This window comes from Hakea prostrata, chromosome 1 (genome assembly GCF_041222555.1).
Source record: "Hakea prostrata isolate BN-2017 chromosome 1, UWA_Hpros_2, whole genome shotgun sequence".
Classification (NCBI taxonomy): domain Eukaryota; kingdom Viridiplantae; phylum Streptophyta; class Magnoliopsida; order Proteales; family Proteaceae; genus Hakea; species Hakea prostrata.
Genome location: NC_142600.1, coordinates 29417060 through 29536910, shown reverse-complemented (window position 1 = coordinate 29536910; position 119851 = coordinate 29417060). Strand labels below are relative to the sequence as shown.

Sequence of the window (119851 nt, the reverse complement as noted above, 5' to 3'; positions counted from 1 at the left end):
CTTTTCTCATTAATGTTTAACATGTTTGATCTTAGCCTTTACTGCTGTTCCAATGTGTTTCATCTCCTTGAATCAATTCCCCTTTCTTTCTAGCCATTTTAGCCTTCTATGTTGACCATTGATATAAGCATTCTAGTAAGTTTCTATTTTTGATTCCTCTCATTCTAGGATTAGTATTCTTTTGATTTTCTATTTAGTTATTCTTGCCTCTGATATGTTCTTGACATTCCATTAGAGAGAAGCCTTGTTCTCTCTAATTCTTCCCTTGAATCCATGGTGAGTTTGCTATGAGAACCATGCTGTTTCCAATTTAGAAACTCATGTTCCCAAGTAATAAAGTACTGATTTTTGGACCATGGATGATGCCCAATTCATGCTAGATAGTCTTAGTATGTTTGTGTGAAGTTCCCTTTCGAATTTCGGATCAATCGGACTTCAAACGAAGAAGTTATGACCAAAACAATGGCAATCAGCACCTTCTTTGTCTCCATTGGTCGATTGATTGGTCGACTGGGCCAGTAGACCAATCCAATCGACCAATGAGATCTGTTTTCCAAATTTAGGTCTTTCTTGCTCTATTTAAGTCCAATCTCGGGATTAGTTCGTCTCCTCTGCCTCCTAAGCCTCTGGAACGAGTTAGAACTCCATTCTAATCAATTTCCTTGCATCCTTGGTTGATCCCTCGCAAGAACTCAAGTAATCTTCTTCCTCTTGCATCAAAGGTATGTCTACACTCTCTTCTTCTTCTCCATCTCTGTTTTTCTTTCCTTTTTGGTCTGAGATAGTAGAGAAGATGCTGCATTCTCTGTTGCAAACATCTCTCTACTCATCCCTCATGATCTTCCTAAGGATTAATGGCTAATGCAATGTTCTTAATCATGATCATTGCAAGCTTTTGAAGGAATCATGATCTAAATCATGATCTTGTCTTTGTTCATCTTTTGATTCAAATTCTGATCTTCTTAGATCTGTTTTATTGATCATATTAGTAGTCAATCGCTGTGTTTTCTTTACGAGAGTTGTAACCTATCAATCTCTAGTTCTTTCTTCTTGATCATACCATGCTTTCTCCAAGAACCATGACTAATACATTTATGGTAAGTTTTGTTTCCTTATTTAGATTCATGTTCTTCAGTCTTAGATCTATTTTTCTTGAAGATTTATGCATGCTTTTCATGATTTCTTTATCACAATCAATGATCCATCATCCTATCGTTCTTGTCCATGATTGTTACTATGAATTCTTCAAGAACCATGATTGATCTAATTATGGTAACTTTTGTTTCCTAATTTGTAACTTGAAGACTTGATTTGATTAGTGTTTTGAAATCCTCTATATACTAGGATACTGTCATAGTAGTTTCCCCCTTGTTTGGTACCCTTTTGAACCACCAAATTCGATTCTATATTCTTAAAACTCTGATTTTGTAGGCCACTTGTCTCTATTGGTCGACTCATTGGTCGACCGAGACGATAGACCAATCCAATCGACCAATGAGTACAAAGCAACTCCAGATTTGATCTGTTTTTGGATGTTTTGATATCTTTCCTTCTAGGTTTCTTTCCTAATATGATATATATACTTGTTTAGGACCTTCTTGCCAAGTTTGGGAAGATTCTCCTTGATCCTTGGAGATTCTCTTCAAGTTATATAAGGTAAGAATGGTTACTTCTATAATAGCATAGATTGTGTGATTTTAGTTTCTATATTAGAATCTTTCGGATTTGTTACCATAATTAGATTCTTTTATGAATATATTACTGTTGTATTTACTTCAATTACAGTAGCATTATTTACTTGCTTTCTTTAGTTTATGAAAGTCTTTATTTGTCAACTGTATATGAGATGAATCTTATTATGGTATATTTTCTATATCTTAAATGTGTATGATATGATTGATTTGTGATTGTGATTGATTAAGTATGGTTCGGGAAGGAGAGGTGTCCTTTTGACACTTCTGTCCTTGGACAACTACGGGAATATTATGGGATGTTTCCGGAGATGCCCTCTGGACACCTTCCTAAACTGTTGGATGACATATTTAGGATTGTCTAGTAGTGTTTGGCTAGGATGTCCCGTTATGTCAGACCCTAATCGGAGGGGTATTGAGACCGAACGACCCGTGGTAGCAATGGGGATTTGTGGGCGCTCAAGATCGGTAACCAACCCGTGAGAGGACAGGAATCACATTGTGGGGGCCATTTATTGGTAGGGTTGCATATGGATAGACTTGGGCTCACGGGCGCTCAAGACCGGTAACCAACCCGTGAGGGGACGTGAGAGCTTCCCGTTTACCATATGTGGATAACCGGTAGGGTTGATGAGTCCGTAGTCGGGGACTATGAGGACTCTAGTGTGAAGGATACCGGAAAGGATCGCCAGGGGCGAGGAATGGACGTATCTGGATCTGACTTGATATAACTAAGTAGAAGACTTGCATTTGGCTAGGCTTTACCCTGACATGCGCCAGTACTTAGACCAATGGTGATGTGAGAGAGCGGTGACCTATACCCCCAGTCATGGAATGTCCCGAGGGATGCCGGACCCACTACCAAAAGGCGTTGTGTGATTGACCTACCCAAAGAAGTATGGTGCTATGACTTAAAGCATGTCTGCCAATAGAGACCAGCATACATAGAGTTAGATTCATACATTCATTGTTTGTCTCATACCATATTGCATTTATGTTTGTTTTGAAATCCTGCCATTTATGTTATTATGGATTTAACTGCCTTACTGGGTTTCTTTCGAAACTCACTCCTTTTGTACCATATCTTTTGTTAGATTTCTCTGCAGGTTTGAAATATGATGACGGTCCATATAAGGAAGGGCAAGGTGAAGAAGATGAAGACTGAAGATGAAGAAGAGCCGACACAAGATGTGGATTAGATTTCTCTTGTTTCTTTTAGACTTATCTTTTACCTTACATGTATTAGCTTAGAGGTTTACTTAGATTTCGATCTACCTTCCACATATATCTGTGGAGTATATTTCCGCTATACTCTACAGTTGTCTTTTGATTTGGTATCTTGTTATTCCGCACTCTGATATTCTATAGTGATCCTTCTAAGATCCTTTCTTGACTTTTATTATAAATTACTTGAACATTATGATTTGTTCTTGCTTTTGATTATGTTATTGTGCGAAATGGATATGATCGTTCCTAAACTTGATCTTTAGGGCTGTGGATCACACTCTCGGGTATACCAGTTAGGGTACCGGCTGGGAGGATGTGACAGTATTTGCTTAAGATCATTGAGATGTTTAAAATGTGTAGCCAAAGGAACATTAACAGATTTACAATTCAGCATATTAAACTTCTCAATGATCTTAAGCAAATACGATTTTGACAAACATACATAGTCCTCTCCCCCTTACTCCTATATATCTCAATCATCAACACTTTCTTGGCTGGTTTAAGCTTTTTCATCTCAAATTCAGACTTCAATTTGCATGAATAAGACTTGAATCAACACGTATAATCAAAATATCATCTACATAAAGTAGCAAATATAAAGGAATAGAGTCTGAAATTAGAAAATATAGCCAACTACCATAAACACATTTTTTGAAACCAATACTCAACACAAATTAGTCAAATCTTTGATTCCATTATCTCAAGCCTTATTTAAGTCCATACAAGGATTTTTGTAGCAAACAAATTTTAGTCTCATCATCGGATGATAAGATGCTTAAAGGGGGTTACATATAGATCCTCTCTTATAAATTGTCATAAAGAAAAGCAATTTTAACATCCATTTGCCCTATTTTCATTTGTGTTTGAGCAACCAAGGAAAACAACACCCTTATAATCTTATACTTAGCAACTGGGGAAAATATCTCATCATAATCCACCCCTTCCTTTTGGACAAACCCTTAGCAACAAGTCTAACCTTATATCTCTTGGAGTTATTCACCCCCATCATTCTTAATTTTGAATATTCACTTACAAGGAAAAAGCTTATGGTCTTTAGGTCTATCAACTAACTTCCAAACTTGATTTCTTATTCAATGACTCCAACTCCTCATGTATGACTTTAACCCACAAATCCTTATCCTTGGAATCTAAGGCCTCCTTATAGGAATTAGGTTCACCAGACCCAAACTCAGAAGCTACATCATCAGCCTCAAGGGCAAAATTAGCTAAATACCTTTTAGGTGGTCTAATCTCTCTCTTCACTCTATCCCTAGTGTTTGTGAAATTAAAAGTAACCGCAAGCGCACGATATCGTGTAGCTAACGGGTCGATCTCAAGGAGATATGTCACTTTAGAATTAACTTCTTAATGATAATGCGAGAGTGCAATTATTCAAATTTGTTAATTACTTAATTAAACTAAATGAACGGTCCTAATCCGTACATCTAATGCGATCGAATTGAGATGAGAAATAAAGCAAACATGACCAATGCATAATTAATAAAGGCAGAAATAAATGCGAATAATAAATAAATAAAAATAAAAGGAAAGTGATTCGAGTGTCAACTCTGGATCTAGGGAAGTGGATATAATTATAATGACTTTGACCGTGGACCCTTTGTCGTAGCTTAGAGTCCACCGATCGAGGGAACAGATACTAGAGAAAAATAAATTGCAGAAAGTAAATAACAGAATAATAAAAAGAAAGGGAAACCTTAACCAAAGAGAGGCACGACTGTAGGCATCTCTGATCAAGGACCCAGGGGAGGGAAAACAATAAATAAATGCTGAAAATAAATCCTAAATTAAGAATATTAAGGGGTAGTTAGAAGCAGGAATGGAGGGGGGAGAGAAAATTATTGAAGAATGTTACTTACTTGCATCTTTGAACTTCAAACAATAAAAAAGAATTTGAACAAATGATTCGAATCTCAACCAACCCTAATAACCAGATCTAGATCTGCAATTGCTAGACCCAGAGAAAAACGAATCTTGAAACTTGAAACTTGAAACTTGAACTTGATATTGAACTTGAAATTGCATTACATTACATACAAAAATTAAACCTAAACATTCATTCTAGAAATTAGAATCTCACAAAAGCAAGCAAAGAAAACTAGAGAAAGCCTAAATAAACTGAAGAGAAAAGAAAATGTGTTCTTCCTAAGCTCTAAAACACGTTCTCTCTTGATGGAGTATGCTCTCCTTTTATAGAGTTTACATGGGATATGAATCTTGATAGAATTTGAATCAAACTCGGAGTTCCTATCTAACTTAACCAATTAGGGTTTTGACGTATTAATCGGACTATCTTAGAGAGATCAAATGCACAATTTCACCGTTAGATTTGAGGATCAAGAAGTCAGGAAGCTCTCCTCCAAAAATCAGCTCAATCGGACACCGGATGACGGTTCAATGAAGGGTTTGATCGAAATTGAACAAAGACATTCAAAAACGGGATTTTTCCTTCTTCCTTGTTTGAAAATAATTATTTTTCCTCTTTTTCTTTATTTGTTCAAATCACAAATAGGAAATAAGATATTGAAGTATGCAAGGACTCTTTTCTCCATTTGGACTCTCTCAATAATATCTGTGTAGATTTAATTGATAATTTATAATCTTAGCCGTAGATAAAATTTGTTTTCTTTATCTCTTAAATATTTCGGAGTTGGCCCATAATCACATCTCTAGCCCATCATGCTCTAGATCAGGCCCATTTTCGCATTTGAGAATTTGAATGGACCTCTTGATGTGTAAAATTGCATGATTCATACCCAAAACTCCAAATATTTGCTTAAATCTTGAAAAGTCTTAAAATCTACAAAAACAACATAAAACCCAAGGTAGCTCCACTCTAAGTGTGTAAAATGCATGCTTTATGCCCTAAGATTTCACACATAAATGTGCTCATCACCTAGCTAGCTGGTAGCTACCCAAATCAAGAACCCCACCCACATTACTAGTGCGGAAGTTACAGGAGAGGGCCAAGGTTCACTAACAGTGTCAGGTTCCACAACCTCAGGCTCATTATTACTAAAGCTGGGTTGAGGGGAAGTCAAGGGTGCTACAAGTTTATGGCCATGGTCTGAACAAGGTCCAAAGGAATACCAACGTGCTCTAAGTTAAACTAAGTGAAATCAGTCAATCTCTGGATCGGGGGATCAAAATTTGTATTGTCAATAGACAAGCAAAAGAATACACTCTTCCTAAGGAGAACATCCTTACTCACAAAGGTCTTCATACTAGGTATAGATCTATTCCACAACTTATAGCCTTTAACACCTTCAGGATAACCCAATAATATACACTTTTTACTCCTAGGTTCCAGTTTGCTAATGCTTTGATGAGCAAAAGCTTCACAACCAAACACCCTAAGGTTTTCTAACTTGAGGGGCTTCCCCCGCCAATCTCCTCAGGAGTTTTGGAACTTATGGTCATAGAGGGGCATCTATTTATTAGGTAAATTGTTGTAGTTATAGCCTCACCCTAGAACCCCTTGGGAACTCCATAACTAATAAGCACGCATCTAGTTTTGTTTAGGATAATCCTATTTATTTTTTCAGCAATGCCATTTTGTTGAGGGGTGGCTCTAACTGTTCTATGCCTTTAAATACCTTTGTCTTTAAAATGTCTATTGAATATTTCATTTACAAACTCTAACCCATTGTCTATTCTCAAGGTCTTGACTTTCTTTCCACTCAAGTTTTCAACCAAAAGACCCATTCCTTAAACTTGGCAAAAATCTCATCCTTGGACTTCAATAAGAAAATCAAAGTCTTCCTAAAGTAGTCATCAATTAGGGATAGAAAATAGGAGTTACCTCCATAAAACAGTATTGATGTTGGTCCCCACAAAGCACCATGAACATATTCCAATATAACACTAGATATGTGGGAGTGGGACCCAACCCCAAAACTTATCATGTATTGATTTCCTAGGACACAATACTCACAAACTCCAATTTCTCAACCTTATCCTTGTCAAATAAGTTTTATTTCTTCAAAGCTTACATTGTTGGGTCCGGCCCATGGCCCATTGAAATAATGTGGGGCCCAGCTTTCTTTAAGTGAACCAAAAGCAAAATAGGGTTTTTTTAGAAAGTGAAAAAAAAGCAGTCGAAACAGTGAAAGAAAGAGAACAGGAGAGAGAAAAAGAAAGCACACAGAGGAGAGAGAGAGAGAGAGCAGAACCATGAGGAAGAAGAAGTGGGGCTTTTTCTGGTTTCTCCAACAAATCCGATAGTGATACGTTGGCGGAATGAAGTGAGATTTGAAGGGAATGGTCGTGGCACCTAGCTCTTCATATCCAACAGTCAGAATATCATTCTACCATAGTTCTCGAGAAGCCTCTCTGGTGACTTTGCTCCATTCTCTCTGATTTCCATTTATTTGATGATGTGCTTATGATTTGAGTTCCTCTAGTGTTATCTAGAGATGGGAATGTTGATTGTATACCCATTGTTATTATCATTTAGTGATAGTGGAAGTTTTGGATGGACTCCGATAACGGTCCCGTGGTTTTTTTCCTTGCGGATTTTTCCACATTAAAAATTCCTCCTGTGTGTCTGTTGTGGCTTGTGTGTTGAATGCTTGATCCATTACAGTTGTGTTTGTTTCTTTAATTTACACTAGCATATTGTTTAGCCCTATCAAAGTGGTATCAGAACTTAGTCGATAACTGTGTAAATTAAAATGGAAAGTACCTCAAGCACTATGATTAAGCTTAGTGGATCAAATTGGTTGATTTGGAAGCCTATGATGAAAAATCTCTTATTTTGTAGAGATTTATATGAACCTGTTGAAGGTGATATTAATCGACCATCAGAGATTTCTGAAGCTAAGTTGACCAAATTAAATAGGAAAACTATTGGCACGATCCGACAGTGGTTGGACATTAGTGTTTTCCATCATGTTGCAAATGAGACATCGGCGGAAGAACTTTGAAAAAAGTTAGCGAGTCTCTATGAAAGGAAAACAGTTGGGAATAAAGCTTTTCTGATGATAAAGCTTGTTAACATGAAGTTGAAGGAAAATACTTCAGTTACTAAATACTTGAATGAATATCAAAGCATAGTGAACTAGTTGAACACAATGAGGTTGAAGCTTGAAGATGAGTTACAAGATTTATTATTATTGAGTTCCTTACCAGATTCTTGGGAGACTTTGGTTGTATCAGTTAGCAATTCTGCCCCAGAGGGTAAACTATCATTGAGCATGGTTACCAATGCATTATTGAATGAAGAGACAAGAAGGAAGTCCATGGGTTCAAATGATGCACAAGCACTTGTCACGAGAACAGGGAGGAGCAAAGACAAGTTCAACAAAGGTCGTGATAAAGCCAAGAGTCATGGTAAATCAAAAGATATATCAAAATCTAGAGAAAAATTCAAGTGTTATCATTGTGGCAAAGAGGGGCATATAAAAAGAAATTGCAGAATTTGGAAAAGAGAGCAAAGTGAAGAGAGCAATCAGAAGAAAGATGATGATAATAACACCGCCTCTATAACATCTGATGATGCTCTAGTTCTTCTTCCTTTTGGTGAGGATCAGTGTTTGTATATGTCAGATCACCAGGTTAAGTGGATTATTGATACAGGAGCTTCTTATCATGCTACTCCTATTAGGGAGTCCTTCACTAAATACAAAGCAGGAGACTTTGGAACTGTGAAGATGGGGAACACTAGTGCTTGCAATATTGTGAGTATTGGTGATGTTTGTATAGTGACAAACATGGGCTACACACTCACTTTGAAAGATGTACGGCATGACATGTTCATGATTTGCGTCTTAATTTGATCTTTGGGATTGCCTTGGATAGAAAAGGATTTGAGAGTACCTTCAGTAATGAAAAATGGAAGCTCACCAAGGGGTCATTAGTGGTTGCTAGAGGAGATGTTTGTTGCTCTTTGTACAAGACAAGAGTGAGAATATGTGAAGGTGGATTGAATGCAGCAGACGATGATTCCTTACCTAATCTATGGCATAGGAGACTGGGTCACATGAGTGACAAGGGGTTGTAGGTTTTGGCAAATAAGTCATTAATTCCTCTTACCAAAGGTATGTTTTTAAATCCTTGTGATTATTATTTATTTGGTAAACAACATAGAGTTTCATTTCAAAAGCATCATGGTGGAAGTCAAATTTATTAGAATTGGTACATTCTAATATTTGTGGTCCATTTAGGGTTCCATCATTAGGAGGTAATAGATATTTTATTACTTTCATTGATGATGCATCACGATAGGTGTGGTTGTTTTTGTTGAAATCCAAAGACCAGGCACTCCATTATTTTCAACAGTTTCATGTCATGGCCGAAAGAGAAACAGGAAAATCTTTGAAGTGTCTCCGCACTGACAATGGAGGAGAGTACACATTAAAAGAGTTCAATAGCTATTGTTCTAGATATGACATCAAACATGAGAAAACAGTTCCTGGAACCCCTCAACACAATAGGGTAGCAAAGAGATACAACTGGACCATTGTTGAGAAAGTGAGATGCATGTTGAAAATGGCTATGTTGCCAAAACCATTTTGGGGAGAAGCAGCCAACACTGCTTGTTATCTGATGAATAGGTCTCCATCAGCTCCTTTAGAGTCTGATATTCCAGAAAGGGTATGGAGAGGGAAGGATGCCTCCTACTCTCATATGAAGGTGTTTGGTTGCAAGGCATTTGCACATATACTAAAGGAGCAAAGATCAAAGCTTGATGACAAGGCGGTTCCTTGCATATTCTTGGGATATAGAAATGAAGAATTTGGGTACAGATTATGGGATCCAGAAAAGAAGAAGACTTTCAGAAGTAGAGATGTAATATTTCGTGAAGTTGAAAATATTACACACTTTGAGAAGTCTGAGAAGCTTACTCATGTTGAGAATGTTATCTTTGATCCCACATCCGTTCTAGGAGGAGAACCTACTCATGAAGAACAGGTTGACCTTAATGATCCAGAGATTGTGACAGATAATTCTATGGATCATAAGGATATTGAGTAGGGGGAGCAATCCCCACAAGAAGAGGTTGTAGAATCTCAAGTAATGCGGTCCACAAGAGAGCGTAGACTAACACAAAAGTATCAGAGTTCTAAGTATATTCTTCTTACTGATGAGGGGGAGCCCAAAAGCTTTCAGGAAGCAATGATCCATAGTATAAAATTAGTTGGATGAAAGCTATGCAAGAAGAGATAAGTTCCTTGCATAAGAACCATACTTATGAGTTGGTAACACTTCCTAAAGGCAGAAAAGCATTGAGGAACAAATGGGTATACAAGATAAAGAGAGATGCATCTGAGAAGCTAGTGAAGCACAAGGCTCTTTTGGTGGTGAAGGGTTCGAACAGAAGAAGGTCGGGCATTGACTTTGATGAGATCTTCTCTCCAGTTGTAAAATTGACATCCATTCGAGTCATTTTGGGTTTAGTAGCTAGCATGGATCTTGAGCTTGAGCAGTTAAATGTGAAAACTGCATTTCTTCATGGTGACTTAAATGAAGAAATTTATATAATGCAACCAGAAGGGTTTGAAGTCAAAGGGAAGGAGCACTTGGTATGCAAGTTAAAGAAGAGTCTTTATGGACTAAAGCAGGCACCAAGGCAGTGGTACAAAAAGTTTGACTCACTTATGGTGGCTATTGGGAATAAGAGGACTTAAGCAGATCATTGTGTATATTTCAGAAAATTTTCAGATGGTAAGTTCATTGTTCTTCTCCTTTATGTTGATGACATGTTGATCATTGAACAAGATGTAAATATGATTAAGAAGTTGAAAGAACAGTTGTTCAAGTCCTTTGATATGAAGGCCTTAGGGCCAGCTAGACAAATATTGGGCATACATATTGTTCGTGATAGTAAGGCTAGGAAGCTATGGTTGTCACAAGAAAAATATGTTGAACGGGTGCTTAAAAGATTCAACATGCAGGGTGCTAAGCCTATAAGCACACCTCTTTCCAGTCACTTTAAACTGAGTAAGCAGTCATATTCATCTACCATTCAAGAAAAAGAAGCAATGCCAGGTATTCCTTAATCTTTTGCAGTTGGTAGTCTTATGTATGCCATGGTCTGCACTAGACCAGATATTGCACAAGTAGTTAGTGTTGTGAGCAGGTTTCTTGATAATCCAGGGAGAGATCATTGGGAAGCTATGAAATGGATCTTCAGATATTTGAGAGGAAGTTCCAATTTGTGTTTATGTTTTGGAGGTTCAGATCCAGTCTTGGAAGGGTATACTGATTCTGACATGGCGGGTGACCTTGATTGTAGAAAGTCAACTTCTGGGTATTTGTTTACTTTTGCAGGGGGAGCTGTCTCTTGGCAGTCCAAACTACAGAAATGTGTGGCTTTGTCTACAACTAAGGCTGAATAGATCGCCGCTGTAGAAGCAGGGAAAGAAATGTTGTGGTTGAAAAGATTTCTCTAAGAATTGGGTTTGAAGCAAGACAAGTATGTGGTAAACTGTGACAGTCAGAGTGCTATTGACTTGAGCAAGAACTCTACATATCACTCTCGCACAAAGCACATTGATGTGAGATATCATTGGTTGCGTGATGTGGTGGAAGATGAGTTGTTGAAGATTGTGAAAATTCACACAAATAAGAATGCCTCTGATATGTTAACAAAGATTGTTACTCGAGAGAAGTTTGAGGTGTGCAAGGAGCTTGCACACATGGATTCCAAGTAAGGAGTCAAGTTGTGGTTTCCTCCCTCATGGGCACGGAGGGGGAGATTTGTTGGGTCCGGCCCATGGCCCATTGAAATAATGTGGGGCCCAGCTTTCTTTAAGTGAACCAAAAGCAAAATAGGGTTTTTAAGAAAGCGAAAAAAAAAAAAAAAAAAAAAAAAAAAAAGCAGCAGCCAAAACAGTGAAAGAAAGAGAATAGGAGAGAGAAAAAGAAAGCACACAGAGGAGAGAGAGAGAGAGAGAGAGAGAGAGAGAGAGAGAGAGAGCAGAACCGTGAGGAAGAAGAAGTGGGTTTTTTCTGGTTTCTCCGGCGAATCCGACGGTGATACGTTCTTGGAATGAAGTGAGATTTGAAAGGAATGGTCGTGGCACCTAGCTCTTCATATCCAACGGATAGAATATCATTCTACCATAGTTCTCGGGAAGTCTCTCTGGTGACTTTTCTCCATTCTCTCTGATTTCCATTTATTTGATGATGTGCTTGTGATTTTGAGTTTCTCTTGTGTTATATAAAGATGGGATGTTGATTGTATACCCATTGTTATTATCATTTAGTGATAGTGGAAGTTTTGGGTGGACATTGATAACGGTCCCGTGGTTTTTTCCCTTGCGGGTTTTTCCACGTTAAAAATTCTTGTGTGTCTGTTGTGGCTTGTGTGTCCACGTTATGCTTTTAATTCTTGTGTTATATGCATAACAGCTGGAGTCGGATTCCCGGAAAGCAATAGAGCTTTTGGATCCATGTTGTGTGGATCGTGGGAGGTTTGGTCGTTTAGTTGAGCGAATTGGTGTTTTGCTGCATGAGATGGTGAGTACGCGATGCGTGTATGTTGGACATGTTGCTAATAAGGCTGCTGATTGGATGTCTAAGTTTCCACTCGATTTGGAGTGCTCTTGGATGTTCTTTCAAGATGTTCCCCACGGGTTGGAGGAGATCCTTCAGCGGATTGTGATGCTTGCTTCCTTGTAGTTTCTCTTTGAGTCCTTGACTCCGTTGTTTTATTATCGAAAAAAAAAAAAAAGTGACCCACTTTCTTATAAAAGAAACATCTCTTAGTGCTAGAGTCATATTTATTATTCTAATTGTTATTCTTGTTATTATTGATATGATTGTTATTCCCCTTACATTTCCCTTTGGATTTACCTTGTTTGTTAGGGCTCTTACCCTTAGCAAATAGGTTTTCCCCACTTCTCTTGGCCTTCCCAGAAACCAACAACTCTGACACCCAATTCTTGAGAGCCTCAATACATTGGTCAAGGGTCATATTTTGACAAGCAAATTTTATAAAATAAGTTTATCAATCAACTCGCCATACAACAAACCGTTTTATCAAACAATTTTCAGCCAAATTTTCTACTTCTTAAAGCAAGAAGCACTAGAATTCGTATTTTTTCAATACGTTATCAAATGGGTCTTAAATTTTATAAGGGAAGGTGATAGCTGAACGGCCATGAGAATCTCTTAGCATAACGTTTCTAAATATCTACCATTTAATTTGGTGAGTGAAATCTTGTTCGTCCAACAAATCTTTTAAACCATATTTCTTAGTGACGAGGTTGTGGGTTCAATCTTTGTAGATGGCATGATTTATATGAAAATGTGCACTATAGTTGTAATTCAAATTTTTTTAATTTTATATTCAAAAATTAAAATTTACAAAATTATGCCCTTGGTAAAACTCGATGAAACCGCATTCCCATTCTACAAGAAAAACCCTAGTTTGAATAAAACAAAAAATAGCGTGTACCACATATGCACAAATTCTTTAAACCTCTTTTCCGGTAAGTAAATAATCAGGAAGTGAAATTATAATGAAAACGAGAGTGCACGCAGACCTACAACCTCTTCACTAACAAATATGAGTTTTACCAAACATTCAATCACATCTGCACACATTTATGACAACTTATAAAACCTTTAAACCGCTTTTGTACAAACAAGATATGTTCAAGTCTGTGTGGGGTCACAATTTGTCACACCCCGCCCGCCGGGCCCAGTTAACCGCCCGACAACCCGTGGATGTGAACCGTCACAGGATCCATGGTTTTAGTCTATCAACAATAATAAATACAAATACAGATAATCAAGAGCAAGAAAAGAGCAATAATTAATAAAAAGGTTACAGGAGTCCAAATACTCCAATAAATATCCAAGAAATAGCCAAAGGAAAGAATTAAGAATCAAATGTAATATCGAGTTCAGCGGAAGCAAAATAAATAAACTAAATAATCTTCTCTTTGGTCTTCTTTTCTAAATCTAAAAACTAGTTTTATAAATTAGCAAGTAAAGATGTCCTCCAATCTTTCTCCACACGATCATCAAAGTCCTGGGAATCTGCCTCCATTGGCCATCAATGGGTTCTAAAAGTGCACATAAGCATCTTCAGGAGGCTCCATGCTCTGAAAGTTCATGCATCACTGTTTGTGCCACATCAGTTTCATACGAGGAGGCTCTTTCATATGAATCATCTCCAACTTCCGACATTGTGCAACCATCTGTACAACTCATACAATATATACAATGAAAGGAATGAGTTCCGACGAACTCAGTAAGGAACAGAAAATTCTCATATATATGTCAATACAATCCACGAATGCACATATGAAATGATATGGATGGTATGCAGAAATATGAATGCTACTAAGATCTAACTATGCAAGTCTCTAACAGCTGACATGCTTTAAGATATACACCAGCCCTCCTCTCGGGTAAGTCTCATCACTCGGATCCGGCAAGGACTGGTTACCTCTCGTAGGGATCCCGGGCAAAGGGGGTGAGTCCACACTGGCTCTCAAACCATGGCTGGGGGTTAAGTCAACACTCTCTCACCACGACCATTGGCAATGAGTACCGGCGCATGTCGGGGTTTCTAATCCAATGCAAGTCATAATGGTAACATACTATATGGAGTCTAGATACTTCCCCTATGGCACCAACCAACTCGGTTCAGTATCCTTCGCAACCTAGGAGTGAGAACCCTCACGGACTGGCTACCGCTATTGGACTCCACTCCTTAACCCTATGGTCATCCACATATTGTTGGGGTGGATGCTCTCATGACTCCTCGCGACACCCGGTCCGCTCCTTGGACGTCCATGAGCCCAACCCTAACATATGCAACCCTACCATTACATGACCAATTGTGGACCACTGAGTCTCCGCACGGACTGGTTACCGCTGTTGGATGAAACATAGTCACGTCACCATTGTCACGGGTCACCCGGCTTCAATTCCCCTGCCGAAAGGGTAATAGCATGTGGGGTACCTAGCCATGCAATTCTAGACACTCCTAAATATGTCATCCAGTAATCATGATAGTGCTGGAGACATCAACAGGCATGTGTCCCATTCCACAGCCTTCTGATATCCCAAGCTAAGATATCCCAAAGGAATACCCTTTCCATCACAACTACACTACAATCACTCTTTATCATACCATGAACAGTTGTGCAATATCATAAAAGATGAAGTACATCAAAGAACACCACTAACAGCAAGTATACAATAAGATTCACATGCTTTATACAATTACAGCAAGTTACATGATCAAAGAATAGTAAATAGAACAGCTGAGTCATCATGTATATGTAATTGCATATAAATAAGAATGCATGTCCTTACCTGTAATTTAGTAGAAGTCCTCTAACTTGCAATCCAAAAACTATTATAAGACTTTTATTCGAAACAGAGAACACCTAGGCATAGGGTTACAAGAATGTATAAGAGTCAAGAGTCAAAACAATTCAAAAATCAAACCTACACAGTTACTAGAAACCAGCCGATTGCTTGTGGCGGTTACTTAAGTTAAGCGACCTCCACAAGCGACCGCCCCTGTTTCAGACAGTTTCCAACTCGGAAAATCAGACTTTTTATCATCCGATTTCAATCCGTTTTGGGATGATCTAAGTCCGAATTTCAAGCTTAATAGGTCTAGAACAAGGGGGTAACAAGAAACCCTAAAATTAAAAAAGATTTATTACCCAAATCATTCCCCTTGATGGGATCCATCCATTAAACAAATGCGGGGATTTGTTTCTGGACAGGATCTCATCAAGAACATTGAAAAGGGAGATACAACAAATCAATTGGGTAACCACTAACAAAATGGGGATGGGTTCATATCAATCAGAGGTTAAAAAGAAGAGAATAGAAGATGGAGATTCATTACCTTAATCAGAATCACCAAGAATAGAAGGAAAAAGGTTCCAGATCATTAACAGCACTTCGCCCACCTTTTAGCATGTTTCCACTGCCGCCTAATCGCCCAAAATAGCAATCCCGAACATAATAATGCGTTAATAGGGCGAGGGATGCTATTTATAACGAATAGGGGGCAAAATAGGGCATTTTCCCGCAAGCAGAACCGGGCGATCGCTTAAGGCGGTCGCTTGGTTTAATCAACCGCCACTAGCAACCGCCCCCAAGTATATTGCTATACAAGGGTGCTTTGCTCAGGGGGTTGAAACCCAAACACAACCTAGCCCTAAACAACACATGGGGGATGTCTTACCTTCATTCCGGACATCTCCAAACACCACTTGCCTTCAACCAAAGATCCAACTTCCTAGTAAGGCTGATTCTTCAACAAGAGAATCCAGATCCATGGGTTTTGGATATGGATCATGGACTCCTATCTGGACACTCCACAAAATTAATCCGACTAGACCTTCGGGTTCTCGGACCTACAATACGGATTCCGGGTTAGAAAAACGGGGGTTGTTACACAATTAATAACGAAAACGGTCAGTCCAGGGAGTCCTGAGGAAGAGAGAGCAACCAAGCCATAGTGAATGCCTGCAAGGAAATTTATCCTATCCATTTTTGACTTGTAGATGTGTGACATGTGTCCCAATATGACATCAAATTGTTGAAATCCATTTATAAGTTACATCAATCAGCACAATAATACCTCTCAATACTTGAACGACTACACGCATTTATTCAATCAACTCGCCATACGACAAACCTTTCTCGTAAATTTTGCTCTAATTGCAACCACTGCCTCCCTAACTCATCTAAGTTCATTTCTATACTCGGAGAACTCTTCATATACCAAATTCCCAGGGCTGCCGTTTCAAGATTTTGGAAAGGAGCGATCTGTCGTTTTGAGGCGGTGGAAGTGGAACACAGGAGAGAACTAGAGTGGCGATCCTCAATCTTCATCTTCCCTATCCAGCGCCAGTTCTTCTTGAATCGACCAAATCTTAACCACTCTTCTTGATTTCTGATCCCGGTCACACTCATGTGCTTGGATATGATGAAGAAGGAGTGTTCGCTTGAGGCGGCGGTTAAGCTGTGAGCAGCGACTCCATGCCGAGCAGCCAAAACCAAGTCATCTTCGGCAACAAGATAGCATTGCTGCCAATTCAGTCCTCACTTCTCTACCAAGTCCGGCCAAAAGGGCTCATGGATATTAGCCATAATATGACCATTGGAGATCTTTGGAAAATATGACCATTGGAGATAATATGACCGTTGGAGATCTTGGATCATATGAGCGTTGCAAATAATTTCTTTCCTTATGTATAGCATGCTACATTTATTTTATTATTTACTTGATTGTATTATATATACACATGAAGAAGTAATACAAAATCACTCCTACACAAAATCATCTTAACATGGTATCAGTTTAGGACGATCCAAACCTTTTCCAGTGAAGCTATTTTTTTTTCAAGAGTAGTAAATGATCCCTACGTTGTTGTTTTCTTTCCGCTGCCTTTACAATGACGGATCCATCTCTCAATGCTCTTGCTACAGCTGTTGTTGCTTCCAATAATGTTGTTTCCATCAACTTTGACGGTTCTTCTCCATATTTTCTACATCATTCGGATAATCCTGGTGCTATACTCGTCACGCAGCTTTTATGCGGTGATAATTATCCCACTTGGAATCGTGCGATGCGGATGGCTCTTGAGGCCAAACATAAGCTTGTATTTATTGATGGCTCCTTGCCTAAACCCGCTGCTAATTCTTTGGAGCTTCCCGCATGGACACAATGCAACAACATGGTTCTTTCTTGGTTGCTAAATGCTCTCTCACCTGATATTGCTAATAGCATTCTCTACATCTCTACTGCCCACGAGGTTTGGGATGATCTTCGTGATCATTTTTCTCAAAAAAATGCTCCTTGAATTTTTGAGATTCGACGTAGCATTTCTAATCATTGTCAAGGAACCTCTTCTTTGGCATCTTATTATACAATTCTCAAGGGTTTTTGGGATGAAGTCGACTCATACAACTCGTTCCCGCCCTGCACTTGTGGTCTTTTGTCAAAACACACTGATCTTCAACGACAAGATTGCTTACTTGAATTTTTAATGGGCCTTAATGATTCTTATTCTTCTGTTCGGAGTCAACTCCTTTTGATGGAATCCTTGCCTAACATCAATCGTGCTTATTCTCTTCTATTGCAAGAGGGGCGTCATCGCTCCCTCCATGAGTTACCAAATCCATCATTGCATCAAACTGCCCTTGCAGCCACTGCTCCTCGTACACATTCTAAAAATGGTAAGAAGCCTATGTATCACTGTGATTTTTGTGGCATGGACGGCCATTCAGATTCCCGTTGTTTTAAGAAACACGGTTATCCTCCCAAGAGCAACAATACACACATTAAATCAACATCACCTGGACTCTCTGCTTGATCATTTGCCGCCATCAACCCAGGAACAAATTCTGCCCCCTCCTTTACTTCCTTTACTTCAACGCAGTATCATCAATTATTGGCATTGATCGAGTCGGGTAATCCCACTCCTTTAGCAAATGCTACAGGTAATTCCCCTTCCCCATGGGTTATTGATTCTGGGGCAAATTTTCATATAGCTTCTAAGCTACAATTCTTTAACAATGATACGGTGGTTCCTTATACATCTTCGATTACATTACCCAATGGTGAAACAACCCCTGTGTCCCATTTAGGGACTTGCACCCCCACCCCTTCCATCTCTCTTAATAATGTCTTATATGTTCCTTCATTCCGTTTTAATTTATTACCCGTTAGTCAAATCACTAAAGCTCTCAATTGTTTAGTAACATTTTTTCCTCATCATTGTGTCTTTCAGGACTTACCAACGAAGAAGATGATTGGATTGGGTAAAGAGCATAATGGCTTACATTATTTGGAGTTGCTTCCCTCCATTATTGCAGCCTCATCCACTCATTCCCCCTCCTTTGATGTGTGGCATTGGCGCTTAGGCCACCCATCTCGCAACATTATTAATTCTTTATCACGTTTTAATTCTTGCATTTCGATTTCTAATAAACGTGTTTGCACTATTTGTCCTTTGGCAAAACAAACCCGGCTACCTTTCCCATCTAGCTCCATATCCACTTCATCTTCTTTTGATTTAATACATTGTGATGTTTGGGGTCCTTATTATATTCCTTCTATATGTGGTGCTAAATATTTTTTGACTATTGTGGATGACTATTCTCGCTATACTTGGGTTTTTCTAATGAACTTCAAGTCTTATTTGCATGATTTTTTTGCAATGGTTAAAACTCAATTTAATTTTCAAATAAAAAAAATTCGCACTGATAATGCTCGTGAATTTTTTAATCATTACACCACCTCATTTTTTTCCAACCATGGAATTATCCATGAATATAGTTGTATTGACACCCCACAACAAAATGGTGTTGTTGAACGCAAACACCGGCACCTACTCAATGTTGGTCGGGCCCTTTTATTTCAGGCCAATCTTCCACAAGATTTTTGGGGTGATTGCGTTCTTATGGCCACACACATTATTAATAGGTTGCCTGCCAAACTTTTAAAAGAGAAAACTCCTTTTGAACTTCTTTTTAATAAAACCCCCACATATGTTCATCTTCGTACTTTTGGTTGTTTGTGCTATGGACACAACCATTCCACCATCAAGCACAAATTTGACCCCCGTGCTTCTCCAGGAATTTTCATTGGGTACCCTTTTGCTCAAAAAGGTTATAAAAATTTTTATCTCACTTCTCACAAGGTTTACACAAGTAGAGATGTCGTTTTTATTGAACATATTTTTCCTTACCACCTAAAGACTTCCCCTTCATCTATTAACCCTACACTCCCTGTTCTGGTTCCTGATTTTGAATCCTCCTCCATCCCAACCAACCCCGTTTTCCCATCTCCACCATTGGACCCGCCAACCCTACCACACAACCCTTCCCCACCTCCAGTTGTGTTGTTCCCACGTCGCTCCGCCCCGTCGCATAATCCCACCTCCCATTTGAAGGACTACATATGCTCGGCTACTCATGCCACATCATCTTCTTCGGATGCCGGTAAACTCTTTCCTCTTGATTCTTCTATATCTTATAAAAAGGTCTCACCTTCTCATCTTAAGTTTATCAGGTCTCTTTCCTCTTCTGAAGAACCCACTAGTTTTGCCAAAGCAATGTTGTCACCTGACTGGAAAGATGCCATGCAGTTAGAGATTGAGGCTCTTGAAACCAATAACACTTGATCACTTGTTCCTTTGCCGCCTCAAAAGAAAGTCATTCGTTGTAAATGGGTCTACAAAATTAAACGACACTCTGATGGTTCTAAAGCACGTTTGGCGGCCAAGGGGTACACCCAAACTGAAGGTGTTGATTTTCATGAGACTTTTGCTCCTGTGGCCAAACTCGTTACTGTACGCGTCTTGCTTGCTCTTGCCTCAATTAAAAATTGATCCCTTCATCAACTTGACGTTAATAACACCTTCTTACATGGCGATCTTGACGAAGAAGTATATATGACTCTACCTCTTGGTTATCATCGTAAGGGGGAGAATGTTTTTTGCCGCCTCCACAAATCTCTCTATGGTTTAAAGCAGGCTTCTCGTAATTGGTTCGCCAAATTTTCTACTGCCTTAATGAGTGTGGGCTTCATTCAATTGACTACAGATTATTCCCTTTTTTCTAAGGGCCATGGGAATTCAACCATCTTTGTATTAGTATATGTGGATGACATCCTTATTGCTGGTTCTGACGCTTTGGTGATTTCCACCTTAAAGAGTTTCCTTTACCAACAATTTCATATCAAAGATCATGGGCTCATGAAATATTTTCTTGGTCTTGAACTGGCTCGCTCACAAAAAGGTATTTTCCTCAATCAACGAAAATACACTTTGGATATATTATCGGATGTCGGCCTCACCGGTGCTCACCCAACTTCATTTCCAATGGAACAAAATCTCAAGCTTACGGACTCTGATGGTGATATCCTTCCTGAACCTGCATCTTATCGTCGTTTGATTGGACGGTTGATTTATCTCACCATCACTCGTCCAGATATTGTGCACACTGTCAACATTCTTAGCCAATTTATGCACCAACCTCGCAAACCACATATGGACGCTACAACTCGCCTTCTCCGATACCTTCACAACTCATCTTTAGGGTATTTTACTTCCAGCTAATAGCACCTTATCACTTCGTGCTTTTTGCGACTCTGATTGGGCCAGTTGTCCCATGACTCGCCGCTCCACCACCGGTTACTGTGTTTTTCTTGGTTCTAGCCCTATCTCTTGGAAGACTAAGAAACAACATACAGTTTATCGATCCCCTGCCGAGGCGGAATATCGAGCCATGGCAATGGCCACTTGCGAGCTAATTTGGTTAACTTCGCTCCTTCAAGATTTTGGTGTTCATTTGAAGCAGTCAATCCCTCTTTTTTGTGACAATCAAGCGGCCATCCACATTGCCGCCAATCCTGTGTTTCACGAGCGCACCAAACATATTGAAATTGATTGTCATGTCATCCGTGATAAAATATGCTCTGGCTTCATCCGCACCGTTCACACTTCTAGTTCTACCCAAATTGCTGACATTTTCACCAAATCCCTTGGCAAAGATTCTTTTTTATTCCTCAAAGACAAGTTGGGAGTTCTTGATATTCACTCTCCAACTTGAGGGGGAGTAGTAGCCATAATATGACCGTTGGAGATCTTTGGAAAATATGACCATTGGAGATCTTTGGAGAAAATGATCGTTGGAGATAATATGACCGTTGGAGATCTTGGATCATATGACCGTTGCAAATAATTTCTTTCCTTATGTATAGCATGCTAAATTTATTTTATTTACTTGATTGTATTATATATACACATGAAGAGGTAATACAAAATCACTCCTACACAAAATCATCTTAACACATAGATTCTTCTACAGCCATGAAAAAAGGCCAGACCCCATGTTCCTGATTCAGAGAAAGATAATCACATAGTTTCCATAAATTATTTGTAGTCGTTTCCGTTTTCACTTGTTAAATTTTAGGTTGAATCAAAACAAAAGCACACTGCCAAGGGAAATTAAAAGATCAATATAGATTTTCCCGATCGATTTCTTAACCAGATCAGCTATTACAAGATATTCTCAGATCCGACAAGCGTTCTGGCGCGTCCTTCCTAGTTACGTTGCAACACTTCCAAATATTGTATAGCAGCGAGGAATACTTTCAATGAGGGCACCTTCAGAGCAATTATCACAGTTTACTAATAGTGCATGGGCCTTGGAGGTGATTGAAACTCTTATCTTGATTTTACTGATAAGTGGGGATGAAATCCTTTTAGATGGAGGCAACTTACACCATTCAAAACCTTCTTAAATCAGGGAAGCTTAATAAGAGTAGTAGTATCTCATGGCTCAAAATTGACCTGGTCAAATAAACAAAAACTTTCTCATCGAGTAGAATGACTTCTTGCGAGGTTTCTAATCAATAGTGAGTGGTTAACTCTAATGTCAGAATCCCATTCCTTCAATTTGGAATTTACAAACTCCGATCATCGATAAATTATTCTCAAACTCTCTCCCTATCAATGCGAAGGAAAAGGCCCTTTAGATTTGAATCTTTTTGGACAATAGGAACCAAGCTTCAAGGAGGTGGTTATTGATGAAATGATGTTTTCCAATATATAAAATGAATAACACATTACATGTATTTATAGAATAATTGAGATAACCGTGATCAGCTAGAGGACAGCTGTACGGTTGATCTCTCCTTTACATGCCCCCGCAAGCGTAACGGATCCTGAACCGTAAGCTTGTCCCGGAGTAGAAGAAAACGTGAATGAGGTAACCCCTTGGTAAAAGTATCTGCTATCTGATCCAAAGAGGAAATATACCGAACAATAAGCTGCTTAGTGGCCACCAAGTCACGAACAAAATGGAAATCAATCTCAATGTGTTTGGTGCGTGAATGAAAAACTGGATTGGCTGTCATATCATATACGTGGCCCCAATATTATCACACCAAATCACAGGAGCGGTGGGAAGAAATGCTCCAATCTCACCTAATAGAGATCGTAACCAAAGAAGCTCTGTTGAAGCAGCAGCAATAGCACGATACTCAGCCTCAGTAGAAGAACGAGAAACAGTTCGTTGCTTGCGTGAGCCCCAAGATATGAGATGAGAACCCATATAGACACAATATCCAGTAGTCGAGCGTCTATCATCCGGACACCCAGCCCAATCAGCATCAGAAAAGGCAGTCAAGGAAATAGTAGACTGGCGATTGAAATATATGCCATGAGAAATAGTGCCACAAAGATAGCGAAGAATACGCTTAACGGCAGTCCAGTGAATATCCGTTGGACAATGCATAAATTGGGCCACTTTGTTAACAACAAAGCTGATATCAGGTCGAGTGTTGGCTAAGTATTGAAGAGCCCCAACTGTGTGACGATACAAAGTACCATCAGGCAAAGGATCACCAGAAGTGATACTAAGAGAAGTCCCAGAGGCCATTGGAGTAGGCATAGGCTTGGCCTCATGCATGTTAACATGGCGAAGAAGATCCAAAATATACTTACGTTGAGTAAGTAGTAGCCCATCAGTTGTACGAGTAGCCTCAATACCCAAAAAATAATGTAAATCACCTAAGTCTTTAAGGGCAAAGGCAGTGGAGAGAACCTTAAGAAGATCAGAGATAGCCTCAAATTGGTTGCCAGTAACAAGTATATCATCTACATAGATGAGGATATAAAGAGTGATGAGATCCGCTTTGTAGATGAACAAAGAGGTATCCGTTCGTGAACCCACAAATCCAAGAGAGGTGATAAAAGTAGTCAATTTTTGAAACCAAGCGCGTGGGGCTTGCTTGAGACCATAGAGAGACTTGCGAAGATGACATACATGATCCGGATACATGGGATCCACATGACCCGGGGGCTGAGCCATATAAACGGTCTCATCTAAGTCACCATGCAAAAATGCATTGGAAATATCCAATTGACGAATGGGCCAATTACGAGAAAGAGCCATTGAAAGAATAACTCTGATGGTGGTATGCTTAACCACGGGGCTAAAAGTATCTCCAAAATCGATACCAGGCTGTTGATGAAACCCCTTAGCAACGAGACGTGCTTTATAGCGATCTATTGAACCATCAGAACAACGCTTCACACGAAATACCCACTTGCATCCTATAATATTTTGTGTGGATGTAGAAGGAACCAAGGTCCATGTACCATTAGCTAGGAGAGCATTAAACTCTTCTTGCATAGCTTGCCGCCAATGAGGGGAGCGAACCGCTTGTGTATAACAAGTAGGAACCATGGAGTCATCGAGGTAGCAACTAAATTCAAACGAGTGATGGATTTTAAAGACCCGGTTTTGGAGCGTGTGAGCATAGAGTGGGCTGGGGCAATTTTATTATCCACTATTTCAAGTGGGCCCGTAGTAGATAGTGGTCCAATAGTTGAACTTGTATGGTGTGGGCCATGAATTGCTGGAGTTGGGCTTTGTGGAAGTGCCATGGATGGGCTTACAGGATCCATGGAGCATGCCAAGGGTCCATTGAACCATTAGGGGGAGGGGGAATATCCACTATGATGAGTTACAACTTCAGAAATTACAAGAGAATTATTATTACATGATGGGCTAGGGATAACAACAGAGGGAATACATGTATTGGGGTTGGGTGGAGATGGTACTATTGGGGTTAGGGAAATACCAACAGAGAGCCAAGTATCCTTTGAAAAATTCCCAATTTGATGCTGAAAATTGGAATAAGGAAAGATAGCTTCTTCAAACACCACATGCCGTGAAATGAAGATCTTCCCAGTTGATGGATCATAGCACTCATATCCTTTGTGAGCTGTAGCATAACCAACAAAGATACATGCTCTAGATCGTGGTTCCAATTTATTTTTATTATATGGACGAAGCCATGGGTAACACAAACACCCAAAAATTTTGAGAAAGTGCAAATCTGGAGAGGTGTCAAACAAGGCCTTAAGAGGCGAAACATTACTAAGACACCGCAAAGGTAAACGATTAAACAAATAGACAGCAGTTTGAAAGGCTTTGGTCCGTAATATTTGTGGCGGATGTGAATGAAAAAGAAGAGACAAACCAGACTCGGTGATGTGGCGATGTTTACGCTCAGCCACACCATTCGCGAGCCCGAGTATAAGGACACGAGTGTCGATGAGTAATACCCGAGTTAGCAAATAATGGAGCCAACAACTTATACTCACTGCCTCCATCAGATTGAAACGAACAAATTGAACTATGAAAATAATTCTCCACAAGATTTTTGAAACGAGTGAAAACAGCTAACAAGTGAGATTTACGTTTTAAAGGATACATCCAACAATACTTGGTGAAGTCATCAACAAAGATCACATAGTAAGAAAAACCATCAAAAGAAACTACGGGAGAAGGACCCCAAAGATCACTATGAATGAGATCTAAAGGACATCGGCTATGTGATACGAGATGCAAGAAATGGCAAACGATGACTGTGAGCAGTATAACATGCATCACATGAAGAAAAAGAACCAGAAAAAGGAGTATCAGCAAGATGTAAAGCCTGCGTAGTCCTTGTAGCAGCAGGATGTCCTAAACGGCAGTGCCAATGCGAAAGTGGAAGAACAGCAGCAGCAGTAACTGAATTGGTGAGTTGCAAGTGCAGAGTATAGAGACCATGATTACCCTGCCCTTGATGAACCACTTTGTGAGTCTGCACATCCTTAATGAAAAATGAATTTCCATTAAAAACAAAGTAAACATTATTATCTGAAGAAAATTGAGAGACAGATAATAAATTGAAACGTAATCCAGAAGCATATAGGATACGAGGTAAATGAAACACAGAGGCAGAACCAACAATTTGGACCATTGCAGAACCAGAAGAAGAAATAGGAACACCTTGTCCATTACCTACAACAATGTTCTCATAGCCAGTGAATGTTCTCATAGAAACACCACGTGAAGAACTTACAGAGTGGTGATAGTTAGGAATTGAGTTCTGAGAACCTTGAAATCGACGATCATAGCCACCTGAACCTTGCAATCGACGATTATCAAAGTAATTTGTGCGATCAGAAAGAGGATGACCTCTGCGATTTCCAGAGAAGCGCCTATTTCCATAAAATCTTCGATTACCACCACTACTACCAGAGAAATTTCCACGATTTGTTGTTTGAGAACTAGCAGAAGAATTAGTTGAAGCAGCCACATTAGCAGTGATCACCGAAGAAGCAGACAGTGATGCTGATGCTCGAAGATGAGATTCTTGTGTAATCAAAAGGCCAGATAAACTGCTAAAATTCAACGAATCAGAACGCAAACGAACAGAAGTGGAGAAGTCATTATATTCTGCTCCCAAACCTCTCAAAGTGGCTAACACAAGATCTTCATCAGGAACCATACTGTTGATCGCTGCAAGTGCATCAGCAATAGAGCGAATTTCTAACAAATAATCAGCAATAGAAGAACTACCTCGCTCTATTCGGAACAATCGATCTTTTAGATCAAGAACTCTGGATCTAGTAGCCGGAGCATAGACTTCAGCCAAGGTTTCCCAAGCTTGCTGAGAAGTTTGAGAAGAAACAACATGTGGAAGAGACGTTTCGCTCAAAGATGAAATAATCCAACTCAAGATGAGTTGATCCTGACGAGTCCATAGATCAACAGTTAATGGAGAAATTGAACCAGCAGATGCAGCAACAGAGCTCTCAGATTCAGGCGAAGGCGCAGTAACAGGACTACAGATAGATCCATCGACAAATCCAAAAAGATTGTGACCTTTTAAGAGAGGAACAAACTGAGCACGCCATAAAATGTAATTTCCAGCATTCAATTTAAGAGGAAAAGCTGGATGAAAATTCGAGTAACAAGCGGAGACGAAGATCCAGTTGTCGCCATGAATCAGTTCAGATCTATGAAACGAAAGTATTAAATCTTCAAGAAACATCAAATAAATTCAGTTCAGATCTATGAATCAGTTCAGATCTTCAGAAGCTTGAACAACAGTGTCTTGCGCATAGTAATGAAGCAGAACAGATTCGATCAAGATCTGGAGAAATTTTGGCTTTTTTTTTGGTTGTTTCAAGAAGAGAATACGACAAAGTAAAGAAGACTCTAGAGTCAAGAAGACTCTAGATATGTGAATGGGAAAAACAAAGAGTCAAGAAGACTCTGGAAACAATCTTGAAACGTGAATCTGGAAACAATCTTGAAACGTGGATTTTGAGACAATCTTGAAACGTGGTTGGATCGAGAGGGTTGAACCGAACCTAAGAAATGATACCATGATGAAATGATGTTTTCCAATATATAAAATGAATAACACATTACATGTATTTATAGAATAATTGAGATAACCGTGATCAGCTAGAGGACAGCTGTACGGTTGATCTCTCCTTTACAGTTATCAGTATTTGACAACCTGATAGATTATGATTGTGATCATTTGAATTTACGAGATCTTAGTTCAGCCTTGCTTGCTTGAAATAAAAACTCTATTGGTAACCTTAAATAAAATGAACTTCAAATCCGAACTCTTATTAACCAACATGTAGAAATTCCTTTGACAAATAGAGATGAGAGCTAGGAAGTGAAAGAGAGAATTGAAGGCCCTTCTGAAGCAAAATCTGAACCAGCAGGAAACTTTTTGGTGTACAAAATTCCAACTTGATTGGATAAAAGGAGGTGATCGTAACACTTGCTTTTTTCATCTATCCACTTTGAAGAGACGAGTTTTTAACAGAATCAAAGGCATTCACAGTGATGGATCTTTTTTTTTTTAACAGAACAAAATCAAATTGCAGCGACTTTTCAAAAACACTTCAAAGCTATTTACACCACATGTAATCCAATTCGGGATGAAATTTTCTTTCGCCTTATAAAAGGGAGAGTGACTGATGATGATTGCTCACGACTTCTTGTCCTAGTTACTAACGATGAAATTAAAACAGCAGTGTTCAGCATTGGAGCTCTTAAAACCCTAGGACCATAAGGATATTCGGCTATCTTTTTCCACACCATGTGGGACATCTACAAAGTAAACATTATCAAGTATGTTAAAGACTTATTTGAGACTGATTAATTCTCACTCAGCATGAACTGCACTTTCATCTCTTTAATTTCTAAAGTAGAAGCTCCAACTACAGTTGGTGATTTCAGACCTATTGGGTAATGCAATGTTTGCTACAAAGTGATCTCTAAAATCTTGGTATGTCGACTCAAACCCATGCTTGCCCGACTCATTTCCTTCAATCAAAATAGGTTTATTAAAGGAAGGCACATATAAGATAATGTTCTCATTGGGCATTAAATGATGCACGTGATTACTAGGAAACGAAAAGCTAAGACTGGCTCCATGACCATCAAATTAGACATGAGTAAAGCTTATGATTAATTGGAATGCAGTTTCATCCAGTCAGCTTTAAAAAGCTATGGCTTTCTTAAAAGATGGATCAAGTGGATAATATTTTGTGTTACAACTGCACAATACTCCATTTTGTTGAATGGAAGCCCCCTAGAACTGTTTTGGCCTACAAGAGGTCTGAGACAAAGAGATCCCCTCTCCTCTTATCTTTTTGTTCTATGTGCATAAGTTCTTTCTTTCCATCCAAAAGAAGCAAAGCTGAAGGGAAAGTTGAAAGATATTAAACTATGTTGCAAGGGAGAAAGTCTGACTCACTAGCCTTTGCAGATGATCTAATTTTATTTGGTCAAGGCAGATAACGAGGAACTGCTTGCTTCTATCACGTCATTCAAGACTATTGCACTAGATCAGGACAACAACTAAACCTCAATAAAACCTGAGCTCATTATAGCCCCAACACTCCAAGCAATTTCAAGAGAAATCTTTCCGAATAGTTTGCTATCAGACCAACCTTAGAAATGGAAATATACCTAGGCATTCCACTCATTCGTGGAAAAAATAAAAGAAACCATTGTGATTCCTTGCTGCAAAGAGTAAATAGAAAATTACAAAGCTAGAAGGCTAAGTATCTCAGTTAAGCAAGAAAAACAATGTTAATACAAGCTACTTCTTCTTCCATGCCTTCTTACTATATGTCATGCTTCAAGCTTCCCAAAGCACTTTAGTCAAATTATAATGAGTGAATAAGAAAATTTCCTGGTCTAATGGCAACAAAGTCTTGTGCACACCATCAGTTGGGAAACAATTTTTCGATCACCGCAAGCAGGAGGATTGAACATCAAAAACTTTGAAATTATGAACTTAGCCCTTCTAGCTCACAAGGCTTGGGAACTCCTCAATCCCAATAACTCACTTTGGGGAAAACTAATGAAACAAAAGTATTTTCGAGATGTACACTTCGTGCAAGCTAAAGCTTCCCCAAATTCTTCCTAGGGATGGAAGTCTATCATCCAGGCACGAGAATTCATGAAACTAGGTCTCTTCCATTTGGTTGGGAATGGACAAAGAATTATGTCATGGTCTGACAACTGGATCCCAGGTACTGACGGAATTCTCGGCCCCCTCTCGGCATCCTCTGACCCACCAAGCAGTGTTTCAACCTTCATTAATCAAGAATCAAATACTTGGAATGCGGAGCTGTTAAATGAATGGTAGACACCAAAGATGGTACTAGCAATCACCCAAATCACATTGCCTTTATTTCCAAAAGAGGATGAAATTGTTTGGCCACCTAGTTCTTTAGATTTTTTTTTTTTTTTTTGGTTTGGTCTCTTTGGCTTGCAGAGTGGGTATGGAAACCCCAACTAGCGCCCATAATAGCATTTGGATGAAACTTTGGCACCTAAGTATGGCTCCTTCATACGTTTATCTAGAAACTTTTGCATCACTGATCTATTTATCAGGAAAGGATACCATCTACCACAATACTGTATACTCTGCGATTTCTCAGAACTTGATGTAGAACACATGCTTATCAAATACAGATTCAACAAGGAAGTTTGGAATCAACTTGATTCACAACTCTGGGACGAGCATTTACATCTTCATCTCCAAATGGCAGAAATTATTCTTACACGTAGCAACATCTTCACTACAAAGAGCTCTGAATTTACATCCCACGGCTCTATGGATCTTATGGAAAAACTATAATAATGTGCTTCACCACAGGAAAGGCAGCACAACTTGTGACCTAGTCAGACACTCCTGGTGACTGATGGAAGACTACTTTGGCTTCTTGGACTTCAAGAATCCAACAACCAAGGAATCAAATCTCATTAGATGGAATCCGCCAAACAAAGGCTGGCTCAAAATAAACACAGATGGAGACATAAAGGAAGGATGTTGTTTTGTTTCCATGAAGGTTGTGCACATCAATCTTCTACAGGTAGTAGATGCCATGCAATTGTTGGGAAATGCCATGTCAACATTGCCACATCTGCCTCCATTAATTTTGATGATAACAAACACGAATTACTAAGATCTATATTAAGTTGTAATTGTCCAGGTCATTACTAAAGCAAGTGGACCAAATCCAACTCATTGGACCAAACTCACCAAATGCTCAAGCTCAAGTCAAGATCAAGTAAACTTGGACAAGGAACCAAGGTCAAGATGAGTGTCAAGATCAAAGCACAAGAAGATGCAACAATCAAGTCAAGTTCAAGACTTAGATAAATTCGGGACTTAGGACTCCTCCACATGCACTCATATGTAATTGCACTAAATTATACGCATATCATGTCACTAGATTGACCTACAACATATTACGAGAGTGTATGAGGCTTAGGGTTGGCTAGAAATACCAAAAACCCAATCAAGTCCAGACAGTATATCAAAGTAAGCACATATGTAAAGAATGATATACAAATATATGAATGCAATTAGAATCTAACTATGCAAGTCTCTATATGGTTAACATGCTTTAAGATATAACACCAACCCTCCTCTGGGTAGATCTAGTTACTCTGATCCCTCACAGACTAGTTACCTCTTTGGGATCCTTGGGCAAAGGGGTTTAGTCCTCGTCAATCAACCATGACTGGGGTTTAGGTCAACACTCTCTTACCACGACTATTGGCATGAGTATTGGCGCATGTCGGAGTTTCTAATCCAATGCAAAGTTATACAGTAACATACTATATGTAGTCCAGATACTTCCCCTATAGCACCAACCAACTCTGTTCAGTATCCTTCTCTACCTAGGAATAAGAACCCTTACGGACTGGCTACCGCTGTTGGACTCCACTCCCTAACGCTATGGTCATCCACATATTATTGGGGCGGATGCTTTTATGACCCCTCACGACTCTCGGCCGCTCCTTGGAAGTCCACGAGCCCAAACCCTAACATATGCAACCCTACCAATGCATGATCAACAGTGGACCACTGAATCTCCGCACAAATTGGTTACTACTGTATGATGAAACAGAGTCACTCACTATTATCACGGGTCATTCGACTTCAATTCCCCTACCGAAAGGGTAATAGCATGTATGGGTACCTAGTCATGCAATCTAGACTCCCTAGGTATGTCATCTAGCAATCATGATAGTGCTGGGGGGCATCAGTAAGCATGTGTCCCATACCACAACCTTCTGATATCCCAAACACTGGATACCCAATAGATACCCTTCCATCACAATTACATCACATCACCAATCATAACCATTTATTCTATATCAAAAAGTAATAAAGCACATATAAACATCATTTGCAACATACATTCGACTACTAATCATCGAATTATATAACTACAACAAATTATAAGAGCAATGAAATATATAAGAAATCATACAGTTCATCCTAGAGCATATCGCATATATATATATAAGAGTGTGTCATTACCTATAATATGTACAAGCTTACTAAAAAGCAAGTAGATTCACCCACAACAGTTTTAGAGAACCTCATAAATCACCTAAATATAGAGTTGCAAAAATATATAGAAGACATGAGTCAAATCAGAGCAAAGAGCAACTTCACAGGGCTATTGTGACCCATCTAGTCGCTTGGGGAGGTTGGTTGGCCAAGTGACCGCCTTTGTTCCAGACTACTTCTAAGCCCGAAATTCTGACTTTTGACCTCCCAATTTTATTCAGTTTCGGGAAGATTTAAATTCGAATTTCGTCCTAAGGAACCTACAACACAGGCACAAAAGGAAACCCCAAAATTCTAATGATTCAATATTCAAATCATCATCTCCTTCGATTAGATCTATCCTTTATTCAAATACAAAGGATCCTTTTCGGACAGGGTCTAATCAAGATCACTGATGGGGAATAGAACCAATACAATTAACTCTCCATCTCAACAAGGAGGATCCACACCATTCAAAGAAATGAGGAAAGAAAAATAGAGAGTGCGGGATCACTTACCTCCACTTGATTCGCAAAATGGACGAAGGATTGAATCTTTTTTGCAAACAACGCTTCTCTCATCTTCCAGCACATGTTCTCTGCCTCCTAACCATTCACAACAGCAATCCCGAATATAATAATGAGTAAAAAGGTCGACGTTTGTTATATATATGAGATTGAGGGAAAATTAGGGTTAAAAATCCTACAAGCAAACCTGGCGGTTGCTTGGGGTGGTTGATTGGCCAATCAACCGCCTTAAGCAACCGCCCTCTAGTACTTTTCAGTATTTGGGTGCTTTGCTCAAGGGCAAGGGCAGAACCAGAATTCAATAATGGGGGGCCGAAAAATAGAGTCCAGATTGGGGAAGCACCAATGCTTTTCATCATACATATTGTGCGGGCCCTTATAAGACCCATTGGGGTCCCACCTATGAATTATTTTATTATATTAAGGAATAGGGCCACATATATGTGACAAAAATAGGTAAATTATTGATACTGATATTTTTTTTCAACAAGATATAGGTAAATTAAAGCATCGGTTAAAAAAAAAAACCTTAAAAACTCAGTTACAAACCAAATTTTCTTTTTTAGGTAAGAGATGCAAACCAATGGTAGTTAGTTACCTTACTAACTATAGACATTTTATTTACAATATAAAATTAAATAACAAAATTTGTAGAAGAAATAAAGAAACAAAGAATATAAAATCAAATAAAGAACAACAAAAAATCTGAGAAAAAGAGAAACAATAAATAAATTGAGAAAGAGAAAGAGAACCTATTTGTGGAGAAGATTTTTTTCCCAAATTTTTCTTAACCCACGCTTAAAGAAAGGGAAGAATAAATAGAAAGAAAGAAACGGAAGAGAATAAATAGGAAGAAAAGTGGAGAGAGGAGAGAGGAGATATGAGAGAATAAATAGGAATTGAGGAGTTAGTTTCTAATTAGAAATGACATTTTGAATATTTAATAAGATATTTTTTTCAAAAATTTCCTTTAACCCACGTTTATAGAAAGAGAATAAATAAGAAGAAAAGATATGAGAAAGAAGAGAGGGGAGAATAAATAGGGATTGAAGAGTTAGTTTTTAACTAGAGATGACATTTATACCCATTATTTTAACTTCAAAACTTATTCTCCATATTGAGGGGGGGGGGCAAATAGTGATATTTCACATGTAAGAAGAAAAAAAACTGAAAAAAAGAAGGAAATTAATATAAAAAATGAAAAAGTTAAGGGAATTATTAAAAAAAAATAAAAAAATCCAGGGGGCCAACCCCTTAATGGGTCCGCTCCTGCTCAAGGGGTTGATCTCCAACTCAAACCTAGCTAACCTTGTACAACGTGTGGGAGACTTCTTACCTTGATTCCGAACATCTTCAAACACATCTTGACTCTCACTGATGATCCACTTTCCCAGTCCATTAGGGTTTCTACAAGTTCTTCAGATTCCCAATAAGGCAGGTTCTTCATCGGTGGATCTAGATCCATGGGCTCAGGGTATGGATCATGGACTTCAATCCAGATATTCCACAACTTATTCTTGCTGGACCTTAGGGTACTCGGACCTACAATACGGATCCCGGGTTAGAATTACGGGGGTTGTTACACTTTGTGCTATAGACGGACGTCCTTTTGAGCCAGACGGTCATCAGTTTGGTCACAAAGAGCCAAACGGACGTCCGTCTGATCTTGACTTAATCCCAACGGCTATTTTTTAGACAAATCTCCATCTAATTCAGACAAATGTCTATCTAGACTGAACTTTCATAGAAATTTCTATCCGTTGGGAGATTGGGCCAAACAATTGAATGCTATCTTCATAAGTCCAACCACCCCCATTTGAGAGTCTCTACCTTGCCTATTGAGTATATACTATCTCACAACTCTCAAGCTCTCAAATTGATGAACAAACATTGATTATTTGCCTTCCAACTTCATTCAACTTTGAAGGACATTCCAAAGTTGTCAAGCAAGCTCATTGGAGTGATTGAAGGCCATTGGTACTTCATTAGTGGTGCATCTCTTCCCTTGAGCATTAATTCATCATTACATCACACTCATACAAGGGGTAAAGTGTCACACCCTTGTTAGGTAATATCTTCCATTTTTTTCTAATTGTATTATTGTTCAATTCTAGTCTAGGTTGATAGAATTGGTAAAGAATGTTCTTGCCCTACTTAGAACAAAGATTGTAAAGGATGCTCTTGTCCTATTGAACATAGATTGTAAATGATTTGATCTCTACCCATTGTATTGAAAGAGAATCACTAATGGAATACTCTCTTGAGGCCAAAAGAGAAGTGGACATAGATTTGCAAAGTTGAACCACTATAAAATACTTGTATTGTGATTGATTGCATTACTTTAATATCAATTGAAATTTACAATTTATCTTATATTTGCAATTAAACTGAGAAATTAGGCAAATCCATTAGTTGCAACCTATATATTCACCCCCTCTAGGTTGTTTTAACAATTGGTATCAAAGCATGAGCTCAAATTGATATTGAAATTAATCTTCAAAAGAGTAAAAGATAATGGCATCTTCATCAAACCAATACTCCTCAAGACCCGAATGACTTAATACCTTTGAGCCTCTATATTTTAATGGATAAGGTTTTGCATATTGGAAAATTAGATTTGAAGACTTTGTATGTGCCATTGACATTGATGTTTGGGACATAATTACATGTTTGACCAAATGAGGTTACCAAGTTTGACAAAGATGGTAATAAAATACTCAAACCCAAGATCGAATGGGATACAACCGACAAGACCAAGCCCACACAAACCACAAAGCCAAAATGTTTCTACAATGTGCCTTAAGTGAAAAGGTATATAATAGATGTGGCACTTGCAAAAATGCCAAAGAAATTTATGACAAATTGGTTGTCACCTATGAAGGGACCAACCAAATAAAAAAGATGAATTTGAATGTTTACATATTTCAATATGAAAACTTTAAGGTGTTAGATGATGAGAATATAACATATTTATTTACTAGATTCACTAACATTGTTAATAAATTATATAGCCTTGGTAAGGACTTTGTAAATGAGGATATAACAAGGAGAATCCTAAGAGCTCTTCCACCTTTATGGAGACCCAAGAAGACCGCAATACAAGAAGTGAGAAACTTGGAGAATATCACACTTGATGAGCTCATGGGATCCGTACTTGCACACGAAGAGGAGCTTGAGGAAGACAAAAGATATGAAGAAATTCACTTAAAAGAGCCAAAGAATAAGTCAATTACCCTTATAAGCTCCACCAAGAAGGATGATGAAAGTGGAAAGAAAAAGAAAAAAAAAAAAAAGCAACTTTGATAGTGATATAACACTTATCACAAGAAAATTCAAGAAATTTCTCAAAGGAAGAAAATGAAGATACCCATACAAAGGACAAGGATTCAAGGAATCAAAAGGTAAAAATCTCTTAAAAGGAAGAACCCCACCCACTAACATTCAAAATGTCATTTGTTTTGAATGTAGGAAACCGGGTCACTTCAAAACTGAGTGCCCAAACAAAGGAAAGAAGAAAGCCTACAAAGCTGAAGACACCTACACTACAAGTGATGATGATGAAGAAAATGAGGAATCCAATGAAGAGAATATCAACTTAGCCTTGATGGCTAAATTGGATGAAGATCAAGACCTTGAGGTAAATTCTATATATGATAGTCTTGATTCTATTAATTATGAAAATGAAATAAATGATATTGATGAAGAAGATCTAGTTAATGGCTTTCAAACTTTGTATAATTTAAGTAAGAAACTTGAAAAGAAAAATAAGGTTTTGAAAGATAAAGTATCCTCACTTAATGACACCGTAAATGATTTATGAAAGTACATTAATAAAATAGAGAAGGAAAACATTGACTTAAACAATATCCTTATGACATTCACCAATGGGGAAAAGAACCTAGATAATCTTCTAGGACCCCCCCCCCCCCAAAAAAAAAAAAAGAATCCTCAAGATAAAGAAGGACTTGGATTCAATGGTGAAACCACCACTCCTAGAAAGGGGAAGGAAGTTAGATTTGAAAATGGGTCATCTAGCAATAATCTCTCACCAAAACCCACAAACGCTCAAGGAAATATTCAAAGTGGGAACATGACTCAACCTCAAGACATTAAAGGGAAAATTAGAAGAGAAAATCACCATTACCAAAGAAAAGGGCAAAATTGAAATCAAAGGAATGGACCAAATAGTAACCAAGGAACAAAAAGACCAAATTATTTTAGCTAAGGTTATTCAAGAAGTAATGGAGAATACCAAAACCATTATGACCATAGGTGGCAAAAACCCCAAAAACTACCATAATGCTTAATGCCAACATCACTAATTTTGGTCAAACCAAAACCAAATGATATTTGATTATAGTTGATTGTATCCCTACTCTGTCCCTTTTGAGCATATGCCTCAACCTCCATTTAGGTCATATATGACAGACCATCAAAGTCCTAGAAGAAGTCAAAACTTCTATCAAAACATGAACCAAAGGAGTAGGCAAAGTAGGCAAAGAAGTCAAAACTCCAAAGGACAAAGGAAACAAAACCTTAAGTCCAAAAACCTTTTAACATTTGTGACCCAAGATTTCAAAGACCCGAAGGATATTAATCCACTCGATTCAATATGGAACCAATAAGATCTAACCAAGTTGGACCCCATGTAGACGTGGGGACCAATGCATATATTTTATTTCTTATATATGTTTGCTTGATGAACACCCAAAGAATTGAATGATACATTGATAGTGGTTGTTCCAAATACATGACTTCAAATCCAAAGTTCTTCACAAAACTTAGATCATATAATAGATGATGCATCACTTACGGAGATAATAGCAAAGGAAAGATAGTGGGCATTGGTCAAGGTAATATTGGAGGGACTTCTATCTGAAATGTATATTTAGTTGATAAATTATCATATAACTTGCTTAGCATAAGTCAATTGTGTAGTATAGGCTATAAAGTTACATTTGATGTTTCATGTTGCTATGTGAAAGATATGAACAAAAATTTAATTCTAAAAAGTATTAGGAGAGATAACATATATAATTTTGTTTTCAATGAATATTTTCCTAAAATGACTTGTCTTATGTAACATGAAAAAATTCTTATTTGATATAGAAAACTAGGTCATATTAATATGAAGTTAATTGAAACCATTGCATCAAAAAATCTAGTTAGGAATCTTTCAAAAGTAAAGTTTGATAAAAAGCTATTTTTTTGATGCATGCCAAAAAGGAAAGTAAACCAAAGTATCTCATAAGTTCAAGAACATAGTATCAACTAATAAACCACCAGAACTTCTTCACATGGACTTATTTGGACCTATTCCCATAGCTAGCTTTGGTGGTAAACACTATATATTTGTCATTGTAGATGACAACTTAAGGTATACGTGGACTTTGTTTTTAAAACATTAGGATGATGCTTTTGAAGAATTCACCATTATTGTTAGAAAAATTCAAAACAAAAAATTATACCTTATAACCATCATTCAAGTGATCACTATGGGAGGGAATTTGACAATAACAACTACTTTGGGGAGTTTTGTGATAAAGAAGGTATAACCCATAACTTCTCCGCTCCTAGGACCCCCCCTAATCAAATGGAGTGGTAGAAAGAAAGAATAGATCACTCTAAGAAATTTCTAGAACCATGTTAAATGAATTCTCATTGCCAAAGTATCTTTGGGCAAAAGCCACAAGCACTGCTTGTTATGTCTTGAATCATATATTAATTAGAAAACTCTTAGACAAGACACCATGTGAACTTTATCACAATAAAATACCTAGTGTTGATCACTTCCAAATATTTGGATGTAAATGCACAATATTGAATACTAAAGACCCTAAAAATATTTTGATGAAAAAGTTGATAAGAGAATTATATTGGGATATTCCCAAAATAGTATGGTATATAGAATGTTTAATAAAAGACCTTAGTTGTGGAAGAGTCAATGAATGTCAAATGTGATGTAACTCCACCTAAGGATAAATATAAACCTCTAGTTGATGAAGATGATGATGGGGGGAGGGATTGGACATATAATTAGAGAGAAAATGGATGTCTAAGAACCTATAAATGATCCCAACGATAGTGGGACTTCCTTTCAAGATCTACCTAAGGAGGTAGTCCCATGGAAAGACCATCCTCTTGAACAAGTCATAAATGACTTAGGTCAAGGAATTCAAATAAGATCAAGAACTCAAAATTTCTACAATTATGTTGCATTTTTGTTAACTATAAAACCCAAAAATGCAAAAAAGACCCTAACCGATTAGATCACGACCATACAAAAAGAGTTAAATCAATTCGAAAGGAATGATGTTTGGGAACGCATTCAAAGACCCCAAGATCATACGATCATATGCATCAAATGAGTATTTAGAAACAAGTTTGATGAAAGTGGTCAATTTGTTAGAAACAAGGCTAGGTTGGTTGCCCAAGGGTATAATCAACAAGAGGGAATTGATTTTGATAAGACCTATGCATCCGTAGCTCAGTTGGAATCCAAAAGAATGCTATTGACATTTGCATGCCATAAGAACTTTAAGTTATATCTAATGGATGTGAAAAGTGTATTCTTAAACGGATTCATTATGGAGGAAATGTATGTTGTACAACCTCCAAGATTTGAAGACCCTACCTACCCCAACCATATCTTCAAACTTAAGAAGGCTCTATATGGATTTAAATAAGCTCCACGAGCTTGGTATGAAAGATTAAGCAAATTCCTAGTCCAAAAGGGATTCTTAATGGGCAAGGTAAACACTATATTATTTGTACACTATAAAAATAATGACATTATTATTGTGCAAATATAAGTGGATGAAATCATTTTTTGTGCTATAAATGAATCTTTATGTCATGATTTTGGTATTTGTATGATAAATGAATTTGAAATGAGCATGATGGATGAATTAAATTTCTTTCTTGGTTTGCAAGTTAAACAAAGTGGAAATGACATCTTCATTAGTCAAACCAAATATGTCAAAGAACTCATAAAGAAATTTGATGTAACTTCTCAAATGACTAGTGGAACACTCATGAACACTTCTTTGAAATTATCAAAAGATGAGGATGTGGTGCCTTTTGATGCCACTAAGTATAGAAGTATGATTGGAAGCCTATACTGAACATAATGTTTAGTGTTTGTGCTTGTGCAAGATACCAAGCCAATCTTAAACAATCTCATGCTTGTGCCATAAAGAGAATATTCAAATATCTGAAAGCCACATCCAACTTAGGTTTATGGTACCCTAAGGGTCAAGAATTTAAACCTCAACTCTCACTCCACCTCTCCCACTTCTCTCCATCTCTCTTTTCCCCAATCTCTCTCTCTCTCTCTCTCTCTCTCTCTCTCTCTCTCTCTCCTCTCTCTCTCTCTCTCCTTTGTGCGTGGGAGTGATCCTGCGATTATCCAAGTGACTAAGCACTCAAGCTTCCTCAGCCCAAGATTGGATCTTCATCTCCACTAGTAAGACTCTTCTTCCCTTCCTCTTACTATGTTGTTCACAAAATCAAACCTAGGTTTCTATCCTCCAATGATTTGATATTCAAGCACCTCAAATGTCATCTGTTTTACATTTTTTTTTTCTCATTTTTTCCTTCTTCTTTTTGGTTAACCGAACTAGGGAAAAACCCTGGATTTCTAACCAAAATTGAATTCGTTTAATTGTTCTTGGTTGCACCATTACCAATCCAGGATTTGAAGATCATTTTTGGATCTTCTAAATCTGTTGGTATATCTTTTTCAAAAACTGGATTGGTGGGTGAAATTGGACTGGTTGTAATGTTCCTGCATTCTCAGAATATGTTGTATTTTTCAAAGTTGAAATATTTGGTTCTAGATTTTTAACCTAAGCCATTTATTTTGTGTAACTTACTCTCCTATGAACCATTGTTGGCTAAGAATCAACAAGTTTCCCTTTTTGTTTGTTAATCAAAATTGCATTCATGGGTGAAACCTTGCAAAATCTCAGTATTTCACTCTTCTTAAGATCTTTGCATTCTAGTTGCTTTCAGAAATCTTCAAGATTCCTCTCGAAGTTGAACTTAGACCTAGGTATAATTTGATTACTTATATTCTTTGGTATATGGTTGTCATGTTTGACAGATTACCATGACTTCCCGCCACAAGAATGCTTTTGTCCGAGGTGGTGCCTCCTAAGCCTCTTCCTCTAGAGCTTCTCCTCTTCCATCCCCCCATGCCTAATCGTCTAATGATTCCCCTAGGCTAGACAAGTTGTTGATTACTTTGACAACCATAGGCATAAAATTTCATGGGATGTCTATGTTCATTGGTTGGAGGAGAGGATGTTACAGGCATAGTACTACTCAGCTCACAGGATGAATCCACTCTTGGCACTCCTCTTAGCACTAAGTTGTATTTTCCTTTTATTGTCAACTATTTTGAAGTTAGAAATTATATATTGAATGTTATGTGCTTAAGTAGTTAAGTTTATAATGTACTTTTTGGACCACTCTACATTGATGTTATCTACATTGAATGACATATCTACATTGATTTTTTTAGCAAAATACAACAAATGTATTCTTTATACTCTAATTAGCTTAAATACAGGATCCCACCCCAAAATACTCTCTAAAACCTGTCGAAACTTGTATGTAAAAGTCCTCGATTTCCTTGAAATTTCCCAAGTTTCCACCTAAGTTTCCCATTTTCACCCAGTCGAAATTTGAGTTTCCCTCGAATTTTTTACCATGCCACCACCTCTTGACAAGTTGGGAGCTGCTCCATCCCGCAAAAGAACAGCAGCAACAGCTCATCGAGGAGTGACAAAACCCCAAGATATGGACATTGAAGGTACACCGGCCGGGCCCCAACAGCCCGCCCCTACTTCGACAACGACTAGTCTGCGATTTCAGACACTTGATTCCCGCCTCACCACCATGCAACAACATTTTGATCATCGATTTGATTCTCTGGCTACTCTCATGGGCTCCATTGAAGACCTCATGCACCACATGATGACTCACCTCAACATCCCTCCAATGTAGCCGCAAGTAAATTATGGTGATGATGATGATGGAGTGGAAGATGAGGAAGGTGATGCGGAAGAGGGAGATGATGAAGATGATGATGAAGCCAATGACTAGTTTCATGTTATCTTGGGTTTATGTTATGACAAGACTTGATGTTTCACTTTTGACCAGCATAGTGATGACTTCATCACTCTTATGACGTGTTTTTATCCTTTAAACATATTCATCTTTTATGTAATGAAAATATTATGCAATGCAAGTTATTCCTCATTTATTGATATATTTCTTGATTGAGGGGGAGGACTACATTCAGAGGGATCATTCCACACTTTTTCTCTTTTTTGTTGATGACAAAGGGGGAGAAATTGGGAACATAAACATTTGATATTTAATGTGATGTATATGATGTTTTATATAATGTTTGATGTTCAAGGGTATTTAGAGTAATTCATAGTGATATGCTTGCTTTTCCAAGGGGCATTTGAGTTACTTCATGCATAAGTGATGATCGGATGATTATTCATATGTTACATCATTTATGTGTCATCATCAAAAAAGGGGGAGATTGTTGGGAAATGTCATGTCAACATTGACACATTTGGCTCCATTAGTTTTGATGATAAACACGAATTACTAATGTCTATATTAAGTTGTGTTTTCCAAGTCATTACTAAAGCAAGTGGACCAAGTCCAACTCATTGGACCAAATTCACCGGATGATCAAGCTCAAGTGAAAATCAAGTAAACTTGGACAAGGAACCAATGTCAAGATCAAAGCACAAGAAGAAGAGAAAATCCAGTCAACTTTAACACTTAGATAAATTTGGGACTTAGGACTTTACATGCACTCATATGTAATCACACTAAATTATACGCATATCATCTCACTAGATTGACCTAAGACATATTAGGAGAGTGTAAGAGGTTTAGGGTTGGCTAGAAATAACCCCAAAAGATCTCACTTCACCTTCTCAGTTAATTTAGTTTTGGAGATTGTTAGTTCTTGGCGAGATTATTTGGGTTTTGGATTGGTGATTCTCATAAACCTGTTGAATCAAAATACAATTCTAGTCCAGCACTGACTGGATTTCATTGAAACTCTCATTGAACATCTTCCACACTTTGGAATCACCCTTGATATTATGTTTTCAATCATCTTCAATAGCACCACTGCAGCGGCTACAAAGAATATCGAAACCCTACAAAACAAACAAAGAGTTCCCCAAAGATGTCGGAGAGACAATTATGGACGATCGATTCCGATCTGGTCAGAATAGATCTTGATCCTGAAGACTTCAAAGGTTCAGTTCCTCTAAAAAAGGTTTTGACCGGCAATGTATTTTAAGCTTTAAGGGCTGGAGAGGTGGAGAGACTTCAATACCTACTTGAATAATGGGTAAACGTTAATGCCAGGGATCAATGGGATTACGTTTCTCTACAAATGTCAGTTTGATTAAGAGAAAATACAAAAAATTACTCTCTAAGTAAAAAAAAATCAAAGAAATGAGAAGAAAATCAGAGTGTTCAAAGAAACAAGAAGCAGAATAAGGGCAATCTGCTTCCAAGAAATGATTAAGAGTATGTATGGTGGATTTTTCTCATCGGAAGTCTTACGTCGGTAACAATTCCAAGCCTTGGCCAGAAATCTTCTCCCAAGTTTGAACCTAGAAAACGTTAAGCTTCTTCACAATCAGAGCCTTTGATTTTGAGAAAATGGACGGGAAACAACTCCAATGATTCTTATCTTAGCATTAACTGGAGGTGATGCTCCTGAAATATTTGAATTTTGGCGGGGAAAGTTGAGCAGTTGGGCGATTTCTAAAATGTTTTCCACAATTTTTTTATTGGTTTGTGCTAAATTCTGTAGTTTAAGTCCGTTCATCTAGAAAGAGTCCACTCTTCACCTCGTCTTTAAATTGAGGGAAAGGATGTAGATCTTCATTAGAACCTTCAACGGAAAGAGGTAGAAGATGGGAGAATCCCTTCACCCATCTAAGGGTTGAATTGGATCATCTTAAATGAATGAAACAAGGTGAAGGATATTTGAGTAATTTTATAATCCATTTTAACAACACATTTAAGTGTGGATAATTTGTAATATGCATGTGGGTGCCATGTAATTTTTGAGACAATAATGGCTCCCCAAATATAGTGGTGCCGTGTAATTTTTTGAGACAATAATGGCTCCCCAAATATAGTGGTGCCGTGTAATTTGCTCAATTTAAATAAATCTCCATTGTCTCTTACCTTTAAATAAAAGTCTGGTTGGAGTCACCCTACTTATGGGGAATTTTTGGGAAATTGCTTGGGTCATGTGCCGTGAAGCCAAGATTTCAGCCGTCAGATCCGAAATTTCGAATCATAATCGTTAAATTCTGTCGGTTGAGATATCCGATGGTCTAGAATGTATGGCTTCATGATTCAGTGCATTAAGCAAGAGCCGATTTTTTGCTTTCACATGTCAGTTACGTCACCGGGACTTTCTAGTGAGAGATTTGGTACAATGGTTGTTACGTGGATGTCAATGATTTGGAGAAGTAACAGTTTGCCTACTAAGGTTCCTCTAAAGTCTTCTCCAGTCTAATCGGCTTCTTCTGGCATTTCTTGAAGTGAATCGATGATGCTCATCAATGCATTGGCCATGGCAGGGATGACGACAAGAGATTTCGCTCTGCAAACTAATGATCTTACTTTAGGATCGTTGCAATGGTTGCTTTACGGAGGAATTTCGTGCCTTCTTGTCCTCTTCGCTGGTATCATGTCTGGTCTCACTCTTGGTTTGATGTCCCTCAGCCTCGTCGATCTTGAAATCCTTCAAAGGAGCGGAACCCCTTCGGAGAAGAAGCAAGCTGGTACTTTTTTTTTCTTTTTCTTTTAAACTTTGATCGGTTTTCCTTGCTTCTCTCCCTTTTTCTCCTCTACGGAAGCGCATTATCGTTGCTGTGATAGGTTAGGGTCCTGTTGGTCTGTGGATGTAGGCATGTAGCGCTGTTTTGCTTTGCAGTTAAGCTTAGAAGAGGAAAATGAGAAATTCCATTATGTCTTATTTGGGAAGGCTAGAGAATGTCAAATTAGGAGTTCACTGGAAGAGGTGTAAAGTGGATTAGGAGTTTGAGCTATTGTTCTTGGTTCTTCAGGATCTATCCCCGAGAGAGATCAACCAAGTGTCATTATTTTTGGAAACTGAGTTTCTGCCTTTTGAAAATTTTAAAATCTTTTTGAATTTAGACTGCTTGTGTTTGTTTGGAACTAGAATTTTGCTATTTATTTCTCTTTATATGTACGGCACCATAGCGTCTTTTTTCCCCTCTATAATGTTCAGTTGAAGTTTTTACAATCAACTGTCCAATTTGAAATTCGTGGCCTTCTAAACTTGGTCCATTCTAAAGATTAACTCAAATATATATATATATTTTCTTATAGATTTTATTAGAGTTACCATTTCTGCAAAACTTCGTTTAGTAGGAGCTATAGAATAATGGTGATAAAATTCATTTATTCTGCTGACATGCTATGCCAGTAAACCATTTGTTCTGTTGGGTCGATACAGTGATTCCCATGGCTGTTAAATAATAGAGGAAATTTAATTTATTGATGGATTCTCTAGTTTCTTTTTTGGGTTGGGGCCTGGGGGGGGGGGGAGGTGGCGCTTTGATGAGGTGACCGATAATTTGTAGATTCTTAACAAAATCATTTGGCTATAGAATGTACAACTTGCTGAGTCATTTCAATGTGTTGGACTCCTAGAGCATTTCTTTCATCGATTCCTGAATGGAGTAAATTTATGCAGGAACTCAAAACTAATGTCGTTTTATTCTCTTTTTTTTTGGTTTATTTTTGGTCAAAAAGGAGGGGGGGGGAATTTGGAATGTTGCTTTATTTGTTTAGTTGTCACCTTGGTGCAAGCCATCAGGATGTGATTTTTTCATATTCTGCTGTCTGTTATCTTCTAAATCATATAACTATTACTGTGGCACTATAGGACTTAGAAGAAATAGATTGGTTTAACAAATTGAAGTTCCATGTATACCTTTCTAGGGTGCGGCAGGTAGCAGATCAGCTGCCATCAAACTGATTCTATTGCCCACTAGAAGAAAAGGAGAACTAGAGATTGCTGAAAGAGGAAAAGAACAATGGCAGTAATAGCAATTTCCTTTTCTACTTTAATAAATTCAGCCAAGTGTATTTTTTCTTTGTAAAGTGATGTAACAAATTCTACCAAAAAAAAGTGATGTAGAATTTATTTCGTCTCAAATAAAATTTTCTTTTTATTCTTAAAATAGGATTTTGGTGTTTTCCTTTCCCAGTCCCACAGGGTCTTGAGTTTTGACCTCTTGGAAAGTTGCTTTTTGGCAAAGTTGGAACTTCAGTCCCACATTGAAAGCAAAAGAGAGCTTAAAATATTGGAATGAGAAATATACTCTCCCTCTTAGTTTGTTGGAAGGGGGGGGGGGGGGGGGTGGTTGTATTCCAGCTTTTGTTTTCATTGCATTGAGCTGGCCCATTTTGTGGCAAAGCCTTACCGTGTGGAATACTTTTTTTTCTCCAGCCCAGGGATTTCTTATTCTCGTTTGATTTTGTCAGTGTCAGTGTAGCTTATTGAGCATTGGCCTGTGCCTGGGTATGTTGAGTTGTTGAAAGCATGAACTGAAGTTTTCTAATTACAATAGGATTATGTTTCCTAATAAGACTAGATTTTTATTTCTATTTATTTGTTTTATATTTCCTATTCCTACTTAGTATAGGGCTTAACTAGGTTGTAACTATAAATACCCTATTGGGGTCTTGTGAATAATATACTTTTGAGGAGCAATTCCTCACATTACAACATGGTATCAAGAACCTAATTTCGATTAGGGAAGAAAGGAAGAAAGAGAGAACTAGAGATTGACCTCGATTTCTCCTTTACTCTCTTCTCCAGTTGCTCTGTTTCAGCCGATCTTGGCTTCTAACAGCTGGCTGCAGCGATTCCCTCTCTCTTTTATTTGGCTTTTATTTCTTTTTTTTCCCTCTTCTTCAGAGGTTCTGAACCTCTGCTGGTCTCTTGCTTCTGTTGCTTTCCGAGAGTGGAAGATATTATTTTGGTTGTGGTTTTTTGGTTTCTCAGATCCAAAACTGATGGGTTTGTATTTCTTCGGTTTTGATTCCTGTTGTTTTGGATTATAGGGTCTCTCCTATGTTCTTCCAAGAGCATTGCTTTTTTTCTCGTTTTTTCCCCCTTTTTTCTTTTTCCTTTATACATACGTTGAATTATTCCTTCGATTCACAGGGGAAACTTTTGCAAATTTGAATAGTTTCAAGTACTGTTTCGTAATTAATTGAAAATATATTTCAGGGACTTTTTCGTAATTCTGAAAAACTCCAAGGACTTTTCTACAATGTTCAACAATTTCAGGGACTTTTTTAATTTTGAAAACGTTCAGGGACTCTTCTGCAATTTTTAAAAATTGCAGGGACCTTTTGTAATTGCAAAAAAGCTCAGGGACTTTTTTGCAATTTTTAACAATTTCAGGGACTTTTTTGTAATTTTGAAAAAGTTCAGGGGCTATTTGTAAATTTGAATGATTTCTCCTTGCGATGATGGCTGATCCCATATCTCCTTTATCTGGTACATCTGAAGAGTCTCCTATGTCTTCCATTCATAGGGATCGTGAGTTTTCTCCACTTCGATAACCACCTGTGAAACTTAATGGGACAAATTATCTTAGATGGTCTCGTTCAGTTTCCCTCATTGTTGGTACTCGTGGTCTTACTGGCCATCTTGATGGGACTTCTACAAAACTTTCCACACTGGTCTGTAACTTTTCAAGTGGTATACATATATATGCTTGGTCATGGGTTTTCTCATCAACTCCATTGAATCTAGCATAGCGAGAGGTTATCTCCTCCTTCTTGATGCGGCAACTATTTGGAAAATTATTAAAGATACATACTCTAGAGTTGGCAATGATGCACAATGCTTTGAAATTAGACGGAAAATCAATCAATTACAACAGAAGGACCTTAGTCTTTCTCAGTACTATAACACTCTTCGGGGATACTACTAGACTTTAGATTTCTATGGGAAGTTTACATTGAAGAATGCTGAAGATGCTATTTCCTATCAACAATGGGAAGATAAACAAAGAGTTTATGATTTTTTGGCAGGATTGAATATAGAATTTGATCAAATTTGCGCAATGATCCTTTCTAGAGAGCCTTTCCCTTCTCTGGCTCAAGTCTATGCCATGGTAGATATCGTGGACAATCGAAGGATAGTTATGGTACACACTCAGACAACTGATAGATTTGCATTGGTGGCTAGTTATGGCAATAATAAATCTAGTTCTGGTAAAGTGCGAGTATTGTGGAAAAGAGTGTCATATAAAGGACAAGTGTTGGAAGTTATATGGATGTCCAACAAATTCCCGTGGAGGAGGTAGAAATGGAATCAAGGGCAGCAATCAAACATTTGCAAATCAAGCCAGTTCTGACACCCTAAGTATTACAACACCTCTTTCCTTAGATGAGCTCTAACACCTTCGCTAGTTGATGTCCAAACTTGACTCATCTTCTCTATTACCGACTTCCAGTGTGAGTATAGCCTCTATCATTGTTCCCTATGTTGATCCACAATTCCCCACATGTATTTTTGATTGTCACAATTCAATTTGACTTAGCCCTCCTGGGTAATCGACTTTGGGGCAACCGATCATATGACAGACTCATCTACTTTGTTTCATACTTATTCATCTGTCCCTATTGCTCAGGATGTTCAAACGGTTGATGGGTCTCTCTCCTCTATCTCTGGGAAATGATCAATTATCTGTTCGCCTTCTCTTTCCTTATCTTATGTCATGCATGTTCCTAAGTTTTCGGCTAATCTTTTATCTATTAGTAGCCTTACTTGTGATATGAACTGCAAAATAACTTTCTTTCTTTCTCATTGTGTGTTTCAGGACCTGGAAACGGGGCTTACGATTGGTAGTGGTAGACAGAAAGGGGGCTCTACTTAATGGATGGGTCCCCATCAGCTCTTTCTACGGTCTCTAGTTTTACCTCTCTTGCACTTTTTACCTTATTACAGTGACATAGTCGTCTTGGCCACGTTCCTTTACCTATTTTGTCCAAATTATTTCCTGATATGATTAAAAGGTGTAATTTGAATGATTTTTATTGTGAGGCATGTATTTTGGCCAAACAGACTTGGCATGTTTACCCTATTTCAGATAATCGTAGTAAAATCCATTTTTCAGTCATTCACTCTGATGTGTAGGGTCCTTCTTGGACCGTGTGTATCTGGTCATAGATGGTTTGTTACCTTTATTGACTGTCTTACTAGGACCACATGGGTTTACTTACTTCATAAAAAAAGTGACGTTTTCTCGTGCTTTCAAAATTTTCATAATATGATTAGGACTTAGTTTGGGGTGACAGTCAAAATCCTTCGTACGGATAACGGAACTGAGTACTTGGGTGACGCATTCCCTTCCTACTTAGCAAACCATGGCATCATACACCAAACTAGTTGCGTTGACATTCCACCTCAAAATGGGGTTGTCGAACGCAAGAATAGACATCTACTTGAGGTAGCACGTTCCCTTATGTTCTATGCATGTGCCTTGTCGGTTTTGGGGTGAAGCCATTTTTATTACGGCATATCTAATTAACCGAATGCCTTCCCGAGTCTTAGACCAACATTGTCCCCTTGAGGTTCTTTTAGGGACAACAACCTTTACAGTCTCACCTAAGGTTTTTGGATGTGTTGCCTTTGTTCGGAACCACCATGTTTATGGAAAGTTAGACCCTTGTGGGTTAAAGTGCATTTTCTTGGGTTATCCTCCTACATAGAAGGGGTATAAGTGTTATCATCCTAGTTCTCGTCGTTTTTTTCGTCTCTATGGATGTTGTGTTCTAGGAGCAAATTCCTTATTTTTCCCCTACACCTCTTCAGGGGCAGAGTTTTAGTGAAGAGGTTCCAGTGTTGATTCCCCCTTTTGATATTTTTCCTAAGATTTCTGTAGATGATCCTCCTTTGGAAGATGGAATGACCGGACAGGAACAACTGGTGGATGATATACAGGGGGAGACTAGACCTCTGAAGACTTATCATAAGAAAGCAACAAGTGACCCCTTTTGAACCAAGCTAGTCAAAAGCTTTGGTTCCTAGCCTTGAACAACTGTTCCTCCAGGTTGAGTCTGTCTTTGACTCTTTTTCTAATCCTACTTTGGACTTACCAATTCCATTAAGAAAGCAGCCTTGAACTTGCATCAAACATCCTATTTTCAATTATGTTTTATATCAGTCACTATCTCCAGAATTTCAAAGTTTTATTTCCTCTTTGTCCTCTACTTCTATTCCTAACACTTGACAGGAGGCATTATCTCATTCAAATTGGAAAGAAGCTATGGATGAGGAATGCAAGCTCTGGAAGAAAACAAAACGTGGGACTTGGTGACTTTGCCCATAGGAAAGCAGACTGTTGGGTGCAAATGAGTGTTTGTGATCAAGTAAAAGGTGGATGGGACTGTTGAAAGGTACAAGGCAAGATTAGTGGCCAAAGGTTTCACTCAGACTTATGGTGTTGACTACAAGGAGACATTTGCCCCTGTTGCCAAGATGAACACAGTTCGTACTATTATTTCATGTGCAATTAATAAAGGGTGGAGTTTACAACAATTAGATGTGAAGAATGCCTTTTTGCATGGAGAACTCCAAGAAAAGGTATATATATATATATATACCATCTAGGTATTTTACTACAGAGATTTATAGGAAAGTGTGTAAGTTAAAAAGGGCTTTATATGGGTTGAAGCAATCTCCAAGAGTGTGGTTTGGAAGGTTCCATAAGGCACTGATATCTAATGGATATAAGCAGAGCAATGCAGACCACACTTTGTTTATTAAAAGAGATGGTTGCCACATTATTGTACTTTTAGTATATGTGGATGATATTGTGATCAAAGGCAATAGTGAGGATGGGATTTCAGTATTAAAGATTTTTTTGGGAACTAAATTTGAGATCAAAGACATGGGAAAACTAAGATATTTTCTAGGTTTAGAGTTGGCATATTCTACTAGCGGTGTATCTCTATCCCAGAGGAACTATACATTGGATCTTCTTGAGGAAACTGAAATGCTATGATGTAAGCCTATTGGGACTCCTATTGAGCCTCACCTACACTTGAAGGCAAAGGAAGGAGAACCAGTTGACAAGATAAGGTATAAAAAATTAGTGGGGAAGTTGATCTATCTATCTCACACTAGAATTGACATCACATTTGCAGTTAGTCTTGTTAGCTAGTATATGCATGATCCCTATTCTTCACATTTGGATGCAGTATATCGGATCTTGAGATACTTGAAGACTACTTCAGGAAATGGAATTTTAATTTTAGCTCATGGACATTTGAAGATTAAGGTATATACAGATGCAGACTGGGTAGGATGTCCAGATGATAGGAGGTCTACCTTTGGGTATTGTGTGTTTGTGGGAGGTAACCTTGTGACTTGGAGAAGCAAGAAACAGGCTGTGGTTGCGCGGTCTAGTGTGAGGCCGAGTTTAGGGCGATTGCTTAAGGCATTTGTGAGGTACTATGGCTTAAAGGGCTGCTTCAAGAGGTTGGGACAGATTTGGAGGTTCCTATACAGTTATACTCAGATAGTATGTCAGCAATCAGCATAGCTTATAACCCAGTACAACATGATATGATTAAACATGTGGAGATTGACAGACATTTCATCAAAGAAAAGGTTGAGGCTGGGGTGATCCATATCACCTTTGTTACTTCAAATGAGCAACGGGCTGATGTGCTCACAAAGAGCTTGAGCACGAAGATATTCAATTACATTATGAGCAAGTTAGGCATGATAAATATCTATGCTCAAATTTGAGGGGGAGTGTTAAAAACAAGACTGAAGCTTTCTAATTAGAATATGATTATGTTTCCTAATAAGACTAGAGTTTTATTTCTATTTGTTTTATATTTCCTATTCCTACTTTTTTTTTTTTTTTGGATGAATAAATAATTAAATTACCAAAAGCCAAGGAAATACGAAAGAAACAATGAAAAGGGGGCAAGGGAGAAGCTGAGAGACTCCAAGAACTAACAAATAGCCTATTTCTTGGAGAATCTACAATAGGGGGGAGGGGAGAGAATGCAAATACAAAAAAACATCAAGTGAGGGGCAAAAAGAAGTTGAGAGACTCCAAGAACTAATAATTAGCCTATTTCTTGGAGAATCAACAACAGGGGGGGGGGGGAGAGAACGTAGTCTCGAAAAAACATCAAAGAAGATGGCATTCCAAATCATATCTGCGCATGTTACGCTCCCACCAAAGATGGTGAATAGTGGCGGGAAAGACAAGCTTACCCACAAGGTCACAAGCAGAACTACCGGCAAAGATTCTCAAGATCCAATTCCATTCATGTGCAAAACCAAAAGAACGACGGGATCTAGGCCAAATGGATGCAAGGGCGCGAGTCCAAACGGAGCGGGAAAGAGGGCAACAGAAAAATAGGTGGTTAATATCCTCTGAACTATTCCAGCAGATGGCACAGTTTGGGTTGGCAGGAATGTGATGGCTAATGAGAAAAGCTTGGGTAGGCAGGGCAAGGCTAAGGGTTCTCCAAAGAGTAAGGGCATGGCGAGGGATGTGGCCTTTGAACCAAACGAGAGGGGACCAAGGGGTTGAGGGAGAAGGGGTTCTCAGGAGGTTCCAAGCCGATGTAGTAGAAAAGTGGGTAGAGTGGGGGTGCAGCCAAACAATGCGGTCATCGGGGAGGGAGGATAAGGGGGGAGGGAGACCAGGAACCAAAAGAGATGAATGAGGAGAGGGGGGCGGTTTTTGGGATACGGGTGTTATAAACAGTTCTGGGGCCAAGAATAGAGAACAAGATACCCATCGGATGCCAGGGGTCTAGCCAAAAAGAAGTGGAATGACCAGAGGAAACACTAATAGAGATGGCAGGGAGGGCCCGATCACGAAGAGTCAGGAGATTCCTCCAGATCCAGGAGGGGTTGGAGGGGATCGCAACAGTCCAAATCGAGTCATTCTTGAGGAGATAGGCATATACCCAAGAAACCCAAATGGAATCATGTCTGGAGGCAATCTTCCATATGAGTTTCATGAGGCAAGCCATATTCATATCACGGATACAGCGGAATCCGAGACCACCCTCAGATTTGGGACGACAAATGGCTTTCCAGCTAATAGGATGAAGGAAGCGGGAGGATTCCTGACCTTTCCAAAGGAAAGCACAGAAAAGGGACTCAAGATAATGGATGATAGATTTAGGAAGGGAAAAAATACCACACCAGTAGAGATAGGAGGATTGAAGGACAAAGTGGATAAGCACCATTCTCCCCACAAAGGAGAGAAGCTTACTCTTCCAGAGTTGAAGCTTCTTTCGAATATGATCAAGCATGGGGGAGCAATGGTGGCGAGTGAGCCCACCAGGGATGAGGGGAAGACCAAGATAGGTCACAGGAAAGGAGCCAGGGGAGAAACCAGAGAGAGCCAGGAGGGCGGCCCTAGAGGAATTAGAGATACCAGAGAGAAAGATGGTGGATTTCTCAAAGTTGACTTTAAGGCCAGAAAGGGCTTCGAAATGGGAGAGAGTTTCAAGGATAGAGGAAATGGAGGAGTGGTCAGCCCTAGAGAAGATCATTAGGTCATCAGCAAAGGCAAGGTGGGTGAGCTAAGAGAACGACATTTGGGAATGGGGGAAATGAGCATCTGATCAGTTTTGGATTGGATAAGCCGGGATAGCACTTCCAATGCTAAAGTGAAGAGATAAGGGGAAAGAGGGCATCCTTGACGAATACCAATACTAGAGGAGAAGAAGCCAGCAGGGGATCCATTGGTGATGACCGAGAAATGAGAAGTGGAGATGCAAGTCTCGACCCAATGGACAAAGGTGGGGGGAAAGCCCATCGCCGAGAGAACTTCACTGATAAAATCCCAACTAATAGAGTCAAAGGCTTTATGAAGATCAACCTTCATGAGAGCAGCCGGGGAATGGTTAGCTCTATCAAAACCTCGGACAATTTCAGCACAAAGGAGAATATTATCAGAGATGCTCCGACCGGCGATGAAAGCCGACTAATTGGGGCTGACAAGAGAGGGGATAACCAATTTAAGACGATTGGCCAGGATTTTGAAGATGAATTTGTAGATGAGATTGCAGAGCGAAATGGGATGAAAATCAGAGAGAGAAGAGGCACCAGGCTTCTTGGGGATAAGGTAGAGAAAGGTGTTGTTGATGGTGGCAAGTTGAGACGGGTTAAGGAAGAAGCTACGAATTGCATGAATAAGGTTAGTCTCGATAAAATCCCAAGTAGCTAGGAAGAATCCCATACTGAAGCCATCAGGACCGGGGGCCTTGTTGGCTTTGTAGGAACGAATGGCAGAACAGATCTCATCAGGGGAAGGGATAGCGCACAGAGATGGAAGAAGGGAGTGGTCTAAGAATTTATTAAGGATGGAGGGAAGGAAGGGCGGGCGAGAGGGGAGAGGGGGGGGGAGAGGGAGGTTAGAGAAGTAGGAGACGACCTCCTCCTTAATACTGGGGGGGTCAGAGATCGAGGCACCACTCTGCGATAGGAGGCAAGGCAGGGAATTGAAATTGTGGCGGGCTTTGAGAGAGCGATGGAAGAAAGCGGTGTTGGCATCACCGAGCTCAAGCCACTTGATCCGGGATTTTGACGAAGAAAACTTTCTTCCAGGGAGACTAGGGAAGAGAGGCGAAGGGAAAGGGCTTTTTCCTCATCCGCCAGGGAGAGGCAAAAAGGATCAGATTGAAGGAGGGACTGGACCCTGGAGAGGCTCACCCGACACTCAGAGACACTAGTAGAAATATTACCAAATGTAGATGAGTTCAAAGAACGAAGGGCAATTTTGGTGTTTCGGAGTTTTCGAGCAAAAGCCACAAGAGGAAGAGAGTGATAGTGGATAGGTTGGGACCAGGCATCCATGACAGTGGGGAGAAAAGAAGAGTTAGAAGTCCACATGTCGAAGAATTTGAAGGGTTTGGGACCAAATGAAGGATGATCAAGAAGCTTGATATGGCACGGGGAGTGATCGGAGAGGAGAGGGGAATCATAAAGAGCATGGCTAACGGGGAAGAGAGAGAACCAAGGGATGTTGACAAGGAATCTGTCAATTTTGGAGCCAATGCGGGCTGATCCAGTCCTGCGATTATCCCAAGTAAAACGCTGACCAGACCAACAAAGATCAAAGACTTCCGCATCATTAATCCAAGAAGAGAAGCTATCGACAGCCGTGGGGTCAGGGGGGTTACCTCCAATACGTTCATTAGCGAATCGAACAATATTGAATTCGCCCCCAATACTATTCCTACTTAGTATGGGGCTTAACTAGGTTGTAACTCTAAATACCTATTGGGGTCTTGTGAATAATATACTTTTGAGGAGCAATTCCTCACATTACAACATGAGGTTTATTAGGCACCATGGGACAAAGGCCCAACATGTATATGACCCAACCCAATGCTTATTTCCAATAAAATAAGCACATTATGTGACCTATCTGCATAAGTCCTGATCTGCCCCAATAAAAGAGTGCAGATTACTTGAAGGTCCAAGTGGCTGTTTCATCTTTGAGGTCAATACTGAAGATCCTGTATAGAACCATAGGGGGACTACAAATTTAAAATGATTGGTGCCATGACTCAGCCCTATTGTTCATGATTCTGGTTGTGTACCAGCATCTCATACTTTATGTGGTTGCTTTCTACAAAATGGTCTAAGCATACAAGAAGTTTTATATGACTGTCAATTCTGTTGCAACAAAATGAATTATGTTATTGCATAAGTAGAAAAAAAGGCTTTTTTAACTTGTGACTTTATTAGACCAAGTCTTGAAAAGATTTAAAGGTTCCTGTAGTTTGTGGTTTTACTATTCTGGTTGCTGCAATTTTGTTCCTGCCAAGATAACTGCAATATTGGGAGTACTAAAAGCATCGAGTTGTAATTTGTTTGGTTCAGCCTTGCTGTCATTTTATGATACAAATAAGCCATATTTTCTATTAAATAACTTTCATGTTGTGAAGTTGGTCTCTTCTTCACATGCAAAAAAGAAAAAGAAAAAAAAGTTGAAGTCTGTTTTTTCTGCCAGCCTATTTTAATAAAGTTTGTAAAACTGCAAATTGGTACATTGTGGCTCAATTTTTACTGTGCATGTTCCTGTTTCAGCCACTATTCTTCCAGTTGTTCAAAAGCAACATCAGCTCCTTGTGACTTTGCTTCTATGTAATGCTTGTTCCATGGAGGTAACTCAGGACCTGGGATTTCTTCTCATAATAGACAATACTAATGATTTAACTTAGAAATCATATATAATAAAAGAGTAGACCTTTCCTGATTGGTTAGAAATGCAATGCTTGACTTACATACTATTGACCAGAACATCTTGCACTGTTTACTGGGATGATAAGAGATGTGAAATTTGCACCCTCAGAAATGCTATAATTTAAAAACCAAAAAACAAAAAGCCTGCACTGGGTGGAGATTAATATTACAAAGGAGATGTTGCAGGTTTCCTATTGACAATGATCATTTAGATGCTGTAATGCGCCTAAAATGTGTGAATTATGTTGCTTATCATTGTCTGAACTTTTTGCTAACTATTTTCTTCTATCTTCTATAATTAAAAGACACAGCAACTTTCCAACTATATCCACATAGGAGGTATATGAAATGTTGCTTGCTAGTTGGGTACCGGATCTCCAATTTTTGGCCACGTTGTCTGCATCAATCTTGACCCATGTGGCAAGTTTCAGCCAGAGGCAGCGTCATGAGCCACATTAATGGTAATGTAGAGATCATATCTGATGGGTTTGATTGGTGTAAAGGTAATGGACCCACTAATGGTATGATCCCTATTGACAGCTTGATATGGGCCTCTTTTCTTAAAATCCATTCTCGGATCTTGAGGAAAACTATAACATGAATAATTGATTTTCATGAGGGAAATGGCATATAACTAGAACTGAAACACTAAACAGTCTATTCTGGCACTCCCACGAGCTGGAATATAGTTATTGATCATTCCCAACTTGTAAAATTTACTTTAGCACTCCCCAATGACTAAAAATATCTGCAAAATTTTCTTGTATATGAACATGAATAGGAGAAATGAGTCATTGTTGCAGCTTTTCTCAAACAATGTGACAATCTACTATTAATGTGTTATCTTCTTTCATGAAGTACATGATTTGAAGCAATACGAAGAACAGCATGATTATGATACCACAGTTGCACAGGAGAACCATCTCTAAGTCCAAGCTTAGTCAAAATATGTTTCACTCACATCACCTTGCATATAATGTGTGCCATGGCTCGATACTTCGACTTTCCACTAGATCGAGCGACAATTGTTTGTTTCTTGCTTTTCCATGACACAAGATTCTCTCCAACAAATGGGCAAGAACCTATAATTGACCTTGTGTTAATAGGAGACTTACCCCAGTAGCTTCTTAAAGACCATCAACTTATCCCTGGCCATTATCCAAGTAAAGTAGATTATGTCCAAGAGCCTTCTGGAGGTACCTCAAGATAGAAAACATAACTTTATTGATCTCCACTTTTGCCCCCATAGTGTTTATAAAACTTGATTACATGCTATTGGATGCGTCCTTCTGCATAAACAATCACCAGCAGAAAAGGAGAACGAGTTCTCAATCTTTAATGGAAAACTAGTCTGAAAACATTTCCCAAGAATAGAGCATAGGTTGTTGCACCCATTCTGAACAAATCTGAAGAAACTCCCATAACTTTAACCGGAAAGAATGAATCAATGAAGATTGCAACCTTGAAAGGGAGGAGACAGGATACCAGGAAGGTTGTAGCAGTCCATAGAGATTTTTCTGTGATACTGTGTAAGTCATAATGAAAGAGAAAAGAACAATGAGAATCGATGAGTCTGTGTAAACTTGGGAGTTTCCCATTTAGCGTTGGATGTCCCACTTCATTCAATATAAATAATGAATTAAGAGACACTCTAGGGAAATGAGAAACATGCAAGTAAAGCATAATACGTAAGCTTCACTTGACTAGCACTGAAACACTAAATTGTCTCTACTAGCAGACAGAAAATATATGCTAACTTAAACACTTAAAAGGACTTTTCCCGATTAAACTAACATGACTATTTAATAGTACATGGCATATTGGCTTTAACACAATCTTATCCATGTTTTTGATCCCTCCTCTTAAATTCCCAACTTTTGGGTTTTATAAACGGCAGATTACAATAATTAACTTGAATAACAAGCCCAAGGCCCGTAAAGCTCAACCATGGGTCTGAATAATTATTTCTAAGGCCTAATTTTCCCAATTGGAAACTCTTAACTGCATCATCAGCTGAATCTTGGTCCAGATTTGAATAAGTATGGAAATGATTCATTATGGAGTTGAGTGATATGGTGGACCATGTAGAAAAGGCTTTCCAATGGTGACCTTTCAAGAAAGTCTTTTCACCCTGTAAATACATCTCATTTCTTTTTTCTGTCCTACTTATCCAATCTTCTTTCAGAGTTCCTTTACTTTCTATGGAACCTATTAACTCTTAAGATAGTTACTGTGTTTTAGCTGGAAACTCACTTTAGACACTCATTGAATGACCTTTGAGAAATTCCTTGAACCCGGTAATAATTCAATTTAATTTTCTATTTTATATTGGTTGAAATTGAAACTCATTTGCAACATCATTGTTCATTTTTAACATGTAGTTGCTGCTATGTGCAGGCCCTTCCTATATGTTTGGATAAACTATTTAATCCGTTTGTTGCTATTTTGTTGTCTGTGACCTTTGTGTTAGCTTTTGGGGAGGTATGCTGCATTCTCTTGTTCCCTGTGCTCCAATAAAAAAATTTACAGGAAAAGGAAAGGATTGCTTTAAATAGAAATGGAAATTTCTTTCTGACATTGTCTTCCAGGTTATCCCCCAAGCAATATGCACAAGATATGGACTTGCTGTAGGTGCAAATTTTGCATGGCTTGTGCGTATTTTGATGATAGTATGCTATCCAATTGCTTATCCTGTTGGGAAGGTAATCTGCAATCTACTTTGTGATTTTAGTGTCATGCACTGCGAATTTAGACGTGGGATGATTTGAAACTCAAAGAATGTAAATTTTGTTTGATTCCTCGTTTGACAATATCGTGAATCCAGCGATTTGGAGTGCAGAAAAATTTGACAATTGATTAGTACAGTTAAATTATTGAACATTTATATTTCAAAAATAAGTGATCAAAAGAGGCAGCCCTTGTGTAAAAATTTCTTTGTTGAGGTTTTGAAAATATTCTAACTTTCAAAGAAGCCAGTTTCTTGGATCTTTCAGTCTAAATTTAAATTCAGCTGGATTATTCAGATCTAGACTTTTGCCAAATTATTCACAAATTCTCTATGTATGTTTCCATTACTATTAGTGGATGGTTTATCTTGCGTGAGAATCTGTTACTAGCTGTTTGGCTTTATGCTTGTATAGATAACCTTTAGATTTTAAAGTATCCTCTAATGCTTTTGCTACTTCCATATTGCTCAGTTGGTAAATGTTTATGCGATAAGGTTGTAGCCAGCACAAGGCTTCGGCCTCTATGGGTTCTAAGGAGAGTCACAATGTACAGCATGTACCGCCTTACCCCTGCTTTGGCAGAGAGGCTGTTCTCAGACTCGAACCCATGAACACACCTGGTCACGATGGAGCAACTACCATTGCACCAAGGCCCGCTCTCTTGTGATATGTATATCTTACAATAATAAATTAGCACAGGTTTTTTGTTTCCCTAACCTTGGGTAATGCTTCTCAGGTCTTGGATTGGGTACTGGGACATAGTGAAGCACTGTTTAGAAGGGCTCAATTGAAAGCTCTTGTTTCTATTCATGGCCAAGAGGTAGGCATGACTAGAGTTAGAAGTGCAGGCCATCTTTTTATACTATCAAGAAATTTCAGCAACGTTGAAATATGTCTGAAGATCCTTTAATCTTTATCGGTTTAATTGTTTCTTTCCCCATTATAGGCAGGTAAGGGTGGTGAACTGACTCATGACGAGACAACTATTATTAGTGGTGCTCTAGATTTGACAGAAAAGGTACATCTTCCTGAGACTGAGCATGCCAGTGGTTTCATTCAGCTTTCGTTTTGTGTTTCAGTACTGTCATTTTTGTGTAATTCATTTATCCAGTCAATCTGTTGAGCACTATGTTTCTATGTAGTCAATGTATGCTGTGGAGTTGGCAATCAATTATGACATTTTATTCCTTTTGCTTCTCGAGGCCATTTTTGTGGCTTGGTAGAATTTGTGATCTTAGCATTTTATTAGTATGTTTAAGGTGTATCTCTATTTATTCATTTCGATTCTTTCTCTCTTCTGCAGTTTTTCTGCACTAGATTTCTATTATTACTTGAATTGTTTGTGCCTTGCAAACATGGTTCCAGATCTCGGTTACCTAGATATTCAAAACTAGGTAAGCTGATACACTAAACAATACATGGTTTCTATTGTATTTCACAGGTTTTGACCATATTTCTTTGGTTTTAACCTCTACCCTATATAAGTTGCTCCAACCCACACCAAAACTTGTGGAAACCTGGCTGGAAAGTCTCCCTTATCCCTATGGATACTTTTTCTTTTGGTAAATACTTTGTGTTAATGAACAACTTACACTTCAGGCATTCTCCTAGAACCCCCTAAAAGTGGGAGGGAGGAAAATCCTATCACGGAAGGTATACCCTCCTGACCGGTATCCAGAGTAGGAAAACAAGCCCAATTATCGTCTAATAAATAAATGCTTCTGCATCTTTCTTAATTAACTCCTCAAGCTTTCCAGAGAACTCATGAGGTTCCCATTGCAAATGAGTTGGTCCTGTCTATATTCCTGCCATGTAGTCTGCTGGTTGGTTATGTTCTGTCCAAACATGCTGAAGTTCCTTGTCATGTAGCAATGCTACAGCTGCAGAATTTTTCCTTTCATATAGCCCTGCAATTTCAACAGCCCCCAAGTCATTGATTATATCTGTTGCAACTTTTGATCATCTAACAGACATACTTCTGAACCCCTGTTGAAGACAGATTGGCAAAGCTCTCAAAATGGCTTGCATTTCCGTTGATAAGACCGCCAGCTCTTACCCATTTCCTGCAAAAGCTATTAGAGGTCTTCAAGTTGCTTATCTGACTACTCTTCCAAAGGTGGCTGTGGATTTAGTGAGAGCTCCATCACAATGCAACACTATCTTATGCGGAAGGAGGCTTGATCCAAGAAGACGCTTTAGGCACTTTGATGCTCCTTTAAACTTGAATATTCCATTTATCAGCAATATAACTAGCCTGAACATTTCTTTCCCAAGCAAAATGAATAGCCCCAAACTTAAGCATACATCCCCATCTATGGCTGCCACCACTTGTCCTTTGTTCTAGCTTTATTTCTGAATACCCGGTGATTCCTTTCAGTCCCAAGATGCTGAATTGTTGCACAAAAAACTGGCCTTGCTACCACTCCAATTTTCTTCTTTGGGCTGACCACATTTGTTACCCAAAGGTCTGCCATATGTATCTGTAGCATTGCCCTTCTAGTACTTGTAAGCTTAATGAAGATGCAGCTCCATACCAAGGTACTAAAAGTACAGTTGAAAAAGAGATGATCCTTGCTTTCTGTTCTCCTCCTACCCAACATAAACAATAGTTCTGTTGCACAAGGACTTTCCTTCTGGCCAAATTCTCTTTAGTAGGTAGGGCATCCCTAAAACTCCTCCAAGCTGTAAAGGAGTGTTAGAAATATTATCTGCAAATCACACTGCTCTCCACCGGTCACTCTCCTGTGCTCTTTGTCAGATGAGTTCCCAAGCTGACGTGGTAGTGAAAGTACCTGTAGCTTTCTTCTTCCACACCACTAAGTCAGATTTTTTCTGATGGAGCCTCTCCACTAAATATAATTCCCTCCATAAACTCTTAGATTAGCCAATCGCCTTGTGCAATTTCTCCACTCATTGTTAGTGAGGAAGTTTTCCACCGACTCCATTTTTTTAGAGCCTACATCAAATCTGATTACGTTCCCATATCTGTTAAGCAATGCACCACTAGGATGTCATTTATCCAGCCACATTCAAGTCCTCTTTCCATTTATTGAGACTATGGACCAAGGGGCAAGGGTTATGTCTTATCTTTGTATTTCAGCACCCTCCTCCAAACCTATGAGCAATCCTGGGTAGGTTGCATTTGTTCAAATGGAATCCTATTTAAGATAGTCACCATACACCTAATGGACCCAAATGCTGTCTTTTTTCTGAAGCAATCCACCATATCTGCCTAAAGGTTGCTGCTATATTCATTTCTTTGATGCGGTGAATCCCTAGCTCTCCCTCCTGCTTTGGTCATAGTGCCTCCCAAGCCAAAAGATGCTTTCCTTTCCTGTGAAGGGCCAGTCCACAGGAAGTTTGGAAAGATGGGCTCCAGCTTTGTTACCATGTTCACCGACGGGAAAAAATTCCAGATCTATAGATGTAGCATCCATGTAAGTCTGATGATAGTAGTTGCAGCCTTCCTGCATAAGAGAGCGGTGATGTGAACCAGGTTCTAAGGTTTAGCTTGTTGGATTGTTGCCGTAGAATTGGACTCACTCCAGGATCCTCTCTCAGGGAACCAGCAACCTTCTAGGGCTGTAGGTGCCTTTAATTGAAGGATTCTTGAAGGAATTAGGGTTTGCAAATGTTAGGGTTATGGCTAGAAGGTTTCGGCCAGGCTTAGGATGAAAGGAACTTGGTTTTTAGGTTTAATATTATGCTGTAACTGTAGTTTCAGGTCTGGTATTGAGTTTAGGTTTAGGTTTAACGGGTTTTAAGGCTGAATCAGAGGGTTCTAAGGTTTTGGCTGCTGCTGTAATGTAATTCCAGATCTGAAAATTGAAGTTAGGGTGTAGGATTAAGGTCTCAGGGTTCAGTTGAACAGGGAAGGGGCTGTTGTTAATGTCTTATAATTTCAGGTTGATCCTGATGGGTTTTGGCTTAATTTGAAGTATCCTACATGGGCTAGGACTCTTAGGAAAGTCAAATAGGGTTAGGGAGTGGTAGAATAGGAGTGGGATATCGTAATCCTAAAGGGGGTTTGAAGTTTGGTTGGGGAATTCGGGACTGATAGGGTTTCTAGTAAGACTAGTATCTAGGGTTTCTAGAGGTTGAAGATCAATTACAAAAAATTTGAAACCTAATGGATGAGCCTTTTGATGAAACTAAAAATAGGGATAAGAGGAAGGGAAGGGTGCGATCCGATAGGAGAAGTGATGGGGTAAGAGGTTTAGGGAATCTAGGGCTGAAGGGGGAGAGGATATGCTACTGTCACAGGAAGAAGGGGTGGGGGAGCTTGAGGGTAGGTTAGGAGATGGGGGAGAGGGTTAAGGAGGGGATGGGATGATGTTTGCATACTTGGAGATTGCTAATGGCTTCTGGAGTTGTTGAATGATTGCTGAAATTTGTTGGAGCTTGAAGACAATGGCTGAAAGTACCACTTTAAGGCTGCCGCAGGCCTCCCCAAAGGAAACCCATGACTTCTCTTCCTCCAAACTCTCAATCAGTATTTTATTAATCAATTCAACTTGTCAGTTGTAGGGAATGGAGGCTTTATTTATAGCCTCAAAAAGAAACAAACTAGGACTCAAACTAGGAAACCTATTGGACTTTAAATTAGAACCCTAAATCTAAGTATGACTAACTTATTAATGACTCTCACATAAACAAGGACTCTATCATTTTACTCTAGAGATCCAATTTGGATTCTAAGAGTAGATATGGAGTTCTAACAAAAGTAGACTATCATTAAGGGATTCCAATACAAACTAGGAATCACACCTAGACAAGGACTCTTCAATAAAACACTATATAATGTCTCAAATGAGAAAATAAACACAGATGTAGGGTCTTGACACTTTTCTGGATTCATTGGCACCCTACCTAACCCCACGGAAATTTCAAAAATGACCAAAAATCCCCTTGATTAATTAGGGGCCATAGGTTTTGGGGAACCATTGGCCCTATGCAGCCCCTAGAAACGGTTAACAGCAGGCAGCCTCGCCTTCCATCCCTCTAACCTCCACGGCATGCCAATGATGGTTGTGCAGTCTCCACTAGAAAGTTTACCTCAAACAAAGGTACACCAAAATACCTAATAGGCAACTTGGTTTTTGAAAGACCCATTAACTCCAAGTGGTAGTTTGTTATTCTAGGTAAGCCCTATGATAACAGAGTACTTAGTCCTATTGGGATGCAAACTGGAGAAGGTAGCAAACTCAATTAGAGCCCCTATGTTGGCCATGATTGAGTCTCGATTTTTCCTCACAAAGATCAACTAGTCATCCGCTAACATCAAGTGAGGTTCATGGTTCCCTTGCATCTAGGTAGTAATTTGATCTGACCTTCTATATCAAACTTCCTTATAATACCTAAAAAAAGCCTCAATGGCTAAAGTGAACAAGTAGACTATAGAGAAGTCCCTTCCCCTATACCCCTTCCTCCAGGAAAATAGCATGTAGGACTTCCATTGATAAGAGTGGAGAATATAGGTGTCATTATACATGTTTTCACCTACATAAAGAAATTATCAGGGAACCCCAATCTCTCCATAACTTCAAACAAAAACCTCCTACTTAGAGAATCATAGGCTTTATGCTGATATATCTTCAAGACAGCTGATGGGATGCTGCTTTTTGTTCAATCCTCCTCACAATGTCTTGGCAAACAAGAATGTTGTCCACAATTGATCTTCCTTTTATAAAAGCATACTAGTTTTTGCTTTCCAAGTCTCCTTCCACCTACTGAAGCCTATTAGTCAAAATTTTTGTGATGATTTTATATATCAGATTGCATAAAGCAATAGAGGTCTATACACGACAAAAGGTGCCCACCTCTCCAACTGTTGAGAAACACGATATTGGTAGAATGGCTTATTGATCAATGATCTTAAGCTTTCTATTTATAATTAAGTGAAAAGTATACTATTACAAGGAATAGAATTTTACATGAATACAAACTCTAATTGAACTCCTAATAGAATCCAACACTCCCCCTCAAGTTGAGGCATAGATATTAGTCATGCCCAACTTGCCTACAATAGGAAGGAAATCTCTTTCTTTCAAACCCTTAGCGAAAACATCTGCTACTTGGTCTCCAAATCTTACAAAAGGCATGCAAATAAGCCCTTGTTCCAACTTTCCTTTGACAAAAAACCCGTCAATTTTAATGTGCTTAGTTCGATCATGTTGCACCGGATTATTAGCAATACTAATAGCAGCCTTGTTGTCACGATATAACATCATAGGGTTTGGAACTTGGACTCCAATATCTTGCAGCCAGCCTTTCAACCATAGTAGCTCACAAACTCCATGAACCATAGCTCTATATTAAGGTTCGGTACTAGATAAAGCTACCACATTCTGTTTCTTACTTCTCCAAGTAACTAGATTACCTCCAACAAAGGTACAGTAACTGAAATTGACTTCCTGTCTGGAGATCCAGCCCAGTCTGCATCAGTGTATGCTTTTACTTTTAGATTATCAGTGGGTGACACAAGTATTCCTTTTCCAAGAGTTCCCTTCAAATATTGTAGTATTCTGATAACAACCTTCATATGAGCTAAATAGGCTCACTATACCTATAGCATAAGCGATGTCTGGCCTGGTGTGGGACAAGTAAATAAGCTTCCCTACCAGCCTTTGGTATCTTCCTTTGTCCATTGGTTCTCCCTCTTTTTCTTTAAGTTTAGCTCTAGCTTCAATAGGGGTATCAATTGCTTTACACCCCAACATTCCCACTTTTGATAATAGATCTAGGACATACTTTCTTTGGGATAGGAATATACCTTTCTTTGATCGAGCCACCTCAATCCTTAAGAAATACTATGACTTCCCTAGATCTTTAATTTCAAACTCTCTACCAAGAAAGTCCTTCAACTTTTGAATTTCTACACCATCATTCCTTGTGATGACAATATCGTCTACATAGACAATGAGAAGTGTGATGTTAGTACCTGACTTCTTGACAAATAGTGTATGATTAGCATCGTTTTGCTTGTACCCAATAGAAGTCATTGCCTTCAGGAGGCGTCCAAACCAGCATCTAGGAGATTGTTTTAACCCATAAATTGACATCTTCAACCGACAAACTTTCCCTGTTGTATTGTCATCGGAGAAACCATGTGAGATTTCCATATAGACCTCTTTTGCTAACTCCCCATGTAAGAAGGCATTCTTTACGTCTAGTTGGTGCAAGTTCCAGTCTTTGTTCACAACTACAGACAACAGAACTCTAACAGTGTTTAGTTTCGCAACAAGGTCAAAGGTCTCCTGATAATCAATCCCATAGGTTTGGGTAAACCCCTTTGCAACTAGTCTAGCTTTCAACTTGTTGACTGATCCATCCATATTTTGTTTAACCACAATACCCATTTGCAGCCCACTGGGGTTTTTCCTGGAGGAAGTGTAACTAGCTCCCAAGTGTCATTTTTCTTCATTGCCTGCATTTCCTCTACCATAGCTGCCTTCCATCTTTTATCAGCATGGGCTTCTTGGCAACTTTTAGGAACAGATACAGATGACAAAGAGGATATAAAAGCATGGTAGGAGTCAGACAAAGAGTTATAAGAAACATATTTAGCTATGGGATGTTGAGTACAAGATCTGACCCCTTTTCTAACACCAATAGGAAGATCAGAAGAAGATACCTTAAGGGGAACAGGTAGAATCTGATTCGGAGTAGGAGACTGAAGTGGTAACGTATCACCTTTCTCCACCTGCTTTAGCTGATTTATTTCTTCCTCTGATAAGTCTATACCTCCTTATTATGGTCAATCTGGTTTTGAAAGACCCCAACAGTGTCTCACAGGAGTGGTCTCCCCCTGGCTAGGTTCTTCACATGGTTCAGAAATCGAAGGGGGAGGATTAGAGTCCTCAGGTATACTGGCCGAAGTCTCCCCCTGGTCAGGAAACTCTTTTGGGACTCTTAAGTTGTGTTGGTGTGTGAATGTGTGATAGGAAGATCTAGAGTCGGAAAGAACACCTTTCCTCTAGGACTCTCCCCCTGGAGAGGTGTATAGTAACGGCAAAACTCATGAGGAATTACATCCATGGATACAATGGTTTTCCTGGAAGGAGGATGATAACATTTGTACCCTTTTTGAGTAGCAGAATACCCCAAAAATATATAGCATAGGCCGTGGTGAGCCAGCTTACTCTGGTGGGCTGTGATTCTGGCATAACACACGCATCCAAAAACCTTTGGGGGAATAACAAAAGAAGAGGCTCCTTGAAGAATCTCATTAGGACATTTAAAACCAAGTATCCTACTGGGCATCCTATTCATAAGGTAAGAAGCAGTGAGTATAGCATCACTCCAGTATTGGTCAGGTACATTCATAGCAATCATAATGGAACGGGCTATCTCTAAGAGATGCTGATTCTTCCTTTCGGCAACCCCATTTTGGGCAGCCGTATCAACACAAGTGGTCTGATGTATTATGCCAGAGTCAGAGAGATGTCTTTGAAATTCACCATAATATACTCTGTGCCATTGTCACTGCGAAGAATCTTCACAGTGGCATTGAATTGAGTTTTAATCATATTATGAAAATCACGAAAACATCGGAAAACCTCATTTTTTTGTTTAAAAAGATAAATCCATGTAGAACGAGAGTGAGAATCAATAAAAGTAACAAAGTACCTATGGCCATTAATATACACACGTCGGCAGGGACCCCACACATCAGTATGAATTAGCATAAAAGGAATAGGTTTTCTATTATGAAGAGAAGGTAAATAAGTAGAATGAGTCTGTTTGCAAAAATGTAGGCTTCACAAAAAAAATTATCCTCATTACAAGAAGAAACCAAATCAGGAAATATTTTCTTAAGAGTTCCTAGAGGGGGGTGACCCAGCATACGGTGCCACTGATGAAGGTCTAATATTATCGAATGGACCGGATTAGAAGATGTAGTCAAAGCATATGCAGATTCTCCAATCGGCTCGAGCAAATAAAGTCCATTGTCTAGTTTACCATGTCCAATCTCCTTCCCCGTGACTAGATCCTGGAAGACACAGATGGGGAAAAAATCACTTTACAATTCAAGTTATGTGTAAGACTATTGATAGAGAGTAAGTTAGTAGAGAAAGAGGAAACATTTAAAACTTTAGACAAAGAAAGTGATGGAGAATGCTGAATGGTCCCTTTTCCAACAATGGAAGAATAGGAGCCATCAGCAATTCGAACTTTATCCTTTCCAGAAGTTGGAGAATATTGTAAGAAAGAGGTGGATAAAACTGTCATATGATCTGTGGCTCCTGTATCAATGATCCAAGGAGTAGAAACTGAAGAAGCTTGAAAGCCTGTAAAAGTTTTACCTGATGTAGCAAGGTAGGAGTTGATATGGGTAGTAGAGGAAGCAGTGTTCGAGGCTGTACTGGCAGTAGAAGACTGTAGAATACGTCGCAAAGTAACGAACTCCTCTTGTGAAAAACCAACGTCTGTAGAGGGTGTGGTGGAAACTGTCTCAGAGAGATTAGCCTTTGGTTTTCCCTTTCTTTGTGCTCGTTTTTGCTCAAAATCAGCAGGCTTCCCATGCAGTTTCCAACAATTTTCCTTGGTATGATATGGTTTGTGACAATGCTCACACTTGACAATCTCCTTAGCCGGATCAAATTTAGTGCGAACGGACTGTAAGGCTGATTTCTCCATAATAGGAGTATGAAGCATGGCTAATCCACGACTTTCCTCACACTGAACAAGAGCATAAGACTGTTTTAGTGTAGGAAAGAACGACTTAAGACTTGCACTCTTATATGATCGTACTCCACATTCAAACTTGCTAAGAAGTCATATACCCGAATCTTATCAATGTGCTTCTTATAAGTAGTCACATCATCTGGGTTAGTGGGATGATAATCCCCATAATGATCCAACTCCTGCCAAAGAGAGCGCAACTCAGCATAATAGTGGGCCACAGTCAGTTCCTTTTGGGTAGTCTCATGAAGCTTCTTTCGTAACTCATAAACCTGTGCATCATTCCCCAACTGTCCATAGTTTTCAGTAGTAGCCTTCCAGATTTGGGCTGTAGTATCAAGTAATAGGTAACCCTGGGCAATATTTGGATGCATGGAATTCAAAAGAAATGACATAATAAAAGAGTCATTTGATATCTATTTATCCTGTAAAACACCTACGGTAGTAGGTTTGATAGTTGTGCCCGTAATGTGTCCATCTAGTCCTCTTCCAGCAATAGTCAGGTAAGCAGAGCGAGACCAGATCACATAATTTGTTCCATCAAATCTCACCGAAAGAGAATGAAGAGTGGGGTAATGTTCGGAGCCAGTGGGAGCAGGAGTACTATCAATAGTTGTCATGTTAACAAAATTGTTTGTTGTTCTTCTGTCTTCACCCTTTCGAAGTAATAGAACGTCGCAGAATGCAATAGTTGAACAACCCAAACAATTCAAAAATACATATAAGGAATACTTATTTTATTTTTATTTTTTATTTTTATTTTTCTATATTTTTATAAAAGTGCAAAAAATTATGAAAGAAACTACAAATAAACCAACCCTTGGGACATCAAAATATGGTTTGGTCAAAGGATGGGGATGGTCTGGTCTGGTCTACTGGTTTTTTGGCTAATAGAACCAGAGACAAAATCTGGTCTGGTTCTGGTCTATTTCATGAGGAGAGATATGAAAAACGATGGCGTTTGGGCATGAAAGTATGCGCATAGGCAACTTGGCAACGGAAGTCGAGGGGATGGAAGTTGGCGATGTGATGGCGATGGAAGTAGGCGAGTCGAGTGAGGCGATGGAAGCAGAGTCTGATGGCGGAAGTTGCAATTTAGGCGTGATGGCGGAAGTTGCAGTTTTTTTCCCCTTCTTGTTGAAGAAGATGGAATTTGAAAAAATTTCTCAAATCACCGAAAGCAAAGTCGAAGATGCTCGTTGTAACTCACGAACTCAACAACGAATCTGAAAAACTTTCTCAAATCACCGAAAGCAGCAGAGTCGAAGATGCTCGTTGTAACTCACAAACTCAACAACGAACGATTTGAACTCGCACGGCTCCGTTTCAACCCTAATCGGAAGCAGAGGCGATGGGATTTGGAGAGATGTCTCGGCAATGGAGGTAGGTCTTCCTCAGCGAGAATTTTTTTCTTTCTCTTCCCTTCCCTAATCGAACTTAGGCTCTGATGCCATGTTGAGAAACACGATATTGGTATAATGGCTTATTGATCAATGATCTCAATCCCTCTATTTATAATTAAGTGGAAAGTATACTATTACAAGGAATAGAATTTTACATGAATACAAACTCTAATTTAACTCCTATACAAACTCTAATTGAACTCCTAATAGAATCCAACACCAACTTTTGGATACAAAGTGGCAAATGTAGCATTAATGGATCTAGGCATAACCGACTATTCAGAGAACTACCTTCATTCCAAACATAACCCTCTCTATCTCCTCCCATATGGCCTCTTCCAACCAAGATTGTTGTGTACCTGAAAGCCTCCCTTTTAGTGGATTTGATGGGCAGCTTCCACCAGCTACTTTGTTCTTCCTAAAGAGGCTGGAAAAGAACTCACTTCCCTCCTTTTTATCTCAGCTTGATCATCAATAGATTCAACTTGCTGAATTTTTATCTTCAATATAAGGTTTCTGTGAATTTTAGAGAGAAAAGAGAGAAATAAAAAGAAGATGGCTCGTAGGCTTGGTGTGGAGGCTTAAAGTGAGAATTGTGAGCTCTCCTCTTTAAAACTCTCTTATTTATAAGCTGATTACAATAGGATTCTCAATAGGAATCATCATAGAATTTAAGTATGAATAGAGCTCCTAATCTAATGCAATCTAGGACTCTCAGATTTGCCTATTTTCCCATTATCCCATTATGAGTTAGTGCCTTCTGCTAACTCATGATGGTTCTCTTTTCTTCCAATTTTGCCCTTCCTAACACTCCCCCTCAAGCTGGAGCATATATATATTATTCGTGCCCAACTTGTTACAAATATATTCAACCCTTGCATTCCCTAAAGCTATGGTGAACAAATTGCTAGTTGCTCTCTAGTATGCATGTGTTTGGGGAATATTATGCTTTGTTATAACTTCTCACAAACAAAGTGACAAGCAACTTGAATATGCTTGGTATGTTGATGAAAGATTGGATTGGATTCTATAGATAGCAACTTGGTTGTCGCATCACAACTTCATTGGTGAGTTATCAACAAATCCTAACTCTTAGAGTAATTGTTTTATCCATACCATCTCATATGTGGCATGTGCCATAGCATGGTACTCATATTTTTGCCTAACCTTGCTACCACAGTTTGTTTCTTACTCTCCAATGACACAATATTTCCTCTAACAAATGTACAATAGTCTATATCCAGCCCAGTCGGATCAGGAGAATCCTTCAACATTCCTCTAACCATGATTAGAGTAAAGAAGTGCACGTCCTGTTGCTTTCTTAAGATACCTCAGAATTCGAATGATTGCATCCCTATGTGTTGTTTGTGGGGCAGGCAAAAATTGACTCACAACACTGATAGGAAAGGCAATGTCAGGTCGAGTCATAATCAGATAATTCAGATTCCCTACAAGTCTTTTGTACTTCTCTGAATCATCAAGAATGGTTCCATCTTTTGTCATTAACTTTAAATTGTGTTTTCGTCGGAGTGTCTAGGGGTTTTGATCCCAACATTCCTCTTTCAAAGAGTAAATCAAGTGCATACTTCCATTGAGACAAGAAGATGCCGATTGTTGATTGGGCGACTTCAACTCCTAGAAAATATTTAACTTGCCAAGTCTTTGGTTTGAAATTTCTTTTATAAATAGATCTTTAACCTATCAATTCTTGAAGTATCATCTCCTATAATGACAATATCATCAACATAAACCACGAGAAAGATTCTGCCTACATCAGAGTTTCTAAAGAATACAGGGTGATCACTCTCACGGCGTGTCATCTCAGATTCTATTACAATAGAAGTGAATCATCCAAACTATGCTTGAGGTGATTGCTTAAGACCATATAATGATTTGTGGAGGCGATAAACCATACCCTTTTCCCCCTGAGCAACAAACCCAGGCGGTTGCTCCATATACAGTTCCTTATTCGAATCTCCATGAAGGAATGCATTCTTTACATCCAACTGAAACAAGGACCATTGGTAGGTAACGGCAAGAGAGATCAAAATGCGAGTGGATGTAAGCTTGGCAACAGGAAAAAAAGTGTCTACATAATCTACTTCATACTTGAACATATCCCTTTGCTACGAGACGAGCTTTTAAGCAAGTTAAAGAATCATTAGGATTAACTTTTATAGTGAATATCCTCCAACAACCAATAGCAATCTTTCTTGAGGGTAGAGGAATAAGATCCTAAGTCTGATTGTCTGCTAAGGCCTATAATTCTTCTTTCATTGCATTGGCCCACCGAGGATCAGAAAAGGCTTTAAGAACATTTTTAGGAATAGGATAAATCTTAATAGTAGATAAAGCAGCAAAAAACCAGGGGATAAAGCAGAATAAGAAATGAAATTATAGATGGGATATTGAACACAACAACGAGTAGCTCTCCGAAGGGCAATGAGAATATCAAGGTCAAATGTGGTAAGAACGTCCTCAAGATCGGCAGATGAAGTCAATATAGAGGTAGAAACTGCAGGTGTAAGGGGGGAGCAAGTGGTCTTGGATTGTGCATATACACTTTAGTGATGGCCAACGGAGATGGAGGTGAAGGAATTGTACCCTGTGAAAAAACACTTTGAATAATAGAGAGATCATCACATGGGTTAGTTAATCTAACTGTCTTAGTATAAAAAGGAGTGGACTTAAAAAATGATATATTGCACCAACAAAATATTTCCATAAGTCAAAAGAATAACAACGGTGTCCCTTTTAGGTCCGAGAGTACCCAACAAACATACACTTAAGAGCACGAGGATCAAGTTTAGAAATTCCAAGGCGATGATCATGAAGGAAACATACACTATCGAATATGCGAGGAGGCAAAGCAAATAAGGAGTATGGAGGAAATAACAGAGAATGAGGGATGCCACCTTGTAATACAGACAAAGACATCCTATTAATAACATAACATGCAGTCAAAACAACATCATCCTAATAGGATTTGGGAACCTTCTCAAATAAAAGAGAACGGGAGACCTCCAATAAGTGTTTTAAGTTTTCTTTTTGCAACCCCATTTTGTTGAGGAGTATCAACATAGGAGGATTGATGAAGAATTCCATTAAAAGCCATAAATTTACAAGGGCACCAGGGAAATATTCTTTAGCAAATTGAGTATGAATTTCAATAACAAAATTGCAAAATATGTCAAATAATTATGAACGATTTTTCATCAAATAAAGCCAAGTGACTCTTGAAAAGTCGTCCACAAATGTAACAAAGTATTTGTAACTTAAAACAGAAGTGATAGGACAAGGTCCCCACACATTAGAATGAACCAAAGAGAAAGGAGGGTGGAAAACTCACATGATGAAGTTTTTCAAATTGACAAGCATCATAGTCCAAACTAGAAAGAAAATGAAAACATTTATCTGCTAATTTTAAGTTTTCCAAAGAGGGATGTCGTAACCAATAGTGTATTTGATGGGGGATGGAAATACTAGAACAAGCAGTAGAGGATATCTCCTCAAACAAATACAACCCCCCTGAAATACGGCCTCTATAAGTGTCTTCTTCGTTATAAGATCCTGAAATAGACAATAGCCAGGAAAGAGTGTTATAAAATAGTTATTAGTGGAAGAAAATTTATGAATAAATAATAAGTTAAAAGGCAAATTAGGTATGTAAAGAACTGAGGGTAGGGTATTTGATGGAGTGAGTTGAACAATACCCATTCCTTTAACTTTGGTATGGGAATCATCAACAAGTGTAACCAAAGAGGTTGATGAACAAAAGAGGAAAATATACCTATAGCCTCGGTCATATGATCAGAAAATCTTGAATCAATGATCCTAGGGCGAGATGTGATCGAAAGGCAAGCTGTAGCATTACTTGTCTGAACAAGTGTGACAGTGGTGAATTGATGTTGACCGACCTAGAACTGAATGAAACAAGTATGATCTTCCTCAATCATCTTTATAGTCTTACCGTCAGGTTGAACTTCAGTGGTTGTAGAGGCTGGTTAAGAGGTAGTGGCTGCATTTGGAATGGTTGGGGGCTTCTGATGAGTTTCCAACAAAATCATTGAATATGTCTGGACGACCACAATGATGACAAGTCTTAACTTGTCTTGTACCGTTAGGCATTAGTAAAGTTGTGTGAACTCAGATTTTTTTCAGCATTATTTCCTCGATTTTGTCTTGTACTCTGTCTGCTAAGGGTCTGTCCAACAAAAGTGCCGCAGGAAATTGTTGCCAAAGCTGAATTTTTTGTAAAGTTAGTGGTACTCTTCCTTGCAACCCAAAGAACTCTCAAAAAGGTGTAAGCTAAAGTAGGTACAAGATCACTACCCAGAATATGTGCTTTAACCACCTCTAACTCCTTTTCATGACCTCCTAAGAAACTCATAACAGTTAATTGCTTTCTTTGATTTTCCATAGTTTTGAAATTAAAGGAGAAAGATAGAATAGAGTTTAGTTCTTCATACATTCTTCTAGAATCTGCAAAATATTGGGTAATATCTCTATCTATCCTATCTACTTGATAAAATTCCTGGGACAATTCATAGACTCTAGCCTAATTATTCTAACTAGAATACAACACATCAAATACTCCCATAAGTCCTTCACAGTTTGAAAATGAGTAACCAAATCAACAATATTTTCGTCCAAAGAATTAAACATCTTCCCAAGTATACGGGCATCAGTAATTGCCCAAGTATCATCATCTTTAGGTGCAGTCTTAGTCAAATGACCTATTTGTCCCCGTCCAATAAGAACAACTCTAACGATAGCTCCCCCTTGGTGAAAATTCGATATGCCCTCCAGTTCCTTCTCAGTCAATCGATGGGAAGATGTTGAAATAATTTCAGTCATGGTATTGTCGCCTCTACCAGATGAAGTTTCTGCCATTACCAAAAATTATTCCTGAATAACAGAAAATACTTTTTTTCCCCTTCTTTTTTTGACTCAAGATCAGGAATATTCCTCAACTGTACCAGAATCTGAATTAGGGAACAGAATCAAGAATTGAACAGAAAACAGAATCAGGGATTGAACCAGGAATTGAATCAGGAAACAGAATCAGGGATTGAACTAGAAATTGAACAAAACACAGAACGACCTTTAGTTAATTCAACAGAATCAGACCCTTAGCAGAACTGATCCATTCTTCTCAAAATATCCCAACCGAACCATTCTTCTCCAAAAAAAATTAAAAATCCCAAAAACGATAGAAGTTGCACAACTTCTACGTTTTCCTTCAGGCGACAAAGAAAAAGGTTTTGATGAAGCAAAGATCAACTCAGAAAACAGAAGGCTATGAGCAAGACACTCAATCAATACTACAAAGATCAATATTGCAGCAGCAAAAACTCAAGATAACAATCAACAAGTATTTGAATGAGGTACTAACCTTTTAGAGATAAAAAACTAGAAGTTGTGCAACCATTCTTCAATCCAAAACAGAAGCTTTAGAGCTTCTTTATCTTGTAGAATCTTCAGTCCAGAGAATGCAGCATTAGGTGCTGCTGCCCTATGAATCGACACCAAGGAGGCCTTCAAACTTGCAGCAATGGTTTTTCAAGATAACAGGAATGTTTCTGAACTTCGAAAGTTTTGAACTAAAGGTATTATAGAGGACCTACGGCTCTGATACCATGTGAATCTTAGAGAGAGAGAAGAGAGAAATAAGAAGATAAGTCGTAGGCTTGGTGTGGAGGCTCAAAGTGAGAATCATGAGCTCTCCTCTTTACAACTCTCTTATTTACTAAGCTGTTTACAATAGGATTCCTAATAGGAATCATTGTAGAATTTTTAAGTATGAATAGAACTCCTAATCTAATACAATCTAGGACTCAGATTTGCCTATGTTACCATTACGATGGTTCTCTTTTCTTCCAATTTTGCCCTTCCTAACAGTTTTGATATTGTTTATGCTTGCTGCTTCAAGGTAGAAGCCATTATAGCCATTACCAAGCCAAAGCCACTGCACCTTGGACTTCTCCCTTATGAATTTCTCTTCCACTTTTAAAGCTGCCAGACCTTCTCCGCTGCCTTTTCACTATCCAGTAATCTTTCATTGGAAACAGAAAGTGCTGATTATGGGCAGAACGTGATGCCACTCTGATGGGGACATCACACGTCCACTCATCATTTGGTTATTACTAGAGACAGAGATGACCGAACCTTTCAGCTTGGTTTGGCAAGGTGTAAAAATATATCTACTAGAAAGGGTGTCATTTGGACCCTTAGGATTGTGGTTGACGCCACATCCTTTTCTTTTTGTTACATTAGTATGAGTATTTATTGTAAGGGTAATTTAGAGAGTTCTTTTTTATTTTATTTTATTTATTATTATTAATTTTTATCTTGGTGTTATGCAATTTTGTTTAGTTGGGTATTTTCTTTCCTTTATTCATAGAGTTATTTTAGGAAAGCTTTCCTCTATTTTACTAACCAATAGCAAGGGTCGATCATGAAAGATTGGAAAGAAAAAAAGAAGTGAACGACTCAACTCTCTTCCTCGCTCTCGCTGGCGGAAATCTCCCCCCTCTTCCTCTCCGTTGGCAGGTATGTTATCTCCTCCATTGCTGCTTCTTTGAGTCTTATAAAAAAAAAAAAAAAAATCCCTCTTTGCCCTTCCTCCTTTGTCTGTCCCTTACTTTTCTGGTTTTCTCCTTCTCTCTTGCTCTTCTTTTCTCCTAAAGGACCTCACGGCAATCCCACTTCTGCTGTTAATTTCCCCTCCCCTCTCTCCCTTATTTTTAGTTCTCCTACTCATATTCCCACTACAGAGTTCCCCCCCCCCTTGTATTTAGATTCTTTATTCTCCCTTTTTTACCGCATTTTGACTGCTCCCCTTACCCCCATGGCAGTCCCTTTTTGCCTAGAAATTCTGTCTTATTCTCTGTTTCTTTCCCCTCTGTTGTAAGTCTTGCTGTAGGAATATTTTTCTGCGATCCCTTTGGTTTTTCTTCTTGTCCTTTTCTCCTTTATTCCCCACACTCCTACAGCAGCCACCTCTTTTTCTGCCTATAGCCCTGCCTCCTTATTTTCGTTGTCTTCTTTGTTGTTACTTTTCTGCCTTGCTATTACTTGCTATTACTTGCTGCTGGTTACAGTATTTCTGGTTTTGTTACTTTAATTTTGTGGTGCTTGAGGTAGGATTTGATCTTGGTTTGAATTGAGATCAAGGGCAAGATGAACTGAAATCTTGCTGAAATTTCGGCAAAATTTTGAATTTTTTTATTTTATTTTGACTCAATGTTTCTGTGGGTTATTTGTGTTTTTTTGGGCTGGTTTTGATTGTCCATCCTAATTTGAGGCCAATCAATACAATTGAAATGTTGTTTTTGCCTAAAACCTAACCTAAGTGGTGTTCTTGATTGGCGCATACTTGATTGTTTGTGGGTGAAACGCGAAGTCTATAACGTGCGTTTTGACAAATGTAGATAAGGATATTATGAAAGAAAACACTAAGATTTTCATTCAAATGCAACAACAAATACAAGAAATAGAATTCAATATATAAGTATGTGTCGGGCTGGCTCCATCCCTTGGGTCATGGAGGAGTCCTCTAAATATTGGACATAAGTAGGCCATGAAATGGTACGGATAAAGTTATCTATATAGTCCATCACTACCCTTCTATTGGTAGCATCATCAACATCCAATCCTAGGGAATGTGTTGTATAATCATTGACTGTGACCCGGTTGCAAAATTGGCACTAGTTCTTTTGGTCTTGATGGATATCTGATGCAACACAACCAGAACCAGAAGTTACTGTTCATGCTACAGTAACGTGAATAGTACCCTAGGAGATCTTTCTTCGTATTTGGTGGGCCCAAGTCCAGCTTGCATGGAGATAAATTCAAATTTGGTGGGTCCAAAGTCCAGCTTGCAAGGAGATAAAATAGGATCTGTTTTCATGGGAGTTTTAGAGATAATTTAAGATTGTTATTTATTTATTGGGATAATTATGTAATTAGATTTTTAATTTGAACACTTGTAATCAGCTTATTGATGATGGGAATAGAAAAATATGAATTGAAGCTTTAGCTTTGTGCGTTTGCAGCAGCCCCCCCTCTCTCTGTCTCTCTCTCTCTCTCTCTCTCTCCTCTTTTCTTCTTCTTCTTCTTCTTCTTATAAGTGTTCTTCTCTCTCTTCCTCTTCTCCAAGCTTGATTCTTCTCAGATTTCTCCTTCTTCCCTCTTTCTTCTTTATCCTTCTTTCTTCTCTATTCCGTCGCCCATTAATTGGTATCAGAGCCCAAACCTGAATAGATCTCTTCTTTATCTCATCGTTTGTTCAACCTTCTTTTCTCTCTTCCTTGTTTTCTTCTCCTCCTTGAGATCTTTCTACTCTTCATCCTTTCTTTATTGCCCCTAATTTATTTTCTTAGTAATTGTGAACAATGCTACAACAACCTATCAAATCCTTTTTTTGTGGTGCCAATCGTGAGATAGATTTTTTCTATAAAACTCGAGGATGAGTTTTTTTTAAGAGAGGGAGAAATTGATGCAGCACAACCAAAACCAGAAGTTACTGCTCATGCTACAGTAACGTGAACAGTACCCTAGGAGATCATTCTTCGTATTTGGTGGGCCCAAGTCCAGCTTGCATGGAGATAAATTCAAATTTGGTGGGTCCAAAGTCCAGCTTGCAAGGAGATAAAATAGGATCTGTTTTCATGGGAGTTTTAGAGATAATTTAAGATTTTGTTATTTATTTATTGGGATAATTATGTAATTATATTTTTAATTAGGGGGATATCTAAGATCAATTTTAGTCAATTTTAAGCTCCTAAGAGTCCTACTATGATCAGTTTTTTTTGTTAATTTAAATTACCAAGAGTCCTACTATAGTTGTTTTCGTATTGAAGTATGTCTCTTTTATTATTTAAACACTTGTAATCAGCTTATTGATGATGGAATAGAAAAATATGAATTGAAGCTTTAGCTTTGTGCGTTTGCAGCCCCCCCCTCTCTCTGTCTCTCTCTCTCTCTCTCCTATTTTTTTCTTCTTCTTGATTCTTCTCAGATTTCTCCTTCTTCCCTCTTTCTTCTTTATCCTTCTCTCTTCTCTATTCTGTCCCCCATTAATATCTAAATGTGGAGTCCACAAATGATGCACCTGATCCATCTCCTTACCCATAAGCAAACATGCTACTGGAATTAGCGGATGAACCACCGTATGTTCCACCAATTCCATATCCATAGCCATAAGCCCTGCATGGTACAACCCATTGGAATTTTCAAATTTCACCAAAAATTTCAAGATTTTTGCGAAATTATATTGTATTTTTTTTGCTAGCCATTTTGTTTTCGCCAAAATTTTACGAAATTTAATACCTTGGTTGAGATTCACAGTGCTTATGTATTTTGCCCTTATTGGATTAATAAAGCTTATAAAATCTTGTTAATTTTTTTTTTAATTACTATGAATGCAATGCCTTACTCTCCCCTCCTCTTAACTAGTTGTGTGGAGTGACTAAGTTTGATTTGACTTGTTCTTCTTAAGCCCTTAGATAAAAATTTGCATGTTATTTATATTTTTTTATTGCTGAATTGATATTCGTACTAAATTTCTATTTTTTTGTAATGCAGACATGCAGTAATATTATTCATAAGGATAAAATTATCAGTTAGGATGTTTTATTGTAATAGTCCCACATTGGAAATATTTGTTTTCTCCTTTGCATATTACTAATATAAATAATGGTCTGCTATATCACTTAGACATAATTCAGGATTTCTTAGATCATTCAACATGGTATCAGAACCATAGATCTGATCTTCAGATTTGAGAAACCCTAAAAGAAAAACATCTTGAGCACCGCCACTCTTCTCTTCCCTTTCGCCTCTCTCTCCTCTCTCACCAGAACCCAATTTCCCCTTCTAGGACTACCGCTAGCCACCCTTTAGACCAATGATAACTCCTAGGAGTCTTGCCTCTCTCCTGCAAAACTTCTAGGGATGTTGCCACCCCCTGTTAACCCCCTTTAGGGCCATTGCCTCCCTCTTACAAGGCCTCATGGGCTATTCGAAACACCCTTCCACCCTTTCGTTAGCCAAACGATAGCCACAAGGGCCATCTCTACCTCTAACGAGGGTCCCTAGAGCTATCGTAGCCCTGCTATAAGGCCTTTAGGCCAACTCTCCTTTCTTGCCTCTTTTTCACCTTCTAAGACCCTTTCTCCCTCACCCATGGCTCTTTGCCCTTGCTGGTGAGCACTTTTTCTTCTGCCTAGGGTTCCTTTTTACCTAATGATGCTGTGATTTATTTTTTAGATAAGTTTTTTGTGTGATTCCATTCAATGGCCAATTCAGTAACCTCCGCCTCTTCTAGAATGTTTGGAATGGAGGAAACTCAAGTTTCACGGGAACATAATTTCTCCCCATTCCAGATGAACACCGTCAAACTTAATGGGACTAATTATTTGCAATGGTCTCAATCTGTTTCTCTTACTGTTGGTGCTTATGGCCTCATGGACCACCTTTATGGTACTTCAGTCAAGCCATCCTCTCATTGTGCAACACAAGACAAGTTGGAGACCGACAAATGCTTGGTTGTGAGATTCCTTCTTAATTCCGTTGAACAAAGTATCACTAAGAGCTACCTTGTTCTAGATGTTGCCACGATTTGGAAGGTTATCAAAGAATCAAATCAAAGGTGGGAAACGATGCACAGTGTTTTGAGATTCGGCACCAGGTCCATCAGCTGCAACAAAAGGAGTTCACTTTGTCTCAGTATTATACTACTCTTCATGGATATTATCAGACCCTGGATTTCTATGGGCACTTTACTCTAACATGTGCTGCTAATGTCGCTATCTATTAGAAGTGGGAAGATAAACTTCGGGTTTATTATTTCTTGGCTGGATTGAATAGTGAGTATAATTATATATGGGCTCAGATCCTCTTATGGGAGCCTTTTCCATCCCTTGAACAAGCTTATGCTATGGTTGACCCTGAGATAGCCGCCGAACAGCAATGGTGCACCCTCAAACGCCAGAAAGATTTGTGTCGGTGGCTGGTATAGGAGGCAACCAGACCTATACAAGTGATACTTCCTGTACACCAGTTAAATGTGATTATTGTGGTCGGGATCGTGTCACCAAGGGCAAGTGTTGGAAGTTGCATGGTTGTCTAGCAAATTTCCATGGAGGAGGAAGGAATGTCAATCGGAGTGGAAATCAAGCATTTGCCCACCAAGCCAATTCCAAAGAACCAAGTGCTCCAACTCCTCTTTCCTTTGACAAGTGCCAGCACCTTCATCAATTGATGACCAGACTTGAAGTATCTTCTTCTATGCCGACTTCCAGTGCAATTGTTGCCTCTGCCATGTTTTCCCCTTGGATACACATTCTACCGCAGGTACCTTCAGTTGAGAGAGTGAACTATATCTATAACAAGTTGGTAATGTTTAATTTCTATTCTCCAGCTTAAGGGGGAGTGTTAAAAGGAAATTTGGAAACGGAAAAGGGAGTCAAGAGTGCAGGCGCCAAATCTTGACCCTATTATCATTGGTTTTAGAGTCCTTTTAGGACTCCTTTCTAAATGTTTTACTCTGAGTTGTAATCTCAAGATCTCTATAAATAAAACACAAATTATTTGGATCTCCAACAACTGTAGGGCTCCCAAACTGTCTCTGACTCTCGATTTGGCTTCTCCCCTGTTTTCTTCTTTTGTTCTTATTGAACTCTCTTTCTCCTTGTTTCTCCAAGACTCACAAGTTATAAACGTGGTATTTTAATATTCATGCATAAAAGTAGTTAAGATATTATTCATAAATAAGATAATATCCTCCTCTCTGCCACTTTGATCATTTTGATATAGAGTATTTCAGTATTCAGGTATCAACATGGTTGCTGTTTTATTTTTATTTTATCAAGAGCAATATATCTGAAGATTGTATGTAGAGAATGGGTTGGGAGCATCAAAATATAAAAGTAGCTCCTTTCAAAAGGAAAAAAATGTATCCTCCCTTATTCCAAGTTAATATCTGGTGGTTCTGCAATTACTAGTAGTGCTGATATCTCTTTCATTTATTTTAATGAATTGGCAAGTTGAGTTGGCATTGGCCTATTGCTCACTGTAAAGTTCATTTTTCAGCAACTTTGACACATTGCCTTCTTTGATACTCTTTTTATTGGTTTTACTAACAGACTGCTGAGGAGGCTATGACACCAATTGAATCAACATTTTCTTTGGATGTCAACTCTAAACTAGACTGGTGAGATTTGTTTCTTAAAGATGTTTTTGTTGGTTTGCAGTTTCTCTTACCTGCAGTAGTATCAATGAGACATCTTCTCTGCTACTAGGCCATTATAGTTGTTAGATTGAAAATCAGGTTTTTAATGTTAAATACATTTGTTGTTTCTGAAATCTTATTTACTTGTTTGAGTTATCTTTGTCTTTAGAGGTCAACTCAGTCACTAAGACAGCTTTATCAGGGACTTGAGCCATTGTGGATATCATGGCAGGAAAATCCCTTAGCAATCTCAAACCTGAGGATATCGTGGCAAGAAAATCCCTTGGCAATCTCAAACCTTTTATTCCTTTTTTTCTTGGTTTAGAGTAGAAATCTTGCAATATCTTAAATTAAGTGGACATACAGACCTAAAAAGTTAAGTAAACTCACGGTTTATATTCATTAGTTATTGCTAGTGGTTTACTCACAGTATATGTTTAAGGTTTTTTGAAGTTCTGGGATTGTAGAATATATTGAAGACATCTCATCACTGTCTATGAAATCAAGTGATGTCTTGAGAAATTCTGAAGTATTGTAACAAATGTTAGACAGTATGTATTCTCCCCAAAAAAGATGTGTAAACTATGTGCAAAAGACTGTGTTGAAATCTATCTTACATGAGTTGTGTTTGAATGATAATACCCAAAAAGTGATACTAGAGTTGGGTCTCTGCTAAAATGTATCAAAAAGAAAAGGCTCAAATGTGAAGGACGGAGTTTTAACTTGCAAGATTCTTTAGCAAAAGTTGGATTGTGTGTCAAGACAGGGGAAGGTTAATCTTTTCACAACTGGCACTCAAGGGTTGTGTACGGTAATGTTCCTGTTTCTGGTTTCAACTGGCACTTGAGGGTTGTACGGTAACAATCCTGTTTCTTGTTTCTTTCTTCTTCTTCTTCTTCTTCTTTTCTTTTTTTTTTTTTGTTTTTTTTTTTTTTTTTTTTTTTGTGTGTGTGTGTTTGTTTGTTTGTGTTTTGGGTTGGGGGCAGAAACAGCCCAAAAACATGTGTTTAATCCAGTCTGTTTTTTGTGTTTTTTTTCTTTCTTTTTTCCATTTTTTTAAACGAACTGGCGCTTTGGCACAGTTTTGAGCCCACTTACACCATTTCTCACAAAAAAGAAAGAAGAAAAGAACGCTTCTCTTGAAAAGGCGTAGGGGCATTCTTGTCTTTTTTACTACAAAATATAAAACTCAATCTGTTTCATTTGTTTTTTTTTATTAACAGAAACGTTTTTTTCCCTTTGTATCCATGCTTGTTGTGTTTATATGGTATTCCAGATCCACATGAAGTGTCCAGTAGTAGGAGATAAAAAAGGAGAGCTGCAATAATGGATTTAATTGTTTTTTCCCTGAGATGTTTGAATGTCTTACTTTCAGGGAAGCTATTGGAAAAATTCTTGCTCGAGGCCATAGCAGAGTTCCTGTCTATTCTGGAAATCCAAAAAACATTATTGGGCTCCTACTGGTGGGTTTGAGATTCTCCGTCTCATCTTGCAGACCCGTGTCGTTGTTTCTATAGAGAATGAATCGAGTTTTTAATCTCTCTCGGTATTTATTTGTTTGATGTCAGGTTAAAAGTCTCTTGACGGTACGGGCTGAAACTGAGACCCCAGTCAGTGCTGTTTCCATTCGGAGGATTCCACGGTGTGCTTACTGAATAATTTGCCTTTTCCTTCTTTGAACTTGTACTCAGTGTTTAATGATAATGGAATGTTCCTAGGGTTCCTGCAGATATGCCTCTTTATGACATACTGAATGAGTTTCAGAAAGGTAGCAGTCACATGGCTGCCGTTGTAAAGGTTAGAGGGAGAAATAAAAATCCTCCACCTATAAGTGATGGAGAAGAACTCGAAGAAAACAATTCTGTTGGTGGGGAATCCAAATCAACTGTTCCTTTAATAAATAAGCAGGTTGAAAAATCAGGAAGCATAGTTGTTGACATTGAAAGGGCTTCTCCAAGGTCAATCAATATAAACAGGCAACAACATGATGCAGCAACCAATGGAATGCCCCACCTGTCAGAGGTCATTGAAGATGGAGAGGTCATTGGAATCATCACCCTGGAGGATGTATTTGAAGAGCTTTTGCAAGTAATTAACATATAGCTCCCATTCATTAACTCCATGTCTCTTGAAATGTATGCCAATGCATGGTCATAGATATGGAACATACAGCCAATATGTCACATTTAGGCCAAATGTTGCTTTGCAAAGCTTTCTGGCTACTTCGTCAGTCCACTTTTGGTTATATAGTAAGTCTAAATAGTCCAGGGGCTATCTTGGTGTCATATCGAAGAATTGGCACATCAATGAGATGCTCTTTGTTGATGATCATGTAAGCAAAACTTGAGGGGTTAGTTCCTCTTTGCTGACCGAGACTGTATGATATCTACCCATTCATTCTGTAGTTCTATTATTTGGGTGAGCTATGGGAAAGGGTGTAGGAATCCCCTATATTCATTAATTTCCTTCATTAATGCAGGAGGAGATCGTAGATGAGACTGATGAGTATGTTGATGTACATAAAAGGTAACATGCAATAGATCTTTCCAGAAATTATAAACTTGCATGAAAATTATGTTCCACGAAATGTACTGAAATGCATACATTTTTTCCCTAGGATACGTGTGGCTGCAGCTGCTGCTGCTTCATCAATGGCACGGGCGCCCTCAACTCGGAGATTACTTGGTCAGAAGGGAGCAGTAAGTGACATTTTATTGTCCGTAGTGTTGCTTGTCTGGTGATTATTAGCAGCTTAGTAGCATAAATGAAGGAGCACACGTTTAGTATTCTCTATTTTGTTATATGATATATGTTCAGTATATTAGTTGCGGGTTTGTATTGTGCTGTGTTATGGCTTAACTCAACCTAAGTGGGTTGCCTATTATATGATATCTGTTCATTATACTAGTTGCCAGTTTGTATCATGCTGTGTTATGGCTTAACTCAACCTAAGTAGGTTGTCTATGGTGTTAGGTGACTTACTATAGATATATCCCATTCCCATCAGAATTAATTAGATCTCGTGATGAATGACGTTTTATTTTTGAGAAAGATAAGTGGGATAGGAGAAGTGAGGAAAAGGCTCATCCTTTGCTATTTGGTTATTAGATTTATCTGTACATAGAAGATTCTTCTATTTCATGCTCTGATAGTTAAGGAATTGGAAATTCTGGATTATTTATTGACCATTAAAATTTTGAATGCGAGTGTTTTTTCGTTCCCCTTTGGTGAATGAGAACTGAGCCCTACCTGGTAACCTTATGTTCTATCATCCACCTTCCAATAACATTTCTCCAGCACCTTTCTATGAAGGATCCCAGTTGTAGCAATTTCCTGTAGAATCCTAGGTAATCTTTAGTTATACTTGACAAACTTTTACCAGTAAAGAACTTCACCATGAATGCCAATAGAATGTCCAACACCAGCTTACTCTTGGAAACTTTGAGGCAGATAATGTTCTTTTTTGGTTCTTCCCTTTTTCAGTAATTCATGAGATGACTAAAGAACTGCAGAATCCTAACTTTTGGGTGTCTTTTTTGTTTCAATGCTTTATCAGTTGTGGTGGAACTAGAGTAGAGAGGGAGGGAGGCATTGCGATCCCATCGCATGCTTGTACATCTCTCGATTCTCAATGATAGTAGAAACTCCAGGATTTTCCCTATATAAACAACAAAATAGTCCCTTGCTCTCTGTTGCTACACCTTTGCTACAACCATTACATTCTTCAAGTATGGGAGCTTTATATGCAAGTACAAAAATTGAACACAGAAAGAGATACAAATTAAGTAACCATTAAATCAACTAGCATGATCTAAAACCTTTAACAAGTGGACAAATCCCTAAAGCATCCATAAGGAACAAAAGCACGCTTGAGGCATCTGTAGGAGCAGAGTACCACTGATCATGGAAACAAACCATTTAATACAGGATAACTCTATCAAAGGTTACTACCACTCATCATGGAAACAAACCATTTAATACAGGATAACTCTATCAAACATTCTAAAACTGGTAAATTCAAACCAACTTAAATATTAAGTTTCATTCCGAGCCCAGTGCTTTCTGGATGTCATTCTGCATCATAGGACCAAAGTGAAGATAAGATGGGAAGAAAAAGCAAACTTATAATCATACACAAGCAAATGTAATGAGAAAGTAGCCCTACCTCAATGGACAATGGAGCAGTTGTAGGTGCATATCGTTTGATCACATGACCCTCTTTATCAACAAGAAACTTGGTGAAGTTCCATTTGATCCTTGACCCAAATATACCTGCAGGGATACTGCCCTTCAGGAATTTGTAGACTGGAGCCGTTTGTGGACCATTAACACGAACCTAACAGAAGAAAGAGAGAGCTGCGAGTTCAATTTTCACATCCATATGAAATTTCTAAATTTTTGAACCTTCTAAATTTGACACATGACATTAATGATAATTTAATCCAGAGAGTTAGCATGAACAGTAACAAGCATGGTGTGTTAACAAATATAACAGTACAGCAAAACCAGGTTTACCTTTGCATTTGCAGAACCTGGAAAAATCAACTGAACTCGAGGCACACATTCCAATTTTGGTTGAGGAATAAGAATATAAAAATACTTCTAGTGCAACAGAATTTCATCTGCCTCATTCAGCCCCCCCCCCCCCCAAAAAAAATTTATCTGCCTCTCTGTTGTTACGAAACCTCTGACAAGAATCAGGGTAATGTCACTTGACAAGACTTAAAGAGAGGTGCATCTGCTGCTTCAACGCAAGGGTTGCTGGAATTGACAGTATCATTAGGAACTCACAAGCATTATTGATCTTAGCAACAGAGTAGGGCCAAAATGATTCACTTCAACTTCCACTATTGGCAGAGTCTCCGTCTGTATCTCCACTGATACTTCCAATAGCATGAGGCCAATCGAAAAGATTAGACGAAGAAATCTCCTCCTAAGTTATGGTGCTTTTTCTTTTGAAATTTCAGATTTCAGATTGTCATTCTGAAAGTGTGATTGCTTTTTCATTCTTTTGCTGAACATGTCAAATTTATCATTTGGCAAGAGTCGGGTGGACTTCATGAGAAGGTTTGCATGTGGCTTACATAACTGGATTTAAGACTGATAGTGGAACTAGAGTGCAAACCAATGGTTAAAGCTGTGAAGCAAAAAGAGTTGAGATTTGGAAGCACAAAATTTTATGTACAGGAAATTTTATGTTCTGCTTAATCAAGAACGCATGCTGATTATCCATCACAAGGGAAGTGGAAGTGTAGCAGACCTTGTAGCCAAGCTTGGACGCACTTCGTCCACTGCAGAACAGGGTTCTTAATCCCCTAATGCTGAAATTGCTAGTGCAATTGTAAATGACAATGCTGGGATGCCCTGCATCTTCTAACTTGACCTTAAATATACTGCTGTAAATTATAATTAAAAATATATATATATTTTTTGGGAGAACAGTAAGATATTCTATCTTGTAGTGATTTAAAAGAAGAGTAGCATTAGCATGCACTCCCGCTACTAATATGGTGATTTGCCTGTTAAATACAAGGTCTCAATCTGATGTCAACCCAAAGGAAGAGTATGAGCAACATTAAATTTCTATTAAGCAGCTTCTTCTGTTCTCAGTTAAAAAAGTGAGATTTAAAATTTAAAAAAAAAAAAAAAAAGTAAAAATACAATTAATAAGCCACAAAAAGCTACAATTTCTGTGGTTAGGCCCAAAATGAAGGTCCATGTCTGTCCCACAGTCCCATTAGCTATTCTACAAATTGCAACATTAAGGATAGACCAAGGGAGCAAAAGAAACAATATTACTGACGTTCAAGATGTACACTATTTCTTTTAGTGACCTTCATGATAAGGTCTACATGGAGCAACTTCCAGGGTATATTGCTCAAGGGGAGAATCAACACCGGGTATGCAAACTACGTAAAGCTATATATGGTTCAAACAATCTCCAAAGGAATAGTTTGAGAAATTTAGTACTACAGTCACTACTCATTTCACCAGTGTTATTCTGATCACTTGATTTTTGTCCATCATCAAGGGGATAAAGTGGTTATCAAGGTTGTGTACGTGGAGTCGCGAATAACATAATTATTTCTGGAAATGACAGGCCGACAGGGTGTTAGGTCCCTAGGATCAGGCTATGTGGAGAAGAGAGAGAGAGAGGGTTAGTGTTGGATAGGGGATTATAAATAGAGGAGAAAATGGGAATATTTTGTGTGAATTTTCTGGCAACAGTGTGCTGCAGGGATGACTGGCACCATTGTAACCAGGTTTATCCTTGCTTATTATTCTCATTTCTTCATTCCAATAGTTAAAATATGATTAGTTTTCCGATTAGATTCACCAGTTCTTATCAACCGGTATCAGAGCGCATTTCAATCCAAGGGAAGGATGATGGAGACCAAATATCTATGTTTTCCAGTAAAGAGAATGTGAATGCATGGTTTATAAAGATTATAATTTTCTGTTGGCAGCATGAGGTTGAGTACAATTATTGATTGGGTGTGGCTATTCAACATTTGGATGAAAAAGCCTTGGAGTGGGTCTAACAGAATAGCTGACCAGTGTTTGATTGGGCGAATTTCAAAGAAACCCTGCAAACTGATTTTGGTGATGGGCAAGCAACATGTCTGAACGTGGTTTGAACAACGAGGGGATAAGCTAGAGGCAAAAGGGGGTTCCAAAAGCAAAGTTGAAACAGTGGTCAGCAAAGAGACGAAGAAAGTACAGGGCGGCAGAGGGATCATATTGGTGAATCTAGATCTGAGTGCAGGAATTGCTCTTCAGTTCGTTAATTTTGCTCCAGTGGTTGAAGAGACTAGAGGAAGAGTCCTTGAACAAAATGATGAGGAGAGGTGCAATATAGAGGAAGAAGAGGAGGAAGACATGAGCAAGGAGTGGCGGAGTCATCTTCGGCCCAAAGAGAACGATGGTTGGGCGGCAAGAACGCCAGTGAAACCACCATGGGTGATGGCGATAGCTATGGACATCTTGGAGCAGAAATCACTTGATTTTCCGGTGTCTCTTGGCCCTTGACTAAGAAAGGAGAAGGGTGTTGCAATCGGCGGCATAAGATGAGAACATTAGGGTTCTTGTTGTGCGTCTTGTTGGGGAAGAAGCAGTCCAAGAATGGGTTTGGCATAAGCTGGTGGCTCAGGTCCAGTTGTTGATCAGTTCATTAAATCCTTGACTCTAGGCCAATCGGTGTATTTGGTCCAAAGTATTAAAAGGGAATGGACCTTACTGGGCCCAATTAAAGCCCAACCACTATAAATGCGAGATCTAGCCCATGAAAGAGAGGCCCATAACTGGGCTCTAAAGGGATTATTAGACCCAGCCCAAATGGAGCCCAGAAAGCTTACAACCCCCATGAAATGTAATATGACGAAGGGCATTTTGGGGAAGTTACTATTCCCCTTTCTTTTACCTCCATTTTCTCAACACATCTGGTGCAACTGAAGGAGGCAGAGACCCAGTGCTCAAACACCCTCAATCAACAACTGACGACAACAAACTCAAGTCATCTAAGGCTGTTGGCGGTGGCGAGGGAATTAGATTCACGAGTTCTTATCACAGGGCTGGCAATAAAGCAATGAAAGCCAAATTACACACTCACTCCCAAACCAAAGACCTGAGGGATCTTCACTATTTTCTTAGGATAGAGGTGGTTCGCAGCAAGAAAGGAATTAGTCTATCTCAATGGAAGTATGTTCTGAATCTTCTAAGTAACACAGGGAATGCTTAGTGCAAAATCAATTGATATTCCATAGATCCCCATAAAAAATTTGGGATTGATGATGGTGATTTGATTGATGATGTTCATCGCTACAGGAGTTTGATTGAGAATTTGAACTACCTTACTGTTACAAGACCAAATATCACCTTTACCATTGGTGTTCTAAGTCGGTTTATGCAGTCTCCTAAAAAGGCTCATTGGGATGCTGCAGTTTGTGTTCTTTGATATCTCAAGGGTGCTATAGGCAAGGGACTAACTTGTTGTCCCAATAGGCATATGGATCTAGTAGCTTCTTCTGATGTAGATTGGGCAGGATTGGCCAGTGACGACGATGTAGTACAAGATATTGCATTTTTTTGGGGGGAGACTTGATCACTTGGTGGAGTAAAACAGACTACTGTTTCCCAAGTCAAGTGCTGAAGTTGAGTAGAGAGCCATGGCCCATACTACCACTGAACTAAGATGGATTAGATCATTACTTCTAGAACTAGGGTCTCCTATAAATTCCCCAATGAAGATGTATTGTGACAACCAAGCTGCTACCTACATTCCTAGTAATCCAGTTTTCCACGAGCGTATCAAACATATAAAGGTGGATTGTCACTTTGTCAAAGATGCAATGATGAAAAAGCTGATAGTGACTCCCTTTCTGTACTCTTCTCGTCAGTTGGTGGACATGTTTACAAGGGTCTATTGATCCTAGTTTCCATATTAATTGAACCAAACAGCATAGAGACTTGTATGGTCCAGTTTGAGGAGAAGTGTTGAAGTCCTACAATATTCAGGACCTCTGGTTCTATCGCCAAATGTGAGGGTAATTCTGTCCTTGCAGTTTAGTTATTAGTTTAGGTTTTATTCATTACAAGTTATTGTATTTCTGCTGTCACTTAGTAAGATCAGACTTGTCTTTCTCTCTGTTTTTCATTTCAATAAAAGGAGTTGCCTGCGATGAGAGGAGAATCAACTCTCCATCGCAGGGCCTCTCTTCTCTCCTTATGACTCTCTTCTTCCTCCCTCTATTCTTCTCAAACTGATTCCCTTTTCTCTGTACTTGAGCTGATTACAGGGTCTTGGATTCAAACACTCACCAAAGAACCAGCCCAACCAATTTTAATTCTCAAAGAGAATATAATGAAGCAAATACTCAATGTTCAATCTGTATTGTTCCCAAACAATGGGGCAGCCTACATATGGCTTTAAATTTGAAGTCCTCCGTGGAGCAGGATACCAACTGAAACTATGACTTAAAGCACAACATAGAACCAGGACTTCTAACTGAAATAGAACTTGGGCACTTGAACTTGTATAGGAAAATAATCCTAGTACCTAATTAGAATTTAAAAGATCTATCTACCCTTAATTTAAATTGGACCAGAAATTAAAATAGTTGGAACCACCTTCAATTAAAAGCATAAAAAATGACTTAGGTAAAACTAATTATGGGGATTCTTAGTACTCAAGTCATGCACCCATGTTTTAGATCCATGAAGTTGGCTGACACAAGGGATACCCATCCAATAAAGGCCCAACCATACACAGAAACCGCAGGTTATTTTCTGACAAATGAAGGCCTCTGAGGTGCTGGATCTGCATCACTAGTTCAGTGAACAAGACACAAGTACTCCAATTGATCTTGTTCTACTTTTAACCCAAGCTTGAATCAACCTTCAAGCTAATGAGTTATTATGCTATATTACTGAGTTCCATACAGAAGTCTGACAATGGGTAGCTTCAGCTAATGAAGTAGATAATCTTCCCCCCCCCCTCCCCCCAAACACACACACACAAAAAAAACACTAATGAAGTATATAAGGCTATAGCTAATTGTAATTGACGATACACGGAGTTCAAACTTCAAACTGGGAGAAATCCCAATAGGTTTCAACCTGGTGCTAATACTGAACCCACACTAGGAAGGACCATTCCAAGGTACTGAAACGAGTAGAACCAAATGTCTATCCAAATCAGTTGCCTGATAATATGGTTATAACCAATATTTTTGACATGGTTGTTCTATAGCTATATGCGGGGCATCACATATGTTGAGGGTGCCCAGCTGCCTACTGCTGATAAAATAGAAGAGATCTCGGATGACACGAGCTGACTTGACAATGGAACTAGTTATCATAATTTCTTCATCAAATGGAAAGGACTTCAAGACAAGAGTAGCATTTGGATCTACTTTGATGATTTCAAATGGCTCAATCCACTTAATATGAGCACAAACCGTTTGTTGAAGTCTGACAATTTCGAGCCATGGAGAGCTAATGTGTACTGAGGACCTTTGCAAGAGGACCAAGAAAGCTGCTGTCTACATGGGCCAAGGACCTTCTAAGGAATGCTTACTTTTATTTCATGTGTTTTAAGAGTTTCTTTCAGGATTTAACAAAATCGTAGTGTTGCTAGAAAGCTTTGTATTTGTATATCCAGCCATTGGATCTTGCAGGAATTTTCAGGCTTATATCCCTTATGCCTTTGGCGTTCTTTTCTATAAGAATTTCTTAGGAATCCTGCAAGATTAGCTTATTCGTTGTTCTCTAAAGATGATTAGTACTCCATCTGGGTTCAAATCCTGTTGAGAGGTCCGCCAAAGATCAGATATTGTTGCAAAAAGAACAAGATATTTCATTTCATCCTTCCAGGAGATCTGAAAATAGAGAAATGGTTTGAATAATTCAAGATTTCGTATTTACAATATAACATCTCAATCCATTCTATTTCATCAGATCTAGGATGTGATATGGTCCCAAACGATGAACCAGATATGGACAGTTCTAGACCAAACTCTCAAGGAAACCCAATCAAACTAATCCTGCAAAAAGTTGGGTGGATGAGGAATCATACATAAATGATCAACCTCTCATATATCTGAAGATGCTATTGGTATGGGGTATTTAGAAATGGTTGAAGTAGTTGACTACATGGATCCTTTCAAAAAAAAAAAAATCAGTAGTGAAGAGAAGAAAACCTTTCCTTTGAGAAGACTCTGAAAGATAGGGAAGAGAACCAGACTGGTGAAGCAGAGGAGACAGCTACATGAGCAACTCAAAACCCTTTTAAAGTACCTCAAAAATGAAAAAGAAAATTCTCTTTTTGTCCTATGAACTTTAGGGTGTATGAAGTCTGATGTGACCCAGATTCAGGGCCACACTGAGGACCAAAACAGGACCTAGAGTGATAACCCAACACCCTACTGAAAGAAAGAAAAAGAGAACCAGACCGATAAAGCAGAGGAGACAGCTACATGAGCAACTCAAAAAAGAAAAGAAAATTCTCTTTTTGTCCTATGAACTTTAGGGTGTATGAAATCCGATGTGAACCAGATTCAGGGCCACACTAAGGGCTGAAACAGGGCCTAGAGTGACAGCCCAACACCCTACTGTCCTACATGAAAACCAGGGTATTTTGGTAATTTTGTATTGTTCTAGCTGAGTCAAATTAGGATTTGTTAGATCCAGTAAGTTAGTAGGACTCCAACCCTACTTTTGTTTTGAAGTTTGGATTTGTTTTGGTCAAGTTATTGAGAGTCCAGTTAGATTAGGGGTCCCAATTAGAGAGGGATTCTCTTAGTTGCGGTCCAATTTCTACAAGGAGTCTAGATCGACTCTTGTTCTGTAATTTGGATTATTCTAGAATGAATTATGACACAGTCCTTCTTAGAATGAGTCTTTACTCCAATCAGAGTCCTAGTTTGAATCACCACCTAAGGTGGAGTCCTAGTGTGAGTTCATTCATGTAATGTTATAAATAAAGCCTTCAGCTTGTAAACAGGGACAGACTTGATTAACGAAAATTTTGAGATTTGAAGGTGAAAGTTGGGAGCAGCGGGTTTCCCTAAGGAGGGGGAACTTGTGACTGCTATAGTATTTTCTGCAAGTTTTCAAGTTCTTCAAGCCGCATTCTCCCTTCAAGTAAGTACAATCAAACCCCACCCAGCCCCTACCTTTCTTCTTCTTCCTTCTCTTTACAGCCCCTCTTTTCCCTTCCCCCCTGCCTGCAGCAACCCTCGCCACCTTCCCCCCCCCCCTTTTCCCACAAACCCCCAGAACCCTAATTCATTAAACCCTGCCCCTACATATCGCAAACCACCCTACCCTTTTCCCAATCCCTGCAGCAGCATCTCCGTACCTCCCAAACCACTATTCCTTCAATCCCTCATCTAATTCCCATGCCTGTTAGGAATCCAGTACCCGTCCCTTCCCCTTACCCCTTCAATCCCAATTACAGCCTTTTCCCTTCCTCAAAACCCTAGGAAATCCTGAACTTCATTTTCTTCACTTAACCCCCCTAGAAACCCGAACCCTCTTTTACTCATAACTTCTAAAACTTTCATCCAAACCCTAATTCCTTATAAGATTACCCTCCCTGACCCATCCATCACCTTCAACCTTAGCCACCCCCTCAAAACGCTATATAATAAGATACCCCCAATCTTCAGCAAACCCTTAATTTCTTAAACCTTAAAACCAGAATTTCATTTCAAGGTAAACCTTACCAAACAAGCAGGCCTATGTAGCCCTACCCTGGTTCTTTTGATTAAGGTTAGAAGCATTTCCCATGAGCACTAAATCCGGTTATGACCAAACCCCATTTCTTCAAACTAATACCATATGAATTTATGTAAACAATAAATTCAAAATAGGAGAGTTTCCACACATGGCAGTGCATGGTGCACAACTAAGTCTGAACCACTTATGGGATGAGAGGCTGTCTACGAAACCTTCTACCTTCAAAATATAGCTTGGGTGTAAGAAATTTGCCACAAAAGGATGAGACAAAGAGAGCCCTATCACTTCACATATATTTGTTAGTTCTTTGCTGGTCAAGTAATTGTGAACCTTTCCATCTTCTGTGATTTTGCAAGAGCGATGTGGCATATTCTTTCTCCTCTCTGGAATTGTTTGGGAATTTCTGCATGCATGCTAGCTCCCCACCAATGAACTAGGCATCTTGTCCCACTGGCAAGAGAGAAAAGCTTCTTTGAAGATCCATCCCACAGTAATGAGTATGTAGGAATTTGAGGGAAGCAGAACAGGGTGACCTAGGACTATCTTACACATTTTGGAGGCTACCAAGCTCTCATATCCAAAGAGCAACAACATCATGTTCTCCAGTTGACAATATATATATATATATATATATATATATATATATATATATATATATATATATATATATATATATATATATATAGAGAGAGAGAGAGAGAGAGAGAGAGAGAGAGAGAGAGAGAGAGAGAGAGAGAGAGAGAGAGAGAAGAGGTCACATCCCACATAGTACACCCCCAACCCCACCCCGAAGAAAATCCTATTCAATAAAGCTCAGTTTCTATGGGTGGTGACAAATAAAAGAACTTCAAAGAGCTTTCCACACGCACACAAATGATGATGTTTAATATTTCTGGCCCTACAGATGTCATGGAGGTGTCATGGAGTAGATTACTGACTGATGTAGGTCCCAAGATGGCAAGACCCATCCCAAATGGAGGACCAAGACCAAGAAGAAGATAACGAATCCACTCGAAATGCCCAGTGGGAATTTTGTAATAAGACCCACTTGGGCTTTTTGTTTTGTGTTTGAGTCAGTAATAATTAGGTCAGGTCTATTAAATGTAATGCACAATAACTAAATAGACATTATCCAATACTTGATACACATTAATCAGTTAATCCTTATCAGGGACCTGGTACACTTGAATTAAATGGTCCTTGGTAGGCTAATACTTATTATAAGAGTTACACTTCAATTCAGTTTTCTAATTGTATACAACAAAGAATTCAATTGCAAGGCCATAAATAACCCCCTATACATGTTATAGATCTTTAGATTTCAGATTAATAATATCGACTATTACAGCGTATGTGTGTTTGCTTAAGAGAGAGTGAGAGATTGCTTCAGCAGTGGCAAGGAACCTCCAGGTGCTCGAGTGATAGAATTCCCAAGTTTTCCAATTGAAGAAGCTCTCAGCTGTGATTGCAGTCTGCCTGGTTCTGTCACCTTCCATATCAATCCACTACAGCGCTCTTTTTCCAAGTAAACTGGCAGCCCAGCAGCTGTTCATTTCCATCTTCCGCCCTTTTTATTTTCAGTTTGATTCCTAACCCCTTCGAGGCCTTCTCTCAACCCCTTTCAGCCTTCCATATTTCCTTTATTCTGTAATTTTTTTCTTTAATTTATGGACTCCCTTAAACACCATAGTTCCAAGTCAGATCTATGCCAAATCATTATTGGCTCAAGCTTGGAGAAACCCTTCCCCCATATTAGGTCTACATACCCCTCAAATTACAGCTCCATCCAATTCCTCTAAATCCACTAACCATAGGAGTCCTACAAGGATTCAAACTCCTAACAATTTAGGGACTCTTGATCCAGCCATCAAAATTCTGGTTTTGAGGCTGATCCCATTGAAGATCAAGGAAATGTGCTGCCTTATTGGGACTCCCTAATCGATACTGCGCCACTAATGAGATGGAAACTTTAACCTTTATCGAAGATATTGGCAGCATGCACATTGATTATATTTGCAATTATCGAAGGTATTGACAGCATGGGACTTCTCACTGAGAAATATTCACCTAATTGCTTGGGATACTATAACTCTTGAATCATCTACAAAAATCTCATTCTCTAGTAGAGTTAGAACTAGGAACTGACTGAACCTGGTAGAACAATATACATACCCAGTCCTAGGGCTTCTTCTCTTCAATAAGTTTTAACTTCTTTTTTTATGACTCTGTTTTCCTGTTGATGTACTATTTTAAATGGACTTTAAACTTTATCCTGTAAGCTTCCTTTACATCCTTGGCAAAAGTAAACAGGATAATCAATTGCAAAAGTATATAATCAATCTAACAGCTAATAGATTCACAGTTATGAGTTATCACATAATAGCTAATGAGATCTTCAGCAACATATCTGATGCCACAGCTCTCTTTTGTGATGCAACACCAATAGAAAAGTTCAGAAGCAAGACAGAGTACATTAAAGAAAGCAATCAAGCTCTCAAACAGAGTGCAATGAGAAATTCAACAATCAATTTTCCCATTAAAGAAAGCAATTAAGCTCTCAAACAGAGTGCAATAAGAAATTCAACAATCAATTTTTTGAATGCAACTGAGATAAATTCATTCATTCTACTCTGTTGACTACACCGTTTACTCAGAATGAACTCAATTATAATTAAAAGATCACCGGTGGTCAAATCCATTTCATACAGCTGACTGTACCTTTTGGAAAACTGGATACTCAGCCTTGTATCTTGTGCAAGCAAATGCCTCTGCATCAATGCTTGACCCAGGCTCTTGATTCAAGAATTGATTGCATGGAAATGCCACTATCTCCAAACCTGAAATCCAACCAGAATAATTACCCTTCAACTTCATAGAGAAATAATAGCTTATAAAAGGGTTATCTATTCTATGGACAACTTAATGAAACAACCCACTACCTAAAAGATATATTCAAAATTTCAAAGATGCAACCAAATTAAAACTTTGAATACAGAGATTCATGATTGCATTAATTCATCCACGCCACTCTATAAAAATTGGATTTTACATAGGCAAAGCTTTTGATGCCAGCCAGAAAGCGTTTCAATTTTTGGAAATTATCGAGCACTAGGGTTGCCAGTCTTAAAAGCACGCTTTGGTGGGTTGCTCCATTTTGACCAAGTAGTTGCATTCAAGTCGTGAAACACCTTGTGCAAAGACGGGTAAGGATGCATACACTATGACCCTGCACTGGTGGACTGGGTACACCCTTTTCATCAAGGGCATGACCTTGAGGTTGTGTTCCAATTTCTAATAGCAGAAACTACGGGAGGAAGATTTTCGTTGGTGCATCACAAATAGAATTTCTGTTTGGGGAAAAATCAAAGAGAAAATGCAATTCAAGGATCACCTTAATTTTCCAGATATTAAGAAGAAAATAACTGGAACAGAGGAGGAAGATCCCAAAAAAAATCACCTTTATCCTTGTATCTATTATAAACCTCTGTCAACTGTGTGTAATTCACTTCCGTAAACCCACTGCACCACGAATGAAAGAGTTAGCAACTAAGAAGGTTTATATCCTAGTTTCAACCCATAATTGAGAAAGCAAGGGGAGTATCACCATATAAACATATAAAAAAAGTACAAAAACGGAAAGAGAAAAGAAGTAAATGAATTGAAAATGGAATTGAGAATAAGAAGTGGAAAAAAAAACATACCATTTGGAAGCAACATTGACAACAAGGAGAACTTTCCCTTTGTAAATGCTAAGATCAACGTCCTTGCCTCTGCTATCCTGTGCCCAAAAATGTGAAGGAAAAACAAAACTCTCAATCGGTGTTCTTCCCTAAACCAGATTGATTTGCACAGAAGCATTGATAATCAGAGTCAGAGTATACCTTGACTGTGAATTCGTGGATGGACTGTTCTGGAACCGATTGAGAAGAACCCATCTGACTGACCGTTCTTATCGTTTTCCTCCTCCTTTTGGGTTTATAAATAAATATCTACAAAGTTTCCTCCCTTGGTATGTACTGTATGGTTAGATGATACTATGTCTCCATCTAACATCCTTGAATTCTATACCCAAAAAAATTCATGGATAAATCCATCCTTCTGTTTTATGAATCGATAGATTTTACCAAAAAAATCTGAAACGGATAGATAATCAAGGGATTTTATTATTATCTTTTTCACGTAAACATAGTGCTGGAACGAAGACCTGGGAATGCTTTTATTTATTAACATAAAAGGGGGGAGAGATTCATAGGAGTGCATATCACGGACTTCATTTTTTTTTTTTTTTTTTTTGGTTAAGTTTGACTTTGAGAAAAAAATTAGGGTTATCTACCTCACTCGGTCACTCCCTAATTACGCGTAATTAACATGCCACCTTACCACAAATCAAAATATCAATGAAATATTTTCATGTCGACAAGTCTTAGCTTATGCTTACTCTCAACTATATTCTCGATAAGGTATTCTCAACTAAACCAACTGTAACTCTGTAAGGTTAATCAAGTTCTTATATTAGAATCATTTTAATTATTATATGGTATGAGTCGGTCATGAAATTCTTGTTTTGAAATTCTTCTTATATTTCATAGTTTTCATCTATACAATTTTAACTGTGACTTCAAAACTGTCCTTGAGTTGTAACTGAAAAGAATCCTTCAAAAGGCACTTGTGGAAGCAAAAGAACACATTTTTATCGAACCATGCTAATAGAAAAAATTATTACTCTCCACATATGGGGAGTTGGTCTACTAGACGATTTCCCTTTTTTTTGGTAAAGACAAATTTCAAACCTCCCCCCCCCCCCTTTCCTCTACAATGAAAAGATAATATTATAGATCACGACGTTTAATATTATAATATAGATTTTTTGATAAAAAATATTAATAAAGATTTTAGAGAAATTGGCGAAGAAAAAGAATACATTTTCATGAATTCATGTTGTTAGAGAGTCACTCTCTGTACATATGAAAGTGGTCTGTTAGACCAAGTTTTCGTTACCCTTAGCCTACGATGAAGAAATAAAATTTCAAGTCATTTTTATAATAAATTATAAAATTCTATTAAATAATCAAAGAGATAAGAGCTTGGGAACATTAGAGAACTTTAAATCCTAGTAAATCATGCAAGAAAAACTAGCCAAACATCTATATAATTCCCCACAATCAAACTCAAAAATTATATTTCTCATTCTATCAAATATGTCAAACAAGGCTTAACTATATCAATTATTGATCTTATATAAGTTAAGAATTTTTCCATTGGTCTCTTTGTTTGATTCCAGGTATTTCAAACATTTGAAAGAAACATTTTCCACTTTTATACGGTAAAGATTAGAAGTTAATAATTAAAAAAAAATTTTAGTATGTTAATAGTTATATAACCCTTACCTTTCATTTTTCCTAGAAGTAATTGTTGGCTAATGGAGAAGATGAGATGAAAAGGGCAAGAAAATCATTTTAGGGTATTAAAGTTAAACTCAAGCTAAACAAAATCCCAACATAAGTAACCAACAGGGGTTGGTCCAAGTGGTAAGCAGCTTGGTCCGCTTAAGCAAGGTTCCGATATTAAAATCTTTTGGATGCAAAAAATCCACATTGGGAGACTCACCCACCACAGCCAGGTGTGCGACCCGGGTCGAACATCGGATTAGTCGAGGCAAAAGCCTTGGAAACCGAGGTTGACAAACCAAAAAAAAATAATAAAAAATTCCCAACATGATAATATATATTTTTTTCTATTTAATTAATGAAAAAGTGGTAGTTGAACAATAAATTATTTGACTTAATGCTCATAGAAATTTTACCATTAAAATTGGTAAGATTAAATCTGAAACATGTATCGTCAAATTTAACTATAAATTTAATAGTAAAATTTATTTCATAGCTGTTCAGCTACATTTATGCCTTAATTTATTTATGCTTAGATCATATATAAATTACAAAACAGAATATTCCGGAAGTATGAGGAATGTTTTAAATTTTATTAAATGGAGCAGGAAGGAATCCGTATACTATATATGAGAGAATGTGTGTGGATAGCATACTCAAAAATTAGTTTTAATTTCAATTAAGGTTTTCTTGAATTATTTATTAATTTATATAATATAATTATCTTTTTCTTGAGTAATAATATAATATAATTATCGTGCCAACTAGTCTCTCCCTTTTGCCGTCATGACTCATGAGTCTCATAACTGTAGAATCCATTAAGTTTGGTGGGACCCACAGTTGTTAAATGCAAAAAAAAGTTATTAGTAGATAGCACTCATAGCAGTACTAATCACGAACTCAACAATGACACGTAGCGATGATTTCCTAGCTGTCACAATCAAATTATATTCGGACTTTCGGAGGTTATTTTCTTCAATAAGTACTTATTTTATGTAAAAGATTTTCTTTGATGAGATTTTTTTTTCTTCCGTTAGAAGAGATTTTTCGTCTTAAACGTTGAATGAGGTTCTCATGGAGAGGGATTTTTATCCGCTCCAGTTTTGACACAGTGCTGTTCTCTCCTGTTGGCTGTTAGATCGTGGACACGTGTTGGATTCTAATCTTATAGCTACCATTATTCTAACTCTTAACCACTTCATCCTTACCTTTTTTTTATCTCCTGTTTCGGGTGTCTGCCGTTTCCCTCTTCACCTCTAGCGACATTGAAGACAGATAGACAACAGCGGTGAACGGCCGGTTTCTGTGGTGGTGTTCTGAGTTTTGTTTTCAAAAGGACCTTGCATGGTGGATGATGGAGATGATTAAAGACTTTCTTTAATACAAGAGAAATCTGCGGAGTTATCAAGCAGTTTGGATTTGGATGCTTTTTCTCAAGATTTAATACCAAAGATTTATGATGCTGTCATTGTGGTGAAGCCATGGATTTAAGAAAAACAACTTCTCACCTTTGCTCCATCTGCTAATTCTGAGTATAAGAGTTATTCCTTTTTGTGCTCTAAGGGTTATTCTCTGATTTTGGTGTATTATTTCTCCTTTTTATCTAGGTTTTTATTTGGTCGTGAGCTCTAGTATTTTATATGTTAAGAGGCTTCTGGATCTAGGACATGCTTTTGTGTTCCACTCGCTTCTATTCTGAAAACAACATGCATTGCTTTAGCCGCCACCGCTTTGTTCTTCAACCGCTTCACTAAGTCTGGCTTGCTGCCTTGGCCATCGAACCCACTGTTCAATCTGCCAAAGGCACATACGGAACAGACGATGACAAAGAAAAAGAGAAAACCCTGAAGAGTATGTGGATTCCAATCGCGACGATGTTATGGGGCTCAGATCCCTCATGAAAGTTAAGATTAAAGCAGGCAAGGTTGACTTGATGATGGTGGTGGGGAGTTCAGTGATGCCGGAGTTGAAGAGGGAGAGTGTAAAATGAAATTGGAGGCATTGGTGCAAGTGGTGAGTCGGAGTGGCCGGAGGTGAAGAGGGAGACCGCAAACACCCGAAACAGGAGAGAGAATGAAGTGGCTAAGACTTAGAATAATGGTAGCCATAAGATTAGAATAAAACACGTGTCCGTGATCTAACGGTCAACAGGAGGGAACAGTACCATGTCAGAATTGGAGCGGATAAAAATCCTCATGGAGAGCGGCTTCCTCTTGCAAAAAATTATTTGATAGACAAATCACATTATCTCCTTTATGTTTGCTTTGTATGGATGATTTGATAATTATTTTTCATATTTTATTCATTGTAATCAGACATCAAACTCTCGGAAAACATATTCATTGAGAATAGATGTAAGTTTTTAGGCTAACGCAAAGCTGTTCTAGTGAAGAACTTGCTCTCTTTTAAATTTTTGTTGATAGATCTTGGGATAATATTTCATACAAAGGAGGTAGAGGGTGCATCATGTGGGATTATAATGATGGCTTTGTTGCGGCTCAAAGCAGATGTGGTCATAGTGCTTCAGCAACCTTAGTTGAACTTGAAGCAATTAGAGATGACATTATTCTGGGCTCGTCCTTAAGAGTGGTTGATTTGCATATTCATTCGGACTGTTTACCTATTATTAATGCTCTCTAGGGTCTCCATTCATCTTTAGATTGGATGTGTCTCAGTTTAGTAGTAGATATTTTGAAGCGTTGTTCTTTCTTTTCTTAGAGTTTCTTTTAGTTATATTCTTAGATTTGGTAATGACTTTGCGATTTCCTTGCTAAGGGTGCTTGCAGGTTATCTCTAGACAGATCCCGGTGGGGTTTACCACCTTTGTTTATTGTGGATTTCTCTAGTTTATATAAGTCTTATGACCTAAACTCTTTCATTTAATTTTATCACTACTTTGTTATTTTGGCAAAAAAAAAAAAAATGTTCTAGTGGTGAAACCAACACCTCTTAGTGAAAAGGTCGTGAGTTCGACTCTTGCAGGATTGGTAGAGTGGTGGAGATCCATACTTCTCAAAAGTCGTGGGTTCGATCCTTGCAGACAGCGTCTCCCCTATGAGAATGTAATCAAGGTGCGCGCAAGCTGACCCCGATAAACCTCAACTACCACACACACACACAAAAAAACTTCATTGAATTGAATTGAAATTTAGAAGCCCTAGAGATATAGAGCTTGCCTGCTCCATTTGGAGTTCTTTGTGTTGAATTATCTGAATGGGTAAGAATGCCACTTTATTTCAAGGCAAGTACCAATCTATTCTTAGATCCATGTAATTTATTTCCAATCTTTTGGGCGATATCCAGTTTTTACCAACAACTACCACAGGTGCTTGCCTGAACCTTCATCAAACAGCTATTTATGATGATGTTTCTATAACAAATGTTTTTATTGTGGTTCATTGGTTGCAAGCTCGAAATTAGAAAGGTGAAGCTGTATAGGTTGGGACATACGTGGCAAATTTGTAGTGGCACAATCTATGATTAGTAGAAAACAATCAACAACTATGATGGAATTAGAGGCTATTAAAGATGCAGTGAAACTTCATACAACATATAGAAAACTAGAGTGAAGAATTTTTTTCCAGATTGTAAATTTGTTGTTCTTGCCTTGAACGAGCTGTCCAGTTCAATAGTTGGACTTGTAGCAATTTATTAGATGAAATTCTCCAGTCAGTTATTGGTTTTGAGTGTTGTAAATTATTTTATTTCGTCAATAGGGTAAATAACAGGTTAGCTAATTGTCTTGCAAGAGAAGCTCACAAATTCTCTTATTTGTGTTTGGTGGCAATCCCTTTTATTGTAAACTTTCCTAACACAGCCTCAAGATTATTGATCTTAGAGAGTTTAATATAAATCTATTTTTATTCAAAAAAAATAAAGAAATAAAGAAATAAAAAGAAAGAAAGAAAAGATGGTTTGCTTTAACTGATTGAAGAGTTGAAATTGACAGGGCTTGCACCTAGTGCGGTGGGAATATTAACTACATGGTTGGCTTTAGATGAATGAAGAGTTGAAATTGACATAGGGCTTGCACCTATAAGTGTGTTGTGGATATTAAGTACATCTCCTTATCTGTTTCCATTCTTTGGAATGAAAATTTGTTTGCCAAAACCTCTAAGGGGTGGCTTAGTTGACAAAGGATCAATGCTTCCATGTACGAGATCAGAGTTTGAATCTCTTTGAGACCAGGTGTGAAGCCTTTGCTTGTATTAATTATATTAAAACTCCCTTGAGGATATAGTTAAGGTGTGTGCAAGTTGGCCCGAATGAACCTCAGATCCCAAAAAAAAATTCATTTACCAAGAAAAAATTAATTGAGTTAAGGGTGATGCATGCTATAATAAATATCTTTCTGGATATTTTCTGTTTTATGAAGATTATAATTTAACTTAACTAAATAAATAAAAAATATAAGATTTCTCACATTTTTTTTCTTCTTTTTTTGTAAAGATTAATGGGACAGTCCACAATGTAGCTGTCACAACTTTCATGGATTCATCTATCCTTCAATGGAAGTATTGACTATTATTCTCCACAATATGTTAATAAGAGTTATAGGACATTAAAACAAATGATGAATCAAGTAATTTCCTTTGTGTTTCTTTTTTTAATAATTTCTCCTAAGCAACTAAGCAAGTAAATGTAACTCTAAGGTTTAAAGTAATGGCATCAAGTGTCAAATTGGATATGTGATTTTAAGAAATATATCGTCTTATATTGAGTACTATATCGCACTAGGCAGTTCATTTTATTATAATCCATTACATGATCTTGTAAAAGAAAAGAGAGACATATCAATATGTATCATATCAGCTATACCTAATATGGATATGTATCGACTACTATCATATCATATAGGGATACTTCATGTTGTGTCTAGACCTTCTTTGAGAGCCAGATAGTTGGATAACCTCTTGGAGACTTCTCCAACCGAATACAAATAGGTAAGATGCCTGCACTCACAAAGAAAACAAGAACGGGCCGGCCTAGTCTTGGCTGGGGAATCGCCTCCGATGCCCAAATTAGTCTAAGCAACAATTGAAGACCTTGAGAGGGTTCTCAAGGTGTAGAGACTAAAAGTAAGATGAATCTCGTACCTTTCTCCTTGTAGGATGAAGGTTTATATAGAGGATATTTGGAGGCGGCATCTCCTTGAATTTCGCCTATTCAGTTGAAGAGTGGGCGAAAGATCTTAGGAAGCATATTCCCTTCTTTGGTGGGCCTAATAGGCCGTTATTCACTTATCCACTTCCCCAAGTCTCGGAGTGGATATGGTGGGTAGTTATCTTTAACTAACCCTTTTGACTTGGTCGTCCTCAACGTCACTCTTGGTCTTAGTATTGAAGGTCTTCTTACTTTTCAAACTCATCTCAAGCATGACTCCCGAGGGGATAATGCGCACCTGCCCGAGTGGGTGTGTGTCCCCCCCCCCCGAGGGACTCTTCGAGTCTCCCGTGGGGGTTCCACCATTCATCTCAAGGGTATAACACACTTCACCCGAATGGGGTGTGTTTACTCCCGAGGGGACCCCTCGGGCTATATATTCTCCACAACACTTCAAAACATTAAGTTCAATCAGTCGAAACCTTCTCGGCAAAAGGTCTCTCTAGTTCAAGGTTGATGCCGTGAATGATAACCTTTACCAATGTTGCCTATCCCTCCAGGTGTCCGAAATAGGCTTTTGAAGCCATTAAATATTGCTAGAAAGAAGTATAAGATTGGTTAGGTGTCCGAAGTACAAGAGCGTGCCAAATTTTGAATTTTTAGAGGGAGAGACTGTATTCCCAAAAATTGTTCTAGATGTTGAAAAAAAGAAAAGGAAAAAAAAAGGGGTAATTTTCATATGGACCCCCTGAGGTTTGGTCTATGTCATTTTTTAAGTCCTAAAAAATTGAGACTTTGCATATGCCTCCCCTGGAGAATAGAAAAAGTCAATATAAGGACAAATTATCGTTTCTATGACCAATTTGCACTTATTCTTTTTTTTTTTTTTTTTTTGGCAAATTTCATTTGGACCACCTGAGGTTTGGTTTATGTCATTTTGACTTTGCATTTGTTTCTCCTGTACTATAGAAAATGTCAATTTAAGGATAAATTATCACTTTTATGACCAATTTGCCCTTATTCTTTTTTTAATTTAATTTTTTTACATATACATCCTACCTGCCATGAAACTCGTGACTCCACTTTTAGTCCAAAAATAGGGTTTAAGCTAAGGGATACTTGAGTGATTTAACATATAAAGGTACTTCAAAACATTAAGTTCAACCAGTCGAAACCTTCTCAACAAGAAGGTCTCTCTAGTTCAAGGTTGATGCCGTGAATGATAACCTTTTTCCAATGTAGCCTATCCCTTCAGTGATCATATATAGGCTTTTGAAGCCATTAAATATTGCTAGAAAGAAGTATAAGATTGGTTAGGTGTTTGAAGTACAAGAGCGTGCCAAATTTGGAATTTTTTTGAGGGAGAGACTGCAAGCTATTCTCAAAATTTGTTCTAGATGTTAATCGGAAAAAAGAAGAAAAAAAAACTTTGCTTTTAGATGCATTTTTGCATTAATGATGAGCTTATCTAATGGTGTCAATCGGTACGGTACCAACTTTGAATATAAAAAACTAGAACCATATCGTACTAAATTTACACGTTATGGTACGATTTCGGTATTTACAAAAACGGTTCGGTACAACAACAACAATAAGCCTTGTTCCAACTAAATGGGGTCAACTACATGGATTCTTGCCCTCCAATTAGTTCTGTTCGAGGCCATGCTAGATACAAGGCTTAAGCTATACATATCCTTTCTCACCACTTCTCCTAAGGTTATCTTAGGTCTACCCCTAGCTCTTTTAGTTCCTTCAATATGGATTATATCACTTCTTCGTACAGGGGCATTTATAGATCTCCATTGAACATGGCCGTGCCACCTCAAACGACTTTCTCGAAGCTTATCACTTATAGGAGCAACTCCCAGACCAACTCTAATATGATCATTTCTTATCTTATCCAGCCTAGTTTTGCCACTCATCCATCTTAGCATCCTTATTTCTGCTACATTGAGTTTATCTATATGATTCTTTTTAACAGCCCAACACTCTGCACCGTATATCATAGCTGGTCGAACACAGTCGTATAAAATTTTCCTATAAGCTTTAACGGAATACGCCGATCACATAAGACCCCGGACGCACCTCTCCACTTCATCCACCCTATTTTAATTCTTTGGGAAACCTCATCCTCTAAATCACCTCTTTTACGTATGATTGAACCTAGGTATCTAAAACAATCACTCTGAGAAATCTCTTTATCGTCAAGTATCACCACCTCATCATCCTCTAAAAATGGTTCGGTATGGTTTAGGTATTAAATTGGTATGAAAAACGATTTAAACATGATATCTAGTGCGGTACAATTTTAGTATGAACGAACCCATGCCACTTTTGTTATTAGTTCATTAAGATCCTAATGAAATTGTGATTAAACAATCGATAGAATATGATATTAATAAAGACAAAACAAGTAAATCTAAGAAGATGAGTGAAGGACGAAACGGAAAATTGAATCAAGGAATTAGGGATAGGGTAAAGGTAAAGAGTTTTAATCGTAAAATTATATTTATATTTCTTAAATTGGTATGGTACCAATTCGATACGGTTTCGGAACATACTGATGGTATGAGTACCTAAAACCGAAACTGTAACAACCCCGGTATTTCTAACCCGGGATCCGTATTGCAGGTCCTAGAACCCGAAGGTCTAGTCGGGTAAATTTGTGGAGTGTTCGGATAGAAGTCCATGATCTATACCCATGGATCTGGATTCTCTGACTAAAGAGCCTGCCTTGCTTGGTAGTTGGACTTCTTGAAGGCAAGTGATGTCTAAAGATGTCCAAAATGAAGGTAAGATATTCCCCATGTATTCATTAGGGCTAGGTTGTACTTGGACATCAACCCCCCTAGCAAAGCACCCTTGTATAGCCAAATACATGGGGCGGTTGCTAATGGTTGTCGATTGAACCAAGCGACCGCTTGGTTCTGGTTGCGGGATTTTACTCTATTTTGCCCCCTGACTCCTATAAATAGTAACCTTTGCCTATTTTACGAATATTTTATTCGTGGTTTCCGTTTTTGGAGGTTAGACAGCTGTGGAGAAGTGCCAAAAGCATATCTGAAGTGCTGTTAGAGTCCCAGAAGGTTCTACTGTCATTCATAATTGATCTGGTTGAGGTAAGTGATTCCCTGTTCAATTATGCTTCACCACTTGCTGTGATAAAAGTAGATTAGTATTTCTCTTTGGTTGTTCTTGATCCTTCTATTGCACCACCTACCTTTTTGTTAATCTTGGTGAGATCAGATCTGAAAATGAAACCTTGCTTTCGTGAAAAGGGTTGATCTAATCAAGAGGGAGGTTTCTGGATAACCAATTTGATGTCTTTGTTTAGGTTTAGTATCACACGTGGTTATGGGAGTAATAGATTTGACATTCGGACTATGATCATTCAAAATTCGGATTGAAAACGGATGATCAGAAGCCTGAGTTTCGGAATGAAACTCTCTGTTTTTGGGGCAGTCACTAGTGGCGGTCGCTCAATCTAAGCGACCGGCCCGAGCGACCGGTTGGTTTCCAATGACCAAATGGCTTTTGGTTTTGATCCGATTTGATTCATTTGACTTATACCTTATTGTAACCTTGTGTATAGGTGTCCTCTGTTTAAAGAGAAAGTTTTATAATTGTTTACGGATTACTTTTTACGGACGAATTACTTATATGCAGGTAAGGGCATACAATCCTGTCTTTATGAATTGACTTGAACATGCTAGTCTAGTGTCTCTTATTATTAATCTTTCATTTCATATGCCGTTGTAACCATGTTTCATCTGCTGATCTTTTTATATAACTGTTGTTTGTATTGTTTATACATATACTTTGTTGATTATGAATGTGATATGATGTTGGTAGATAGTACGTGGTTCTGATGGAATAGATATTCTAATTGGATATCTTATCTAGGGATATCAAAAGGTTGTGGTATGGGACACATGCCTGTTGATGTCTCCAGCACTGTCATAACTATTGGATGACATTCTTAGGTAGAGTCTAGAGTTGCATGGCTAGGTACCCCACATGCTACTACCCTTTTGGTAGGGGAATTGAAACCGGATGACCCGTGATGACAGTGATGTGACGATGGTCCACTGTTAGTCATATAAATGGTAGGGTTGCATATGTTAGGGTTGGGCTCATGGGCGTCCAAGGAACGGATCGGGTGTCGTGAGGATTCATGAGAGCATTCCCCCCCCCAACAATATGTGGATGACCATAGGGTTATGGAATGAAGTCCAATAGCGGTAGCCAATCCGTGAGGGTTATCATTCCTAGGTTGTGAATGATACTGAACCGAGTTGGTTGGTGCCATAGGGGATGTATCTGGACTTCATGTAGTATGTTACTTGTATGACCTTGCATTGGATTATAAACCCCGACATGCGCCAGTACTCATTGCTAATGGTCGTGGTGAGAGACTGTTGACTTAACCCCAGCCATGGTTTGAGAGCCAGGTGTGGACTTTTCATTTTACCCAAGATCCCTACAGAGGTAAACAGTCCTTGCTAGATCAGAATGACTAGACCTACCCAGAGGAGGGCTGGTGTATATCTTAAAGCATGTCAACTATTAGAGACTTGCATAGTTAGAACTTAGCAGCATTCATACTTTGCACTCATACATATCATATATGCATTTCTGATTTGTTGGATATATGAATGGGAATTGTTATTGTTCTTACTGAGTTCTCTAGAACTCATTCCTTTATTTTTATATGCTTTATTAGTCTACGCAGATGGAGGAAATGTGTTGGAAGATGGATTGGTTTCCTATGAAGGAACCTTCCCGTATGATGTACTCTAGTTCCTCTCATACCCAGAAGCAGAGCAAGTCTGGGAGAGGATCCTCACTGCCACTTTCCGGAGGTTCTCTGCATCGCCCCCATACAGAACCCACCACTCAGCTACATTATCACAAATAAATTAAGTTAATACTTTAATGCTTAACAAAAATCCTACTAATATAATTATATACTTATATGTAAAATGTAATCATGCATCTAACTTGGATCATAATTTTGCCGGTGCAGCAGCAATTGAACCAAAGGCCCCCAGTGCATCCTTAAAGTATTTTATCTGCAATAATTTGTATTGATGGTTAGCTAAAATTTTTCACAAATAAAAAGCAAGTACTAAGTTCTAACCTCCATATGGCAATTTGATTAGATCATTGGGTTTGGCTTTAACTTCGCGATAACCTCCATAACGGCACCGAGCAGGTCTGACCGCAACCCCAAATTTTCACTGTACTGAAATTTTGGATTGAGATAATAGGCTGCACAATTCACAACCTCATAGTTAAAGAATTAATATTTACTAATTACTTACTCGCCCTATGCATCGGATGCATTAGATGAGCGGTCCATCTAGCATGAACAATGTTCAGGTACACAATGCAACCTCTAAGGTTAGCTTTTTGGATTGCTACTTTCATTCGCTCCAGGGCTGCATAGATGTGCGGCATAGTGGGCCCCTTGAAGGAGGAATCAACCATACGTAAAACCTTTATTATGGGATCTAAGGTCTCCAGCACATTGTCACTTTCCTCCAAAACTCATCAGACGAGATTGTCGTCTGTGCGGTGCGCCCACTACTAGTACTGAATTATCACAAACACATTAAGTTAGTAATAAATACTACATACTAGATATTCATAGTATAAATGTACAAGAAGTTAACAACTTGTTAAATCAAATAGTGGAGAGAAAAAAAATACTTACTTTGATCCAACCCATGAGAACCATTCCTCTGATGCAAACATGGATCTCAAGCCCGCCTTCCGTTCCTGAATACTGCTAAGGGCTACGAAATTCGTGGCGAATCTCGTAGGACCGGGTCTCACTAGCTCACCGCCGCATGCTCGATTCATCATATCCAGAGCAACAGTATGATTGTAGATGAAATTTGTTACTTGCCTGACTCTCTCCACTATGCTTTGTATAATATTGATCCTGCCGATGTCTTTTAACATGAGGTCGATACAATGAGCTGTGCAGGGTGTCCAATATAGGTTATATCCAGTTGTATTCATCAGTACCTCATCGGCTTTCTTGAAGTTGGAGCCATTTTCGGTGACAATTTGCACCACAGTATCCTTCCCAACCTCATCAATCACATTCTGCAGGAGTCCAAGAATATATCTGTGGTCTTTTGTATGCCTAGTAGCATCCACAGATTTTACAAACATAGTCTTCATATCACAATACATCATAAAGTTGATGATAGACTTTATTGTTAGACCGGTCCATCCATCACACATAATGGTGCATCCATATGACTCCCAAAATGGTCTCAAACTATTGATGTACCGTTGCAGCTCCTCCTTTTCCTCCATCAAGAAGGTGGTCATCACCTCTTTAGGGGTAGGACCACGATATCCAAGACCTGCATTTGTAAACGTGTCAACCATATTACTGTAATAAGGACCCTGTGCCATATGTGCTGGAAACGAACTGTAGTACATCCACGTCGACACTGCCTTCTTCACTTTCTTCGCCATCATTTTCCATGCACCTATGATCTTGGGCTGCTTGGCCCCCTTCTTTTTGAAAATATCAGGATCCTGCTCTAGGATAGGATCTCCCTCTGTGGATAGTCACGTGGTCCTCGTACATCAGCCGTAGAAGTGACCCTTTGACTTTGTGATCGGCTGAACAAACCACGTATACCACCCTTGTCCCTAGATCCAGATGCTCCAACCCCTGATCCAGGTGCTCCAGCCCATAGAACAAAATTCCATCGAAACTTGCGAAATTTCCACTGAAATTTCCCATTTTGGAAAATGCGAAACTAAACTCATGAGGACCGAAAAAAAGTCCTCAGTTTCGATCGAAACTATTGAAATTTCTTCGAAACTTGTCGAAACCTCGAAACCTATCGAAACTTGGTTCAACCCAGTTGGACCAGCTGGTTCATGAGGAAAAAAATTCCCAAATTTCGTGGGAAACTTGGGAAATTTCGTGGAAACTTGGGACTTTTTCCTGTAAATTTTGTAGCTTTCCCAAATTTTCAATTTTTTTGTTTATTTCATGTTTCCCCAAATACCCATGACAAATACCCCCTCCATCAGAACTTCCCTATCCAAAGTGCGTATTCCCTCAGGTTGGTTATCTTAAGCATATTGATGACTAGACTCATAAAGTTACAGTTGTCGATTAACTTGACAACCATAGGCATAAAATGTCATGGGATGTCTATGTTCGTTGGTTGGAAGAGAGGATGTTACAGGCATAATACTACTCAGCTCACAAGATGAATCCACTCTTGGCACTCCTCTTAACACTAAGTTGTATTTTCCTTTTATTGTCAACTATTTTGAAGTTAGAAATTATATATTGAATGTTATGTGCTTAAGTAGTTAAGTTTATAATGTACTTTTTGGACAACTCTACATTGATGTTATGTACATTGAATGACATATCTACATTGATTTTTTTAGCAAAATACAACTAATGCATTTTTTATACTCTAATTAGCTTAAATACAGGATCCCACCCCAACATACTCTCTAAAACCTGTCCAAACATGATGTCAAAACTTGTACGGAAAAGTCCTCGGCATGGTAAAAAAGTCGAGGGAAACTCAAGTTTCGACCGGGTGAAAATGGGAAACTTAGGAAATTTCGAGGAAACCGAGGACTTTTTCGTACAAATTTCGACAGGTTTTAGAGAGTATTTTGGGGTGAGATCCTGTATTTAAGCTAATTAGAGTATAAAGAATACATTTGTTGTATTTTACTAAAAAAATCAATGTAGATATGTCATTCAATGTACATAACATCAATGTAGAGTTGTCCAAAAAGTACATTATAAACTTAACTACTTAAGCATGTAACATTCAATATATAATTTCTAACTTCAAAATAGTTGACAATAAAAGGAAAATACAACTTAGTGTTAAGAGGAGTGCCAAGAATGGATTCATCCTATGAGCTGAGTAGCACTATTCCTGTAACATCCTCTCCTCCAACCAACGAACATAGACATCCCATGACATTTTATGCTTATGGTTGTCGAGTTAATCGACAACTGTAACTTTATGAGTCTAGTCATCAATATGCTTAAGATAACCAACCTGAGGGAATATGCACTTTGGATAGGGAAGTCCTGATGGAGGGGGTATTTGTCGTGGGTATTTAGGGAAACATGAAATAAATAAAAAAATTTGAAAATTTGGGAAAGCTACAAAATTTACAGAAAAAAGTCCCAAGTTTCCACAAAATTTTTCAGGTTTCCACGAAATTTCCCAAGTTTCCCACAAAATTTGGGAATTTTTTTCCTCGTGAACCAACTGGTCCAACTGGGTTGAACCAAGTCTCGACAGGTTTCGAAGTTTTGACAAGTTTCAACGAAATTTCGACAGTTTCGATTGAAATTGAGAACTTTTTTTCGGTCCTCATGAGTTTCGTTTCGCATTTTCCAAAATGGGAAATTTCGGTGGAAATTTCGCAAGTTTCGATGGAATTTTGTTCTATGGTCCTCGGTTTCCTCGAAATTTCCCAAGTTTCCACCTAAGTTTCCCATTTTCACCCGGTCGAAACTTGAGTTTCCCTCGAATTTTTTACCATGCTCCAGCCCTTGATCCATATGCTCTAGCCCCTGATCCAGATGCTCCAGCCCCTGCAACCCTAGAGGGACCAGCTCCTGTAAATTTAGCTTTGACCCTCTCCTCCTCTTGGTACTACATCGCCCTACTCTCAGCCATTGCCCGTCTAACATCCCTCTCCTCCTGCTCTCTAATATCAACAGGATCAACCTCCCGATCAGAATCTGAATCAACTATGTAAGATGATGGTGCCCGCACTGCCTCATCCAATGCATCATTTGCCCTCCTCTTCCCCTTTTCTTTCTCCATCTCTCTAACTGCCTTCACAATATCCATATTCTCCTCAGTGCAGGTGGTCACATCCTTTGAACTACCAATGATGTGAGCCTTAAACCTGTTTATGCCACCTAAGTTCAACTCCTTACCACAGAAGTTGCATTTTTGTTTTACTTTTGTTGCCATCAATAGCAACACAATATTGCCATGCAAGATCAACCCTCCCCCTCGCTGCAGGCCCCGCTCTATGTGTCTTAGTTTGTCCCTGTCCTCGGCCCTGTAAACCTGCTCCTCTCCCACTGCTAGACATGATAACTGTTGTAACAAAAATGATTGCATAAACAATTAAACAATACCAATAAAATATTTTAAACAATATTTAATTTTTTTTTCGACAAAAGAAAATGCTACCATATCAAAACCGATAATGAAACCACACGAGAAGCACTGAAAATAATTATATAGGTATTCCATAATCTTCTCTAATTTTCAAAATCATTTCCCTTATTTGTTCCTAAATTTATATTAATATTTTAATAAATTTCAAAAAATCAAATAATTATTTATGCGGTCAAAAAATATTCCGACTCCGTGAGTATGTAGATAGGCCCATGAGATCTACATATATTTTTTCAATCACGATACAACACATATATCATGCAAAAAACAAGCATTTAAAATGTAGAAAAATACAATTTTTGACGCTTTGAAAATAAATAAATAAATTACTTAGCGAAAAAAAATTCCGACTCCGTGAGTTTGTTATACCCGTGAAGAATGAAGTGAGAACTACGATTTTATGTCAAAGATCGGACAAAAATATAGCCAAAACACCTAGAACTAGGAGAGAGAAGCTCTGGGTGGTTTGGGTGAGGATAGAGAAAATGAGGAGAATTCAAAAAAAATCTAGTGAACCACCCTCATATCGCCGAAATTTGTTAAATATCGCCGAATAAACAAGCGAGATATCGACCGATTTCGAGATATCGTTTCGCACCTTGTTTCGGTTCACCTGGGGTGATTTGAGATATCTCGCACCTTGGTTTCGTTCACCAGGAGCGAAATCACGGAAATCGAAATAATATGTTCTTTCATGTCACGGTATTTACCCCTCAAGTTATCGCTTTGCCCTTTACACTAGCCGATGTTTTTGCTGATTTACTGTCTCCAGTCTTTTCGTCTAGGTCTGCCGCACTCCCTTCTTTGCCTTTGTGGAAGAAGCTTTAGAGCGGCTCTTCCATTCTTTCCGAGTCTGATCTTTTTCTCGTTTGCGTTTTCATCCTCAAGGTTTAACACCTTCAAGGTATGAGTGTTCGATTTAATTCTCCTGCTGGTGTTTTTTGGCTTGGTTTCTGATCCCCCTCCCTCCTTCCATCTTTTTGCATAGTTCGTGATTCTTTGGTCGCTGTAGCTAACCTCTTTTAATTGTTTTCCGCTTAATTTAAGTGTTGGAATTATCTATCTGGCCATTTAGAGCGCTGCAGTAGTTAGCAATCTGTGCTTATTTTTCTCTGTGATTTTGTTTCTTGGTTTCGGAGGCAATAGGATTGAGATAAGGATATTGAATCATTTTTTGTTTTTTCCTTTTACCATTTTGCGATCTGTCGTTCTCGTGTTTCTCCTTTGCCCTAATGATTACAAGTGAGACTATTCCATTATCCATAGAAAATGACTGCCATGCAAAAAGATAGGTTCTTGTTCTTGCCTGTTCTTGAGTAAGAAATCCCTTAAAAGGGATGGAGTTTACGATAAAGTGAAATGTAAGCTTAAGCTCAACGGTTTATCCTCAGAAACTGGTTTGAGTTAATTATATTGGCATGTGTTTATTAAATTTTTTTGGCATGTATTTCTACCTTTATCCTTTATTTGAAAATGTGAAGATCGAACATCTTGGCCTTTTTCATATAAGGCAAATTAACATGCACAATGAGTGACCATATAATCATTGTCTTGCAGATAATTTAAAGCAAAAAGGCTATGGGGCCTGCTCGTTCTATTAGTTTGTTACTACTCGCTTCTGCAGAGTTTGACATAGAGCAACCACAACGCTGGCTTAATAATTACAAGGTATTTACTGTTTCTATATAAACCATCCTAAATCCTTGCTCAATGTATTTCATAACTGTGCCTTGCATGTTTCCATCTCAGTTAATCAATGAAATCAAGGATGCTGCACAAATCGGACCAACGATTTACCAGGACATAGGTTTGTTTATATCTTTAACCTAATTAATGTTTGTTCACTTTGAATTTAATCTTTTTCTTGCGTTGTGTATCTATGTGTGTGTGTGTGCATGTGCTTGTGCACTTGTTTACGTGTGTGAGAACATTATGATAACATTCTACATGAAGCTGCAGAAACCTATGATTCATTTATAACTCAAAAGGAAATACAGCCGAATGTTAGATACAAGAGTTCTTACATCTCAAATTCTAGGTTAAGGATATGCTCAATACTCGATTAAGTAAAAGTTTAAAAAAAAAAATGTTAACATGTATTAAATTTTATGAGCCATAAGTATTCTGCCGATTGTTACTATTTGCTAACAATTACTATAAACTGCCAATGATTGTTCCTTATATAGTGGTATGACATTAATCACAAGAAAAGTAAATGTGACATTAATATATTTGATTGCGGTAATATTTTTCCGCTGCTATTTGTCATATCTACCCGCACCATTAATTATCGATCATGGTTGGTGCCAATTAATATGGTATCGGTATGATTGAAATTTGAGTGAACAATTTATTTATTATATGGTGATATTACATTACTGCAGTTTTAGTATGCAGAAGCAGTAATATATAACTACCTCTATTTGGCAGCAGTTATTATAGGGCATATTTGAGTTGTCTGTTTAAAAAGTTTTGTTTTTTATATGGTAACTGAGGTGAATGTATTACTATATATTGGCAGTCATAACGTATATCCACTTTTAGTTGTGTAAAGCATGTAGTAGCAGTTATATGCTTCTTTGCATATGCTGTGCGGTGAAAAATGTTCTATATTTATGGGCATTTCCTCCACTATTCTGTTTGTTTCCGCAGAGATCATTCTGGAGCTGTTGCTTCCAGAATGGGCGGACATGGGCCCTTTTGAATGAATTGGTGGACCAAAGGAATTGAAATGGTTGGTTCTTGTGAATAGAAATGGTGGACTTAAGGCAATCATATGTCGGAAAACATATTCTATACGGTTCTTGTTCCATGCCAAAGACATCTCCCTTGATAAGGTCCAGAATGTGCTCTACAGAAAGCTACGAGTCCATGGTACGATTAGTTGGTTGACTGCAATAGATGAGACAGGTGGGCTGCACTTGCTATGTAGATAACGACATCTTTATATCCAGATCATTAAAATAGTCCAAATAGTTTAGAGAGTCTACTGTTGTTGCAGACTCCTTGGCCCGGAGGGTGTTGTCACTCCCCTGCTTGACTTCTTGGCTTGTTTCCTCTCCTTGGTTGCCGGCTATGTTGTGTATCTTGAGCTAGCATGGGTTCAATCTTGACATGATTATCTACTGCAGAACATATAGTACTATGACCCATTCATTCTCATTGAGAAACGATAGATGTAACTGAACCTTGGATGACTTGAGCCATCAGTTAGATAGGTGAATGTTGTTTGGTATTTGATTATTTAGTCTAGTGCTATATATTCTGTGTTTTTGCTATTGCACGTCGGATTAGGGATATATTCATGTAAGGCCCAAACACAGCCCCCTAATAGGAGGCGCAAGAATTATTAGTGCACCAGCTCTCTTCCCATGAACCCAGTAAAGTGTGCACCACCTAGAGGTATTTTGGTAAATTTTCAGGTGTCCCAACCAATTTCGTTTTAGGGTTTTTAGTCTGAGTAGGATTTTCGTTGTCAAAGAATCCTAGTTGTTAGCAGTCTTTTGCTTATTTGATTTCAACTTGTAGTTAGTTAAGTTGAGTAGGAGTCCAAGTTAAATAGAAGTCTTTAAGCCTTTTTAGAATTGAACTACCTAGTATCAGGTCCTAGTGGGACTTCCTTTATCTAGCTATAAATTCAGGGCAATGCGTTCTAACAAATCAGATTTGAATTATTAATGAAAATTGCAGAGAGTTTAGCCAAGGAGGTTCAAGTAGGCTGTGTAGGGTTTCCAAGAGAAGGAAACCCTGTGGCAGCCATCTAGTGCTTCTTCAGTCATTTTCGATTATCCAGCAGCAGCAGCAGCAGCAGCAGCTCCTCTTGTCCTTCATTCAATACAGCATCTTCAACAAGTGGTAAATCCAATTCCCCACCTTAAGACCCTCCACAGCCCTGCCTTTCTTCTTCCCATTTTGCAGCACTTTTCTGGAAGCTTCTAAACCTGTAAAACCCTTAAATCTTTCTGTCCCTCTCATCTAAAGCCTAAACCACAGTAACAAGACCGTAGATCACCCTTAAAAGTCTTCGGTTGTACCCAGTACCCTTTCCCCACCCTTTGAAACCCTAGAAATCCCTTCCATTCCATGCGCAACCCTAACCCTAAAGCTGGAAAATTAAATTGCAGAAAAAACATCAAAATCAGAATTGAATTGAAGCCTTTAATTTGTAGGAAACAACTAGCAGCACCTATTCTTCAACTGCTTGTTAAACCTGGCTTGACGTAGCACCTAAAAATCCTAGCCACAAACCTCAAAGCCTTATTTTCCCTTAGCTGCAAGCTTCCAGAACCATAGAAATTCTGCTATTTCAGCAAATAACAGTAAAATCATTTCTTCCCTCTTTGGTTTACGTCATATATATTGTTGGATATTACACGGTGTTTGGATTTTTCTTTGTTTTCACCTGAGTTATTTCTTGCTCCTGTTTTGCTTTCAACCTAGTGGGTGATTTATGGTTTGATTGGATAGGTTTCCATTCCTTTAATGAATCTAAATCTCTTCTTAATTTAACATTTTAAATATGACGTTTCTTTAATTTTTGTGGCTGAAACACATAATGACACAATGTTGATTGATGAATTGTACCAAGAACCTTCCATGTGCATATAAATTAGTCAGAGGGTCCTGTTGATGTTTCTAACAGAGCATGAGTCGGTCATGAAGACAGCAAAAAAGCTGTAACGTGGCAAGTAAAAGTTTGCTATGGTAACCACCTAGATATTCCTCTCTTGGGGTGTGAATCTATCATACCTCCTTAGGCAGGAAGATTTTACCCAGTATTCTGAAGTATTATAAATTTTAGGGTAATTTTCGTTTGTGTTGGTCCAAATCATTTTTAGTCTGGAAAAAATGAGACTTTGCATTTGCCTCCCCCATGGTATCTGAAAAAGGATCAATCAAGGACATATCATCAATTTTGTGATCAAAATGCCTTTTGAATTTTGTGACCAAAATGACCAAAATTTCTTGAGTTGTGTTCCGTTCACAGGTAGTGCAAAGATCCCAGTTGGTGTTCCAGACTGCAAATCTTGAGGGAACTGTCTGTCTACTACTCTGTACAAAGGATAATGTTCCACGACAGCTTCTGCAACAGAAGTATCCACAACATCAAGTAACTGGGATCCAGACTGCAAATCTTGAGGGAACTGTCTGTCTACTTCTCTGTACAAAGGATATTGTTCCACGACAGCTTCTGCAACAGAAGTATCCACAACATCAAGTAACTGGGATCCAGACTGCAAATCTTGAGAAAAATGTCTGTCTACTACTCCTGTACAAAGGATATTGTTCCATGACAGCTTCTGCAACAGAAGTATCCACAACATCAAGTTGTTTGCATTAAACTTCCAGGGTAAATTCTTCTCTTTGGTTGCTGTAGGAGGTCAAGTTGGTAATAAGGTGAAGACCATGCATTAAACTTCGGATAAGTAGCTTAATTTGTCCTTCCATTACTATTATTGGAAAAGCAGCAAAAGCTATGTTTTCGACCAAAGGTGGAATGGTTACTTTACTTGCACAGAATGCCTGATTAGCTTTTTATGATGAACTACAGAAGAATGTGAGGAGTAATGATGATATAAATTGACTCAAAGAAAGAGTGAAGGAATTAGAAATGGTAGTTACGGGATGATGGATCCAAGAACAGGGTCTTGATCAAGACCACCCTGTTAAAGCTTATGGTTGATAGAGGACCACCCAGTTAAAGCTTATGTTCTACGTATGAAAGAGATTGTTAAACCTTAATGTATTTCTAGTGAAGCTATTATGATGTTCTCATTTATGATGTTTTGAACTTTGTAAATGGTCAGGTTTATTAGTGATTTGTTGTTAGATGATGGATCCAAGAACATTGGAGTGTTAGAGGATCCTATTAAAGCTTATGTTCTATATATGGAAGTGATTGTTAAACCTCAAATGCTTTTGTAGTCTAGGCATTGATGTGCTTATTTATCATATTTTGTACTTTGTATATGGTCTGGTTTATCAGTGATTTGCTCTAAGATGTCAGTGGTTGAAGATCAATATTTGATGAACAGTGTAATGGCGCTAAGCCCCAAAGTAAAATGCCTCCATTTTTGTGCTAATTATGTGACAGATCAATCTAACAACTGTAATCTGTATAATCTATATTTGCTCAAAGGGATGTTCTGTCAGATTTTAATTTTGGATTTTTATTTGCAGCAGCTGTTGCTGGCGAGCTAGCGACGGTCGAGATTCGATCACATCATCAATTTGATATTTAACGGTTCAGATTAAAAATAAAAAAAATATTATATACAAATATGATTTTTTCTTTTGCATTTTAAAGGTTTTAGAATTTATTAATTTACAAACACAGCCCTGTGGTAGTCGAATCGGAATTTCTGCCGGCAGCTGATACCCAACCATA

The 119851-nt window shown here is 38.4% G+C and overlaps 3 protein-coding genes and 1 long non-coding RNA gene across 6 annotated transcripts in view; 2 read left to right on the top strand and 2 right to left on the bottom strand.

Moving 5' to 3' along the window:
- Positions 1-43594: 43594 nt before the first annotated feature.
- On the top strand, positions 43595-84512 carry LOC149028675 (DUF21 domain-containing protein At4g14240-like). 2 transcript variants are annotated; one of them, XM_089138655.1, is made up of 12 exons: positions 43595-43972; positions 55318-55394; positions 57871-57954; positions 58062-58175; positions 58936-59019; positions 59146-59217; positions 81436-81503; positions 82897-82984; positions 83090-83163; positions 83240-83609; positions 84001-84047; positions 84139-84509. In XM_089138655.1, the coding sequence occupies exons 1-12, from the start codon at positions 43738-43740 to the stop codon at positions 84260-84262; spliced, it is 1437 nt and encodes a 478-aa protein (XP_088994781.1). In that variant the 5' UTR covers positions 43595-43737; the 3' UTR covers positions 84263-84509. The 2 variants fall into 2 exon arrangements, with proteins under 2 accessions (XP_088994781.1, XP_088994787.1); XM_089138661.1 differs by lacking the exon at positions 43595-43972 and adding an exon at positions 48059-48144 and having other exon boundaries at positions 84139-84512.
- A 16-nt stretch (positions 84513-84528) lies between these two features.
- Positions 84529-97944, bottom strand: LOC149028674 (putative glutathione peroxidase 5). The gene is made up of 6 exons (XM_089138664.1): positions 97640-97944; positions 97460-97536; positions 97216-97277; positions 96477-96595; positions 85687-85857; positions 84529-85595 (listed from the first exon to the last, which is right to left on the bottom strand). Exons 1-6 carry the CDS (start codon positions 97691-97693, stop codon positions 85563-85565), a joined length of 516 nt encoding a protein of 171 aa, XP_088994790.1. The 5' UTR covers positions 97694-97944; the 3' UTR covers positions 84529-85562.
- Positions 97945-109761: 11817 nt separating this feature from the next.
- LOC149028673 (uncharacterized) lies at positions 109762-110743 on the bottom strand. The gene is made up of 2 exons (XM_089157589.1): positions 110004-110743; positions 109762-109843 (listed from the first exon to the last, which is right to left on the bottom strand). Exons 1-2 carry the CDS (start codon positions 110741-110743, stop codon positions 109762-109764), a joined length of 822 nt encoding a protein of 273 aa, XP_089013715.1.
- A 3457-nt stretch (positions 110744-114200) lies between these two features.
- Positions 114201-119851, top strand: part of LOC149028672 (uncharacterized) — a 5971-nt gene continuing 320 nt past the window's right edge. The window contains exons 1-4 of one of the 2 annotated variants that reach the window (XR_016170409.1): positions 114201-114367; positions 115021-115131; positions 115213-115270; positions 118451-119851. The exon at positions 118451-119851 is cut by the window's right edge and continues 320 nt beyond it. This is a non-coding gene — a long non-coding RNA (uncharacterized LOC149028672). Of the gene's footprint in view, positions 114368-115020; positions 115132-115212; positions 115271-116115 lie in introns of both variants that reach the window. The other variant, XR_016170410.1, reaches the window with a different exon arrangement.

Bases quoted from the DNA above. Each gene is read 5' to 3' on its own strand.
- LOC149028674 (XM_089138664.1), bottom strand. From the start codon at position 97,693: ATGGGTTCTTCTCAATCGGTTCCAGAACAGTCCATCCACGAATTCACA. The intron at 96,596-97,215 runs GTGATTTTTTTT...GTTGGATTTCAG, and splicing joins TAATAGATACAAGGATAAAG to GTTTGGAGATAGTGGCATTT. The intron at 85,858-96,476 runs GTACAGTCAGCT...TTCTTCTGTTAG, and splicing joins AGTATCCAGTTTTCCAAAAG to GTTCGTGTTAATGGTCCACA.
- LOC149028675 (XM_089138655.1), top strand. From the start codon at position 43,738: ATGATGCTCATCAATGCATTGGCCATGGCAGGGATGACGACAAGAGAT. The intron at 55,395-57,870 runs GTAACTCAGGAC...TGCTATGTGCAG, and splicing joins GTAATGCTTGTTCCATGGAG to GCCCTTCCTATATGTTTGGA. The intron at 83,610-84,000 runs GTAATTAACATA...TCATTAATGCAG, and splicing joins TATTTGAAGAGCTTTTGCAA to GAGGAGATCGTAGATGAGAC.
- LOC149028673 (XM_089157589.1), bottom strand. From the start codon at position 110,743: ATGGCGAAGAAAGTGAAGAAGGCAGTGTCGACGTGGATGTACTACAGT. The intron at 109,844-110,003 runs GTTTGCATCAGA...GTGATAATTCAG, and splicing joins AAGGCGGGCTTGAGATCCAT to TACTAGTAGTGGGCGCACCG.